Below are 106,030 nucleotides of genomic sequence, written 5' to 3' on the forward strand. Positions count from 1 at the left end.
AACAGAAAAGGAATTTTATTTATTATTTTTAATAATTCTATACTTTCTTTGAGCTCCTTAGGAAGTAAGAGGTTCACTCAACGCTAGTTGAATATCGAAATTATTCGAAGAGAAACAAAAGATACTGGTGACCCTAGGAATATGAATTTGCTAAACTGATATAAAAATAATAAAATGAAAAGTTTTTCGAGTCATTTTCATTTTCAATATGAACTACTAGAATCATTGATAATTGTTTTAGATTAAAGCATAGTAAAAGTAGCGATGTCAAGTTCATCACCATGCGAGCAACAATCTAAAACCACTCTAATGCTACACTCCTAATCAAGCATTAACTAAATTGGAATCTCGACCACAACCGATAACATCATCGGGCTTCACTTCCTCTTCTTGGCCGGCGGCTGCGGAAGGTCATCCTCTTCGTCTTCTTCCTCGTCCTCTTCATCCTCATCCTCTTCTTCATCCTCATCACCGTCATCGTCGTCGTCATCATCGTCACCATTGTCATCATCCTCTTCGTTTCCACCTTCGCCATTGGCCTCCGGGTTATCATTTTCATCCCCAGAAGGATCATCTTCAGCCCCGTCGTCATCTTCCTGGTCTTCATCTTGTTCGTTGTCATCCTCATCATCCTCTTCGTCCTCATCTGAATCACCATCATCCTTGTTCTCTGGCACAGCTTCATCCTTGCTCTTTCGAAGTATCCTTCAAAGAAATGAAACGAAGATTATTCACTGCTACCGTATCAGGATCACAACTTCTTTGAGGTTAATTAAGGTAACAGCATTACCTGTAAATTGCATCAGGACCTTCAACAAGTGAAGCAGTTTGACTTGATGAAGAGACCATCTGAAACAAGTAAAATGATGTCAAACGATTCCATTTATTAGTGAAGGTGTGTATCAAACGGTCTGCGTAAATAGAAAGAAAGCATTGTTAAGCATCGCTACAACAAAGTTGGAAGATTCTTGCCCTACGAATACTTGATCTCCCATATGTATTAAATAAATCAAAATACAAAACAATCCCCAAGATATTGTGTGAACAATTGAGTGCATCAAGTAAGTGATATAGGCAGGTTACGAAAAACAAAGATTAAATGAATACAAAAAGGAATTATGCAAAAGAATTTAAGTGGAAATGAAGAAATTGAGTTTGAGAGAATCTAAGAAACCAAGCTAATAACAGTAAACATAAAAGGCTTTTTCATTCTTTTCTAATGTTTGACAAACATAAACTAGATCATAAACATTCATAGCTTGGCGACAAAGCACACATCAAACGCATTAAGTAGCAATTTGGGATACCGGTAGACGAGTAAAAAGGATAAACATCACAAACATGATGCTCAGGATTGAGTAAAATCATAGTAATTACAGCTTCACTGCAGGAGTTAAATTCCACTATCTAATATCTTAATCAAGTAGACAAGAAAAATCTCACACTAGCTTAATCTTTTGTGATCCTAGCATTTATTGTTGCATTGGTAATTTATTATTTTAGCCTAACAGTCAACAGAATGCTCTTTCTTTCCTTTATTAGCTCATTTTCTGTTTGTTCTTGCTTTACTTATTAGAACTTTCCCTATTTTTGTCTCCTGACAAGTTGGCCATTAAACACCTGAGAAATACCCTTGAAACTTGCCACGATAAATCAATGAAAGTTGAACACTAGGGTTGCTCAAATCTAACAGACATGAGCTCCAGGTCGAGGTCATGAACAATGGAACTGAAACATGCTGACAAATATTATAAATTGAGATAATCTCAAGCAAAATATGTGCCATAAAGTTCAACAGTGAGTCCCTTGATGGGTAAGTTTGTTGTTTTGCCACATCATATTTGATAATGCCTTTAGGTACCTTATTGCGGGAAAGTGCAATTAAGCATATGATTGCATCAGAAAATTTTTCGCATGTGTACAGTATTTTACAGGCAAAATAGTAGGCTAGATATGGGTTAAAAAAAGCAAAAAGCACAAGAACATCTAAAAATCAAGTACAAGGAACCAGACAGTTTGCGCATAAGAATCACAATGCCACTCTTATTATTTTTACATTGGGCAGTGTTATATAGCCTAAAAGAATCATGCTTGGATGATAAATCCATCACCTCTTGTAATATAACTAACACAGGAACAAGAACAGAAATAAACTACCACTCGAGGAAAAATCAGCTGGTACTAATCTAAAACATGAATTTGTTAAATCAAGAAATCAAAAAAATCAAGGAAGGTCCTACACCTTAGGATATTTGCAAAGCGCATTAGTTATGTAGAATAAAGTATCCCCTTGGTCCATCAACATATAACCTATATAAACACAACTGTAAACGCAATGCAACTGCAGCCTAATGGAAAAGTAGCCAGGCAATAGCTCAAACACAAATCTACTTTGACAAGAACTTCAAATCCAGTTGCAAAGGAGATTTATCTTCAAATTTTAATCTATCTGCGTGCAGTGCAAAGTGAATAAAGAGAAAAAAAACATCTCCAAACTGGAGATTTGAGTAGTCGAACACAAATTAAAAAAGCACAATTGTTGGAAGGATATCAAGTGGAACAAAAAGTCCATTTTTACCGCTAGAAGAAGCGAAAGGAGAGTCTTTTCCACGGCCAAAGCAATCTCGGCGACGCATAACTCCATTATGGAGCAGAAAGCAGCTCCGCCACTCTGGCTTCGGCATAAAACCTCCATCTCCACAAAAACGCGCACTAAACCCTTCAAAAAAAAACAGCAACGAGAAAAAGGATGAGAAATAGAAGGCTATAACTACAGCCCTATGCAAAACCCAGAAGCACCTGGAGCAGCACGAACCGAGAAGCGAAGAATCCCGCCGAGGTCGCCGCGCAAGATCTCCCAGTGCTGTTTCGAGGGTTAGGGTTGTAGGAAGTGTTGGGTGGCGTGATCTGGTCCAAGACGTCTAAGTAAGTGATGTCCAACTGACATTAGATCTCTCGGTCTTTCTGAAATCCAACGGTTCTAGTTGACAAAGAAACATATCCATTCGCAAATTGGTTGGAGGAGATCCCACTGTACTTTAGGGCTTTTGGGCTTCGCTGGTAGATTGGGTTCGTTAAGGGTGTCAGCCACTTGCTAATTGTGGACTTCGCGGTGATAAATAAAAACTATCAGGATGAAAAACAATTACCTTTTATAGCCATTAACTAGTTAATATTGTATTTACAAAATATTTTTTATATTTAAAATTAATTTAATATCCACTTTAGGAGATATATGTGTACTTACTTTAAATGGATAAAATATATAAATATTCAAAAACAGAGAAGCGACTCCTGCATGACCAATACTCGTCTTCTGTGTCTCGAGGACATGTTCTTGATCTACTTGTAACATATGAATTCACTGTGTTCATCTGTTCTCGCGATAAATTACATCCAAACTTGGTAGCTAAAATGAACAGATAGATGAACAATTCAAAAATTGTTGGCGTCATCTAAACATCAGAACAAAAGCTGAATTATCATTTCATTGCCAGAAAGTAAAAGGAATTACCTAAATTTTACAGGTGTTGAATAAATTGTAGCCATGCAGCTTAGCAATGCAATGCTCCTCAAAATTAAACACTATTGAATGACTGCTGTTAGCGATCTGGTTCTTCATGAGTCCTAACTCCAATATTTACATTTTGGTTCCATGCCTAACAATCGGGTAAGGGGTCGTTGAGGTCTGGTAGTGCAATGAGATCTTCGCGCCTGGGTAGGGAAGGAGCTGCAATCTTCGGAAGCTCCGCTCGCAACTGCAACAAGGACATCAGTGCTTCAATAGATTGTTTGACATCTAATTTGCGCAGAAAAGTCAGGTAGAATTGTAGAAATAAGCTTTCTTAGATAACAGAACACCATGATGAAGTATGGAAAAATGCTCAGTGAGTTCTTCAAAACACTATGGAACAAAATAGTGTTTAAGATGCTACATTCCCTGAAAAAAAAATGACAATAATATGGATTGAAAAGTATATGGTGGCTACTTAATGATCATATTGTGATTGTTGGAGGGCTGTGGGTTGTTATAATTCATTATAGGAAGTGACAGATGGGGTTTGGTCAGATATATCATTCATATTTAATGGAAATGATGTTCCCCAAAAAAAGTAGTTCTGATGTGATGGCTGACATCAAGAAGGATCAATTGTAGCTTACCTAATTCAAAGGTTAGGTAGATTGCTATGAACCAAGTCATAAACAAAATGTAATGTTCTACAGGAGGAGTATTTTGCAAATGTAGACTGACAATCTAAATTGGCCCAACTAATGAAAACTTTGAAGTTAGAGTACCATAGTGAAAAATTCTCAATCTGGGTGCCCTCCCAGCTAATGTACCAAAATATTGTTCTTTGGTTCGGCTATTTTTTTAAACCACTTCATAAGTGATGTCGTATTAAAATTACATCAAAATGGATATAGATGATACCAGAGACTCAAGCATGAAGGAAAACTGCCTAAAATGAGAAATTGGCAAATTTCAAATTGATCAAGCAAGTTGTTTCACATATTGAATTATATAATGTAACACAAGGGCAAGCTATGAAGAGCGTGAATTGTAGCACTAAACAATTCGATAAATAATTACGCCTACAGTTTACATTTGCAGTTTGGTCTCCAAATTTTAGCTTTTATCAATTTTCCCTTTGAAAACTAGACTAGTTTGAGTTAGCTTATATCCAAAGTAATTCCAATAAATAAATTACAACTATAATATTAATCTTTATGAATGATGAGTAGAGGTGTCCATCTTGACCCAGGCTTGGCCCATGCCATAGTTGTCTCAATTCGACCTATGTTGAGTTCGTCCTAGCCATATTTGAATGATATCCAAATCAGTCGTGTCCTAGCACAGGCTCTGACTCAATTGGCTGCCACTAGTCTACTAAAAGTGTTAATAGGTTCTAACCCAAGCAGGGCCTGGGTTCTCTCCGTGCCAAGTTGGCTTGATTCGGGTCAAACTATGTCAGCTTGTACATGAGCGATCCAACTAAGACAGGCCAATCGGCATGAGCTCTAGTCTAGCTCGTCTGCCCAAGCAGCTGAGCCACACCGGCCCAATTAAGGTTGGGCCATTAAGCAAGACTCAAGCCACACCGGACCAGCTTGACCTGAGTCAGTGTTAGATTCTCTCATCCATTAAAATGCAAGGAACCCCAGATCCAAACGAGACAAAGAAACTTCACAATCAATAATAATGCCATGTGGAAAAAAATGGACTTTTTACCGAAGAAAAAGAGAAAACAAATCAGACTTTATCCGGGTTCCAAGGACTCAATAAATGATTCTTGTAAAGAAAAAGTATCGATGCGTTTCATTAAATAATGCCGTGTAGAGAGGAGAAGGAGAGAGAGGGACACCTGCTTCAGCCTTTGATTATGGGCTCGCAACGCATCCGCGGTCCTATGCGCGTCTTCTATCCCCTGCTTCGCAGTCATCCGTGAATCACATATTACGACGAATTAAACAGGCCAAATTTGATCTACGTGCGATGAATTCATTTATAAAAAAAACAAAGTGAAGGAAAAAGAATCAACCTTGCGAAGTTTCGCCCTTTCTTCAAGCAGCGTCCGTTCCATCGCCTGCAGCTCCAGCTTTGTCTGCTCACCAAACCCAAATGACAACCCTAATTAAATATAGAAGACGACGGCAAAAGATTTCCAATTCTAAGTGGCTTGTAATTGAAGGCAACAGAAGCGAGGCCCACATTTGGGGATTCCGTGAGGCCATTAAAAATATTATGAAGAAGGAAAGAGAAGATACCATCTTCCTCAAAGCTGGCCGTCGGATGAGGGCGGAGGCCGGAATCGACGGTGCCGCCGCAACCTGAGAGAAAAGAGGAGCGTCAGAGTTGTTGAAGTCGACAGCGAGCGCCATGGCCGAAGCGGATCCAATGCGCTCATAATTATCATTACTTGGAAGATAAGGCAGCGAAGAAAGCGAGCCCACTGCTCCTCCCGTTCAATTTGGCAGCGAGGATGCAGATTAAAACCGCAATAAATGAAACAGAAATCTCTTCAGAAATCAAAATTTGCGGGGAAAAAAACTACCATAAATGTATAGAAATGGCGGAATCTGTAACGGCCCATGATGCGCGGCACGCGATTACCATACCGCACGCGACACCACTCTCGAAATAAAATAATCCACGATTTTTGCTACGATTTCGGTTCCAAAGCAAACGCCTTACAGACTTACCATTTTGACACATTTTTCGGACCCACTGCGTCGTCCAATGGGAAGGCGAGTAGGTTCGTGAGCACGCGGAAATCCAAAGAAGAAATGTCGCGTTAGAAAAAACATAGAAGGTCACGAGTGGAATGCATCATCATCTCTTTCTTCTGCAAAACCTAAAAAATCGATCTCAAATTCCATCTGAATCATTTGATGCAAACGTTCGAGAGAAAAGCGAGTCCCAAATTCCAGATCTCAAGGAGTGGATTCAATCTGTTCTTGAAAATCCTCGAACTTCGATATAGAATTTTAAAATGTTGATCAAATTGGGAAGAAGTGAGTGACACAGAAGTGTTTGGTTTCGATAGAGCAATGGATGGTATTTTTTGTCGTATGAGTATGGGACAAGAAAAGGAAGCGGTTGTGATGGGGAAGCTCTGCTCACCTCGATGCGGCAAGCTTCGGCGGCGACGGCTTCGGCATCGAGGGCCAGAGACCTCGGCGCCACCTCCGGCTTCTCCGCGGAGCTCGCCGACGCGCTGCGGCACAGATCGAGGGGCGACTGCGGGCTCGCCCTCCTCTTCATCACCGCCGGCTCTTCCTCAAGCGGCGCCTCGGCGATCCGCGGGAGGCGCACCATCCGCGACCGCTTAATTCGCCTCCCCCACTCGTCCGGCACCTTCTCGGCCGCGGAGGTGGACGTAGCCGCTTCCTCGTCGGCCTCCGCCTCGGGCCTGTGGCGGCGCCGGCGAAAGCTGAGGAGAACCTCGGCGGGGAGGCGGAGGTCGAGAAGCGCTTCGCGGACCCAATCGCCGTGGTCCTCGGAGATGGAAAAGGCAGCGCCGCTTCCGGAGGCGACCATTGTGGAGGAGGTTGGTGATAGGATGAGGACCGAGAGAGGCGGACAGCGAGAGCAAATGGCGTGCGCTTAACGTGGGAATTGTATATATAGAGAGCAGATACTTTGATTTATTTGCTGTAAAAAGAAAAGAAAAATAAAATAAAAACCTAAAAAGACTAAAAAGACCTTTACGAAACTTTTTATTTCGCTCCCTAACTTTTAGCTATTTTAAAATAAGACTCAAAGTCTTATCATTTTACTCCTTATTTTTTTCATATTAAGTTTGAAAATTCTTAGTTATTTACTAATTTTGAAGCTCTAAAAGCATCCTAAAAAACAGAGGATAAACTCTAAAAAAAATATTCTAAGATTGGATACGATAATTAAGAACTTTCAGTTGATGGTAGGTGAACAAAAGAAAACATGACTAATGTCAAGAGTATCTTAACATTTTCTAAGGGATTGAGATAAGTTAAACAAAGTAGTTATCTGAAAAGAGATGTAGTTCTCGAATGGATATCAACAGATCTTTTCATGTTTACATGAAGATATCAGAACAATCGAACCGAACCAATTGTCGATCTTGTTCATGACCATTATGTCAATTTGGATCTTGTTCGTGAATTCTTCCTAAAAGTGATAATGTAGAAAGGTGTTAATAAAGTAGAATAAAAACAACAAGAAGGCAAGGAGCTAAGTGCAATAATAATTTAGGAAGCCAGAGAGATCAAGCAGAGTTGTTATAGTGACAATTGTCTTACTTTTGATGAATATTGGAAACCTTTTGTCTAAGTATAAATTTTATTACAATGGTATCATAAAGTTAATGATATTTATTTATTTTATTTTTAATTTCTGAATTCTGCCTTCTAGAAATGACAACTAAAAACAAAAAAGCCATGTTTGGTTCTAGTAGTTCCATAATATCCAGTATATCTATAGTTGCAATCATGTAGATAAATAATCTGCACTTGCTGAATCTTTTAGTTGAATATAACAAGGTCTGCGCAAACACCATTTTCTCTTGTCATTAAAGATAACAGTGTGTGAGCTGCCACCTTCATCTTACCATTTAGTGGCCACAGATCGGTATAGCAAAATAATACTTCGGATTTACCTTTCTGGGCCATAAGATTAGATACTTAAGTGATCTGCTAATCCATTTTAGTTAGTCACCTTAAACATGATTTGCAAGGATTTAAGTAAGTTAAGGAGGTTTACTATCAACTTTATATAATAACAACTACGTCTTATTCCACCAACTGTGGTCGGCTATATGGATTCTTTTGCGCCATTGAGCTCTATCTATTACTGTATCATCATTTATATTTAAATAAATTTTATCTTATTTTATTATTTCTAACCAAGTCTTTTTTTATCTTCCTCTTTCTTGTTTGATGTGTGTTTGTTATAGTTTCACATCATTTAAGTTGAGCATTTATTGGTTGTCTAAGTACATACCCGTACCATCTTAAATGTGTCTATCGAAGTTTTCGTTAATAGATGCAACTATATTTTCTCTCCAATGCTTCCATTTCTTATGCTGCTTATCCTCGTATCTCCACGTATCCACCTTAACATCCTCATATTTGCAACTTGCATCTTTTGCACATGTGCTCAAGTCATATCCCAACATTCAACTCTATATAATATAGCAAGTCTAACTGCGATTTTGTAAAAGTTTCTGTTAAGTTTTGGAGGTACTTTACACTCACACAAAACACCCGACACTTTACTCCATTTCAACTATCTTGCTTGTATTATATATAAGATATCTCTCTCAATCCCTCCATTATTTTACAAAAATGAACCTAAATATTTAAACCACTCGGTTCCGAGCAACGCGTCATCTCCTATCTAAACAATTGTTTCATTACGTTTAATATTGCTAAACTTAACTTTCATATATTCTGTCTTTATTCTACTAAACTTAAAACATTTTAATTTTAGTGTTTCTCACGAAGATTCTAGTTTAGAATTTACTCTTTCATATGTTTCATCTACTAAAACAATATCATTTGCAAATAACATACATCACAGTACTATGTCTTGAATGTGTGTAGTGAGTTAGTTCATAATTAGTATAAAAAGAACTTAGAGTTGATCCTTGATATAACCCTATATTTATTGGAAATGAATCAATTACTCCATCTGAAGTCTTTACTCTGATCGTTACTGTATGATCAAAAAGACGCTAGAGGGGGGGTGAATGACTTCTTAGCTTTTTTTTTGGATTAACGAGTTAAAACAACATAGTGGAAAAGAAAGAAACGAGAACACAAAAACAATCAATAACATAATTTTTTTACTTGATTCGGAGCCTTCGGCGACTCTTACTCTAAGGCTCACACTTGTAGAGTGCTTTCGTTGAACAATCATTATCAGTTCGAAAATATTTACAGAATTTATGTACAAGAACTGTTAAATTAAAAATACCGATAACAGAAAAAAAAATTGCTTAAGCATTGGTTGTCAGTGTAGCCTTTCGGTGTCATCAGAATTTTCTTGAAGCAATGTACAAGTACAAATGTTGGAGCGATTGTCGTATTGAAGTTTTTGGTCGAAATCTTTTTTGTAGGCCATTTTCGGGCACCCAGACCACCCCCGAGCACCTCTAATGAGGCCTGGGATTTCACTCACTTATCCTCCTCCGAGCACCCAGACCACCCCCGGGAGATTGGAGTGTTGATGAAGCTGCACCTCGGGGAAACTCTATCTCTGAAAACTTATCCTTCTCCGAGCGCTTGGACTGTGACATATACTGGTCAATCAGCGTGTGCCACCTCAGCTCAACTAGTCGCCCATTCGACCCTTTTCCGAATGCCTGGACCAACTCCCTAGACCTCCGGGGACTTGGATTGTGTCCGAGCGCCTGGCTTACAACTTTGATTTCCTACACAATACGTTAGTCCAAGTAACAAAAATTATCCTGCAAAACAGAGTTAGCACATTAGGAAAATATGATTAATTTATGACTTAAATCCTATCTTCCCAAGACCAAGATCTAATCATGGTCTCAGCTTAGACATCTGAAATGGCTCTAAGCTGGACCGCGCCTATAGTGTTGGAGTGTATATTGAAAGCCTAAGCTTTGTAAACATTTATTATGAATAAAGAATCACATTTGGTCTAATTGACTACATTTGTTTGTAGTTGTTCATTTAATTTATATTGTAGATAACATAGTATGTGGTGTCACATACAGAAGATGATGTTATCAGTACCTTATAAATTATAAACAGTAGCTCACGACCAAAATGGAAAAGGAACAAACCATTAGAAGGTCGTAGTGTAATTAGGTATTAGTTTATCTTGACTATATAATTACACTAGTACACTCAGAGTGTATTGAGTAGGACCATTTGAGGTCGTTTCTTTTATACTGACTTTATAAAGGAACAAAGACCTCAGTTGTTATGGAAGTGTGTGCTCTTAATCCTAATATAATAACAAGCACATATATTTGATATTTATTTCTTTAATTTATCAATGGGTGAGATTTAGTTCGTTGAATCAATAAACCCGATAAGTTGGGAAATGGTATCACTTATAGTGTGTGTTGTTGATTATAGAAGAAAACTGTGTCCTAGAGATACTAGGTTGATAATGTCCTCAAGAGGAGCTCATAAAGATTGTCATGTTAAACCCTGCAGGTGGACTTAGTCCGACATGACAATAAGGTTGAGTGGTACTACTCTTGGACTTAGATATTAATTAAATGAGTTGTCAGTAACTCACTTAATTAGTGGACATTCGATATCTTAAACACAGGGAGACTAACACACTCATAATAAGAAGGAGCCCAAAAATATAATTTGGGATTGGTGCGGTAGTTCAATGATAGTTCTCTAGTGGAATGAATTATCATTGATAAAATTAAGTTGTGTGTTCGGGGCGAACACGGGATGCTTAATTTTATCAGGAGACCAAAACTAACTCTTCCTCTCGGTCCCTATCGTAGCCTCTTATTTATAGAGTTCTATACCCACCTATACCCACCTTCTAAACCCACCCAATAGGGGCCAGCCTAGCTTGGGAACAAGCTAGGGCCGGCCTAGGTATAATATTGGGTGGCCGGCCCTAGCGAACCCAAGCTAGTGGGGGCCGCCAAATTAGATTAAAAAAGGATTTTAATTTTAATTTTATTATGTGGAAGAAATAATTTATTAAAGAGAATTAAAATTAAAATATCTCTCTTGTAAAAGATCTATAAAAGATTAAAGAAAGAGATTAGATCTCTTTCCTTATTTGTAGATTGGAGAGATGTTTTATTTTCTCTTTAAAAATTATTCACATGTTGATAAAATTAAAATTATAGAAATTTCCTTTTATCAACCATGAAGAGATTTTAAAGAGAAATTTTATTTTTTAAAATTTCCGGAAACAAATTAGGAAGTTTTAATTGTTGATTAAAACTTGTCCAATTTGTTCTCCAATGATGTGGCCGGCCATTGGTTTTAATTTGGGAAATTTTATTTTATTTTTCTCAATAAAATCATGTCAAGGAAATTGAGGAAATTTTATGGTAATTAAATTTCCTAATTTGCCTAGGCCAAGGAATATAAAAGAAGGGGTAGGGGTGCCTTCATGAGACACAACATCTATTATTTCTCTCCCTCTTTTGTTCCTTGGTGTGGCCGGCCAACCTCTCCCTCTCTTCCTCTTGTGGTGGCCGAACCCTACTCTTCCATTGGAGCTCTTGTGGTGGCCGGATACTACTCGGAGAAGAAGAAGAAGAAGGAGAGAAAGCTAGCATCTCTTGGAGCTTGGTTAGTATTTTGATTTTCTTCCTTGGTGAAGCTTCCTCTTTGTTGGCCGAACCTAGCTAGGAGGAGAAGAAGGTGATTGTTGGTTTCTCGTCTCGGAAGATCGTTGCCCACACAACGTCCGAGGTTAGAAGAGGAATACGGTAAAAGATCAAGAGGTTTTTCTACAAGGTATAACTAGTAATTTTTATTTCCGTATCATGCTAGTTATTTATGGAAATAATACCAAATACAAGAGGCTTACGTTCTAGTATTTCGAATATGTTTTTCGATATTGTGTTCTTTTGTTTTCTTTCTTTTCCTTGTGATTTGATTGTTCTCTTTGGTTAACCTAAAGTTATTTTAGGAAATTAAATATTAGTTTTCTATTAAAGGTTTTGTCTAGTCGGTGGTGGTTGCTCTCATATCCAAGAAGGCCATGTGCCTCGCCACGTCAGTACTGGGAACCTTTTATGGAATGTATTTAATGGAATTAATAACTTAAGGAGACTTGGGTCGAACGTGTTAAGTTCCGCAGGAGATCCAAGTCAAAACCTAAAAGAACAAATAGATTAAGTTTTGGATCAAACGTGTTAAGTTCCGCAGGCGATCCAAAATTTAATTTAAAAGAACACATGGTAGCTAGGAAAAGGTTCAGACCTTTGTACAAATTTTTTGTACAGTGGAACCTCTAGGTTTTCTGAGTAGCAACCAACAATTGGTATCAGAGCTAGGGTTTTGCCTCTGTGTATTTGGTATTTAGTTTAATTATGCACATGTCATACATAATTTAGGCAGGATAATAGTAGGATGTGCTAACTTTGTGGATGCAGGATCCAACTATTATGACTTTTAGTTAATTATGTGTGTGATTGGACCCTTGGACATGTCAAGGGCAATTTATATGTGTGTGCATGATTGTATTAAAATACAGCAGGAGTTGTATTTAGTTTTATTAAGATTTTATTTTTGATCTAGATACATGTACATTCCTTTTATGGAATATAGGATCAAAAATGTAAAATTCTATTTATGTCGCGGATCGAATCTTGCAAAGCGTGGAACCTTCTAAGGACCAGAGGCGCAATATGGAGCAAGATGGATGACAACACACGGAGGCGGTGGCCAAATATGGCAGCAGCTTGGGATGACAACACACGGAGGACAATTAAGAGATAAAAACCATAATAGTTGAAAATTAAATTTTCTATTTATTGCTTTTATATTGTGCTGTGTGTGCATGTTAGTTTACAAGTTTAGTAGGCTAGCATAGTTAAAATTCCTCATTTATAAATAACTAAGTGGGAGAGAGTTTTTTAAATAAATCCCATGGTCTCCATTACTGGTTTGTAAGTGATGCAAACAAGCTTGCGCGTTGGCTCTGAGTGCCTTCCTCCATAACGGATGAGCTTGTTTGTGGATCACTAGAACATACTTCCATTTTTGGATGACTATAGGAAATTAATTAAGAGCGTGTGATCTTCCCCAACGGAAGGGGCATAATCTTATTAATGGACTTAGTGTCAAGTAATGGTATACACTTAGACACATCTAATAGTATCCTCCCCAACGGAGTCACTATTATTATTTGTGTGACCAAATAATACCAACTATTAATTTTATTTGTCAAAAAGTTAGGTTGACAAGACAATAAAATTAATGGGTTAAAACCCTCCTTTTACAAATGTTGAATTTGTATACGTCCACACTAACGTGGCATACAAAATTCACGGTGTGATGAGGTGTTGGTTAATTTAAAATAGTATTGTTTGAGGAATCAATATTATTCTAAATTTAGAGTTCTGACAAAAAGTTATTTGTGATTCTTAGGATGACTTTCAACCCATTGTCCATCATACTTCAACAAAATAGACTTACTGGACCTAATTACATAGATTGGAAAAGGAACTTGGACATTGTTCTGACTGCTGAAAGCTATAAATTTGTACTGACTGAACCTTGTCCTGATGCACCCACTGGTGAATCTACCCAAGAGGAGATTGAATATCATAAGAGATGGGTAAAGGCAGATGAGATGGCGCGGTGTTACATTTTGGCTTCAATGTCAAATGTATTGCAACATCAGCATCAAGATTTACCAACAGCTTATGATATTATGAACAATCTCAAGGAGCTCTTTGGTCATCAGGATAGGGCTTCTAGACAAGAAGCTATGAGAAAGATAATGACAACCACCATGCAAGAGGGTACTCCTGTAAGGGATCATATCCTAAAGATAATGACTTATCTGAACGAGATACAGATCCTTGGAGGAGAAATTGATGGGGAAACCCAGATCGATATGATCCTCCAAACGCTACCTAGAAGTTTTGAGCGATTCCCCGAACTATAATATGAATAAAAGGATTTATTCATTGGGAACTACTAACAGAAAGAAGGATTATTTCGTCACAATTCTCAAATTCACTTTGAAAATGGTTCTACTTCTAAACCGAAAGGAAAGAAGAAGAAGAAACAAGTCGGCTCAAGAAAGAAAGTGAATAAATCTCAGAGCGGATTTAAAGTTGGAGTGAAGAAGACGAAGGGCAAGCGCTTCATCTGCAAGGAGTCTGGAAGGCGGACTGTCCTCGTAGGAACCAAAACAAAGGTATATCTCATGCTCTGGTTGTTGAAACATGTTTAGCGGTGTTATCTACCAGCACCTGGTGTGTAGATACGGGAGCCACTGATCATGTCTGCAATTCCTTGCAGGGGTTCCAGGAAACCCGACAACTATCTGAAGGGGAGATTACCGTCTACATGGGCAATGCTACTAAGGTGGCAGCTGTTGCAGTGGGAGACGTCTACTTATCTTTTAGTAGAAATAGAAATTTGATTTTAAGAAATTGTCTTTATGTACCCAGTTTTAGAAAGAATTTAATTTCAATTTCAAAACTGTTTTTAGATGGATATTCAGTTTTTTCAGTAACGATGTAGTTATTAAAAGAAATAAAGTGATTATCTGTTCTGGTGCATTAGTTGACAATTTGTATATTTTAAATCCAATTTCTTCCACAAAGCAAAACATGGAAATTTATAACTCATCTTCTAATTCTAATAAGAGAAAAGAACCTTCAGAAATGAACCAAGCATATCTTTGGCATCTAAGACTTGGTCATATTAATTTAAGTAGGATTCAGAGGCTTATAGCCGATGGACTTTTGAGTTCATTAGAGTTGGAAAATTTTCCAACTTGTGAATCTTGCTTAGAAGGTAAAATGACCAAGAGGCCGTTCAAGGCCAAGGGGTATAGAGCCAAAGAAGTGTTAGAGTTGGTTCACTCTGATTTGTGTGGTCCTATGTCTGTCCAGGCAAGAGGAGGTTTTGAATATTTTGTCTCTTTCATAGACGATTATTCAAGATATGGATACATTTACCTAATGCGCCGCAAGTCCGAGTGCTTTGACAAGTTCAAAGAATACAAGGCTGATGTGGAGAAACGATTAGGTAAAAGTATCAAGACACTACGATCTGATCGTGGTGGCGAATACCTCTTAGGAGAGTTTAGGAATTACTTATCAGAGGCTGGGATTCAATCCCAATTGTCTGCACCTGGAACACCCCAAATGGTGGTAGAACGAAGGAATATGACTCTTATGGAGATGGTTAGATCGATGATGAGTTATTCAGAATTACCAAATTCATTTTGGGGATATGCTCTGGAAACAGCAGTATACGTTCTGAACTTAGTACCTTCTAAATCAGTTTCTTCTACTCCCATAGAATTGTGGAATGAGCGAAAACACAGTCTAAGACATATTCGGATTTGGGGTAGTCCAACACATGTGCTGAAACCAGATGCTGATAAGTTAGAATCTCGTACAGAAGTTCACGTGTTTGTAGGATATCCCAAAGGAACGAAAGGTGGTTTATTTTATAGTCCTAAAGACCAGAAGGTCATTGCTAGCACCAATGCCCAGTTTTTAGAAGAAGACTATATAATGGATCACAAGTCCAGTAGTAAAGTTGTTTTAGAAGAACTTAGAGAGGACATGTCTACTTCGACCAACAAGACAAGATGAAGTACCACAAGAGACGCAACACGTGTCACACATGATACACAACCACGCATGCCTCGTCGTAGTGGGAGGGTTGTGAGGCACTGAAAGATTCATGTTTTGGGAGAGTCTTGGACTTGATCCCTGGTAAACCTGATCCCCGGATATAATATGAAGCACTCCAAGATATAGATGCAGCATCTTGGCAAAAGGCAATGAGTTGAAATAGAGTCCATGTACTCTAATAAGGTTTGGGAGCTTGTAGAACCACGATGGTGTAAAAGCCGTTGGATGCAAGTGGATCTACAAAAGGAAAAGAGGGATGGAAGGTAGAAACCTTCAAAGCTAGGCTTGTTGCAAAAGGGTACACTCAAAAGAGGGAATCGATTATGAGGAGACCTTTTCACCGGTAGCCATGCTTAAGTCTATCCGGATACTCTTATCCATTCTTGCTCATATGGATTATGAGATATGGCAAATGGATGTCAAGACACTTTCCTTAATGGAAGTCTTGAAGAGAACATCCATATGAAGCAACCGGAAGGGTTCATTGAAAAGGCAAAGAGCATCTAGTGTGCAAGCTCAATCGGTCCATTTATGGATCAAGCAAGCTTCAAGTCTTGGAACATCCGGTTTAATGAAGTAATCCAATATGGATTTATTCAAAGTCCGGATGAGTCTTGTGTATATAAGAAGTGTAACTAAACGTGGTGGTATTTCTTGTACTATCGTAGATGATATTTTGTTAATCGGCAACAATGTCAAGGTATTATCGGCGTAAGGGTATGGTTGTCCAAACAATTTGATATGAAGGACTTAGGAGAATGTGCACATTCTTGGGATCAAAGTTATAAGGGATCGTAAGAAAAGAATGTTATGTCTATCCCAAGCTTCATATATAGATACAATCCTTGCTCGTTTTAGCATGCAGGATTCCAAGAAAGGTTTCTTACCTTTTAGACATGGAGTAGCTCTATCTAAAGAGATGTCTCCAAAGACATCAAAGAGATAGAGGACATGAAAGCGATTCCTTATGCTTCGGTGTAGGAAGCCTAATGTATGCAATGCTATGTACGAGACCGATATCCGCTTTGCGTGGGCATGGTCGCAGAATATCGAGTAACCTCGACAAGGACATTGGGCAGTAAAGCATATATTAAAGTACACGAGAAGGACTAGAGATTATATGCTAGTTTACCAAGACGATCCGCTCCTGTGGGTTACAGTTGATTTCCAATCGAGATAGGGATAACGATAAGTCTACATCGGCTATGTGTTTACTTTAGGAGGTGGAGCCATTTCATGGAGGAGTGTTAAGCGAAATGCGTTTGGACTCAACCATGGAAGTGAATATGTAGCGACCTCGAGGCGCCTAAAGAAGCAGTATGACTCAGGAACTTTCTAATGGACTTAGATGTGATTCCTGGTTTGCCCAAAATCATCACAATTTATTGTGATAATAGTGGTGCAGTTGCAAACTCGAAGGAACCACAAGCTCATAAGGCAAGTAAACATATAGAGCGCAAGTACCACCTGATACGAGATATTATGAAGCGAGGAGAAGTTGTCATCGCCAAGATTGCATCAGCGGATAACCTGGCGATCCTTTCACTAAGGCCCTTCCGCAAAGCTTTCGATCGGCATGTGGAGGGAATGAGAATCAGATGTATGGTAGAAGATATGACAGCTTAGTCATTAGTATAAGTGGGAGATTGTTGGAGTGTATACTGAAAGCCTAAGCTTTGTAAACATTTATTATGAATAAAGAATCACATTTGGTCTAATTGACTACATTTGTTTGTAGTTGTTCATTTAATTTATATTGTAGATAACATAGTATGTGGTGTCACATACAGAAGATGATGTTAAATTATAAACAGTAGCTCACGACCAAAATGGAAAAGGAACAAACCATTAGAAGGTCGTAGTGTAATTAGGTATTAGTTTATCTTGACTATATAATTACACTAGTACACTCAGAGTGTATTGAGTAGGACCATTTGAGGTCGTTTCTTTTATACTGACTTTATAAAGGAACAAAGACCTCAGTTGTTATGGAAGTGTGTGCTCTTAATCCTAATATAATAACAAGCACATATATTTGATATTTATTTCTTTAATTTATCAATGGGTGAGATTTAGTTCGTTGAATCAATAAACCCGATAAGTTGGGAAATGGTATCACTTATAGTGTGTGTTGTTGATTATAGAAGAAAACTGTGTCCTAGAGATACTAGGTTGATAATGTCCTCAAGAGGAGCTCATAAAGATTGTCATGTTAAACCCTGCAGGTGGACTTAGTCCGATATGACAATAAGGTTGAGTGGTACTACTCTTGGACTTAGATATTAATTAAATGAGTTGTCAGTAACTCACTTAATTAGTGGACATTCGATATCTTAAACACAGGGAGACTAACACACTCATAATAAGAAGGAGCCCAAAAATGTAATTTGGGATTGGTGCGGTAGTTCAATGATAGTTCTCTAGTGGAATGAATTATCATTGATAAAATTAAGTTGTGTGTTCGGGGCGAACACGGGATGCTTAATTTTATCAGGAGACCAAAACTAACTCTTCCTCTCGGTCCCTATCGTAGCCTCTTATTTATAGAGTTCTATACCCACCTATACCCACCTTCTAAACCCACCCAATAGGGGCCGGCCAAGCTAGCTTGGGAACAAGCTAGGGCCGGCCAAAACGGCCCTAGCTGAACCCAAGCTAGTGGGGGCCGGCCAAATTAGATTTAAAAGGGATTTTAATTTTAATTTTTATTATGTGGAAGAAATAATTTATTAAAGAGAATTAAAATTAAAATATCTCTTGTAAAAGATCTACAAAAGATTAAAGAAAGAGATTAGATCTCTTTCCTTATTTGTAGATTGGAGAGATGTTTTATTTTCTCTTTAAAAATTATTCACATGTTGATAAAATTAAAATTATAGAAATTTCCTTTTATCAACCATGAAGAGATTTTAAAGAGAAATTTTATTTTTTAAAATTTCCGGAAACAAATTAGGAAGTTTTAATTGTTGATTAAAACTTGTCCAATTTGTTCTCCAATGATGTGGCCGGCCATTGGTTTTAATTTGGGAAATTTTATTTTATTTTTCTCAATAAAATCATGTCAAGGAAATTGAGGAAATTTTATGGTAATTAAATTTCCTAATTTGCCTAGGCCAAGGAATATAAAAGAAGGGGTAGGGGTGCCTTCATGAGACACAACATCTATTATTTCTCTCCCTCTTTTGTTCCTTGGTGTGGCCGGCCAACCTCTCCCTCTCTTCCTCTTGTGGTGGCCGAACCCTACTCTTCCATTGGAGCTCTTGTGGTGGCCGGATACTACTCGGAGAAGAAGAAGAAGAAGGAGAGAAAGCTAGCATCTCTTGGAGCTTGGTTAGTATTTTGATTTTCTTCCTTGGTGAAGCTTCCTCTTTGTTGGCCGAACCTAGCTAGGAGGAGAAGAAGGTGATTGTTGGTTTCTCGTCTCGGAAGATCGTTGCCCACACAACGTCGAGGTTAGAAGAGGAATACGGTAGAAGATCAAGAGGTTTTTCTACAAGGTATAACTAGTAATTTTTATTTCCGTATCATGCTAGTTATTTATGGAAATAATACCAAATACAAGAGGCTTACGTTCTAGTATTTCGAATATATTTTTCGATGTTGTGTTCTTTTGTTTTCTTTCTTTTCCTTGTGATTTGATTGTTCTCTTTGGTTAACCTAAAGTTATTTTAGGAAATTAAATATTAGCTTTCTATTAAATGTTTTGTCTAGTCGGTGGTGGTTGCTCCCATATCCAAGAAGGCCATGTGCCTCGCCACGTCAGTACTGGGAACCTTTTATGGAAATTAATATTTAATGGAATTAATAACTTAAGGAGACTTGGGTCGAACGTGTTAAGTTCCGCAGGAGATCCAAGTCAAAACCTAAAAGAACAAATAGATTAAGTTTTGGATCAAACGTGTTAAGTTCCGCAGGCGATCCAAAATTTAATTTAAAAGAACACATGGTAGCTAGGAAAAGGTTCAGACCTTTGTACAAAATTTTTGTACAGTGGAACCTCTAGGTTTTCCGAGTAGCAACCAACATATAGTCCCACTAGGACTCGTCCTTACGAAATCTCTTTCTTCAGTGACTTACTTTCACTTACCATTTGTAGTCACTTGACTTGCCTCTTAACCCACCAGGTCTTCTTGCCAGTTGTCAAGTCCACAAACCCAACTAAACTTTGGTTAGCTATCAGGTCTCACAGACCCAGCTGGATTTTCTATCAAATATTAAGTCACTCCTTGACCTATCTAGACTTCGTGTCAGTTATCAAGCCCTCAGACCCATCAATTCATGCACACTAGATAAAGAGGTTAGACAAACATAACATAATTCCTCTTCTGACATCGCCGCACGCACCTATGCCCCGAACCCTTTCTCCTCTCCCTCACTCACCGCTCTGCCCCGATCTTCTCTTCTCCCCTTGTCCCGATCGTGAGCCTCTCCTCTCCATCGTCACCGCCCGACGCTATGCCACTCGTTGCCGGTGAAGCCCCACAGCATCGACGGACCCCGCAACTTCAAGATCGGCCAATCACGGTGCCTTAGCTGTAGTCGCTCTGTGCCCTAACTCATGATCGCCGCGCATGCCTAACTTCCTCTCCTCGGTTGCACCTCCTGATCGTCCTCCTTCCCGATGATCGGGTCGGTGACACTACAATCGTCTATCCCCGCTACTGCGACGTGTCCCACGACCACTACTTCGGCATTGGTCGTTAAGGTTTGGGAGGAGCTCGTCCTCGCACATCTGTTGGACCCCGTGATGTTTTGATGTGATCAACCAAGTTGGTTAGGTCCTGCTTTGTGTTTAATCCCTGTGTCTGAGTGTGCAGGAGCTTAGGAGCACAGGAAGTCGAGCGGAAGACACAGCTAGCGAGAAAGACGGCACGGGAAGGAAGTCGACGGGCTTGGTGCGTCCGAAGGACGAGAGAGCTGCGGAAGAGTACATTGGTGGGTGAGAAGAACGTGCACGGCGTTCAAGGGACGTTAAGCCGGGGAGGAAGACTGCTCGAGGAAAAGGCCGGGAATTGGGTTCGGGTGATCCCTATTCCGGTTGGCCGTAATCACTCAAAAGATCAGAGCGTCGGAAGTCAAAGCAAAGGAGAAAGTGGGCTGAAAATAAAGCCCAAGGCGCCTTAAACCAGTGCTGGAGGCGCCTCCACCTTGGAGGCGCCTCAAACAGCATTGGAGGCGCCTTCAAGGTGGTTTGAGGCGCCTCCGACTGGTCAAAATGATCGTTTTCGTTGCGGATAAAGTTTTATCCGCTGACCGAGCTGGAGGCGCCTTGAACCTTGTTGGAGGCGCCCTGGACCCTCGGGATAGACTTTCCAGGAGCTATATAAAGGCCCCTGGAGCTAGGAAATATTCAACAACTCAAGCAATCAACTGTGTAGTTTTTCCTAGCAATAGTTCTAAGCTCCAAAAGTGTAAAAGGTTTCTCCGCCTTTAGAGAAGGAGATTTTTCTAGTGCGCGCTTCTTATCGCCCTGGATTAACAACCTTCTTGGTTGTAACCAGGTTAACTCCCGAGTCTCTAGCTTTATTGTTTTAGTTCTTTTATTTTGAGTTGAAAAGATCCGAGGAGGGTATACTTTATTTTTTCAGAAGTAATTCACCCCCTCTTGCCGGCCTCCGCTGCACCTACAACATCGACCAGCCTCATAGTCATCTCTCTCGCAATCAAACCACATTCAATGTCCTGCTCGAAGCTCAACTAGGTCGTACCTCGTCGTCCAGTGCATTGGAGCACTTGATCGGTTGTAGACGAGAGGAGGAACTCGATCGCTTCAGACTTTACCTCATCCTCTTCATCAAATCCAAAGTGGAGAGTTGTATCCTCCTCATGGTTGTATGCTGATTTCTTTATTGAATAATGGTAGATCTATAAATCCGATCAAAGGTAAGACCTGTTTTATTTCTGATTAAGCAACAGGGAGGTTGGTTACTAATCTTATGCTTTGTTGTGGTTAGTTGGTGGATCCATTTTCTCACAGCAGCACTCGGTTATTTCATCGAAGGATTGAAGATCTAGTTTGAGGGTAAGATCTCTAATTTAAAAGGGTATTGATCAGAAAATCAGGTTTAATTTCATGTGTGGGGTGTTTATTGTGGAATTGTGATGAGCGGTTTTGGGTTGGATTGGTATGATTTTATTGTATATTTTGTTCGGGATGTGGAAATATGATGCTTGTCTAGATTTTGTAGCATTCAAGGATTATTCACTAGTGAATACACAATTCCGATGATCCTGTTTCGGCAGTGAATTCCTCTGGTCAAGTTCCACCAGCGGTCACCTTGGATTTGGATGAGATTTGAGGTAAGCCATAGTTGTAAACCCTAATTTAATTAGGTACGTTGGATTCATGTTGAGTTGGCTTATTGGTAAATCTATTGCTACATGGATTAATCAAGGCATTGATTGATGGAATTAAACTTGATTGGATGATTATCGAATTGGGAGGTATTGTGATAATGTGGGGTAGAATGGGATTATTGATTGAGGGGTTGGAGTTTCCTTAATTGGTTTGGGATTTTATTTAGCTATTTGCTATATATGTATTAGCTAAATACATTATGTGATCGCAGGACTTTGATTCGAGGCGAGAGTCTCGTCGTGGGAATTATTTGACATAGGCTACACAGATTAAGGCGGGTACTTCTTGCTTTATCTCTTTAATACTTTGACCCTAGTGCATGAGCTTTATATTCAGATAGTTGTTGTATTTATCTTGACTCACTCGTATTTTTCCGTGCTTGATACTTATTCACTAGATCTTTGAGCTACTCATTTTCTGTATCTATACAGTCTTTGTTGCTATCTATGATATTTAATAGATATTAGATACCAGATACTATATATTGGATATTGGATATTGGATACCAGATACTAGATATTGGATATTGGATACCAAATACTAAATATTGGATATTGGATACCAGATACCAGATACCAGATTACCAGATACTAGATATTAGATATTGGATATATAGTTACTAGATACCATGTTTACTTGCTTTAAATGTTGTATGTTTACATACCTTACTCAGCGTGCTGCCTTCATGTAGCATACCTATTTTCTGTTTATATATAAATGATGACTGCTGCATATTACACATCATGTCATTGCATGCATGCCGGCGACCATGTCTCCCTTGTGGTTGAGAGGGTCATTGGCCAGGGCCGCACACTCGGCCACTCATGGGTAATGGTAGCTGGAGCGTGCTGCTTGTCCTGATGTGCTCCCACTCACTCACTCATGGATAGTGATAGCTGGAGTTGAGAGCAGTAGGGACCCCCGTCACAGATGTAGCTAGTTAGCTACTATGCAACTGTCCCCTCGGCCACTTGAGAGTAGTGGTAGCTGGAGTGGTGTACAGTCTGTCATTGTCCTGGCCTTTCGACCATACAAAAGTCATGATATAGGAGAGTGGGCGGGAGTGACCATCCGTGCATACCCTGTTGTTATTATACCTGTTGTTGTTGTTGCTTACTTATGCTGATATGATCACATAGGTTAAGATATATACCTGAGGTATGAGTTTAGACACTGATTGCTTATTGGTAATATGTTTATACCTCACATGTTACCTATGTAGTTATGAGCAGTACTGTAGCAGGTCTTTACTACACCTGACCTTCTATCACTAGCCTAGGATATGGTTTTAGATATGGACACTTATTATGATATCACAGTATCTGCTATATTCCCTACGAGACTGTATACCTTGTATCTCTAATTCTATAGTATGTTCATACACTATCTGTCTATTACCCGCTGAGTCTTTATACTCACCACCCCGTAAACTCGTTTATTTCGCCAGGTAGCAGGTAAAGGATTTATGGAGACGCCTGGAGATCCTGTCCGCCAGTCCCATGTCACACCGAGCTTCTCGTACCGTTAGTGCTTTTATATGCTTTATTGGTTTTATACTTGTTCGTGTATTTGTATCTTTTATATGAAGTTTGGCTTTGTAGTATCTTATATTTGGTTTGATGTGGTGGTTGTCGTGTCAAGCCGAGCCGGCTTGCAGTTGGTTGTATTGTGGTTTTGTGATCGTTATTTGTGATTTTCGCTGTGTTTTACTTTCAGCAGTGTGTGCTGTTTAATATATATATAATTGCGTGGTTGTGTTTATTATTGTTCCAACCGAATAGGCTGATTATATAACTGCGTGGTGGTGTATATATTCCAACCGTATGTGGCTGATGTATTTTATATGTATGTATGTTTCATATTGTCACTGGTACAGGGGAGCTGTTGCCGGATTTTTGTCTGGCAGAGACTCCTCTGGGGGTGTGACAGTTATTGGTATCAGAACCATAGGTTTACGAGGCCTATTTACTATGTTTTGGTATTCCATGATTTGGTTTCTCGATGTGACTTTTCGAGTTTTGGGACCAGGCAGCGACAGGAATCTCCAAGCTATAGGAGATATGTTTACATATTGTCATCATCCACTTATGTTAATACATGCATAGTTGTCTATCATAGTTATGACATGTATTAGTATTCTTTTGTTAATACCTGTTTAATTGTTTGTTGCATGCATTTCATGTGTTGGGTCAATTACTGATCATGGTTGACCCTACTGAAGATCAAGGATTACAGTATCATGGAATTTCCTTTACCATACCATCAGTATCATTAGTTTTTGTTATCACTAGTTTGGTAGTGGATAGTATCTGCTAAATATCATGTTGTTTCGATTAGTAGAGGACCGATGTACCCTTGTTGACTTGCTTAGTAGAGTATTGATCTACTCTAGTTGGTTCGGTCCGTAGAGGACCAAATTACTCTTGATGTTTCGGTTAGTAGAGAAGACTGATCCATTCTTGTCGGTGTAGTTAGTAGAGTACTGAGTAATTTTATTAGTTCGGTCAATATGGGACTGAATTACACTATTTCATGAAGATTCTAGCCTTTGGTTTATTTGTGTTTGGTTAGATAACCTGGAAGACACATTTGAATACATGACTTATATAGACGTAGAATGGACTGAATTAGTCGCATATCATTATTGGCTTGACTAGTCTGTAGGGGACTTTGACCATGGACTGTATGTACCTGATAGGATGACCTAGAGGGTACATATGGATGGATGCCCCCACGGATGTGGAAAAGTGTGGAGCTGCTGCTTAACACTTACGAGATACAACCATTTCATGGTTATATAATTTGGTGAGTATATTAAGATATATGACTTGTACTTGTTGGTGCGGGAAGCATCCGACGATCGAACTCGTGTTTTGATAATGGCAAAGGATTCAAAGTTAATGTGTTTTGTATTCTAACAAGTCTACTTGAGGATTTCAGGAAAGTCCTAGCTGCGGTTAGGCAAAGGGAAAAACCCTAGGGGGTGGTAACCCTAGGTCATAGGGGGTGGTAACCCTATGCGGAAAGTCTTGGCAGGTCGATGACTTCAGGCAAAAAGTCCTAGGGGGTGGTAACCCTAGGTGGAAAGTCCTGGTGTCGCGAACCAGGTGAAAGACTGGACTAGCCGGGAAGCGGATGTTCAGCAGAAAGTCCGGAAGCATCGAGTGCTGAGCAAAAGTCCAGTCGATCTGGAGGATCGCACTGGTAGCAGGTAAATCTCCTGAGTGGAGTAGGTGAGGACGTGTTCCCCGTAGAGGGAACAATAGGCGTCGGGTCGACCTAGGATTTCCTGTCAGAAATCCGAAGTCAGACTCGGACAGTTCGGAGACTGTCATAACTTCATATTCATACTATTATTTTGTGTTAACTTTGTGTTACAGGTATTTTTGGATTAACATACTTGCAGGTACCAAAAACACAAAGAAGAACTCGGATGAACAATGTTCGAGGCGCCTCCATGAGGTTTGGAGGCGCCTCGGGTTCAAAATCCTGAGCTGGCACGAGGAGCAGGCTTAAGGCGCCTTGGATGGATTGAAGGCGCCTTAGATAGCTTGGAGGCGCCTTCAGGTCGCGGTAGTCAAAGGGTTATCGCAGCGAGCAGATCGAGATAAAATTCTTGTTTAAGGCGCCTTGGAGCTTGTTTAAGGCGCCTTGAACACTGTTTAAAAGCAGTGGTCGACCGGCAGCTCAGCACAACACTTTCTCAAGCAATCTTCTGCAACGTGCTGCGAATACGACCATCCCCAAGTGCTGCAAGAACACTCCGACGACCCGAAGCTTCAGATTTAATCTTTTGTTATCGGTATATTTTTATTACTGCTTAAATTGTACTTAGATTGTAATAATCTTTACGAACTATAGTTGTTGCCCACCGAAAACGGTCAGCGACCGCGGGCCTTCGAGTAGGAGCCGAGATAGACTCCGAACGAAGTAAATAGCTTGTCTTTCTGTGTGCTTGTTTTCTTTATTCCGCTGCGTTACTTCTCCGATAGTTTTTACGATTCCGATACGAACGAAATAGCCGCGAGCGCTATTCACCCCCCCTCTAGCGCTTCTCGATCCAACAATTGGTATCAGAGCAGGGTTGTTTTGAATTGGTGCAACCACCATTCAAAACAGTTTTTGTCGTGGTATTTTGTTTCGGAGTCAATTAGAAATTAGCTAATTAGCTAAAATTCTAATTCTTGTCAAATCGGTGTTGCTCAAAGTTGTTCAATACCACTTGGGCTCGTTATTTTTTTTCCTCTTCCTCCCGCATTACTAATCCAAGACTCAGTCTTGGAATAGATCTTCTTGTTTGTGTTTTTCTTAGATCTAAAATGGCCCAACAAGAAGGATATAGCACTGTTCGTCCCCCACTATTTTCCGGAGAAGACTTCGGATATTGGAAGGGACGAATGGAGATATATCTGAAGATCCAGTTCGACACCTGGATGATAGTCAAGACAGGACTACAACTACCAACTGATACAGACGGTAAGCCTACATCCTGTGAGAACTGGGAGCCAGCCTTTATCAAAAAGGTGGAAGCCGACGCCAAAGCTACCTGCACCATTCAGTGCGGTCTTACCAAGGAAGAGCTCAACAGGGTCGGTCCGTTCTCTTCCGCAAAGGAACCCTGGGAGAAGCTGATCGAACTCCACGAGGGCACCACCGACACAAAAGTAAGTAAAAGAGATTTATTATTTAATAAATTGTATAATTTAAAAATGCAGGAAGGTGAGACGGCGAGCCAGCTTCACGCGCGCATCCAGGACATTCTCAACTCTCTTCATGCGATTGGACAGAGAGTCGAAAATCGGGATGTCATAAGGTATGCATTAAATTCGTTTCCAAGGAGTACATTGTAGGCATCAATGGTAGATGCCTACAAGGTCTTCAAAGATTTATCTTCTTTAAAGTTAGACGAGTTATTTTCTGAATTTGAACTTCATGAACAAACTAATGCACAGCCATCCGAGAAGGGTATTGCTTTAGTTGCAGGTACGAGTCGAACACGGGAATCAAGAGTACGGCGAAAAATTGAACCGGAATCAGAAGACGAACCCGACTCAGAAGATTCAAAAGATGAACTGACCAGCGAACTCGTGAATCTTGTGAAGAAGCTCTACAAGAAGAAGAAGGGCTTCAACAAGAAAGATCTGAAGAAGGCAGTTCAATCCAAGGAGGTCCAACCAAACTCAAAGGTAAAGTTCGAAGTCACTTGCTACGGGTATAACTAGAAGGGGCATATCAAAGCCAACTGTCCCAACCAAAAGGAGGCCAAAAAGCAAAGAAGAAAGAAGGCCCTGAAGGCAACCTGGGACGAATCTTCTTCGGAGGACGACGACGATGAACTTGATCAAACAAGTCTACTCGCACTGATGGCCCGGGACCAGATCGTCGAGAGCGAGTTAGAAGCCGAGTCTGAGCAAAGCCACGGATCCGCATCCGTTTCAGAAGGGCCAGACTCCACTGTAAGTATTCCAAGGCTTAATAATTTAGTTAATTACTTACTTCGCAAACTAGCTAAGTCAAACCTTAGGATTAAATCACTTCTAAAGGAAGTAGCTGTCCTTAAAGAAGTGACAAACACTAATTCCTTACCTGATCAAGTTCAAACTGGAAATTCAACTCAAGTTCAAAAACTTGAGGAAGAAAATTCTAGTTTGAAAAATCAGGTAAAAGATTTAAGAAATACTTTAGAACGGTTTTCTCTGGGCCCCAAGAATTTGGACCTAATTCTTGGGACACAAAGAGCCATCTACAACAGAACTGGGCTAGGATATAAAAGTAAAAAGAAATATAGATCTTATTTATCCTTAATAAACAAACAAAATAGTAAAGCAGTCCAAGCACGGGTCCCCAAGTTCAAATTAATCAATCAAGTTGGACTTGGCCAATACTGGGTTCCGAAGGATCAAATACACTACCTCGATAGACCATATCGAGGCTATGATCCAGGGAAAGCTAAAAGGATAACGATCTTATAAATTTTAAATTCAAAAAATTCGAAATTATAATTAAAAATTATAAATTCAAAATTCAAAATCAAATTTAAAATTCGAAATTAAATTATAAATTATAAATTTAAAATTCAAAATCAAATTTAAAATTCGAAATTAAATTATAAATTATAAATTTAAAATTCAAAATCAAATTAAAAATTCGAAATTAAATTTTAAATTCTAAATTCTAAATTCTAAATTCGAAATTAAACTATAAATTCTAAATTCAAAATTCGAAATTAAACTATAAATTCTAAATTCAAAATTCAAAATCAAATTAAAAATTCAAAACTAAATTATAAATTTAAAAATAGATGGTGGATCCAAACTAGCTGGCACCTCCAACTGAACTACCCGACAGGGTAACTGAACCGAATTTACCCGAAATGGGTAAAACAAGAGTAGATTACTCGGCAAGATAATTAAGGTTAGTTTAAAAACGGACTAAGTTTAACTTGAACCACAGTACCGGTGAAGTTTTTGGATGATAGTACGTTAGGGAAACTTGGATATCGCATGTCTAGGAAGATATGGCTTCGACTTGGTGCATTTGGCCAAGTGGAACTGACCTAAGCTACCCTTAAATGGATCCTAACTAGTTAGACTAAGGATTAGTATTAAGTTCAATGGGTAGGACTATTTAGAAAACCTCGAAGGCATGGTTACTTTAATGAGCTCCTTGTGACTCACCATAGCCCAGAAGTTTATCCAAAAAATGCTTACTTGTTGAACCCAAAGCTAAACCTGAATCTAACACAAAGTTAAACCAGACCCTTAAATTAAACAATAATTCATCTCACAACAATTATAGGATTCCCTGATTGACAATTTAAATCAGGTGAGATGACTAAGAAATAAAACTATGGCTTAAACTTAAATCAAGTTAATTAACAATTAAATTGAATTATTTTTTATTTCAAAATTATTTTGTTTTAAAAACTCAAATTTCAAAATTATTTTAAACTAAAATTTCAAAATTATTTTAAACTCAAATTTCAAAATTATTTTAAACTCAAATTTCAAAATTTCAAAATTATTTTAAAATCAAATTTCAAAATTATTTTAAACTCAAATTTCAAAATTATTTTAAACTTAAATTTCAAAATTATTTTAAACTCAAATTTCAAAATTATTTTAAACTTAAATTTCAAAATTATCTTAAACTTAAATTTCAAAATTATTTTAAAATCAAATTTCAAAATTATTTTAAACTCAAATTTCAAAATTATTTTAAACTTAAATTTCAAAACTTAAATTTCAAAATTATTTTAAAAAACTTTAAAATTTTCAATCTAAAATCTTTATTAAAAATTTAATTTACGTGTTGAAACTAATTCAATAAAATAAGATAAAAAAAAAGAAGGCGCCTCATGGAGGTGCCTCCCACACTGGAAGGCGCCTCCAAGAGCGACGAAAAAGTTCCCGCTGCATCACCTTAAGGCGCCTCGGATCGATCCGAGGCGCCTCCTAAACCTACTGAAGGCGCCTTAATATACTTAAGGCGCCTTCAACTCCCAGCTTTAGAAAACGAACAGATTCCTTCTGTTCATTTTTCTGCCGACGCCGAACACATCTTCCGCGTGCGGATTCTAGCAACCAAGGCGCCTTCAACCCGTTTAATCTTCCCTCAACACTTGGCAATGCCTCCTAGGTATAATCCCAATCCTTCCCGATCAAGTTTTACATAATATTTCTGCTTATTTCTGTCAATTTTTGGCAAAATCGTTGAAAATAGGAAGCGCCGACACGTTGATCCTAATCCAGCTAGACTTCCATCAGCAGATATCAGATTCCCTACTATACATCTTAGGGATACCTTTGCTAATTACATTTTTGAACCTATCAAACCTAGATATGTAAATAGGACCTTTTATACCCAGTTTTGTCAGCCATCTATCCAAATGATAGAGCACTATCAACTGGACCAATTGGTTTACTGCACTGATACAGTAAACCAAGAGTTATGTGCACAGTTTTATCACAACCTTGAGAGGGTTGATGATAATAGGTACTCCACCAGAGTTGCTGGCGTTGACATTGAGCTTACTCCCACTTTTTTACGCACCACCCTAGGACTTAGGGTTTCAGAGTCTACCTTCTTATGCTACCCTAGTAGGGATCTGCCATTTGGCGATCCTTACTCCCACATTACGTTAGATACTATCTATACGTATTTCTTCAGGGAAGAGAGACCTGCTGGCCTGACTGAGTTCAAGTCAGTCTCTCTTCGGGTTCAGGACTACGTGATGTATAGGGTCCTGACAGCATGTATTCTGTCGATCTCATCTCGGGATGTCCCGAAGATGAGACCTTCCCACTCATTTTTCTTGTACGCCCTGTGTCATCGATTAGATATCGATATAGCCCTGCATATATTCCAGAACATTATCTGTGCATCTGGGACAGTCACCTCCAAGATAGTACACATGCCCTATTGTCATATTTTGACACGCCTCTTTTCGACCATAGAGGGTATAGATGTGACCAGGGGAATAGTCATTCCTCTTACTATATATGACGAGCTAGGATCCCGTAGTTGTAGACTAGCCGGTGCCGATATCACAGCTGATGGAGTTCTAGCTTGGACAGGACGACCACAGCCAGCAACTGCCCCTATCGCTCCAGCAGCCGAGGATATACCAGGCGAGGGAGAGGAGTGGGCTGATTTCTTAGCTGAGGATCTTTTCTCAGATCCTTCCTCGTCTTCCAGACCATCCACCTCAGCTGGACCTTCGACCTCTACATCACTCTCCGTCGAGGACAGACTTGCTCGACTCGAGGTCGAGTCCATCCAGACACGACGGATAGTTCTCTCTATTCGATCCGAGATGGCTGCCGGATTTACGTCCCTTCGTGACGAGATACGACGTCTAGGTCAGCCAGCACCCGAGCAATCCCATGCACCACCTTCCGCTGATGACCTTCCAGCTGATGCTCCTCGCGTGGATGATCCTGCTATTTGATACAACTATTTTATGCATTTTACTATGAACACCCTCACTTCACTACCTATTCATTCTGTTAGACTTCCTTGAAGGGTTATGTACTTACTTGCATGCTTAGTCAGTTTCACAAATTTTGGGTTTACTTATCATCTTTCAAATTCTAGGAAAAATAAATTTCAAAATTCTCAATTTCCTAAATTTTTCAAAATTCTGGAATTAGCCTAAGCATTTCTCCTAGAAATCATGTGCCCCTAGAATTAAGCCAGAGCATCTCACAAACACCTAGGTCTACCTTGATTGTGATTGAAAAACATAGAACGGCGTGAGATGTATAGGGTACAGCCTAGACTCAAGAATGCTTATATCTGTGCATCGATATGAGTCTGGGCGTTAAATACGTAATATACATTAATCAAGTTGAGTCTTCCAGCTCTAGTCAAATCTAACTGGACCAAATCAACTTGACTTGACTAACCATGTGAAAGATGTTGCCCTATAGGCAGTCAGCAAGTAGCTAAAGGTTAGACAGTTGGTAAAAGGACACTCAGTTTTCTAATTAAGCATGTTTTGATCTTTAGGGCTCTGATACCTCTTAAAAATCAATCTATTAAACTTAACCCATGCTTGGACTTAAGGATCAACTGACTTCTTAAAACCAAATTTTAGCTATTTTGCTCCCTCCTTGTCCTAAAATTTAAATATTGTTTAAACTTAACCTAAGTTTCCAAAATTCTATACTTGTAAAAAGCTAAGCTAAGTTCCAATCTTAATTTTCAAACCTTTTTGAGCTTAGCTAACTTTGAAATCTTACTTTGTAAATTCCTGCACAGTTTGTCAAAACTTAAAAAGCAACTTTTTCCCTAAGTAATAATTATATTTTTACTAGCTTTTAAAATCTATCCAAGGAACTAACACTTTTCACTTAGCTAAAAATACGAAATGACTGTTAAGTGATCTTAAAACCTAGTTATTTAAAAGACTATTCTTGCTTATTTTTGATATATGGCAAAGGGGGAGAGTAGCAAAAATATAAAATTCAAATTTAAAAAAAAAGGGGGAGCAATAGTTAAGGGGGAGCATATAGTTGGCGCTAAAACTTTAAATTCTTAAGGTTTACTTTAGCAAATTTGCTTTGTTAAATGTACTCATCTACTCTTAACAAATTTGTCTGTGTTAAAAGTGTTCATCTATTCGTTTGTTTACTTAACTTTGAATTTGAGTTGTCATAATCAAAAAGGGGGAGATTGTTGGTGCGGGAAGCATCCGACGATCGAACTCGTGTTTTGATAATGGCAAAGGATTCAAAGTTAAGGTGTTTTGTATTCTAACAAGTCTACTTGAGGATTTCAAGAAAGTCCTAGCTGCGGTTAGGCAAAGAGAAAAACCCTAGGGGGTGGTAACCCTAGGTCATAGGGGGTGGTAACCCTATGCGGAAAGTCTTGGCAGGTCGATGACTTCAGGCAAAAAGTCCTAGGGGGTGGTAACCCTAGGTGGAAAGTCCTGGTGTCACGAACCAGGTGAAAGACTGGACTAGCCGGGAAGCGGATGTTCAACAGAAAGTCCGGAAGCATCGAGTGCTGAGCAAAAGTCCAGTCGATCTGGAGGATCGCACTGGTAGCAGGTAAATCTCCTGAGTGGAGTAGGTGAGGACGCGTTCCCTGTAGAGGGAACAATAGGCGTCGGGTCGACCTAGGATTTCCGGTCGGAAATCCGAAGTCAGACCCGGACAGTCCAGAGATTGTCATAACTTCATATTCATACTATTATTTTGTGTTAACTTTGTGTTGTAGGTATTTTTGGATTAACATACTTGCAGGTACCAAAAACACAAAGAAGAACTCGGATGAACAGTGTCCGAGGCGCCTCCATGAGGCTTGGAGGCACCTCGGGTTCAAAATCCTGAGCTGGCGCGAGGAGCAGGCTTAAGGCGCCTTGGATGGATTGAAGGCGCCTTAGACAGCTTGGAGGCGCTTGAAGGGTTTGAAGGCGCCTTCAGGTCGCGGTAGTCAAAGGGTTATCGCAGCGAGCAGATCGGGATAAAATTCTTGTTTAAGGCGCCTTGAACACTGTTTAAAAGCAGTGGTCGACCGGCAGCTCAGCACAACACTTTCTCAAGCAATCTTCTGCAACGTGCTGCGAATACGACCATCCCCAAGTGCTGTAAGAACACCCCGACGACCCGAAGCTTCAGATTTAATCTTTTATTGTCGGTATATTTTTATTACTGCTTAAATTGCACTTAGTTTGTAATAATCTTTACGAACTATAGTTGTTGCCCACCGAAAATGGTCAGCGACCGCGGGCCTTCGAGTAGGAGCCGAGATAGACTCCGAACGAAGTAAATAGCTTGTCTTTTTGTGTGCTTGTTTTCTTTATTCCGCTGCGTTACTTCTCCGATAGTTTTTATGATTCCGATACGAACGAAATAGCCGCGAGCGCTATTCACCCCCCCTCTAGCGCTTCTCGATCCAACAGTACTGGTGGAGAAAAGTTGAAGTTAGCTGCTTAACTTTTACGTGATCAGACACCACATGAAAAAAGAAGCAGATGATGTTTTCTGAAGGTCCAGACATCACTTGATGATTATTTTCGAGGTGTTCTGAGAGAATACTTCTCTACTTCCTTTGGAAGCGTAATGGTTTATAAGGCGATGATCAATTGACTCGTCTAGCGCTGTTCCATGGGAGATCCTGACTCATGGACCAATCGAATATGGTTAGATATTCTCGATGATATCTAGAGATCTACGACCCGTAATGATGCGAAGGAGGTGGTGTTAGTTGATTAATACCTATGAAGTTCCACCGTCACCGAGTGGGAATATCAAATGATGATGTTCGAGGAGCAGAGCGACGATCGACAGTTATGTTGGTTAGTTATTTGTTGATAGTGCTTCTCTACGTTGGTGTGCACTTCACTAGAGGTTATTGAACCTCAGGTGGAGCAATCATAGTAGGATGTGTTACAAGACAATGGGTAGTCGACTCAACTATCATTGTCTCCATAAGTAGCTCAAAACCTTGACCACACGATACTAAAGGTCTTGAAGTTTATATGTGAGATCAGAATGTTTGATATTTTATCGACATTTGTTGGAAGACATTTATGGGTATGATGGAGGATAGTTATGGCACGACTATGAGAGTTGTGGAGATACTCTCTAGATGAGTAGACTTTTGGTTAGGAGGTGAGTGACCCTTTGGATTTTGGATTGTCATTCTTTTACTGTGGATTTGGGGATTTTTGAGTATTTGAAAGGAATGAGATTCGACATACTCTCTGGACATTTTTGAATAAGATTAGTAGAATTTTTATACTCATACCTTTTGTATTGATTGTATCTCTGCAACTTGGAGAGTTGTTGATTTTCGATCAGAAAGTCAAGAGATATCTCTTGGACTTCAGTAGTCATACATCTTTGGTAGGATTGTGATATATTTCTACATCTTGATAGTACATCATGATGAGATTTAGTCACTAGAAAAAATTATTAGGTTTAATTGATGTTGAGGATGATTTGAGATTGGTAGATATTGTTGGAGATCATATTACAGGCCTATTGCTAGTGGTTTTACAGTAGAGAATGTCCATTGTACGGATATTATGAGTCTTTGGTTTTACCATTTAGTCATATAGTGCTCTAGATGTTTTCAGGGACTCGATGAATTTGGTATTCTTAGAGTATTTGGATCAGTGATGTTGTCTTCAGTGATAATATTATGATCTATTCCAGATCCAAGGTGGATTACATACACCATCTTCGCATAGTTCTAGATGTTTCGATGGGAACATCTTTATGCGGAGTTCAGTAGTGCGTGTTTCGATAGTCTTCTATGAAATTTTTGGGACATATTGTCTTTAATAGGGGTATATCAATGGATCTACAGAAGATGGAAGCTGTTACCAGTTGGGAGTAGTTGAAGTCTGTACAGGAGACTCACAGTTTCTTTGGTTTGGTTGAATATTACCCGAAGATTGATTGAGGGTTTCTCCAACATTGTTATGTTATTGACTTGACTGTTTAGGAAGAGTGTGGAATTTTCCTGGACCTATGCTTTTGAGACCAGTTTCAGGAGCTGGAACAAAAAGCTGATAACTGCACTCTTCTTCGTTTTACCATCTGGTGTAGATGGATTTATACTCTACATAGATGTATTGTACTTAGGGTTTGGTGCAGTTCCGATGTAGCATAAGCAGAGTAGTCTTTTACCAGTAGTTAGAATTCTCGTGTAATGAGAATGAGATTCTTTATTTCCATGGGAGATTATGTGTGTTTCCAAGTTACTTCTTATTCGGGAGGAGTTACTGTAGGAAACACATCGATCTGGATTTGCGATACATTCGGGTGATACCCGATGTATAGAAACTTGGAGTGTTCCAGTTGGTTGGACGACATATCCTTGTGCTGACTATTAAACGTTACCTGTGTAAAAACGCCCACCCTTCTTACCCAAGGGCGGCGCTACGATCTTATACTACTTACGTACATGCTTTAGTTATACTATAACAGCGGAAAATTTTAAATCATTCCTTTTATTTAAATAAGCATGATATCACATATTCTGATTAGTTCGAATGTGCATATATTGATCATATAACTAAAAATATTAATTTGTCCGAATCGTTCTTGCCGAGCCACCACCACACACATCACTATCTGCTCCTCCTGCTGCTCCGTCGTTCCGAATATCAGTCCCCCATATCTGCGGTACAAGGAAAGTAAGCTATGAGCACTCATGGCTCAGTAAGTTCCTTTCCTACTCACTAAAACCGAATTCATATCATTGCATATCAATATCATGCGAGGTATCATAAGCATACGACATACAAGGATATCATATTCATATTCATATCATAATATCACATGACATTATATCTAATCATCAGATAATTCAAGCACATATGTAGGCAATGCATCATGAATTTGAAAACTTATACTTATAAGTACTTGAAATTAATATCATCATTAGAGGAGTTCCCGGTTTGTACCACATAATGCGCGCGCTTTATAGGTAGGTCCAAGGTAGCAAGTCTTGAACCCTACCATGCATACATACTAGGCCCGAGTCTTACTCCATCGACCTAGGGCATTCAGAGGCCCATTACTGACGAGGCCCGAGTCTTACTCCATCGACCCCGGGGCGTTTACGGAGCCCACCCTTGGTACAAACCATACAAAAAAATAACTTATCATGCATAACTATCATATCATGTCCCTAACAATCTTTCATGCATTTCCTTTTTCATTTCTTTTCATTATGTATAGCATTTCCTATGCTATAACATATCATTACGTAACATAATTTCATTTCTTCTCATTATGTATAGCATTTCCTATGCTATAACATATCATGGCATATTACGTAACATAATTTCATTTCTTTTCATTATGTATAGCATTTCCTATGCTATAACATATCATGGCATATTACGTAACATAATTTCATTTCTTCTCATTATGTATAGCATTTCCTATGCTATAACATATCATGACATATTACATAATATAATTTCATTTCTTCTCATTATGTATAACATTTCCTATGCTATAACATATCATAGCATATTACATAACATAATTTCATTTCTTCTCATTATGTATAGCATTTCCTATGCTATAACATATCATGGCATATTACATAACATAATTTCATTTCTTCTCATTATGTATAGTATTTCCTAGGTTTCTTTCCCTTTTTCTTTTATTTTCCTTCATGGCCGAAACCTACCAGTCCTTAAGCTAGGTTTCTTAAGTGGCCTAAAGCATGGAAAGCCTAAGTAAATATCATGGCAAAAGTTACTAAGAACATCATACACAAAATTGGATCATAAACAAGCTAGGACTCTTGTGATCTTACATGTCTTATATCATGTAACTAATTTTCTACATTCCAATTAAACATGAGAGCATTAATCAACTTTCATATCATAATATCACAGAGGTCTTGAGCATATTAATATTTTTGTTTAGGCTAATCTAAGCTATCCCTTTTATCATGGCCGAAAAACCCTAAAAAGAGTTCATGAGTTTCTAGCAATGTGAACACCCTTTAAGAAACTTTATATCCTATCATAGGAGCATGTTTATTTAAATTTTTTTTTGAAGGTCTTTCTAACCCTTAACCTTTCTGGTCCGAAGCATACAAGTGAGTTTTCTTTTGGTTCCAATTAATTTCCAAGCAAGAAAACCATAGAAAGGTCCTTAGCATTTCATAGAAGGAACCTTGCACTAGTTTGGTTAGACAATAATCTTCCTAGCCTCTTTAAAATATTTTTGGTTAAATCCTAGGGTTAGATACTCCTCTGATCATACATCATATCAGTATAAAATCATGGAAAAGAATCCTTCTACATAGCATAGAAAATCTTATCATGAAATGAGGTCTTGTTTAAATCATCTTAGATTTGAAAACCTTTTCTTTAGCCGAATTTTCTTAAATTCTTTCCTAGGTTTTCTAATCCTTATAAATCCGAAAATCACATAAAAGCCTTGTACCACAGGTGAGGGGAAGCTTACCTTCTTTGCTTAAGTTTCCTAGAGTTGAGAACTTGCTTGTGGACCTTTCTTCCTTGCTTTCTTTGCTCGGCACCAATGGAGGAAGAAGTGGCTAGGTCTTTTGGTGGAGAGGAGGAGGAAGAAGAGGAGGCTTCTTCCTCTTGTGTTGCTCGGCAACAAAAAGAAAGAAAGAAAAGAGGGAGTGTCTCGGCACCTCTAGGAGAAGAGGAGGAGAGTGAGTTGAGGATGAAGCCACCCTCCATGCCTATTTATACTAAAATGAGGGAGGAAAACTTGACTTGATTCATCCTCCTTATTTATTTCTCCTCTTTAATGATAAGAATATTCTAGAGAAATGCTTCTTGAGTTCTCTCTTTTCTTTCCTTTAATTTCTCTCTTTTCTTTCCTTTAATTAAAATTCCTATCTCTCCTCTTACAATATCCTCTCCTATCACACTTGGTTAACATATGCATGCATCCACAAGAGAACCAAGGATCAAAACTTGGTTATGTATATTTTTACTTCTTTTTACTTCCTTTTCCTTTTAAGTAAAAAGAATCCTTTCTTATTCTTAACTACTTAGTCCTTTCTCTCCTTATCAATAATTCTCCTATCCCCTTTGATATCCTATACATGTTCCTTACAAGAGGTCCAAGGTTCAATCCTATTTCTCTTCTAACATATTATTGATATTCTTTTGTACATAATAATTCATATATCACCATATTATGCATTATGCATAAATATTTCATACACATATATATTATCTCATATTCCTTCCTTTTGTTTACATTAATTCCATGTATTATAAATATAGATGATTTATATTCTCAACTTTATTTTCTTTCATAAAGTTTTAATCATCTAAATCCTTCCCATCTTAATATTCAACTTAGAATATTTACACCTTCTTTTCACTACCTTCAAACTCTCATTATCCTTACTTTCTTATCTAGGCTTTCTAGGGGTGTTACAACCTGTCCAATTAATTATACCGAAAGTATATACTATTTACTTATTGTTTAATATTAAATGTGTTCATTAGGTTTAATGTATTAATTATGTGAGCTACTTTATTATAATTATAATATAATAATTTTCTTCCTCACAGATGAATGTGAAAAAAATTGAAAGTGGGAGTTTTTTTAAGAAAGATACTTATATATTCTAAGAAGATGTAATATTACTCGAAAAATTCAATCTAAGAAGGATTTTTAAGTTTGTATAGACTTAAAATGGATCCAAAGTTTGTGGATTATGTGTACATATTTTCTATTTAAATTGTATGATACATTTATAATTCAATAGTAGGAAAATTGATCAATTGTACTTTCATGTTATTTTAATTGGTATTATTTATAAGGTTTAAGTAATTTGTGGTGTAAATAAATTTTGGTTTTGTAAATAGAATTATATTTTGCTATTTTTTTTTAAAAAAAAAAGACAACACTTTTTAAACGTTGTACAAATGTTGTTTTTGAAAAAAAACAACTCTTGCGTTGTAAAAACATTGTCTTTGTAAAAAAAATGACATCTTTTTTTAAGCATTGTATTTAAGCGAACTTTTATAATAATGATCCGGTGGTAAGAGCCCGGGACCCCCTAACGAGGGGTCAACGCCATGTGGAGGTTAAAAGGCCAGGTGGTCCGTCGAAGAAGGGTGAGCCGACCGGACTCATGAGAAAAGGGCAAGCCGATCGGTCTGCCAGTAAACATCTGATAGTAAAAGGTGCCCTGACAGGGATCGGGGTTCCGACGCTCAATGAAACAGTAAATAATGACCGAGCGGAAGGCCTAAGAGAAGGCAGGACGTAATGGGCGCACCGCCCGGCCGGCGCAGGGAATTAAAGCCTTCCGGACGGCGCTCTTCATCTAGCCGGCCGGATGGACGTCCTGGCTGACGGTGGGTAAATAGGGACAGGAACATCTGCTGACAGCCGTCAAGTCGTATGGCTAAGCTATACTCCTAGTCTGACAACGGGGTGTCCTGTTGTCCCATCGAAGGCGCGATGGGACTGTTGCAGTATGGCGTCAGGTAAGCTTTCTGACAAACACATACCGAGGTATGGGCTGCGGACATGTACGCGCCTCGGTGGGCGTGTAGAAGCTCTTTCACCGCTCTATATAAAGAGCCGCAGACTTCGCCGGAGGTACGCGTTCTACAAGCTTTGGAGCTACTTTTTCGACCACTTGCTTACCTGACTTGAGCGTCGGAGGGTCGCCGCCGGGAACCCCTTCCCGGCCCGACTTCTGTGCAGGTTCGCCGGAGCTTCGTGCCACCAGTCGAAGATCCAAGCCAGCAGCCGGAAGCGCCACGTGCCCAGCGTCCGTTGATTCGGCATTCGGACAGGATCAAATAATAATACTTTTAACAACGCTTTTTCAGTCATATAGACAACCCATAAAAAACGTTATCTTTTAGTTTTTTTCTTATAGTGTTGTTTGTTATCCTGCCATGTTGTAACTGTTGGAGTTGCAAGGTTACAAACATAGTCCCACATTGAAAACACATGAAAAAAGATTATGAGTTTATAAGAGAAAAGATATCTCCATTGATATGAGACTTTTTGGATAGAGATTAGGAGCAAAGTCATGAGGGCTTAGGCCCAAAGTGGACAATATCATACCATTGTGGATATATCTAAATTCTTTTCGATCCTACAATTGGTATCAGAGCTCGAACTGCCAGAAGGTTTAATCGCCGATTGTGCATAAGAGCTATGGTCTGATTGAGCCATGTGATTACAATATTGACCTCGAACAAAGAAAGTGAGGGCTCCTACGTTCGGATCAAGAGGACCAGACACCAAGCAGGAAGTCCTAGTTGCGGTTAGGCAAGAAAGTCCTAGTATGTTGGGTGGACCGAGGGGCAGGAAAAGCTGGTGGGTCGAGAATCAGACGTGGAAAGCCTATGGTCCTTTGTTTGAGAGGGGATTATTGGGGTTGTAAGGTTGCAAACATAGTCCCATATTGAAAACACATGAAAAAAAATCATGGGTTTATAAGAGAAAAGATATCTCCATTGGTATGATGCTTTTTGGGTAAAGCCCAGGAGCAAAGGCATGAGGGCTTAGACCCAAAGTGGACAATATCATACCATTATGGATATCGCCGGGCGACAAGAAGCCTCCCGCCCATAGCACTTGTGCTTGCTCGATTAAGCTTGTGAGTTTGAGCTCAAGTCAAGCTCGTCGAGCTCTAGCCTGACTTGGAAAAATAAATTAAAAGTCTGTGCAAGTGGGATTCGAACCGTGGACCTTAAATACACCAAATGACATGATCTAGCCACAAACTCCTCTTAACTTATTCTTCATTTTAAAAGTAATAATAATTTTAATTATTAAAATATTAAATTAACTTAGCTTGACAAGGCTCGACGAGCCCTCGAGCCAATGTTAAATGAGCTCGAGCTCGGCTTTAATGTTAAACAAGTCGGCTCGAGCTCGGTCAAATTCAAGCTCGAGTCAAGCTTTGACCGAGCTGCTCACGAGCGGCTCGGCTCATTTCACCCCTACTATGGTGGTGTGGCACCCTGCCTGTGCTGTGCGCAGTGTGCAATGTACCTGTGCGGTTGTGTGGTGCAACAGTGCGACATGTGGGTGCAGTGCCGGAGAAGGAGCATTTTTCTGTCTTTTCTTAGCATTTTAATTAAACACAACTTAACAAGTGGGCCCCAACTGCCCAAGTTAAATAAATTAAATAAAAAAATAAACACAAACATTAAACACAAACTGCAAGTCTGTAATGCCTTTTATTTTGCCTTCGCGGTTGCTTGCCTGCTTCGCAGAACGGCGAAAACCCTAACATCTCCCTCTCCCACTCCAACTCTCCTCCAAGGTTCAATCCAAGGCTCCAACTAAGTCTCCAAGTGCGGTAGTCAGTGGAATCGTGATCTCACTCACGGATAGCCAGATGGCAGGCGGCGACACTCGGTAGTAGTTTCCGACTCTCTATTCTCCAATGACCAACCGACAACCGAGTCTCTAACTCTAAGGCTCCAAACTCAAACACCATTTCTCCATAAGGTTAGAACTTAGATTGATTGTTTTTTAATTTTTTTTATTATTTGATTTTTTTTTTTAGAAATGTACATAATACCATTGTAGATTTGTAGCTTAGTTTTCTATCAGATGGATAGTTTTCTATTATTATTTGATTTTTTTTGTAAAATGTACAGAATTACATTTGTAGTTTAGTTTTCCATTAGTTTTCTATTAGATTAGTAGATGGTAGTGGTAGTTTATTAAAGTTTTAGACTTTTAGTTCAACATATATTTTTCCATTGCATTTGTAGTTTTCCATTAGATAATTTATTTTTAGTTATTTATTTGTGTAGGATATGGAGAGATTTTTTAAACGAACTCGTAGTTCCGGCTCCGGCTCCTCTAATGAGTCGAATGTTATTGAACAAGTGGAAAATCAATCCCGTGTAGAATTAAATTTTAATGATATTGTTAGTGATCCAAGATTACAAAAACTAATTGAAGAATTTGATATTGTTATTCGAGGTTAATCTCGAAGAGAGTATGTGCTTCGAGGGCTTTGTCAATCAAATGGTCATGTATATCCGAAAACAACATTTGGTAATCAAGAAAGGAGTTTTCAAGGAACTTGGTAAAAAAAATATACATGACTAGAGTATAGCATATCAAAAGATGTTACATTTTGTTTTTAGTGTTATCTTTTCAAACCCTTATATAAAGAAAATATAGATAATGCCCTTATAAAAGATGGATACAACAATTGGAAAAAGACATTAGAAAGATTCAATTGCCATATGTGGACTGTGAATAGTTGTTACAATGAAGCTAGAATACAATTTGAGTCTTTTCAAGATTAAAGGCATAGTGTGGGAAATATTTTACGAGTACATAGTCGTGATATAGAAATTGATTATCGCACCCGTTTAACAGCAATGCTGGATGTGACACTCTTTCTATTGAAGCAAGGGTTGCCTTTTCGAGGACACGATGAGTCAACTAGTTCTTCAAATAAAGGTAATTTTCTTGAGTTGCTTGAATGATATAGTCAACGAAATGAAGAGGTTTCTAAAGTTATAAAACAAAATGCTCCTGCAAACAATCAAATGACTTCGCCAAAAATTCAAAAGGATTTAGCATGCACTTGTGCCTCAGAGATCACACTTGCTATAATCAATGATATTGGAGATAAATTCTTTTCTTTGCTAGTTGATGAGGCTCGGGATAATTCAGTAAATGAGCATATGATAGTTGTTTTGAGGTATGTGAATAAAGAAGGATGTGTGATTGAATGATTTCTTGCAATTGTGTATGTGCTTGACACTAGTTCTCATTCTTTGAAAACGGCTATTATGATTTATTTATGCAAGATGGTTTATCATTATCTAGATTAAGAAGCCAAGGATACGATCGAGTTTCAAATATGTGTGACATATTTTTCCGTTTGCGTTATTATCGTCTGCTCCCCGAGCTCAACTTCGATTGATCGATCGATTGCTTAGGAGAACAGAAGAATTCTTCATGCGTCGGATGAGGATTTGTAGTGAATTTCGTTAAGAGGATACGACGAGGAAGAAAGAATGAATTCATGATGTTATTTCCGCTGCACTGCACTTCTTGTCGACTTCTCTGTCATTATCTTCGTCTCTCTCTTCACTTCCTCCCTTCCCGACAACGAAGGCTCACCCTGGAAGGGCTGAACATCGTTAAAAATGAAGTTCTCCATGCGAAGGCATTATGTTTTTTTGAATATTTGTTTGTCCACTTAACACATTTCTTAATGACCAATTAACATTCACTATTATCATCAACTAAAATTTATAATCTTCTCCTTAAATGTCATGTTTGAATTACAAGTAGTTTAGAAATAAGACAGTCAACTCTGATCATCTTCTTCATTCACCATAGATCATCATCTACTAATTGGAAACATCACAATTTTGGCAATGATGTATGAACATATATGCTTGACTGCGATAGAATGACTTCTTGTACCAAGTGTTCGGGACCTTAAGCTGAGGTGTGCGATGGCTCAACCGCAACGGCATAGGGAGAGTTCCAATCTGCATCGAAGATTTCCTGGAGCTGTGCAACAATGGCAGGGTTGTAGGTTCCGAAACTCACGCCTGCAGTCGTGTAGAAGTAATCCCAGATGAGATTGCTGGTGCCTATGTGTGCTCGCAGGTCACTGACAGCGTACTTGCCATGGTTGACGCGGGTGAAACCAGGGTAAAGGTTTCCAGTCGCGTTGTTATTGGATTTTGCGGCTCCGGTCTTCTCATAGCCAGGCACAATGTAATACTTGATGTTGACTCTACCTTTGCAGTTGTTTCGCCTTGAGGAGTGGCAAAGAATGTTGGAGTAGAGGATGGATTTCAGGTATTCATCTGTGCCGTCGAGGAAATGACTCCAGTAGGCGACTAGTATGTTGACCGTGGCATGCTTGGAGAAGATGACCTGTTTCAGAAGCCTTTTAGATCAAAGATACGGAGTGCATTGTTATCAAACTAGATGCACGAACAGTTGCTTATTCAGTTCTTGAAATCAACTACATTCATAACCGTCATTAGCCCAAGCTCAGTAAGCAAAATTCACGGTAAATGTGCAAAGTAGTATACCTCAGAGACTGCAGATGAGAGGGAAGGCCAGAAGACAGTTTGTCGCAGATATTGAGATTGCCCAAGCCAATCCATGGTACTAATCCTGACAGTTCCTCCAAATCGCACAGACTTGATTGTGTCCACCCATCCTTGTTCATCAGCTTGGAACCTTCGAAATGAAAGCTGCATTGGGTACATGGAAAAGCAACAAAAAGGGAGGATAAATGATAGCCACCAACCTAATTGTTCACAAATATCTGTAGAAGTTATTAAGGGTGCTCATAGAAGTTGATCCTTTAGCCACGTCTGTCAAATGGTCAAATCTAGCAGCCAACTCAAAAATGTTGGCATCCAAATGTTAGTGTTCAACATGGTATGGAAGGGGGTAGATGAGTCCAAGTATAATAGCATACAACTAATTTCAAGCTGCATTGAGATAGTTAACATAAGGGCAGAAAAATTGAGATTTGAGACTCCACATCACACAAATAAGACCTAATGAGAGCCTTGAGATGGATAATTATGGTGTTTAATGCAAAGATACTACGAACTCGTATCAGCAACACTGCTTCATATTGGTAAAGATCAAAATTTCTAAACAAAATAAGATGTTTGACAGTTACCTCTGGTGGTGCAAATGAAAGGTAACTCGAGTGACGTGATGTAGAAGATAAATTGGATCCTGGAGTCTCAATTGGGATATGGAGCATAAAGGGGTCTGCCAAGGCTGGATACCCATCCACGTGATGGACAACAACAGAGGAAGGGAGTGGTGACCTGATGATTTAAAGGAAAAAATGGAGAAAATTGACATGTAAACGCAAGAAAAAAAGCTTTTCATACAACATAAAGTCATTTGGGTAAGATTCAGAGATGTTATTGTCAAGTCTAGATGTTTTTGATTCTGATATATAAAACTTGAATCTCAGCCCAATGGGTTTCTATAGAGTTGACATAGTCTAAGGTATAATAATCTACTACTTATTAACTGGTCACCTAAGAACTATGAAATAATAACATTCTTCTAGGGCTGTAGTTGTCATGCTTTAGTTAAATGTTGTTCAAAGAGAAGGTGTTTTTGAGTAAGGAAAAAAGGTTCAGCATTCCATTGCATACAATCTCTTTATTTGGACAACATGATCTTATCACAAGCATGAAATCATATTTATCTAGTGTCAACAATATTACGAACACCAATAAATATGTTTTTTCATTTTGTGACAGAAATGTGCTGACAATCTACTTGACAGAGGGCGACAATCCCATTAAACATTATTCAATAACACATTGGAGCACATGTAGTTGGAATTTGGAAATGCAAACTAAAAAAATTGTGTATAGTTAATGCTATGTTTTGGTGATATTTAAATATACCTGCACCTAAGTTTTTCATGGACGAAATGTGACCAGCAAGGCACTTTTCTCTTAACTTGCCATTGTTTATCCCAAACTGTTCTTGTATAAGCTGTTGAATTGAGAGACGAAAGAGTCCACAAATTTCCAAAGTATGTTTCAATCCATTTGGCTATGCTAGGACAGTCAACAAGATAGATCCCAACCTCCTTCACCTATAGAAGAGTTTCAAAGTCAGAAGTTAGCCAAGCATCTGTTTAAATTGTAATAACCAGATCACAATCTTCAAGGACAAATCATTGACCACAATGGTTGAGTAGCTACTGAAACATGTTTCAAAGTCAAAAAAGAACAGAAGGACATCATAAAGGGAATGTGTCATTCAAAAGGCATATTCCATATCTTTTACAGTATCTAAATACCTGGGTGAGAGATTTCCAGTCATTGTTAGCCGAACCAATATACATATCTTTGCCATCAGATATCCAGACTTTTGCATGGACAATGCCTGAACCCCACCAATCACCAAGCAGTAATGTCACATTCTTCACATTTGGCCTTCCTGCAGCAAGATCAGCCGACTCTTGATCGAAATCTGGGGCAAATCCAGAATGCTGAAGGATCCTAAATGTCAACACATTATAGAATAAAATCAAATATTACTCTGAACCAAAGAGGGCATTTTTTTTTATTTAAAAGTACTATACTATTGGTAGTGAGATAAGGCTTGATTGTCATTGTTTATACTATTTGTAGTTTACCAAGTGATAAGCTGGTCATTATATAAGTTTTTACAAATCATGTTCAGATTCGTTCTTTATAGAAGATGATATCCTAAAAACTCAATTCTTCTCCTTATTAATCATAATCACAGGTACATCAGACTGGGGCGATTTCTAATGTTAGCGTTTCTCTAATGAAAGTAGGGAGGATTTAGAGAACTTCTATAGGGCGCAAAAATGGCGTTTTTTCCTGAAAGGGAAGATGCCAAGACAAAGCGCACTGGAGGTGCTATTGACAAAGCACGAACTCGATACCTTATATTAGGGTTTCTCTGATGTGAGCACAGAAGACGAGGAGAACTTTTATCAGGCACAAAATGCCAATGTCTCCCAAGGAGAAGATGTTAGGCAACCAGGCAGGTGAACAAGTACAATGCGACCAAACACTAGAAAACTGAGTTTTGGGATGCTTGCCTGAGGTCAACCTTTCGATCGGCAGCATCCTCCAGAGATTTGTAGACCGCACGCCCTTCACCTGCGCCGAACATCTCCATATCCTCCGCCGAGAATCCGTAATCGCCCGATTTAGGGTTGTCCGGCTGCGCCAGAAACTGCCAGTACTGCGCGATCACGTCCAGATTCTTCGTGGCGTTGCCCGCCAGCCAGCGCAGCACGTCCCCTACAACGGCCCAAGAGCGCAAGGCAGATAAGGAACCCTAGCAAGCACGAGCAGTATTAAGGTTTCGAATTCACCGGTGGAGAGCACCCCCGGGACACGGGGGAGGTGCGGCATGTCGGTGGGGATGGATTGGACGAGCCACGCCTTGCATCGCGGCGAGGGATGGGGAGGAGGAGGAGGAGGAGGAGAGGCGGCGACGGCGAGGAAGAGGAGAGGGAAGAAGACGAGGAGGCGCGAGGGCTTCATCGGTGATTCCAAACGGGCACGAAGTTCGTCTTTGTAACAGCAGCTCGCCGACGGGATAAGCTCCCGTTACTTACTTAGTACCGGGCGTTACGAGTAGATACCGCAATAGGCCGTCACCCGTGATCTTATTATAAATGGAACATTTTATATTGCCCCATAAATTTAGCTATTTTACTACCCTATTTATTGTCTCTTTTGTGACTACCATATAAAATTTAATTTACATCCTTATTTGACAATAATAATTGGCAATAATTACAACATTAATCATCATCATTATTTGTCATATTATTTTTCCTCCTTTTTTTCCCCAAACGATACGTCCTTAAGGCAAATAATTGTATTATAATAATATTGTGATTACATAAAGTTCATAAAATTTCAAAGGGCAAAAGTTAAAAGATTGTATTTTTTTTCCTTCTAAATATGAAGCAATAAAAATGAAAAAGAGACGCCAATTTAAAAAACAAAAGAAGTTCTCCTTTTATTTTTTGTTGCCCATTTTCAAAGGGTGGATCCACCTCTTTTAATAAATAAAATTTTTTAACAAATTAAGATAATTCTAAATTAACACTTCCAATAAAGAAACGTATTAAACAATATTAAATAGTAAAACAACTAAAAAAATTAAAAATCTAATTTATTTATTATTTAGTAAATAGTAATAATAATTTCTATTTAGATAGTAAATAAAGAATTAATTATAATTCTTATTATTTTATTTTTCATACTTATTATATTAAATCAAATCTTAAAGAATATAAAATCCTTCTCGTTTTAATCATTTTAAATTAATATAATATAATTTAATTTTCACTTTTTTTTTCTGCGTGTGAGAGTTTACTCAGGATCGTGTTGCTCGTCTGTTGTGCTACATCACTTTTGTTGATTCGTACTCAAAAGCATCAAGGTGTTTATGAATGCGAGTAGCAACTAACATTGTCGCGTAAACAAAAGAAAGAAAAATTATACATACAAATGCAAGTTACAAACACAGACCAGCTTCTTAGCTTGTAAAATCTACTAAAGTTCATGGTTTATCTTAAATTAGCCCAAAGCAAAAATCTTCGGGGCCTTCCGAGAAATCTTGCTCGCCAAGCAGGCTCTTCACTTTCGTAAACAAAACCACTCTTATCGTACAACTTTCTCGCGCCTTCATTGCCCACCACAACATGAACATATAGATCAGTTATGCCTGGTAGATAACAGCATTGCAATTGAAACACAGTTAATAAAAGAAACAGAACAATCAGATGTTGTTTTGCAACATTTCAACAAGTTTTTTTTTTCACCATTTAAATAGATCAAAGTGAAAGGTATACGTCAACAAAACCGCTAAGTTAGCCGAATCGTTTCTGAAAACTCAAAAAGATATCGTAATGAAAAGATTAAGAAGAGGAAATCACCCCAAGAGAGAGCAACTTGCTTAGATTTGGAAATTAATGCATAGCCCAAACCATTTCTTTGCAGCTCCTCGGCGACACATACATTACTTATATATGCCCTCGTGAGATCAACTCCAATTCCCTAAAAAGAGAGGTTCCATCATCAGTGCCAAACACGAATCCCTGATTACTAGAATAAAGATGAATCCATGAAGTTTGTTAATAGTAATGAAGTGAACAATAACTATCGAAAATGTGTTTCATATGCTGCATCGCTCATGCCTAATCAGCAGCCTACATGAATCTCAGGACCTTACAATTCACCTACACAATCTAGATCCTAAGAAGAATCTAAATTAGATTAGGATCTTACAAACTTACGTTATGATCCTCTCTATACTTGCTTGTTCCTACGTAGGATCTCAATCCAACATCCTTCTTATTTGCTATGTAAAGATGGAAATACATTTATTTATGCTTCATCATATTGAAATGATGTTGTTAAAAATGCAATACTAATATCAAAAGTTAATACATACGATAAATTATAAAAGACAAATTATAGGATGTTATGATCCTACATTCCGGTCCTACGATCCAGACCTGTAGGTGTCTATTCATCTCTAAGCAGAATTTCAGTCCTGACTATCTGTCTACTAGAAGAGACAAAATGCAGCAGATTGAATTATTCTATGCAGAATTTTGACGAGAAATACACAAACTCATCGTCTTAAGACCAAGAATTGAGAATATCTGTTCAGTATGTACCTCGGGCTTAATTCCTGTCAATTCATCAGGCAATTGGAGGCACCAATTGACATCCAAGGTTCCCACAACTACATGTTCTTCTCCATCGCGCGAAAACTGCACGAACAAAGAAAACCCACCATCTAATTTAGTTTTCTTTCTATGCTGTAGGAGTTCTCATATTCAAGAAGGCCTTCTTGCGGCGATGAGAGTCACGATAGACGTTCAATGAACAACATGATTGGTTAATTCGCAAGAAAATCTTTCTGTTAAGTTGAAAAACTTTGGGATAGTTAATTCCCAGTTGGTCAATGAATGAATGCATTGTAATGTAGCAAAAAGAAATTCAAATTCATTCATGATATGCACAAAGAAATTCAAATTCATTCATGATATGCATTATATTGTTTCGCTAGCCATTTAATTTTGATCGATGAAGGGAATTACGGACCTTACACAGAGAGCAGAGTTCTTCTGCATAACCATCAAATGTGGATACTGGCAGTGTGGCATTTATACAAGCAACTGCATTGTATCCTGGAGTTCTTCCAACAATGCGATCTTGCAAACCATCGAATTCCCTTTTCGTAACATACGTCTTGTAATCCTAACAGAACTTGAAAATGAACAAAAACCATCAATATGATACTGAATAACATAAGAGCAAATCGATTAAAAGCAATTTTTTACAGGATTTCATATATGAGAAGATCCAGCAAATAGAGCTGCTTGTTTACGATTCTCACCTCGATACCAAAGGACTCATTGAATTTATAGAAGGTGCGAACCCGGAGGCGGACGGCGGCCCACAGCTCGTCGTCCGATACAGCTTCCCCCAACGCGAGAGAACCCCACCAGTCAAATTTCAACCTTTCTTGCTCGCATAGGCGGGAGTCGGTGGATCGGGCGTCCACGCGAAGACCATGGGGCGTCCGGTGAGTACCCGTCTCCTCCAAGGACAAGAAGGGGGTTTGGCGCGAAGCAGCTCCTGTGAAGTTGAGAGAGACAGGAGGAGAAGTGTTCGGAAGGTGTCTCCGGATCAAGAAGGGAAAATGGGTGGAGCGACGGCGCGTCAACGGCGGAGCGGCGGCCGAGGAGAGCAGCGCCATCGTCGCAGGCTCCTCCTTTCTGTCGCCGCGATCGCTTTATCCGTTTCGTTTTGTGGCCGTCGGACATCGGAACGTTACCCGCAGGATCGGAATACTTAACGTGCTCTTATTTTCAATATGCCACGTCATCATTTCTTAGGAGATATTTTAATGATTTTAAATTTTCAAAAAGTATTTTTTTTAAAACAAGAAAGTTAAATAAGAGAAAAAGTTTAATTGATTGGCTTTATCAAATATTATTATTATTATTATTTAAATTTTTTTATTATAATTAAATTTTATCATATTCTTATCATTCCAAACTAAATCAATTACATCATTTTTTCCCCTTTTTTAATCTACATAAAATAATAAGTCGGTCTGAATAAGATCATAAATTTTCATGATCCGATGGCTAAGAAATTCAGTATTACTCCTAATCTTTTACTTATATACATGGATTTAGGCATATATGTTGGTGGAGCACAATTGATAACCTAAGATTTTGATATATGATTAAAATTAGAGTTAAATTTGTTAGTGATTTGATAACTTATTGACACGTATATAAGTGCATAGTACTAATTGAAAAATCTTAATGAGTGATGTGAGGTTTTAGTAAATGAATCTAGACAATGGAAAAGTCAATGCATGTCAGAGGTCATAATTTGGATATGGAAATGTACAAGCAGACCAAAGGTTTGATAGCTTGGCAATGAAAAATCTAAGTAGGTCAGACCGCATGATAGCTTGGCAATGGAAAAAATTGATGTAGGTAAGAGGTCTGATAACTTGCCAGACAAGCTCAAGAAAGTCAAAAGTCTTATGTCTTGGCAAACAAGTCGAAGTGGTAAGAGGTTTGATTGCTTGACACAAGTTCAAGTGAAAGGTTGATTACTTGGCAACCCAAACTAAATGGGTTAATCTAGTCAAGTAAAGTGTGAGTAATCTTATATTTTATATACTTCTCATTACGCGTAACATCTATAAAAAAGCATTTGACTGTTTTAGACAATTGGAAAGAGTTTGGGGTGATTGGTTGGTGTTGACTCACAACATATAAAGTTAGAGTGTCCAGGCGACCATAGCTAGGTCAGGGAGACTGGCGTGTACGGGAGATTGGGAGGATTTTCAAGCGGCTGGGAAGATGAAGTTATTAGCAACTCGAGCGAATTGAGTTAAGATGAGATTTAACCATTCTGTAGGCGACTAGGAAGACCAAGAAGCCAAAGTTAACATTATATATTGGATAGAAGCTTTAGCCATGTCAGCATCTACATAGGCGACCAAAAGGCTCCTAGTCGACCGAGAGAGTACTATTAAAGGAGCTTTGAGCCAGAGGATGAAAGCAACTCATTCAAAACTTCTTCTAATCTCATGTGCTCATGCCCTAGTAACCTCTCTTGTTTTGTATTGTGACACGCTGCAACTTGCACTTCATTTTCAATCAGTAACATCCGAGTAATATTTTTATTTGTTTCTTTTGTTGTTATACTTGTTTATATATTGTGCTTAATTTTTAGATTTTTTTTATATAAGATTTCTCCACCTAGGAGAAATTAAAAATAAGAATCATATTTTATTACCTGCTATGTGTGCTTATTTTTTTCCTTTGTCTAACTATGCTTGACTAATAAACTATTAGAGTAGTATTTTTATTTCTGCTATGCCATTACTTTACTTATCTTTGAATTATCAGTTCGTAAAATTCGTAATGCTACCTATTCAACCCCTTTAGCGTCAAGTTCGATTCTACAATTTGGTATCAGAGCGGGTTGAGTTGATAGAAACTAGGAAAGCTTGGTGAAGTGCATGCCTAGGTTGGATTTCTCTACCCAGTGCTTCTAGTTAAGTGGAATTAGCCAAAATTATCTCACCTCACTCTAAACCAATTAAACCAAGACATTGTTATTAAAGTTGATTTACGTTAGGTTCTTAAGTTAGCTTTGTCTTAGGAAGTGATCGTTGCTTTGATAATCAAGAAGGTCTTTGCCTTGCCACTGTCTGGAAGATAACTTAGGAATCTCTTGCTTAATTAGCCCAAAGCAAAACCTAGATCTAACTTATGTCAAACTTTGTGCTCAAAATCAGGGACAAACAAACAAATTAATTAATAATCTGAGTCTAGTCCGAAGCCAAATCCAAACCTTAATTACAATCATACCAAACTCAAATCAAACACATATCCTATCCTAGACCTTAATACAACTTGAACAAATATTTGCTTGGGATATGCATTTGCAAGAAGATTTTAGCATAACTCGTCTGTCGTTCTTCACTAGCAAAGTTTGAGGAAAAAGATAGAAGATGTTCTCAAAACCAACTTAGGATGTTGGAAATGCATATACAATGGAATCGATTTGCTAAAAGACACAAAAGGTGAGCTATGCAGGTTCAAATCATGAACAAACAACATGAAGCAAGAAGTCCAATCAAATGCAAAGGCTACTACCATCATTCTTTGTGGTCTAACTCAACCCTAACTTGAGAAAGTCGGGTCATTTAAAGATGCGAAAGAGTTTTGAGAAAAGCTAATTGTTGAAAATGAAGAAGCTGAATCAAATTCTGATGATTCAACCGACGAAACTAAACTCAAGTCAGAATCTGAGCCCAAATCAAAATTGGAAGCTCAAATTAAGTTAGAATCAGAGCCCAAATCAAAATATGAATCTAAGTTAAATGTCGATGAAGAGAAGTTAAAGATAATTGAGTTAAGTAACATTCCTTTAAATTTGAATTCAATTAGTAAGAAAATCCTTTATGTTGAAAATTCCATATTTAGTTTACTTAGCATAAATCAATCATTCATCCAAATGCAGGACTAAATTGACTAACGAATCAAAGTTATGAGATAGACAAAATAATATGTACATCATTGACCTACCTCCTACCTCATACATATATTTTATGGCTCAACAAGAAGATACTTCTAAAAACTTAAGTTATAATCAGTTAGGATAATCCATATTGGATTTTCAAATATCATGTTCATTATATGGATTCAACTTATGTTAACTCTAACTTAAACCTAGGAGAAAATAGAAACTACAGGAGAGTCAACTCTTAGTTTTACTTAGACTAGGGTTTAGGTCTTGTTAGGTTTAGCTAGTTTGATTTTTTTTACTATATAATAAATTCTTTAGAGTTAAACTTAACTTATGCTTAGCTTATTTGTCAAAATAACATGGTTACATATTCTATTTTGACTTTCCTATTTCATTAATCTCATTGCTGTTATAAGAATTTATTTAAAAATAAATAAATTACTCACTCACTTAAAAGTTTGATTATTCACTTATTCAAAGTCTCACATGTCAACACTTATATTAAATGTCCACTTGCTTACTTGTTCTATTAAGTGCTTACGTTGACATATGATGACCCTGTAATAAAACTTTTGATTTTAAGCTACATCATGTTTACTATTTTTTGACTCAAGCTTATTCTACTTCATGCATAGTACAAGTCTAAGTCATGTGTTACTTGAATTAAAACATCTGTTTAAGTTTACTTAGTAAATGTTAAAGTTAACCTTGACTTGTTGACTTATCTTGCTCCTTGTTGACTTGTTTAACTTCTATGTTGACTTTGAATAGGCTCAAGCATATCTTACTTTCAAGGTCGTTTTTGACATAAAAGTTTGAAGTTCACTGAAGTTTCAAGTACTTGAAAAATTGGGTTAAACAAATTTGTGGCAATTTCAAGTCAAACTTTTTCAATACCTGTCTGTTTAATTCTTAGACTTGATTTGAGCCGACTTTCACTTTATATTGACTTATAGTAGGACTATGCTTGACTATTCTTTCCTTGACCGTTTATTCGACTTTACTTTGGATGAATCAAGGAGGGTTAAAATTTAATACACTAATCCTTAATTTCATTTTCATATCCGATCCATACCACGGATATAAAAATTTCAAACTCTTTATTCTGTGATTATTTTACTGATTTTAACTTAATTTTCATAGTAAAGAGTACATTGTTTGTGTTAGAAGTACAACAATTAATCTAAGATTTTGATATATGACTAAGATTAAAATTAAATTTATTAGTGATGTAACAACTTCGTGTCAAGTATGTAGGTACAGGTTACTTGATTAGTTGTAAAGCTTTAGTGAGTGAAGTTATATTCTAATGGATGAAACTGGGTAATAGAAAGGTCCAAGCATGTCAGAGGTTTGATAGCTTGGTAATGGAAAAATCTAAACAGATCAGAAGTCTAATAGCTTGGCAATGGAAAAGTCCTAGACTAGCGGTCTAATAGCTTGGCAAGGTAAGCCCATGAAGGTAAGAGGTCTTATGTCTTGGCAAACAAGTTCAAGTGGAGTCAGAGGTATGATTACTTGGCACAAGTCCAAGTGGAGTTAACTGGAGGTTGATTACTTGACAACCCAAACTAGATGGGTTAATCTAGTCTAGGTAAAGTTTGAGTAACTTTATATTTTATATCCTATTTATTATGCGTAATAACTGTAGGAAAGCATTCGACTGTTTTAGACAACTTAAAGGAGTTTGGGATGATTGATTGGTGTTAACTTACGATAGGTGAAGTCGGAGTGTTCAGCCGATTCAGCTAGGTTGGGGCGATCAGAGTGAACGGGCGACCGGAAAGATGAAGTTATCAGCAACCTGAGCGAGTTGGGTTAAGATGACATTTGATCACTCTACAGGCAACCAAGAAGGGTCCAGTCGACCGAGAAGCCAAAGTTAACATTATCTATCGGATAGAAGTTGTAGCAACATCAGCACTACATAGATAACCAGAAACTCCCAGTCCATCAGGAGAGTATTATAAAAGGAGATTCGAGGCATAGGTTAAAAACAACTTATTCAAGATTTCTTCTAATATCTTGTGCTCGTGCTTTAGTGTCCCCTCGGATTCTATGCTTCGACACCTTGTCCCCTCGGATTCTATGCTTCGACACCCTGTAATCTGTTTTTGATTGGCAACACTTGAATACCATTTTTATTTGTTTTTGTGTTATTATACTTGTTTATATATTGTGCTTAATTTTTCTAGTTTTTTTTTGTAAAACTTCACATAGGAGAAATTAGAAATAAAATTCATATTTATTATCTGCTGCATATGCTTTTTGCTTAACTGATAAATAATTTGACCTCTCTCTCTATGTATATTTTAAAATTCTATTCCATTTTTTCTACAATAGCGGTACTTTAAATTGGAGTTTGATTCTACCGAGATATTGAAGTTGCCATTTGAATTGATTGTTGGGGGATTTAGTTTTACACTTCACCTTTATTCATTAACAGATTTTTAAACATTGCTATTGATATACTCTTGCACAAAACAATGGAGGAATAGTTGTAAACACGACTTGATCATGAATATAATCGATATATAGTCGTAAAGCGAGTGTTATTACTTCTTGTAGGATCCTTGTTTTAGCTCTCATAGGACTCGAATGATGATCAACCTGTCTATTTAATTGTTATTTGCACAAAAACAAACTTTGTTTTTGTTTCATTGTAGCGTTTTTCATCTTCCTATGGATTACATGCTTCATTTGGGTCTTCCCGTGTTGCTTGGGTAAATAATTAACAAGAGAGTTCTTTTGGAGAAGCCAGAGATTCGAGAAGTTGAATCAACCATATAGAATTCGAGACTCGATTATGATATATTATGGGGGATTTTCTCCTTAACAGATAGTGGTTTCGAGAACGATACTATCAGGATGAGCCTTCACATGCGCTTTCTTTATTTAACTTGGTAGTCGATAGAAAATTTCAGTAGAACCGAATCATTTACCTTAAGATTAATCGAATGGAAAACTTAGATAGTGCTAACTTAAAAGAAAATGAAATAGTTTACCATACTCTACGTCGTTATATATGTTTGATAATATCCAAAAAAAAAAAAAAATAGAGATGGATGTTGTTGGTGAAGAGAATAGGTTTTCTAATCACGATCGAATACTAAATACCATATAAATTCGAAAAAAATTCATGTACACAAAATCTAGTTAGCATTGAATTTACATAAAAACAAAATTATATAATAAAAAACAATGGACTCGAATGCAGGGTCATCCATAAAATTTGATGCTCCTACGAAGAAGAATACTGAGTGGATGTTCCCTTGGGATTAAGATGACCACATTGTATTCTCCTCATCAATGGAAAGAAGAGGGATTTGATGTCTTATCATATAGGAGCACACTATGAATAAACATCTTGGGATTAAGATGACCACATTGTATTCTCCTCATCAATGGAAAGAAGAAGGATCTGATGTCTTATCATATAGGAGCACACTCTATGAATGATGGTGAATCTAATTTTATTATCAATCCATCATTAATAATAAAATGGATTAACTGATTTATAAATAAACACACATTTAATAATTCAAATTCACCAATATTTTAATTAGATTAGATTGGATTAATACGACACAATAAGTGTAATAGATTAACATGTGTGACAAGAAGATTTTTTCCACACATTTGTCATGTGTGAGAAGGATATCTCCAATCGTTAAACTCTTAAATGAGATTTTTTTAACCCCCAATGGGATCAGTGTCATATTAAAAATGAAAAAATCTACTATTCTATCTATAATGAAAAAAAAATTTATAAATTTTTTATGGACTCTATATTACAAATCATATATCTCCCTACATTACAAATCACAATGTAATATTATTTTATCATTAATTACAAGCTCAATTTTCAAGAGAAAAAAACATGTTTAAGTTTTCAATACTACTACAAACCTTAAATCGGTAAATTTCACCCTGCCTGTACAGACACTACCCCAATCTCTTACAATGAGGTGGTGGGACCCACTACTTAAGTGTGAGTCCCACTATCCCAATGTGAAAAGTTGGGGCAGTGCCTGTGCAGACAGGATCAAATTAACCCCTTAAATCTCGCTTCTATAATGGTTCAAATTTTTTTATTGAGATTTTTTAATTTTACAAACTTCTTATAAACCTTGTATTGGAGATGCTTAAGCTGGACAAGTCCCCACTCTTTCACCACCCGGAATGTGAGATAGTGAGTAAAATCAACTTCATTTGTATGTCATGATAAAGACCATGAGAGAGTTCGCTCGTTCATAATTTTACTTACACATTCCATCTCTCCATATCATAATAAGATCACAATTGTAGATATTTAACATCGCAAAGAGCATCTTGATCTTCACTACAATATCTTCTTCCAACTCATTATTAATATATAGACTGAAAATCAATACCAGTTTCTCATTTATCATTTGATTTTTGAAATACTTTTATGCTCCATCTTAAAAATATTTTATACAAAACAGCAATATTTTTTTTTACTCTAAGACAGCTTTATCTTACAAAATAAATAAATATCACGTTGAACAATTTATATGCGGTGCAATTTTATATTTAGTAATTTTAAAATAATATTATTTTATATAAAATACTTCTAAAATAATATTATTTTGTACAACATTGTTCTGAGGTGGAGTCTAAAAGCGCATTTTGAATATAAAATTATAGATGAATATTATTTTAATATATATTTTTTTAAATGTACTATATGAATAAATAAGAATGCTTGTTTAATTCTCTGTCAATATAATATTAACGAAAGAAGATTACTTATTTTAATTAAAAATAAAATCATAAAAATAATCTTTTTAATATTTCATATCAGTTATTTATAGTATGTAATTTTAATTTAAATCAAATTTATTTAAATAAATATTAAGATAATATAGGAAAAATATAATGATAAATATGTTAATATATCATAATAAATATACAAATAATGATAAATATAGTATAATTTAAATATAGTTATCATAATAAATATTTTAGAAATTTTTTTTACTCTAAGACCGCTTTATCTTACAAAATAAATAAATAAATATCACGTTGAACAATTTAAATGCAGTGCAATTTTATATTTAGTAATTTTAAAATAATATTATTATATATAAAATAATTCTAAAATAATATTATTTTGATTTTTGTACAGAATTGTTCTGAGGTGGAGTATAAAAGTGCATATTGAATATAAAATTACAGATGAATATTATTTTAATAATCTCTTTTTTAAAGGTACTATATGAATAAATAAGAATGCTTGTTTGACGCGATTCTCTGTCAATATAATTAATATTAACGAAAGAAGGTTACTTATTTTAATTTAAAATAAAAATAATTTATTTTAGTATTTCATATCAGTTATTTATAGTATATAATTTTAATTTAAGTCAAATTTATTTATATAAATGGTTAAGGTAATATATAAAAAATATAATGATAAATATGTTAATATATCATAATAAATATAGAAATCATGATAAATATAGTTATAATTATTTAAAAATGGTAGATAATCGTAAATTTCTTAACTTTTGATTAATATCCGTAATTGTTATTTTGTATAAAACTGACCATCGGTAGTCGGATTTCCCTCCCTTGGCACTCTTCCTTACACAGATCGTTTTAGCGCTTCTTCCTTCTCCCTGCGAGTCCCAAACCGAAGTTCCGATTCTTCACAACGGTTGATTCAAGTTAGTTTTATGGGTTTTTGTTTTTCTTTCTGTTTTACACGTGCAATTTCATTGAGAATTTTGTTGTTACTTGTTGTCTTTTTTCAAATCTTGCAAGGTTTTTTTCTCGTCAACTATTGTATGGGTTTGAGCTTTGTCCTTTTCTTCAAGTTAATTTGATCGTACGTACCTTCGGTTTCAGTTGGGTTAAACAATTATTAGAACTTCTCTGATGTTAAGCTTGTATACTAGTTCAACCTCCATCTTCCTCTTTATTCCTTTCAACATCATGTAGTTTAATTTAGTCTTCCCGTGAATCAACTCAAAGTATGTGGGAAATAACACGGCTGAAGTTATTCTTGCTATCTGTCAATTCTGTCGTTCAAGTAATATTCTACCTCAATGCTACATGTACTTATAAGGGACTTAAAACTTTCTAACTTCCCTTTTTTTAATAATATTTTAGAGTCAAAATGGAAGGATCTAGTAGAGGTAGCCGCGCTGATGTAGCCTTGCAAAATTATAAGCTAGGAAAGAATATTGGCGTTGGGTCATTTGGCAGGGTTAAACTTGCAGAGCATTTGTTGACGGGCCACAAGGTTGCTATCAAGACCCAAAGTCGTCATACAATAAAGAGCAAGGGAATGGAAGAAAAAGGCATGTACATAGATCTTTCTCCATCTTGAGTGTATTCATTGCATTACTAGATAAAAATATCAGTAACCATTTTGCTAATACCTTGATTTACATTTCAAAAAGTTTGAGGATCACATTAATTGAATATGGCGATATATTTTTTTTTTTAAAAAAAATCAGTTACTTTTACATCTATTTTACTGAGCCCTATTGTTTGATGATGTGATGTTAATAGTTAGTTCATATAATAACAAGTTTGATTAGAATTGTGGATAAGGAAAAGCTAATTAGATAAGAACAAAATCTACTTTGCATTGGACAACCTAATTTTAGTTTTTCTCTTATCCCGTCTCTTTGAAACTTAGAGTACTATTTTTCTAGTTTTATAGGATCAGATTATTGTAAAATCTGAAAAGATGTCTCTTATTTTTACTTTCATCATCCAATCACTAATTAAACAGCTTTTAATTTAAAATTTTCTTCTCTCGGGAAAGATTGATGATTAGGTACGCAACATATATATATTGTCTTCTAATACATATCAGTCATCCAATATCCCAACATGCATGCCCATGGAATTGATCATGTCATGTGATGCTTTGAGGAAATCATATTTCAGACATTTTTAAGTTTAATTTGTCTCATCTTATATATGTTTTCTTTGTCTAATTAATATATTTACATGAAACTGTTTTGCATTGCAGTGATACGAGAAATCAAAATTTTAAGACTATTAAGGCATCCTCATATTGTGCGTATGTATGAGGCTATTGAGACACATTCATACATTTATATTGTCACGGAGCATGTGGCGTCGGGCGAGCTGTTCGATTATATTGTTGAAAGGGGGAGGTTACAAGAGGATGAAGCTCGTCGCTTCTTCCAACAGGTAGAATTCTTTCTTTGTCACACCTTAGCTTCTCCTCGATATATCCTAATTAAAACCAGACTTTTTCTAACACTTTATTATCTGATGGGAGTTCTCTAGCTAAATTTTACTAGTTTGGTATACGTTTTGGTCATGCATGCTAGCTCAATATTGGTAGTAAAATCCAAATGCTTCCAAGAACTCATCTCCTTTGGGTAGAGAGATCGATCCATATTTTGTGTTGTTTTATTGAGATTGACATGCCTGACTTTCTTCCTCTCATTTCGGATAAATTAAAACCTATGTCTTCACCAAATTAAATAGATCATATCCGGCGTGGAGTATTGCCACAGAAACATGGTAGTTCATCGGGACCTAAAACCAGAGAACTTGTTGTTGGATTCAAAGCACAATATTAAAATTTCCGACTTTGGCTTTAGTAATGTCATGCGCGATGGCTATTTTCTGAAGACGAGCTGTGGGAGCCCAAATTATGCTGCACCTGAGGTATTTAGAGATTTCTCTTTGTTAGTCTATTGTTTTCGATCGGTTTACTCGGAATTTTACTGTGATGTCGAGAGTTCATTATATATATTCGTTTAATTAGATTATCAGTGAAAAATTGTATGCTGGACCTGAGGTAGATGTGTGGAGTTGTGGTGTCATTCTTTACGCTCTTCTTTGTGGTACCCTTCCCTTCGACGATGCGAATACGCCAAACTTGTATAAGAAAATAAAGGCAAGAAATCTTCTAACAAGCTCGGTTTTGCATTATGGTTCTATAACGTAACATATTGATGGATTGGCCATTATATTGTCGATAATCCAGCGGGGGCTATATACTTTTCCTTGTCATTTGTCTGCTCTTCCTGAGGATTTGATTAGTAAAATGCTGGTGGTTGATCCTATGAAGAGAATAACTGTTGGCCAAATTCGTGAACATGAATGGTTCAAGATTCGTCTTCCTCGCTATCTGGCCGTTCCTCCACCACATACTTCACAGCAAGCTAAAAAGGTGAGTTATCTATTCTAACTACCCTCGTACGTAGAATTTAATTCTGCTCGACTATATATCTAGCCGGAATCACATGAATTGATTCTATAATCTGCCTCACAAACAGTTGACCATTCTGGCAGATCGACGAAGGCATCCTCCTGCAGGTGACTAAAATGGGCTTCAACAGAGACCAGTTGATCGAGTCTCTCAATAACAGGATACAAAATGAGGTATAATAATCAAATTAAGTGCTTCTTTGAGTAAAACAACTTTAACTAACTCTATCAGACTGTTCATAAATTAGGCAACTGTTTCGTATTATTTGCTCTTCGACAATCGGTTCCACGACACGACCGCCGGCTACCTTGGCGGCGGTTTCCAAGAAACCATGGTGCAGGAGTGCTTGCATACGAGTTCAAGTGACATTGCAATTCCAAATCGCCTACCAGCTTTCCCTAATACGGAAAAAAAATGGGCTCTAGGATTTGAGGTGCTCTAATATAATTAACTTGCTCATCTCTCTTAACCAAAGCATTCAATAGGTCCTTTAAGTTAACTTGCAAATCTTTAATTTGGTCATCCAGTCTCGAGCCCATCCTCGTGAAATCATGACAGAGGTACTCAAGGCTCTGCGAGACCTGAATGTTTCTTGGAAGAATATTGGGAATTACAACATCAAGTGCCTTTATCTTCCTCGCCGTGCTAATGACCAAGGCATTGTCGAAACAGAGGGTGCTGGAACCACGGCAGTGAAGTTTGAAATGCAGGTAAAGCCATTCTTAATTAGTCATGCTTTGATTACCAGAGGATAGAGGATAGATCAATCATGTGTCTTTATATACGTGTTTTGCAGCTTTACAAGACCTTAGAAGAGAAGTACCTTCTGGATTTGATGAGGGTGAGCGGCCCTCAGCTTCAATTTCTTGATTTGTGTGCTGACCTCCTTGTTCAACTTAGAGTTCTGGGAAATTCAAACTGATTCAACAATGCATTATATATATATATATATATATATATATATATATATATATATATATATATATATAAATAAATAAGATATTCAGTGCGTTTGAATACATGATTCGAAAGATGCATCTTGGTTATAAAGATAGACTTTTTTATAGACTTGGCGTAAACACTAATCCAAGAGTTTTGAAAGTACTCGCAGAAGTTGGCTCAGCCGCCGAAGCCGAGAGTGCAGTCTTGCGGCGGAGGACCATGCGGTGCCGCTTCACGCAGTCCACGGCCGGAGGCGTCGACAAAGGAAGAACAAGAAAAAAAAAAAAAAGGAAAGAGAAGGTTCGGGTTAGAAGGGATATAAATTAAAAAATTATGGGTGAAAAATTTAAAATATATATATATAGAGGAGATAATAATAAGCACAGTGTGTTAGAGTACCGGATCTTGTCCATAATATAATTGTATCGTAACTATAATTTAATCGTAATTAATTATATTTTTTTTATTGACTATCAACTATAATATAAAAATATAAAATTTTTTATTGATAATATAAGTTCAATTAATCTAACTAAAAATCTAATTCACCATTTTAGGACTAAACACATAGAGGTAAAATATCATTTCGTAAGGGATCATGTAGCTAGAGGTGAAATTGTACTTAACCATGTTGAGTCCAAATCAAATCTAGCTGACATTTTCACAAAATCCTTGCCTAAACTCGAGTTCAGTACACTTAGAAGACAAATAAGAATGTGTTGGGTAGAATAGTTCTTGATTTTCAAATCTCTATATCTAATTTTTTTAAAAAAAAATTATCTTCAAAATTACTTAATCTTAAAATTATCTTTTAAAATTCTAGGAAAAATAATGTTTTCAAAATCTCAATCTAATTAGTCTTTCAAAATTTGAACTTAGCCTAGAATCTTCCCCTTAAATATCATGCTCTCCTAGTCTCAGCCAGAACATCTCACAAACACACTAGACATAATTTGTTTGTGCTTGAAAGAAACTTAGAACGGCATGAGATGCATAGAATATACAACCCGGACTCCAAAATACTTATTTCTGTGCATCATAGTGAGTCTGAGCGTTAAATATCAACTTTACATTAATCAAATTGAATGATCCAGCACTAGTCAAAACTAACTGGATTACTAAATTAACTTGACTAACCAAGTGAAAACTGTTGCCCTCTAGGTATTCAGCCAATAGCTAAAGGTTAGACAGTTGGTTAAGGATATTAAAATTTCAAATTAACTCAGCTTGCACTTTAGGGCTCTAATACCCTGCTAAATAAAATTAGTTAATTAACAACTTATTTAACTCACTTATACGCTTAACATGCTTGATAACCTAAAATGGGTGAGATGGAGAATTAGAAAAATATAAAATATCTATGTTTTTATATATTACATGCTTGGACTCCAGGCCCCTAGGGATTTATTTTGGCATTTATTAAGGGGGAGTAAGTGGAGTTAAGCCAATTTTTTTTTTAATAGTTAAACTCCTTGAAAGGCTAAAACAAATCCAATTATTTTTATCCAGAAAAAATATGTTTTTAAGCTTTAAACTGTTTATTATCTTAACTATTTATCAATATCTCTATAAAGTCAAGTTGTTTTTCAAATTTAACTAAGTATTTCAAAAAAAAAATTTCAAAATTTAACTAAGTAGTTTTTTAAAAGGTTTTTTCACTTAATCCATTTTAGTAATTTTTCCTTTCACTAATTTCACTTAGCTAAAAAGCTTTACAAGAAAATCAGTTTTAAAAAACTAAGTGTTTATCAAAATTTTTTCCTCTATTTAAAAGTTCCTTTTCAAAGCTAAACTTTTTCATCTATCTTCTTAAAGTTATTGTGGATGAAAATTATTATTTCTCAAAACAAGCTAAGGTTTGAACTCAACTTATCCTTTACTCTTTCAGTTATTTTTGATATATGGCAAAGGGGGAGAGTATAAGAAAGTATAAGAAAATTCAAAGAAAGTTTTATGCTTAATTTAAGGGGAGCTTTTGTAAAAGGGGAGTCTTTATACTTAATTTAGCTCTGCACTTAAGTTTATGCTTATCTTTTCATGCTTATCTTTTTATAGCATTATTTTCTTAACTTTGAATTGTTGTTGTCATAATCAAAAAGGAGAAATTGTTGGTGCGGGAAGCATCCGACGATCGAACCTAGGTTTTGATAATGGCAAAGAGATTCAAAGTTAAGATTGCTTGTTATCTAACGTACTTAAATAAGATTTCAAGAAAGTCCTAACTGCGGTTAGGCAGGTGAAAATCTTATGGGGTGGTAACCCTAGGTCCTAGGGGGTGGTAACCCTAAGTGAAGGAAAATCCTAAGGGGCGGTAATCTTAAGTCCTAGGGGGCGGTAATCCTAGGTGGAGGAAAATCCTAAGGGGGGGGGGGGGGGGGTAACCTTAGGTCCTAGGGGGTGGTAACCCTAGGTAGAGAAACCCCCTAGGGGACGGTAACCCTAGGTCGTAGGGGGTGGTAACCCTAAGCAGAAAGTCCAGTCAGTCTGGAGGACCGGACTGACACCAGGTAATCTCTCCTGAGGGGAGTAGGTGAGGACGCGTTTCTCGTAGAGGGAACAGTAGACTTTGGGTCGACCTAGGGTTTCCGGTTGGAAATCTGAAGTCAGACCCAGACAGTCCGTTGACTATCGATATTTCATTTAGTATACCTATTCTGTGCTAACTTTGTTTTGCAGGGTATGTGTTTAGGACTAACACATTTTGCAGGAACAAAGAAACAACTTATACCTCGGACGAACAGTGTCCGAGGCGCCTCCATGGAACTTGGAGGCGCCTCGGGTGCAAGCCGAAGCCAGCTGTCCAGAGGAGCTGGAGGCGCCTTGGACCAGGGATTGGAGGTGCCTTGGACGACCATAGAAGCGCCTTCAAGCTGATAAGGTGCGATGAGTTCAGCAGTGATCCACACGGTTGACTCGGAGGCCTAGAGGCGCCTTGGATGGTATTGGAGGCGCCTCCAACACTGTATAAAAGAGGACTTCGAGCAGCTCCTTCAACAATCAGTAAAAATGCGATCTTTCATCAACGTGCTGCTCCAAAATATGTCCAGAAGTGCTGTTGCAAGTCCCCGACGACCCGAAGCTCCGAGATTCCGATTATTGTCGTCGGTATAAATTTCTATTATTGCATTTATTGTAATACATATTTGTAAACATTTTGCGTGATATAGTTGTTGCCCACAGTAAGCGATCAACGATCGCGGACCTTGGAGTAGGAGTCGCCCTAGGCTTCAAACCAAGTAAATTCTTGGATCGTTCTGTGTGATTGTTCTTCTGTTGTTTTATTTCCGCTGCTTAAGCTCTCGAACGATTTCCGAATACGAAACGAGTGAAAGTCACGAGTGCTATTCACCCCCTTCTAGCGCTTCTCGATCCTATAGCGTTGTGAGTGTGTTTCTTGTTGTTTATTCCACTGCACATCATCGAAGAAGCACATCAACGAGCGCGCGAAGAGCTATTCCCCCTTTCTAACATATTTCGACCCTAACAAAATTTGCATTTGTCTATGAATGATTTATATTAATTTGTTATCTTATATTTTATTTATCTTTAGATTTAAGTTTAGATATGAATTTATGAATGATTTATTAATTTGCTATCTTATGTTTTATTTACCTTTAGATTTAAGTATTTTTAGATTTAAGTTTAGATATGAATTTATATTTATGGTGTATTTTCCTTGTACACATGTCGATGTGGATGAGAAAATTCTCGTTGTCGAACAATTGCTCTGTGAGAGCCTTTGCGAGCGCTATTTTACTGTCTTCGTTAGAGCCTAATAAAAGAAATGAACCTATGGCGATTTGGCAGGCTAAGACTGGCTCTCGATCGAAGAACTACTTCGGGACGGCTTGATTCTGCCTGACCACCCTCTCGCACAACCTCTCTACGAGGCCGATCAATCTCTCCTTCGCATTCCAACGGCTCGGCCGCGGCGCCAAGATTTTCATTGGCATCGCCCACGAGCATTGCTCGAGATTATCATTGACATCGCCCTCGAGCTTTGCGACGGCTGCATCTAACTCTTGCAATGATTCAAACTTGAAGTCTGCAAGACTGAACGATTCCCCGGGTCCCATTAATTGCGATAGCACTCTTCGACGTCGCTTCAACATTTGAATTTCGTCCATCCTTCTCCTCATTTCATCGATCCTTCTCCTCTCCGAGTTGTCCTATCGAGTTGAATCCCCTGGTCGTCCAAGTCGATTGTCTTTTCATGAAGCTGTAGCTCTGGTATCATAGAATAACGTTATGTTGATAAGAAAAGTTCAAATGAAATCTGCAAACATTTAGGGGGCGTTTGGTTTAAGGGAATAGAAGTAAGGAATGGGAATAGCAATCAATGTTAATGTTTGGATTACAACAATGGGAATATAAATGAGGGAATGATTCCTTATTAGTAGGTAATAACTTATTCCGATATCCCACCCCTTCAATCATCCATTCCTGCATTTGCAGCAATCATAATTTCTCATTAATACCAAAAATACCCTTAACCTAATTTCCGCTCGACGCTGAACGTCGCCACCTCGCCAAACGCCTCCACCTCGTCGAACGCCGCCACCTCGCCTCCTGCGCGATGCTCCACGCTCCCGCCTCTGTAGCACAACTGAACTCCGCGGTCACCGGCGCCGCGCCGCTGCAGAAGGTGTGCACGTCGGTGTCTAGCTCGCCGAAGTCGCGCTGCTGCGAGTACTTCAAGAAGCACAGTCCGTACCACATGTACCCCTCCGTCTTGTTGGGGCACTCGTTCGCTATGGCTCGCCCCGCTGTGGCGAGGCACGCCGCGCACTCGCCGCGAGTCGCATCGTCCCCAGCGCAGAGCCCGAGGTCGTACATCCTATCGCCGCCGTCTCCTGCGGAAGAGCTGTAGAAGCCCGTCGCCGGAGCTTGAGCACTCAGGTCGTCGAAGAGGCCTCTTAAATTGGCCGTCCTCGCGCTGAGGTCGTCGGATTGCACGTCCAAGCTCGAGCACTGGCTCCGGATGATGTACGTGCTCAAGTTGTTGGGGTAATTGCCGAAGAACGGAGTGGGCTCGTACCTTATCCAGCAGCTCGGGGAGAGATACCGCCACCCTTTCCTCTGGATGCAACAGTTCTCGATGGCCGCCAGACTCGCCGTCAAGCACCTCCGGCAGCCGTCGGGGCTCAGGTCGGCCGTGCACTGAGCCAGGGCGAACAGGGGATACATATCCGACACGTTGGTGGCAAACATGAGCGGCCGTCGCTGGGGCACCGCCTGCACCAAATCGGACAATATGTTGAACGCCATCCGCGAACTGGTTACCTCCAAGGGGTTGGTCATGTTGAATCCGTCAGCGTCGACGACGCCGAAGAAGTTTGCGTCAGAGTAGCTGAGGTGGCACTGGTCGTAGTAGACGATCGCTCGACGAACTCCCGGGCAGCTTTGGTTGGTGCCGGCGACGGCCATCTGGATGCAGCTCTGGCAGTTGGAGCCGGAGAGGTCGCCTTGGCACATGTATAAGCCGTAGACGGAGTCTCTACTGGCTCCGGCGGTGGCGTTGGTGGAGTTAGAGTTGGAGGAAAGGAAAGTGAGGGAGGACAAGAGGCCGCTTAGGCTTCTGCCAAAGCTGCTACTCGAGTTGTAGGCGTCGCCGTCGCAATCTGCTCTGAAAGGGTTCGCTGCCATGGCCACTGTGGGAGCTTGGAGAAGGAGCAGGAACCGGATCAGGCCGAGGAGGAAGCTCAACTTTCTGCTGCTCCACATCTTGAAACTCTTTATGCAATTGATCTGCTTCAAACCAATGTACATTTATAGATAAACCAATGTATATTATAGATAAACTCTTTAATGCATTAACTAATAAGGGTAAAATTGAAATTTTATTTGATTCCCATTACTAATGTTGATTCGAAATAAATATCATCAATTATAATCATATTCATTCCATATTTTGAACCAAACGCTGATAATGTAATCCTGATTCCCATTACCATTGACTCCATAATCAAACCCATTACCATTCCGATTGATAAATTTGAACCAAACGCCCCCTTAAACTTACCGGTGTTATAGCGATGGGATAGCTGAGCGGGATCAAGAGGGTCAAGTGAGAGCGCAATAAGAGCATTACCGATGACTGTAATGCGTTGGTTTCTTTGAAACTGCTCATTGAGTCCATGAATGATGCTCGTAGCTTCAATGTGGTCGTCCACATGATACACCGGTTGAAATTGATACTCAAGGGCGACATCTTTAATTTATCAATATACTTCCGGTACTCCTCAAAACTCGTCGTTACAATGCATCGCAGCCAAGCATTGGTTTGAAATGCTTCGCCCGCACCCAGAACCAAGTGGATTTTGTCGATAAAAAGAATGACCTTGCCTTTGGCCTCCTCAACTTCCTTGAGGACCACTTTGACGCGGTCCTGAAATTCAGTGTGATCCTCAATTCCGACGATCAGTGCCCGCTCATGTCGAGCGCTACAAAATGAACATCCAGCAAATTACTCGGGACATGCCCGTGTTCGATACGCTGAGCATGACCCTCAACGATTTCTTGAATAAGATCACAGTTGTAGATATTTAACATCGCTAAGAGCATCTTCTTCAATACAATATCTTCTTCCAACTCATTATCAATATATCGAATAACAATTAGATATCACTGAAAATCAATACCAATTTCTCATTTATCATTTGATTTTTGAAATACTTTTATGCTCCATCTTAAAACTATTTTATACAAAACAGCAATATTTTTTTTACTCTAAAGCAGCTTTATCTTACAAAATAAATAAATAAATATCACGTTGAACAATTTAGCTGCGATGCAATTTTACATTTAGTAATTTTAAAATAATATTATTTTATATAAAATAATTCTAAAATAATATTATTTTGTACAAAATTGTTCTGAGGTGGACTATAAAAGTGCATTTTGAATATAAAATTATAGATGAATAATATTTCAATATATATTTTTTAAAGTACTATATGAATAAATAAGAATGCTTGTTTAATTCTCTGTATTAACGAAAGAAGGTTACTTATTTTAATTAAAAATAAAATAATAAAAATAATCTATTTTAATATTTCATATCAGTTATTTATAGTATATAATTTTAAATTAAATTAAATTTATTTATATAAATATTAAGATAATATATGAAAAATATAATGATTGTTAATATCTCATAATAAATATAGAAATAATGATAAATATAATTATCATACTAAATAGTTTAGATTTTTTTTTTACTCTAAGACAGCTTTATCTTACAAAATAAATAAATAAATATCACGTTGAACAATTTAAATGCAGTGCAATTTTATATTTAGTAATTTTAAAATAATATTATTATATATAAAATAATTCTAAAATAATATTATTTTGATTCTTGTACAGAATATAAAAGTGCATATTGAATATAAAATTATAGATGCATATTATTTTAATAATCTTTTTTTTAAGGTACTATAGGAATAAATAAGAATGCTTGTTTGACGCGATTCTCTGTCAATATAATTAATATTAACGAAAGAAGGTTACTTATTTTAATTAAAAATAAAATAATAAAAATAATTTATTTTAATATTTCATATCAGTTATTTATAGTATATAATTTTAATTTAAATCAAATTTATTTATATAAATGATTAAGATAATATATGAAAAATATAATGATAAATATGTTAATATATCATAATAAATGTAGAAATAATGATAAATATAGTTATAAATATTTAAAAATGGTAGATAATCCGTAAATTTCTTAATTTTTGATTAATATCCATAATTGTTATTTTGTATAAAACGGACCATCGGTAGTCGGATTTCCCTCCCTTGGCACTTCCTTACACAGATCGTTTTAGCGCTTCTTCCTTCTCTCTGCGAGTCCCAAACCGAAGTTCCGATTCTTCACAACGGTTGATTCAAGTTAGTTTTATGGGTTTTTGTTTTTCTTTCTGTTTCACACCTGCAATTTCATTGAGAATTTTGTTGTTACTTGTTGTCTTTTTTCAAATCTGATCTTCCAAGGTTTTTTTCTCGTCAACTATTGTATGGGTTTGAGCTTTGTCCTTTTCTTCAAGTTAATTTGATCGTACGTACCTTCAGTTTCAGTTGGTTTAAACAATTAGAACTTCTCTGATGTTAAGCTTGTATACTAGTTCAACATCCATCTTCCTCTTTATTCCTTTCAACATCATGTAGTTTAATTTAGTCTTCCTGTGAATCAACTCAAAGTATGTGGGAAATAACATGGCGGAAGTGATGCTTGCTATCTGTCAATTCTGGTTGTTGAATTATCGTGATTCAGATTTGCTATCGTTCAAGTAATATTCTAGCTACCTCAATGCTACATGTACATAGGGACTTAAACTTTCTAACTTCCTTTTTTTTAATAATATTTTAGAGTCAAAATGGAAGGATCTAGTAGAGGTAGCAGCGCTGATGTAGCCTTGCAAAATTATAAGCTAGGAAAGACTATTGGCATTGGGTCATTTGGCAAGGTTAAACTTGCAGAGCATTTGTTGACGGGCCACAAGGTTGCTATCAATATCCAAAGTCGTCATAAAGTAAAGAGCATGGGAATGGAAGAAAAAGGCATGTATATAGATCTTTCTCCATCTTGAGTATATTCATTGCATTACTAGATAAAAATATCAGTAACCATTTTGCTAATACCTTGATTTACATTTCAAAAAGTTTGAGGATCAGAATATGGCGATATTTTTTAAAAAACAATACAGTTACTTTGACTTCTATTTTACTGAGCCCTATTGTTTGATGGTGTAATGTTAATAGTAAGTTCATATAATAACTAGTTTTATTAGAATTGTGAATACCTCATGTCTCAGGAGGAAAAGCTAATTAGATAATAACAAAATCTACTTTGCATTGGACAATTTTACATGTGAACTTAGAATTTTTTTTCCCCTTCTTTCTTCTTTATATGCTGTTCTGCACTTGCAAACAACCTATAAAGAAGGCTCTGATTGTCATTTAATCCTTCAAGTTGCAAATACACAACAACAAAAATTTTTGGAGCTCTTGATTGGCAAGGAAATTAGCTTAGGATCACAAATTTTAAACTAAAAACATGCCTAAAATTTTTCTAAGATGGAGAAGTATTGTTGTCATAATATATACTCTTATGCAATTAAAATAGATTATGTTAAAATAAGTCTTGCCATGGTCTTATTTTTTATTTTTTAATTTTTAAAATCTCTTTTCTACTTAAATACTTTTATTTATGATATCCTTCAACTTGTTCTAAGGCAATTTCTTATTGGTGAAGAATGATAAGTAAAAATTGACCATTTAAATATATCAGACATCTAATAAATTTTATATTCAAACTTAAAACCAATTTTAATTTTTCTCTTTTTCTGTCTCTTTGAAACTTAAAGTACTATTTTTCTAGTTTTATAGAAAAATCTGAAAAGATTATTGTAAAATCTGAAAAGATGTCTCTTATTTTTGCTTTCATCATCCAATCACTGATTAAACAGCTTCTAATTTAAAATTTTCTTCTCTCCCGAGAGATTGATGATTAGGTACGCAACATATATTGTCTTCTAATACATATCAGTCATCCAATATCCCAACATGCCCATGGAATCGATCATGTCATCTGATTCTTTGAGGAAATCATAGACATTTTCAAGTTTAATTTGTCTCATCTTATGTTTTCTTTGTCTAATTAATATATTTACATGAAATTGTCTTGCATTGCAGTGATACGAGAAATCAAAATTTTAAGACAATTAATGCATCCTCATATTGTGCGTATGTATGAGGCGATTGAGACACATTCACACATTTATATTGTCACGGAGCATGCTGCGTTGGGCGAGTTGTTTGATTATATTGTTGAAAAGGGGAGGTTACAAGAGGATGAAGCTCGTCGCTTCTTCCAACAGGTAGAATTCTTTCTTTGTCACACCTTAGCTTCTCCTTGATATATCCTAATTAAAATCAGACTTTTTCTGACACTTTATTATCTGATGGGAGTTCTCTAGCTATATTTTACTAGTTTGGTATACGTTTTGGTCATGCATGCTAGCTCAATATTGGTAGTAATTAAAATCCAAATGCTTCCAAGAACTATTTTCCATTCAATTATTTTCTGTTCGGTGTGCCTTTAATTTGGGTAGAGAGATTGATCCATATCTTGTGTTGTTTTATTGAGATTGACATGCCTGACTTTCTTCCTCTCATTTCGGATAAATTAAAACCTATGTCTTCACCAAATTAAATAGATCATATCCGGCGTGGAGTATTGCCACAGAAACATGGTAGTTCATCGGGACCTAAAACCAGAGAACTTGTTGTTGGATTCAAAGCGCAATGTTAAAATTTCCGACTTTGGCTTAAGTAATGTCATGCGCGATGGCCATTTTCTGAAGACTTGCTGTGGGAGCCCAAATTATGCTGCTCCTGAGGTATTTAGAGATTTCTCTTTGTTAGTCTATTGTTTTCTATCGGTTTACTTGGACTTTTACTGTGATGTCGAGTTCATTATATATATTCGTTTAATTAGATTATCAGTGAAAAATTGTATGCTGGACCTGCGGTAGATGTGTGGAGTTGTGGTGTCATTCTTTACGCTCTTCTTTGTGGTACCCTTCCCTTCGACGATGCGAATATACCAAACTTGTTTAAGAAAATAAAGGCAAGAAATCTTCTAACTCATTTTTTTGCGTTCTGGTTCCACAAGCATAGCATATTGATGGATTCACCATTGTCGATAATCCAGGGGGGGCTATATACTCTTCCTAGTCATTTGTCTGCTCTTCCTCGGGACTTGATTCTTAAAATGCTGGTGGTCGATCCTATGAAGAGAATAACTATCGGCCAAATTCGTGAACATGAATGGTTCAAGATACGTCTTCCTCGCTATCTGGCTGTTCCTCCACCACATACTTCACAGCAAGCTAAAAGGGTGAGTTATCTATTCTAACTACCCTCGTAAGTAGAATTTATATCTAGCCGGAATCACATGAATTGATTCTATAATCTGCCTCACAAACAGTTGACCATTCTGGCAGATCGACGAAGACATCCTTCTGCAGGTGACTAAAATGGGCTTCAACAGAGACCAGTTGATCGAGTCTCTCCATAACAGGATACAAAATGAGGTATATTTAATTTCCTGCGAATAATCAAGTTAAGTGCTTCTCTGAGTAAAACAACTTTAACTAACTCTATCATTACTCTTCATAAATTAGGGAACTGTTTCGTATTATTTGCTCTTCGACAATCGGTTCCACGACACGACCGCCGGCTACCTTGGCGGCGGTTTCCAAGAAACCATGGTGCAGGAGTGCTTGCATACGAGTTCAAGTGACATTGCAATTCCAAATCGCCTACCAGCTTTCCCTAATACCGAAAAAAAAATGGGCTCTAGGACTTGAGGTGCTCTAATTAACTTGCTCATCTCTCTTAACCAAAGCATTCAATAGGTCTTTTAATTTAACTTGCAAATCTTTAATTTGGTCATCCAGTCTCGAGCCCATCCTCGTGAAATCATGACAGAGGTACTCAAGGCTCTGCGAGACCTGAATGTTTCTTGGAAGAAGATTGGAAATTACAACATCAAGTTCCGTTATCTTCCTGGCCGTTCTAATGACCAAGGCATTGTCGAAACAGAAGGCATTGTAGCAAGATTAAGAACGGACAGAACTTGTGTGCACCGATACGACTGTAAAATAATTCCGTGAACAAGTTTAGTATTTAATTTGATAAGAATTTATTTATATTCGTTTAATATGTATTGGAACAACTCATTTAACTATACGAATAAGGTTGAATTTATATATTTATTTCGTTAATGTTTGTAAATAATATTCATGAATCATGTTCATGAATAAAATTTTTATCAATATACTAAATAAATATAAAAAACTTAAAATAAATAAATAATTTTATATTATCAAACTCAATTGTTAATCAAACAAGTTTAAAATGTAAAAGTTTCAAACAATCAAACAAATTTGAATTGAGATATAGATAACATCTAAATAAACCAAGTTCAAGTTCATAAAAAAAAATCAAGCTAAGTTTAAATAATCATTTTAACGACTTAGTTCATTTTAAATTTAGTTCGATTTAACTCGATTATCTTATCAAAGAATTTAAAAATCACAAATCTTGGCTTGTTTACCCCTCTATGCACTGATAAAATACTATTATAATTAATAAGATATCTATGCATCAATTTTTAATTGTGACGTACTGTGAATTAATTTTCTTAAGTGGAAAGGTAATTGTGAAATGTGGGCTTCCGTAGCAATAAGTCAATTGTGCATTCAAATTTAATCTGATGGTGGATAAAAAAAATTTTAGTCAGATCGGTCAATAGCCTCCCATCAAGATATCTACGGATCAATCGCTATGGAACGACCCATGATAGGTTGGCCAAGGTGTTTAGAATTAATCCAGATGTCTTAATTCTTTATTTTATTTTTTTTAAATAGAAAATTCCTTAAATCCTAAACTTGAAACATATTAAATACGTATATTATACAAGGCTAGACCCTCTAGTCCATAGAAAAATAGATTAGGGGATCGACCACTTATAATTACAGTCAAATCATAGTCACGATACGGTTGTAATTTGTTATAATCTTTCTCTGGGTTCACCGTCTCCCTAAGTTATAGTTTGAATCGTGATAAGTGGTTGGAGGCCATCAGTGCCTAAGAAGAGAAATGAACTGATGGATCAATTTGGTAGGCTAAGACCAGCTCTGGATCGGAGAACTACTTCAGCTACCGTCTCAACGACCTAATTCTGCCCGACCACCCTCTCATGCATCCTCTCAACGAGGTTGATCAATCTCTCCTTCTCGTTCCAATGGCAATGGCTCGGCGTCGAGCTTTTCAGTGGCATCACCCACGCGCTTTGCTCGAGATTATCATTGACATCACCCTCGAGCTTTGCGATGGCTGCATCTAACTCTTGCAACGTCGCTTCAATATTTGAATTTCATCCATATATCCTTCGCCTCATTTAATCAATCTTTCTCCTCTCCGAGTTGAATCCTCTGGTCGTCCAAGTCGATTGCCTTATCAGGAAGGTGTCGCTATGGCATCATAGAATAACGGGACATTGATAAGAAAAGTTCAAATGAAATATGCAAAGATTTAAACTTACCGGTGATATAGGGATGGGATAACTGAGCGGCATCAAGAGGGTCAAGTGAGAGCGCAATAAGAGCATTATCGATGACTGTAAAGCGTTGGTTTATGATGTGGATATATCCTAGGGGTAGAAGAGAAATTAGGAAGAGGGAGGAGAGCATTTTAGTGTTTTCATGGGTTAAGGCTTTAAGAGGAGAAAGGGACACTGTAGCAGGGGAACCTGCTTCGTTCGTGGTCTCGCTGCCGCAAAGCGGGAACAGAGAAGGGAGTTTTCTTCCTCCCTCTCACACTCCTTGTCGCCGCCGACTCCGACGTCGACGTGGGACGCCACCTCTTCTCCTCTCCCTCTCCTCACTGCGCCGCCACCGCTGCTCCTTTTTTCGCCGCCACTCTCTAGCTACGATCGCCGGCGACGACCTCTTTCCTCCTTCTCCTCTCGACGACAGCCTCCTCCCCTTCCTACGCCAATGACGCCGGCCGCCACCTCCTTCCTCCTGCATGCAGCTGCCCTGTCTGCCACTTCCCTCTCCCTTAGCACACCAATGCCCACAGCTACCTGTCACCCTCCCTTCGGACTACCGACGACCAAGCGTTGTCTCATCAGCGATCTCCTCCAGGATATCGCAGCGCTGCTTCTTGTATTGCCTCATCTCAGGCCACCTCTGGATCGTCCACATTGTCGTGTGTCGTTGATGTGGGTCGGGCCTTCGAGCCCGCGTTGTCGTTATATTCCGCCATTACTTGTATGATATTTGTTATGTCTTGGCCTACGTGCTGGTGTCTTATCTTGGTCTGCGTGCCGATGTCTTATCTCGGTCTATGTGTCGGTGTTGTATCTCGGTCTATGTGCCAATATTTGTATCTCGGTCCGTGCGTCGATATTTGTAATTCGGCCTGCGTGCCGACGTCATATCCCGACCTACGTGTCGGTGTTTTATCCCGACTTGCAGCTCGTCTTCCAGTTTCGCGCCACGTCCGGCTCCGCTTCATCAGACCCGACTCTTCATCCAGCTTATCCATCAATTCTTCCGGGACACAATAACTCGACTAGCGTCCCATCCGAGGGTGTCCTCCTGGGCCAGAGTACGTTTTTCGTACTCGTTCCTTATTTATCTCATTATTATATTATTCACCTGTCACTCATATATTCGTTGGATCTATCTCGAGGCTCAGGGTACCAGAGACTGGGATGACCCGGTCGCTGCTTGCAGATATCGTTGACCAGGAGACTTTTGAAGACTTGGTCAACATAGAAGTCATCTCAGTACACCCTCTTCTGGAACACCGCGACTCGGTCAATATTCCATCCACCTCATCCGACAGTCCATCCGACTTAGTTTACGGACGGGATCAGTTTCTTTGAAACTGCTCCTTGAGTCAATGAATGATGCTCATAATTTTAATGTGGTTGCCCACATGATACACTGGTTGAAATTGACACTCAAGGGCGGCATCTTTATCAATATACTTCCGGTGCTGCTCAAAACTCATCGTCCCAATGCATCGCAGCTGATCTCTCGCAAGCATTGGCTTGAAGAGGTTGGCAGCGTCTAGGGTACCTTCTGCTTCGGCTGGAGAACCAAGTGGATTTTGGCCTCCTCAACTTCCTTGAGTACCGCTTTGATGCGGTCCTGAAATTCAGCATGGTCCTTGACTCCGACGATCAGTGCGCTAGCGCCACAAAGTGGACATCGAGCAGATTACTCGGGACATGCCCGCGTGCAATACGCTGAGCAAGACCCTCGACGACTTCTTGCAAGAACTCTCCGACCAGAGCAGGATTGTTTTTGAACTGCCGTGAGAGAATGCTGATGACCAAGTCGATCACTGAGAGAATGATCCCCGAGTATACATCAATAATGTCCGGGTTGAGCTTCCCGGCGATCTCGACGAGGCCACGGCCGTAGGTCTTCAAGACCTGCTGGAACTTGGTATCCCCATCCTGGGACACGGTCTCCCCCTTCCTCACCTCCGAATTCCCGCGGAGCTTTTCGACCTCGGCGCGAACACAGGCGACGTCGAGTCGTCGCTGATGCTGACATCTTTGAGGAGATCCCTGATCTGAGAATCCTCCAGGAGGCTTAGGAAGAGCTGGTCTATGGTGAGGTGGGAGTCGGCACGAGACTTTCGTAAAGACCGCGCGCGTAGAAGAAGAACGTCGACGAGGGACAGAGAGATGGGGATATCGTCGACGTGCTCAAAATCGTCGACGTCCAAGGTTATATTTGACGAGTAATTTTAATTTATTTTTTCCATTTCACGCTTGTGGGATTGATATATTATGTACTGCTTGTTCGAGAACAAAAATTTATGATGCTATTTATAATTCTAATAGATTCTCATAAATTCCATTTGTAAAAGTTCTTAGAACAACAAGTTTTTTTGTTGATGCGTGCATGCATGTTGTGACCAAAGGATGCCCATATATCTTTATAATAGAATGATATTGTTCATTTTGGGCCTAGATTCTCATGACTTTATTCTTGGGCTCTACCCAAAAGGTCTCATATCAATGGAGATATCATGCATCCTTTTAACCCCATGATATTTACCAAATCTTTCCAATGTGGGACTTTGATTGAACCCCAACAATCTTCCCCTCAAACGAATGACCACAATTACTCTCATGGTCCGGGCCTCCCCGCGAGCATCTAGTTATCCTGACATGTTCTGGGTCTCCCCACAAGCATCTGCGCCTGGTCACCTTGACCTACTTCGGGCCTACCTGCGAGCATCCGACCACCCTGACCTACTCGTCTCACCGCAAGTACTCGGTCACCTTGACCTGCCCCCCGCCCCTCCCCCCCGCAAGTACTCGGTTATCCTGACCTGTTTGGGGCCTCCCCGTGAGCATCCGGTTACCCTTACCTATTTGCCCCTTGCAAGTATTCGATCACCTTGATTTGCTCCGGGCTTCCCTGTCAGCATCCGCACTTGGTCATCTTGGCCTACTTCGGGTCTACCTGTGAGCATCCGGTTACCCTGACCTGCTCCATGCCCCCCGCGAGTAACTGGTTATCCTAACCTGCTTCGGGCCTCCCTGCGAGCATCTGGTCACCCTGACCTACTTGCTTCTGTACAAGTATCCGATCACCATGACCTGCTCTAGGCCTCCCACGAACATCCGGTCACCCTGACCTACTCCGGGCCCACCCTTAACTTCGTTCAAGGCAGCCCCACATGGTATCTGGTCTAGACCATGACTCTGATACCATTTGTTGTGACCGAAGGATGTCCACATATTTTCACAATGACATGATATTGTCCACTTTGAACCTAGACCCTCATGACTTTATTCTTAAGCTCTACCCAAAAAATTTCATACCAATGGAGATATTATGCATCCTTTTAACTCCATGATTTTTACTAAATTTTTTTAATGCAAGACTTTGATTGAATCAACCATGCACCACGATGTTAACATGAGATAAAACATGAAACGTCCATGAGAGTTGAGACGTCAGTACTTGCTGGACAATGATCATCAACCGAGTTCTTGAAGTTCATAATTATTAATCTACATCTCTCTCCCAACTTCCTAGGCTGAGCTCCCATTTCTTTCACGGCTTTAGATGGAAAGTTTGGGCCGACTTTCAGTATCTTTCGGGCCGTGCGTCCGGGCTAAGTAAGATTTTAACTGACCTACTTATAAAATAAATTGATTTTGATATTTTTATTTCCTGATTTTAATTAGGGGCCTCGGTACTTTACACTAAACCACGAATTTTTTTTTTTATATCTATGTCGTATCAAAATTTTGATATGATATAAAATCATATTATTTATACTAAATTTTTAGTATCGTTAAAGTATATAAAATTTTAATACAATAAAATACCGTACAAATTTATTTGATAACATTAGTACAATATAGATTTCATAAATAATATAAAAAAGTATGTCATTTTTAAAATTATCAAGGGTAAATTTATTTTTGGAAATACTGAGTTCAACTCATTTCAGCGAATTCATTCCTGTTTAAGCCACCAAAAATATATATATATACCAAATATGATTTATTACCGGACAGAATCAATCTAGACAACGAGTTGACCAATATAAGAGAATAAAATTCGGTTAAATGTATTTTAATTAACTTGAAATGGTCAAATTGACTAAAAAATCTAGAAAATTGAAGACTTTACAAATAATTTTTATCTCAATCCATTTTATCTAGAAAAATAGAGAATAATGGGCAGCCAAATAATTATCTTTCCCTTTTTTTATAATAAGAGTGACTTTTCTTTCTATAGGGTTTGACAACTGAGTGGTACCCCACATCGCCACGTCTTTGAATGGCCCAGCTCAAGTCAAGTGCCCCTTGCCGCCTACGTAAACTAGTGACCTTGCCACCCAAGTCAAGTGCCCTTTAAATGCCAACCCTCCTTCCTCTGCTTCTGCGGCACATACCTGCCCTATCTTTACCCGCATCGAGTGCCCTTCCAATACCGCCCCCAAATGGCATCTCCTTCTTTTCGCGCCGACGTCGCTCTCCTAGGCCCGCCCGAGATCCGCCGCCTGGCTCCTCGTCGCCCCTCCGCAGCGTCATCGGAGGTGTCGTCCGATCGCTTCCTCGCCCTCATGGATGCGGGATTCAACGCCGCCGCGCCGCGTCCGCTCATGGGCCTTACGGAGAACCTCTCCCCCACTTTTCTCTCCTCCGGTGATCCGTGCCTCGACTTCTTCTTCCAGATCGTTCCGGGGACTCCGGCGCCGACTGTCGCAGGGCTCCTAGGCTCCGCCTGGGCGAAGGACGCTGCCACCGCTCTCAAGCTAGCATGCCACCTGCGTGGCGTCCGCGGCACCGGCAAGTCTGACCGCGAGGGTTTTTATTCATCGGCGTTGTGGATGCACCGCCACCATCCGAAGACTCTCGCGCTCAACCTCCTGCCCATTTCTGGCTTCGGATACCTGAAGGACTTGCCGGAGATCCTCCACCGCCTGGTCGCCGGCGACGATGTTCGTGAAAAGGCCAAGGCTGCGCGGCCACCACGTGGTCCAAAGCGCCGTGGCTTTGGCCGCCGTAGGTTCCACTTTTCCGGCCGCCACAAGTCCAAGAAGCGCCAAGTGACGAAGAAGCAAGGTACAAAAGAGGAAAGGATCGCGGCCGATCTCGCAAAGGGGAAGGTCCTATCGGCGCAGGCAGCAGAAATCCGGCGGAGTAAGCGAGCCGAGATGGCGGCGCGAGCAGTCGAGCGCTACGCTCGCGACCCAGACTATCGCTTCCTCCACGACCGCGTCGCCGATGTCTTTGCCGAGCTCCTCTCAGCCGATCTCCGCAACCTCGGCGAGGGAAAGTTGACGAAGATCTCCCTCGCCGCCAAATGGTGCCCTTCGCTCGACTCCTCGTACGATCTATCCATCCTCCTCTGCGAGGCCATAGCGCGGCGACTCTTTCCTCGGGACTCCCATCCCGACTACGCTTCGCTCGAGGAGGAGCATTACGCTTACCGCGTCCGCGATCGCCTCCGGCGAGAGGCGCTTGTTCCCCTGCGCCGCGCCCTCGAGCTCCCGGAGGTATACATGAGCGCCGGCCAGTGGAGCGTTCTCCCTTACAACCGCGTAGCTTCTGTGGCAATGAAAAACTACAAAGCGATTTTCACCAAGCACGATCGCGACCGCTTCGCCCAATATCTATCCGACGTCAAGAAGGGGACGGCCAAAATCGCCGCCGGGGCGCTCCTTCCCCACGAGATCCTAGCGGACGCCGGCGACGAGGTCGCGGAGCTGCAATGGAAGAGGATGGTCGAAGACCTCGCCAAGAAGGGTAGCCTAAGCAACTGCATCGCTGTGTGCGACGTCTCCGGCAGCATGTCCGGTACGCCGATGGAGGTATGCATCGCGCTCGGTCTCCTCATCTCCGAGCTCAGCGAAGATCCATGGAAGGGGCGGGTGATCACGTTCAGCGAGAGGCCGCAGCTGCACCAGATCGAGGGCGATTCTCTGACGGAGAAAACGGCGTTCATACGTACCATGGAGTGGGGAATGAACACAGACTTCCAGAAAGTGTTCGATAATATCCTCGCGGTTGCCGTCGAGGGAAATCTGCCGCGGGAGGCGATGGTGCGGCGGGTGTTCGTGTTCAGCGACATGGAATTCGACGTGGCGTCGGCGAATCCTTGGGAAACGGACTACGCGGCGGTGTGCCGGAAGTTCCGGAAGGCAGGGTACGGGGAGTCGGTGCCGGAGGTGGTGTTCTGGAACCTTCGAGACTCGAGGTCGACGCCGGTGCCTTCCTCACAGAAGGGGGTGGCGCTAGTCAGCGGCTTTTCCAAGAATCTGGTGAAGCTGTTCTTAGAAGGAGACGGGATTCTCAGCCCGCGGGCAGTGATGGAGACGGCGATAGCCGGAAAGGAATATCAGAAGCTCATGATCTTCGACTGACATGTTTCCATCTTCGCAAATAAGTTTCCAGAAAAAAAAAATGACAAACTTTGAAATTGTGAGGCTATGTTGCGATATTTGTTATAGAGAATAATAATTCATACCAAAGTAGTATTTAAGGATGCTTACAATTATTCAAGATTTCAACTCAAAAACTCTAACAGACCATTTAATTTATTCAACACAAAAAAAGAAAAAGGATGCTTACAATTTAAGTAAGTGAATTACTTTAGATAAATTAATAAGCACACCTCGTCGATAAGTATTTCCCTAGCAATCTGAAGCGGTGAATCTTTCTCCGTTCTGGTAAGATTAGAGGTCATGATAATGACTGTGTTAGTGAAGTCCACATCCCAGTTTTGGCCGTCAGCTAACCTTCCTAATCCAAGCATATGAAGAAGGCTTTTTAACACAGAATCATGAGCTTTCTCAACCCGGTCGAAGAGAACGACGCTATAAGGCTTCCGCCTCACTGCCGCCGTCAACTGTCCATCTTCGTCATCAACCAGTGGCCCACCGATTAGACGTCGAAGCGAGCGTTGTTCCTTGTACTCTGACAAGTCGATGCGGATGAGAAAATTCTCGTTGCCGAACAATTGCTCTGCGAGAGCTTTTGCGAGCTCTGTTTTGCTGTCTCCGTCAGAGCCTAAAAGAGAAATGAACCAATGGGTCGATTTGGCGGGCTAAGACCGGCTCTCGATCTCAGAACTACTTCGGCTACAGTCTCGACGGCCTGATTCTGCCCGACCACCCTCTCGCACAACCTCTCTGCTAGGCCGATCAATCTCTCCTTCTCGTTCCAACGGCTCGGCGCCGAGCTTTTCATTGGCATCGCCCATGAGCTTTGCTCCAGACTATCATTGACATCGCCCTCGAGCTTTGCGATGGCTGCATCTAACTCTTGCACTGATTCAAACTTGAAGTCCGCAAGACCGAACGTTTCCCCCCATTGCGATAGCATGTTTTGACGTCGCTTCAATATTTGAATTTCGTCCATCCATCTCCTCATTTCATGGATCCTTCTCCTCTCCGAGTTGTCCCTCTTTTCTGATTGACTATGGAGTTGAATCCCCTGGTCGTCCGAGTCGATTGACTTTTCATGAAGGTGTCGCTCTGGCATCGTAGAATAACGTTACGTTGATATGAAAAGTTCAAATGAAATCTGCAAACATTTAAACTTACCGGTGTTATAGCGATGGGATAGCTGAGCGGCATCAAGAGGGTGCGAACACGGGCGACGTCGCTGATGCCGGCATCTTTGAGGAGATCCTTGATCTGAGAATCCTCCAGGAGGCCGAGGAAGAGCTGGTCTACGGTGAGGTGGGAGTCGCCGCGAGACTTCGGTAGAGACCGCGCTAATCTAGAAGTCCCCACGTTTGTTATTTTTATTTTTTATTTATTTTCTTGATAATTTCTTATTACTAGATCTTTCTATTTTTATGGATCTACTGTTTATCCAATCCTATTTTTATGGATCTCATAGTCTTTGCTCTTATTATTTATGGTGTATTTAAAAGGTTGTAAAGGCATGTAGAAGATATCCCTCGATGTAAAATTTTCTTTCCTAAGTTAAATTTCTATTTGTCCAATTCTTCTAGTATACTCCTATGTGCTGTGTGTATTGTGTATTGGATTTGCTATTCTTTGATTCTAAGCCAACACATGCGCGGCGAATAACGTCAAAGAGGGACGGAGAGATGGGGATATCAGTGACGTCCTCAAAATCCTCGGCGGGGAGGATTGAGGAGAGGAGAAGACGCGCCTCGTTGGTCGACTTGTGATTCATGGCGCGGATGTATTGTTTGTGCTCTATGTCCCTCCTCCTACTGCTACTTTATTTATGGCGGAAGAATGCTATAGAAGCTTTAATAAAATAAAAAAAAAATCAAGATATTTCAGGAAGGTTTCAGAGAGAATCGATTAGTATCGATCAATTATCTTCTTCCTTATCTCATGAGATCATTTACATATTCGTATCGGCTGACTCATACATTCCCTTTCCCATAACTTTCCTTATATAATTTGTAAAATTTACTTTTTAAAATTAGTATTTCTTTTTCTTTTTTAAAAAATAATACTAATAATAAATTATCGGGTGCTGCTTTATTTATGGCGGAAGAAAGCTATAGAAGAAGCTTTGACCAAAAAAAAAAAATCGAGATATTTCAGGAAGGCTTCTGAGAGAATCAATTAGTATCGGTCAATTATCTTCTTCCTTATCTCATGAGATTCATAATGATAAATTCATCCTTTTTCTTATTCCATGAGATTCGAATCAATCAATTCATCATCTTACTTATCACATAAAATTCGTATCGGTCAATTCATTATTCTTTTTACATACACTACAACAAAAAAATAGGCTTATCAAGGAAATATCTGTCGGTCTTCTGTCGCTACATTGTCATACCGACGGATTTCCGACGGAATAATTTTAGTCGGTATAGTATCCGCCGGCCAACATTTCCAACCGAAACATAATTCCGTCGGTATTATATACCGATGGAAATTTAGTTTCTATCGGTAGGTATACCGACGGAAATTAAACTCCGTCAACATTGTTAAAACATGACACCTCACCACAAATTACGATATTTCCGACGGAATAGGCTGTTCCGTCGGAAACTACCGACGGAACCTCTTGGTCCGTCAGTAATTTCCGACGAAAACTCTTGTTCCGTCGGCAATTTCCGACGGAACAGCCTATTCCGGACATGGATGCGTGGTGGAACGGACGAAGTAGCGTTCATCTAGAAGCATCTGCACAACCAGGCATAATGACAGAGCAAATAATTCTCAGAATAACCAAATTGTAAGGATATAGATTTGTATGATCTGAAAAAACTGATATCAGGATGACCCATGGTCACACAAAGAATCTGAGACAGAAAAGGATGTCAAATGTAGAAATCGGCAACATAGGACGTCGGGGCAATCGATAGAAAATAGATGTCGGCGCCGAAATCAACAACAGCAGGATAGAAAATATATGTCAGTGCAGAAATCAATAGCAGCAATAGGAGTAGGCAGCTAACATGAAGCAATAACAGGGGGCAGCAGAAAAAATTAGGTAAAAGAAGGAAAATCGCTCTGATATCATGTAAAAAATAAGTCCAAATTGATCGAGAAATAAAGAGTACAAGACCTTATATAGTTAATTACAAGAAAAAATCTAAACCATAAACTGAAAAAGTAATAGACTATATCTAAATCCTAAACTGAAAAGGTAAAAGATTAAATTGCCCTCAAGGCTATAACAAATAATTATGTTAGATTATATAATCTAAATTATATAATCTAGCACATGGATGCGTGGTGGAACGGACGAAGTAGCGATGCAGGACGATGAAGAAGGATGACGAAGGACGCTGGAGAAGTGGTCGTTAAATAGAAGCCAAAGATTCGTGTGAGCCTTCTCATTCGTTCCTAACTGTCAGATACAAACAAAACTTGCCTTCGGAATCTTCGACAGTGTCTGCTCCGCGCCGAATTCACCAGTTCCAGTTGTAGCGTTGAATCGTCGCTGCATGATTTGTCGCGAACTTTAATTAGCGATTAATTAATTAATTAATGTCAAATAAATAACATTATGAACTAAGTACATCATTATTGTTTATTAAGAGAGGTTTTTAGAGATTTATTAAGCGTCTTCAGATTTGTGTTGGACCGACTTTTAGTTGGGTCCGGGCTAATCAAAGATTTTAGTTGAGTCATGAGAATTTGACCTACATAAAATAAATTGATTTTAAAATTTCTTTTTCATACCATTTATTATTGTTTTTTTAAAATAATAATTATTTTTGAACCTTTTAAAAATATTTTTTTATTTATTATTATTTTTTAAATTACATGATCTATTTATAATGAAATATATTTTACGAGGGCAATCAATCGATCACATTACCAGTTGACTCGAAAATCATGATTATATTACATTCGATAGAATATTCTTATCAAGCATAATTTCCAACAAATCAAATCATATTGTGCAAGATTTGATTTAGATATGTGCTGAGCTAGTCAACAAGAAAATAAATCATGGGTCAAATTGAGCTTGCAATATAAAAATATAAAATAAAATAAACAAAATACCCCATAAACAACACATTTTGTTTAAATGTATTTCAATTCATTTTTTTAACTTTAAAATATAAAATTGACTAAAAACAATTTTAAAAACTAATTGACTAAAAACAATTAAAAAACTCTAAATTTTAAGATATTTTTCTCTCATGTTTTCTTTTTATATATATCTATTTTAAAATTTTATTTTACTATTATGTATGCACATGACTTTTCCTCTACCCACATACTATTTAAATGTCAACCCTACTTCCCTCGCTTCGGTAAATTAAACCGTAGGCATACGATAGATATTATGCGATCTTCTTCACCCACATCGAGTCCTATTCCAATGTCACCCCCAAAATGGCGTCTCCGCCTCTTCTTGCCATAGGGATATCATGTCATTATGGAGATAATATCCTTTTGATCCCAACAAATAGTCTCAGAGTCATGGTTCAGACTAGATGTCATATGGGGTGACATTGAACGAAGTCGCGGGGAGGTCCGGAGCAGGTCAGGGAGACCAGATACTCGCGCGAAGGCTCGAAGCAAGTCAAGGTTACCGGATGCACGCGGAGAGGCTCGGAGGAAGTCAAGAGTATTGGTCCCAGTGCGACCGACTAGAGGAGATGAATAGTCTACAATCAAAGTTAGAATAAAGCAATCTCTTGCTTTTGCTTAGCAAGAATGCACAATTAGATTAAGCAACTATAGATAATTAACATTAATGAAAATAATAATAACTTAAAAAGAACAAGTAAGAAGGCCAGAATTTACTTATTTACAATTTAGGTGGTTGTTAATCTAAGACAGATAAAAGTACTAGAAAAATCTCCTTCGTGAAAAGCGGAGAAGTCTCTTACACTCTTTGATAGTTTAGAAAGATACTAGGAAATGAATACAAAAGTTGTTATTGATTTCCTAACTCCATGAGTCTTTGTATACCTTTGGAAAATCCTATTCATAGCTTGGAGGCACCTTCAATTGATTAAGTTTTATCCGTTGAGGATAAAACTTTATCTTCAACGAGCGGCTATTGAAGGCGTATTCGATATTGTTCATGTGAGGCGCCTTTCAGGGCATTGAAGATGCCTTCCATAAGGCAAATCAACCTTTTATCTTATCATTGTTCGCGTAGGTGTTGATTCGGTTAACCGGAATTGAGTTCACCCAAACCCAACTCCGACATTCTTCTCGAGCAGACTTCCTCCCCGGCTTCTCGTTCCTCGAACGTCGCGCACGTCCTTCTCATACACCTATGTACTCTTTCGTAGCTTCTCGTCCCTCGGATGCACTGAGCTCGTTGGCTCCCTTCCCATGTCATCTTTCTCGTCCGTTGCATCTTCCATTCGACTTCTTGTGTTCCTAAGTTCCTACATATTTAGACACAAGGCATCAAACACAACAGAACCTAATTTAACTTGGTTGACCACATTAAAACTACCACGGGATATAGTTTTTTACTTCGTCGCTCTTTACTTCGGCGATTGTTAATTACGAAGTAATATATAACAATCAACTTCGTTAATAATACTAGCAAAGTAAAATATTATTTTTTACTTCAGAATTTAAAAAACAAGGGCTTCACTATTAATTTTAATAATATTTTACTTCGTTACATTAATTTTGATAAAGTAAAAAATTTAAAAATATATAAATAATTTTTTTTGTGAAGTAAAAAAGATAACCCGATAGGAATTAATTAGACTTCTAATTTCCCATCTCACTTCTAATTTTTACAAGTTTTAATTAACATTATAACCAAGACAGTAGGACAACCTCTCTATTAAACAAAATATATGACATTAATTAATTAATCGTTAATTAAACTTTGCCACAATGTCTGTAGGGATCGACGTTGTTGCAACTGGTGACTTTGGCGCGGCGTAGATGCTGTTGAAGATTCCGAAGACAAGTTCGTATGTTCTTTGTTGCGATAGACGAATCAATCCTATATTACTCAACATCAGTTGAAAGCAGATCTTCTAGACGAACTTGTCACTAGCATTGCTCAAAACAAATGCTTGGAAGTCTGAAGGGCACACGTGTCGTGGCTTTTAGCATGGAAGCATTGCGGCTTACTGTTGGTGCGGTTAGCACTAACGGTCTAACTCAGGTTTTAATGAATGACAAATTAGGTTAAGTTAGGTTTGTCGTGATCTAACACTTTGACCGAGTGTGTAGACGAAGTCCAGACAGGTCGACGAGCTGACCGGACGCTTACAAATGCTCGAATGGCTGAAGGCTGGCGAGAAGTCCATGGGTCGACGGTCTGACCGGACACTTATGAAATCCAAATAGGTCAACCGCTGGACCTGATAGTCGGCGCAGAAGTCCGTGACGGTCGCGCTGACCGGACGCCCGGGCAGTGAGTAAAGGTAAGTCACCTGAAGGAGTGACTATGAGGACGTGCCTCTCGAAGGGAATATTAGGGCGCCGATCCGCTTAGATCCATTTCGGATATCTGTCGAGATTTGACTAGATTCCGCCTCCTGAAGACTAATCTAAGTCATAATCTTTGATTAAAGTATAAACTGTAAGTAACATCTTATTTTATGTGATATAAGAGAGCGTTTGCCTCTTGACTCAACTCTTTCTGCGTATAAAGGAGCCTGAGAAAAGTAGTCCGCCCGAGGGCAATTTCTATCTCGCGCAGGCTTCCACACACATGGAGCTCGCTGGTTGGGCGGCTATTGTTGACTGTGCATGCCTTAAGGGATCCGAGCCCGAGCATCCTATAAAAAGGAGGGTCGAGGGAGCTTCAAAATACAATCGAAAAAGAGATCTTCATCGCTTGCTCAAGGCGCGCTTCCTGACGCTTAACGAAGTTCGACAACGCACTCTTTCTTTCCACCGGCTTTTGCTTCGTACTTTTTTATTAGCATTTCCTGCACGTAGTTTGTAACAATGAATTGCTAGTGATCGCTCACCAAAGCACACGTGTCGTGGCTTTTAGCATCGAAACATCACGACTTACCACGGGAGAGAACCCTCAACAAATCCTCCTAACTTTTCCGTCCGAAGCTAACGAGGTCGGGTAAAATTATTTTCTTTGTAGAAAACATTATTAAGACTCTAAAATTTACTGTAATATTCTTTTGTACCCGGGAACAGTCATGTATGCATGCTAGATAATCTTGGAAGATGAAACTTCCAATCAACGACAATATTGCTAATGTTGTCCCGAAGAAATTCATGTTCCACGAAGGAAATAATATTGCCCCTGCGGCTAGCCTCTCTAGCTTCGGACAGAAGAGTTAGGAGGACTTGCTGAGGGTTCTCTGCCGCGGTTGAGTTCCAAGAAGTTGTTTTAAGCAATGCTAGTAACAAGTTCATCTAGAAGATCTATTTTTTCAAACTCCATAGATATTGAGTAATACAGTATTGGTTCGTCAATTGTGGCAAAAAACATTAGATAAATAACAAATGCTTACTTATAAGTTTCTTCTCTTCCACAAGATCCTGGCCGTAGTTCTTCAACATCAGGAAGTTGGCGAAGTTGGTGAATGCCTGTTGGAAGTCTAATAAAGTCATGGTTGCGTGGTGGAATGGATGAAGGACGATGAAGAATGCGGTGGTTAAATAGAAGCAACAGGTTCATGAGCCTTACCATTCACTCTTAACCGTCAAATACAAACAAAACTTGTCGTCGCAATCGTCGACAACGTCTTCTCCGCGCTGATTTCGCTATTTGCATCATCGTCTATTCCTCCTGCAACAGTTGTCGCAAAATTTATATCACGCCCGGGAGTCCCTCGCTGTAAGAAATTTCGATGAAGATCTCTTGTACGGGTGACAATCTGAAATTTTCTACATCAATCCAGATACTTTGACCAACATGGCTGGAACATATGTATAATAAAGATACAACAAACAAACATCCACGCAGTTTAATAGCAAATAAACTAAACTAATGCAATAATAAAGAAAACTCTCAAAAATCCTAATCAGCTACACCCATAAAGCACAAAACTCCAGCATACCTCTGAAAAACCCATCGTCAAATAACAAAACGTACAATATCCAAATGTCAAGCTATAAGTTTGAAATAAGAAAACTCAAACTGTGCGAACTCGTCGCAACGCGCAATGATGGGGGACTAGCGACTGGAACCTCCTGAACAGCCTCAACCTGAAAATAGTAATAATGGGGTGTGAGTCTAACACTCAGCGAATACCTAGTTGACATGCATAGTAAACTATAACAAATAGCAATAACTATGCGTACAATCTCCTGATATAACATATAGAAAATGCAACACTGTAAAACAAAGGAGTAACTGTACTAATCAGAACCTGGGTATAGGGATATCAAGGTCGTCAGACCCAAAGTATCTTAAATCTTGTATGCATGTCAAAGAATGCATCCATCCAATATGCAGCATATAAAGTGCAACAAATACAAACAATAAATACAAATAATGCATATGATGCTAATAACATGTCTTGGTCACCCCTGACGCCAGTCAACCATCTCACACACGATGGTGAAACCGAGTGGGTAGGGTTGTTACAACCGTGCACTCTATCGCCACCGCCCTAATGAGTGACCGAGTGACTAGATGTTGTCGGAGTACACCTATCCTCCCACCCCAAATCATAAGCGGGGGAGCGCAATGCTCTCATCTCCCTGAGCCAGTCCAGAGGAGGGATCCCTGCCGGCTACCACGCTGCGTCACACTACCCATGAGCGGACCAACGGAGCCAAACAGAGCAACCTACTGCACACACCCTGCTTGAATAAAAACCACTAACCCATGAGTGGTTGTGTAAATCCATGTAACTCACAATACGCTAAATAATATTGGAGTTGCCAACTACTCAGCATGCAATCATGTAAGATGGTGCATGTCACTAAGCCGGGAAATATCCTAATCCTATCCCTCTCCATATAATGTGTACCAAGATATGTGGATCAAATAATATAATCTAGGTACATATGTCAAGTAGGTTATCTAACCAGTTCAGTATATCATAGAGCATTGCATGTCACTACCTTATAACATAAATAATAAACAGGTAACAAACAATACATGCTCGAAAATAAATAGTGACATGCCAATGTAGATATAATCATAATTATTACTCCTTGTTAAAATGTACTAAACATATCAACAAGACGTATCAAAATGGATAGGTCAAGGTACCCGCCTTCAATGTAGATCGTAGCTAATCAACCTCTATGCCGATGTGCTCGTCTCGAATCCGAATCCTGTAATAAATTGTACAATTTAATCCAAGTTTTTATTTTAAACAAAATAGCTAAACTAAAATCCTTATTTACCAAGAACTTAATTCATTTATTAAACTTTCTATAGCTACGTAATCCTCAAGTCTAATCCGAGACTTAGATTAAATCTATTATTTAAATCTCTAATTAAATATAATTCACAAGTTGAATAGGTTAGCTCCATTAACCCTAACCCTTCCAAATCAACTCCAATGTATAAATGAAATCACCTCTAAACTTACCTAATTTGTTCTCCTCTGTTGAATCGCAAATGGAGTAGTTGCTGCCAGAATGATGCTCGGAGCTAGGTGGAGCCACTAACCTCCAAATCCACACTAAAATTCCCAAACCCTGTTGTATAGGTCAAATATCCATCATATAGCTTACAATTCCAGTATAGGTCATGAAATCAAATCCTGCTAATCCAATACCTTGCAAGCTTCACCCCAAATCCAGATTCGCAGCCTTCTCTCAGGCGAACTCCACTTGCTACTGTGGTGGTGAACCGGTAGAGGACGGCAATGGTATTAGGGCATTGGGTTAGAGGGGCGGCGACTAAGGAGGATCGCAAACTAGGGCACGAGAAAGAGATACGTCGGCGAAGAACCTAGGGCACCGACGGCGCGAGGAAGATGAGGATCGGTGAGGCGATGCCGCGAAAGGCTAGACCATGGTGGGAGCTCGGCCGGGGAGTCTCGGTGGTTGGCAAAGAGGATATCGGAGAGGGCGTCGGCACCTAGGGCAAAGGAGCGCGCAAGCTGAGGAGAGGGAACCTAGAGCACGGATAGGGGAGCAGAAGAAAGGGGAGAAATGGCGCGTGGTGTCCTTGACCGAAGGGTCTTGTATGCAGGGAGAAGAAGAACGGACGCAAGGAAGAGCGACGATTCGGCGCATCTAAAGGAAAAGAAGGAAACAACCAGGAGGAGGTTTGAGGAAAATAAAGAAAAAGAAAAGAAAAAGAAAAAGAGATAAAATAAATAAACTTTTCCTCGTTAAAAGGGGGTAGCCTAAACAGGCTTTCTTGTGGCCCAGTTTTTATCCCAGTAAATTCTTCATACGAGATACGAAAAATTTTCGAAAAATTTCTCAAATCTCCTTATGGATAATTGCCCTTTTTCGGTATTTTACAGTTTAATTAGCGATTAAGTAATTAAAGTCATATGTTTTGTTTATTAGAGAGAGGTGTTTGGAGATTTATTAAGCATCTTGGCATTTGTGTACAACCGACTTTTAGTGGGGTCCGGACTAATCATAGAATATGGAACTTCCAATCAATGGCAGTATTGCTAATGTTGTCCCGAAGAGATTCATGTTCCATGAAGGAAATAATATTGCCCTGTGGCTAGCCTCTCTAGCTTCGGACAGAAGAGTTAGGAGGACTTGCTGAGGGTTCTCTACCGTGGTTGAGTTGCAAGCAGTTGTTTTAAGCAACGCTAGTAACAAGTTCATCTAAAAGATCTATTTTTACAAACTCCATGGATATTGAATAATATAGTATTGGTTCATCTATTATGGCAAAGAACATTCGACAAATAACAAATGCTTCCTTATAAGTTTCTTCTCTTCCACAAGATCCTGGCCATAGTTCTTCAACATCGGGAAGATGGCGAATGCCTGTTGGAACCCCAATAAAGCCATGGTTGCGTGGTGGAACGGATGAAGGACGGCGAAGAACGGTGGTTAAATAGAAGCAATATGTTCGTGCGAGCCATGCCATTCACTTCTAACTGTCAGATACAAACAAAACTTGTCTTGGCAATCTTCACCAGCGTCTGCTTCGCGCCGAATTCGCCAGCTGCAGCAGCGTCGAGTCCTCCTGCAGAATTTGTCGCAAAGTTTAATTAGTGATTAATTAATTAAAGTCATATGTTTTGTTCACTAGAGAGAGGTGTTTGGAGATTTATTAAGCGTCCTGGCATTTGTGTACGACCGACTTTTAGTGGTATCCGGGCTAATCTTGAAGATGGAACTCCAATCAACGACAAGATTGATAATGTTGTCCCGAAAGATTCATGTTCTACTTAAGGAAATAATATTGCCCCTCAAGGGTTAGCCTCTCTAACTTCGAATAAGAGTTAGAAGGACTTGCTGAGGGTTCTCTACATCGGTTGAGTTCCAAGCAATGTTTTAAGCAATGCTAGAAACAAGTTCATCTAGAATATTTATTTTTTCAAACTCCATGATATTGAGTAATACAATATTGGTTCAAAGAAATACTGTCTCATTTACTAGAGAGAGGTGTTTGGAGATTTATTAAGCGTCTTGACATTTGTGTACGACTGACTTTTAGTGGGGTTCCGGCTAATCTTGGAAGATGGAACTTCCAATTAACGGCAATATTGCTAACATTGTCCCGAAGAGATACATGTTCCACGAAGGAAATAATATTGCCCTTGCGGCTAGCCTCTCTAGCTTCGGACAGAACAGTTATGAGGACTTGTTGAGGGTTCTCTGTCGCGGTTGAGTTTTGAGCAGTTGTTTTAAGCAATGCTAGTAACATGTTCACCTAGAAGATCTATTTTATTCTAACTCCATGGATATTGAGTAAAACAGTATTTGTTCGTCTGTTGTGACAAAGAACATTCGACAAATAACAAATACTTATAAGTTTCTTCTCTTCCACAAGATCCTGGCCGTAGTTTTCAACATCAGGAACTTGGCGAAGTTGACGAATTCCTGTTGAAAGTCCAATAAAGCCATGGTTGCGTGGTGGAATGGATGAAGGACAATGAAGAATGCGGCGGTTAAACAGAAGCAACAGGTTCGTTAGAGCCTTACCATTCACACCTAACCGTCAGATACAAACAAAACTTCTCTTCGCAATCTTTGACAGCGTCTGCTCCATGTCGAATTTGCCTGCTGCAGGAGCGACAAGTCCTCCTGCAGAATTTGTCGCAAAGTTTAATTAGCGAGTAATTAATTAAAGTCATATGTTTTGTTTACTAGAGAGAGGTGTTTGAAGATTTATTAAGCGTCTTGGTATTTGTGTACGGTCGACTTTTAGTGGGGTCCGAACTATTCTTGGAAGATGGAACTTGCAATCAATGGCAGTATTGCTAATGTTGTCCCGAAGAGATTCATGTTCCACGAAGGAAATAATATTGTCCCTACGGCTAGCCTCTCTAGCTTCGGACAGAAGAGTTAGGAGGACTTGCTGGGTTCTCTGCTGCGATTGAGTTCCAAGCAGTTGTTCTAAGTAATGCTAGCAACAAGTTCATCTAGAAGATCTATTTTTTCAAACTCCATGGATATTGAGTAATACAGTATTGGTTCGTCTATTGTGGCAAAGAACATTCGACAAATAACAAATGTTTACTTATAAATTTCTTTTCTTCCACAAGATCTTGGCCGTAGTTCTTCAACATCGGGAAGTTGGTGAAGTTGCCGAATGCCTGTTGGAAGTCCAATAAACCCATGGTTGCGTGGTGGAACGATGAAGGACGATGAAAATTGCGGTGGTTAAATAGAAGCAACAGGTTCTTGCGAGCCTTGCCATTCGCTCCTAACCGTCCGATATAAACAAACTTGTCTATGCACCGTCGGGTCCTCCTGCAAAATTTGTCACAAAGTTTAATTAGCAATTAATTAATTAAAGTCATATGTTTTGTTTACTAGAGAGAGGTGTTTGGAGATTTATTAAGCGTCTTGACATTTGTGTACGACTGACTTTTAGTGGGTGAGGGCTAATCTTGGAAGATGGAACTTTCAATCAACGGCAGTATTGCTAATGTTGTCCCGAAGAGATTCATGTTCCATGAAGGAAATAATATTGTCCATGCGGCTAGCCTCTCTAGCTTCGGGCAGAAAAGTTAGGAGGACTTGCTTAGGGTTCTCTGTCGCGGTTGAGTTCCAAGCAGTTGTTTTAAGCACACTACAAGAAAAAAGCTAAACAACAACGCTTTTTTGGCGTTGTCGTATGTACTTAAAAAGTGATGTTGTAGATGGTGTTGTAGAAAGTCATATCAAAGACAACGCTTTAAAAGCGTTGTGGTTGGTCACAAAGACAACGCTTTTTAAGCGTTGTCTTTTCGTTCTTAAAAAGCGTTGTTATAGATGCTGTTGTAAAAATGCACATATCAAAGACAACGCTTTAAAAGTGTTGTGGTTGGTCACAAAGACAACGCTTTTTAAGCGTTGTCAATTGAGTAATACAGTTGTGTTAGTAACAAGTTAATCTAGAAGATCTATTTTTTTGAAACTTCATGGATATTGAGTAATACAGTATTGGTTCGTCAATTGTGGCAAAGAACATTCGACAAATAATGAATTCTTACTTATAAGTTTCTTCTCTTCCACAAGATCCTGGCCGTAGTTTTCAACATTGGGAAGTTGACGAAGTTGGTGAATGCCAGTTGGAAGTCTAATAAAGCATTGGTTGAATGGTGGAACGAATGAAGGACGATGAAGTAGGACGAAAAAGAATGCGGTGGTTAAATAGAAGCAATAGGTTCATGCGAGCTTTACCATTCGTTCATAACCGTCAGATACAAACAAAACTTGTCTTCGCAATCTTCGACGGCGTCTGCTCCACGCCAAATTCGTCAGCTGCAGCAGCGTTGAGTCCTCCTGTAGAATTTGTCGCAAAGTTTAATTACCGATTAATTAATTAAAGTCATATGTTTTGTTTACTAGAGAGAGGTGTTTGAGATTTATTAAGCGTCTTGACATTTGTGTACGACCGACTTTTAGTGGGGTTCAGGATAATCTTGGAAGATGGAACTTCCAATTAACGACAGTATTGCTATTGTTGTCCCGAATAGATTCATGTTCCACAAAGGAAATAATATTGCCCCTGCGGCTAGCCTCTCTAGCTTCGGACAGAAGAGTTAGGAGGACTTGTTGAGGGTTCTCTACCGCGGTTGAATTACAAGCAGTTGTTTTAAGCAATGCTAGTAACAAGTTCATCTAGAAGATCTATTTTTTTCAAACTCCATGGATATTGAGTAATATAGTATTTGTTCGTCTGTTGTGGCAAAGAGCATTCGACAAATAACTATTACTTATTTATAAGTTTTTCTCTTCCACAAGATCCTGGTCGTAGTTCTTCAACATCAGGAACTTGGCTAAGTTGACGAATGTCTGTTGAAAGTCCAATAAAGCCATGGTTGCGTGGTGGAACGGATAAAGGACGATGAAGAAGGACGATGAAGAATGCGGCGGTTAAATAGAAGCAACAGGTTAGTGCGAGCCTTACCATTCGCTCCTAACCGTCAGATACAAACAAAACTTGTCTTCGCAATCTTCGACAGCGTCTACTCCACGCCAAATTCGCCTGCTGCAGTAGCGTCGAGTCCCCGTGGAGAATTTGTCTCAAAGTTTAATTAGCGATTAATTAATTAAAGTCATATGTTTTGTTTACTAGAGAGAGGTGTTTGGAGATTTATTAAGCGTCTTAGCATTTGTGTACGACCGACTTTTTGTGGGGTCCGGGCTAATCTTGGAAGATGGAACTTCCAATCAGACAGCTTTGATAATGTTGTCCCAAAGAGATTCATGTTCCAATTTAATGAAATGAATATTGTTTCATGCGACAGCCGCCTCTAGCTCGGACAGAAGAATTAGGAGGACTTGGCTGAGGGTTCTCTGTCATGTTGTTCCAAGCAGATGTTTTAAGCAATGATAGTAACAAGTTCATCTAGAAGATCTATTTTTTCAAACTCCATGGATATTGAGTAATATAGTATTGGTTCGTCTATTGTGGCAAAGAACATTAGACAAATAACAAATGCTTACTTATAAGTTTCTTCTCTTCCACAAGATCCTGGCCGTAGTTCTTCAAAATCGGGAAGTTGGCGAAGTTGGAGAATGCCTGTTCGAAGTCCAATAAACCCATGGTTGCGTGGTGGAACGGATGAAGGACGATGAAGAAGCACGATGAAGAATGCGGTGGTTAAATAGAAGCAACAGGTTCGTGCGAGCCTTGTCATTCGCTCCTAACCGTCAAATACAAACAAAACTTGTCTTCACAATCTTCGACAGCTTCTACTCCGCGCCAAATTCGCCAGCTGCATCAACGTCGAGTCCTCTTGCAAAATTTGCCGCAAAGTTTAATTAGCGATTAATTAATTAAAGTCATATGTTTTGTTTACTAGAGAGAGGTGTTTGGATATTTATTAAGCGTCTTGCATTTGTGTACGACCGACTTTTAGTGGGGTCCGGGCTAATCATGGAAGATGGAACTTCCAATCAACGACAGTATTGATAATGTTGTCCCGAAGAGATTCATGTTCTACAAAGGAAATAATATTGCCCCTGCGGATAGCCACTCTAGCTTCGGACAGAAGAGTTAGGAGGACTTGCTGAGGGTTCTCTGTCGCGGTTGAGTTCCAAGCAATTGTTTTAAGCAATACTAGTAACAAGTTCATCTAGAAGATCTATTTTTTCAAACTCCATGGATATTGAGTAATACAGTATTGGTTCGTCTATTGTGGCAAAGAACATTAGACAAATAACAAATGCTTACTTATAAGTTTTTCTCTTCCACAAGATCCTGGCCGTAGTTCTTCAACATCGGGAAGTTGGCGAAGTTGGCGAATGCTTGTTGGAAGTCCAATAAACCCATGGTTGCATGGTGGAACGGATGAAGGACGATGAAGAAGCACGATGAAGAATGCGGTGGTTAAATAGAAGCAATAGGTTCGTGTGAGCCTTGTCATTCGCTCCTAACCGTCAAATACAAACAAAACTTGTCTTCTCAATCTTCGACAGCATCTACTCCGCGCCGAATTCGCCAGCTGCATCAACATCGAGGCCTCTTGCAAAATTTGCATCAAAGTTTAATTAGCGATTAATTAATTAAAGTGGGGTCCCGACTAATCTTGGAAGATGGAACTTCCAATCAACGACAGTATTTCTAATGTTGTCCCGAAGAGATTCATATTCCACGAAGGAAATAATATTACCCCTGCTACTAGCCTCTCTAGCTTCGGACAGAAGAGTTAGGAGGACTTGCTGAGGGTTCTCTACCGCGGTTGAGTTCCAAGCAGTTGTTTTAAGCAATTATAGTAATAAGTTCATCTAGAAGATCTATTTTTTCAAACTCCTTGGATATTGAGTAATACAGTATTGGTTGGTCTATTGTGGCAAAAAACATTCGACAAATAACAAATGCTTACTTATAAGTTTCTTCTCTTCCACAAGATCCTGGCCGTAATTCTTCAACATCGGGAAGTTAGCGAAGTTGGCGAATGCCTGTTGGAAGTCCATTAAACTCATGGTTGCGTGGTGGAACGGATGAAGGACGATGAAGAATGCGGTGGTTAAATAAAAAAACAGGTTCGTGCGAGCCTTGCCATTCGCTCATAACCGTCAGATACAAATAAAACTTGTCTTCGCAATCTTTGCCAGCGTCTGCTCCGCGCCGAGTCCTCCAGCTGCATTTGTCGCAAAGTTTAATTAGCAATTAATTAATTAAAGTCATATGTTTTGTTTACCCGAGAGAGGTGTTTGGAGATTTATTAAGCGTCTTGGCATTTGTGTACGACCGACTTTTAGTGGGGTGAGGGTTAATCTTGGAAGATGAAACTTCCAATCAACCGCAGTATTGCTAATGTTGTCCCGAAGAGATTCATGTTCCACGAAGAAAATAATATTGTACATGCGGCTAGCCTCTCTAGCTTCGGACAGAAAAATTAGGAGGACTTGCTGAGGGTTCTCTGTCGCGGTTGAGTTCCAAGCAGTTGTTTTAATCAATGCTAGTAACAAGTTCATCTAGAAGATCTATTTTTTTTAAACTCCATGGATATTGTGTAATACAGTATTGGTTCATCTATTGTGGCAAAGAACATTCGACAAATAACAAATGCTTACTTATAAGTTTTTCTCTTCCATAAGATCCTGGCCGTAGTTCTTCAACATCGGGAAGTTGGAAAGTTGGCGAATTCCTGTTGGAAGTCCAATAAACCAATGGTTGCGTGGTGGAACGGATGAAAGACGATGAAGAAGCACGATGAAGAATGCGGTGGTTAAATAGAAGCAACAGTTCATGCGAGCCTTACCATTCGCTCCTAACCGTTAGATACAAACAAAACTTGTCTTATGTATTATTTACTAAAGAAAGGTGTTTGGCGATTTATTAAGCGTCTTGGCATTTGTGTACGACCGACTTTTAGTAGGGTCCGGGCTAATCTTTGAAGATGGAACTTCCAATCAATGACAGTATTGCAAATGTTGTCCCGAAGAGATTCATGTCCACGAAGGAAATAATATTACCCCTACTGCTAGCCTCTCTAGCTTCGGACAGAAGAGTTAGGAGGACTTGCTGAGGGTTATCTGCCGCGGTTGAGTTCCAAGCAGTTCTTTTAAGCAATGCTAGTTACAAGTTCATATAAAAGATCTATTTTTTTAAACTGCATGGATATTGAGTAATATAGTATTGGTTCGTCTATTGTGGCAAAGAACATTCGACAAATAATAAATGCTTACTTATAAGTTTCTTCTCTTCCACAAGATCCTGGTCGTAGTTCTTTAACATCGGGAACGTGGCGAAGTTGGCGAATGCCTGTTGGAAGTCTAATAACCCCATGGTTGCATGGTGGAACGGATGAAGGACGATGAAGAAGGACGATGAAGAATGCGGTGGTTAAATAGAAGCAACAGGTTCGTGCGAGGCTTACCATTCGCTCCTAACCGTCAGATACAAACAAAACTTGTCTTCACGATATTCGACCATTGCTCCCTGCTACCAATTCACCTGGGGCCACGCCGAGTCCTCCTCAGATTTGTCGCAAAGTTTAATTAGCTTATTAATTAATTAAAGTCATATGTTTTGTTTACTAGAGAGAGGTGTTTGGAGATTTATTAAGCGTCTTGGTATCTGTGTACGGCCGACTTTTAGTGGGGTCCGAGCTATTCTTGGAAGATGGAATTTGCAATCAATGGTAGTATTGCTAATGTTGTCCCGAAGAGATTTATGTTCCAATGGAAGGAAATAATATTGTCCCTAGTGGGCGAGTCTCTAACTTCGGAGAAAAGTTAGAGGATTTGCTGGGTTCTCTGCTATGGTTGAGTTCCAAGTATTGCTTAAGCAAATGCAGCAACAAGTTCATCTAGAAGATCTATTTTTCAAACTCCATGGATATTGAGTAATACAGTATTGGTTCGTCTATTGTGGCAAAGAACATTCGACAAATAACAAATGCTTACTTATAAGTTTCTTCTCTTCCACAAGATCCTGGCCGTAGTTCTTCAACATCGGGAAGTTGGTGAAGTTGGCGAATGCATGTTGGAAGTCCAATAAAGCCATGGTTGCGTGGTGGAACGGATGAAGGACGATGAAGAATGCGGTGGTTAAATAGAAGCAACAGGTTCGTGCGAGCCTTACCATTCGCTCCTAACCGTCAGATACAAACAAAACTTGTCTTCGCAATCTTCGACAGCGTCTTCTCCGCGCCGAATTCGCCAGCTGCAGCAGCGTCGAGTCCTCCTGCTAAATTTGTCGCAAAGTTTAATTAGCGATTAATTAATTAAAGTCATATGTTTTGTTTACTCAAGAGAGGTGTTTGGAGATTTATTAAGTGTCTTGGCATTTGTGTATCACCGACTTTAGTGGGTTCCGGGCTAATCTTGTAAGATGGAACTTCCAATCAACGGCAATATTGCTAATGTTGTCCCGAAGAGATTCATGTTCCACGAAGGAAATAATATTGCCCTTGCGGCTAGCCTCTCTTGCTTCGGACATAAGAGTTAGGAGGACTTGCTAAGGATTCTCTGCCACGGTTGAGTTCCAAGCAGTTGTTTTAACAATGCTAGTAACAAATTCATCTAGAAGATCTATTTTTTCAAACTTCATGGATATTGAGTATTACATTATTAGTTCGTCAATTGTGCAAAGAATATTCGACAAATAACAAATGCTTACTTATAAGTTTCTTCTCTTCCACAAGATCCTGACAGGAAGTTGGTGAATGCCTGTTGGAAGTCCAATAAAGTCATGGTTGCATGGTGGAACGGATGAAGGACGATGAAGAATGCGGTGGTTAAATAGAAGTAACAGGTTCGTGCGAGCCTTACCTTTCACTCTTAACCGTCAGATACAAACAAAACTTGTCTTCGGAATCTTCGACAGTGTCTGCTCCACGCCGAATTCGCCAGCTGTAGCAGCGTCGAGTCCTCCTGCAGAATTTGTCGCAAAGTTTAATTAGCGATTAATTAATTAAAGTCATATGTTTTGTTTACTAGAGAGAGGTGTTTGGAGATTTATTATGCGTCTTGACATTTGTGTACGACCGACTTTTAGTGGGGTCCGGGCTAATCTTGGAAGATAGAACTTCTAATCAACGGCAGTATTGCTAATGTTTTCCTGAAGAGATTCATGTTCCACGAAGGAAATAATATTGCTCATGCGGCTAGCCTCTCTAGCTTCGGACAGAAGAGTTGGGAGGACTTGCTGAGGGTTCTCTGCCGCGGTTGAGTTCCATGCAGTTGTTTTAAGCAATGCTAGTAACAAGTTCATCTAGAAGATCTATTTTTTCAAACTCCATGGATATTGAATAATACAGTATTGGTTCGTCTATTGTGGCAAAGAACATTCGACAAATAACAAATGTTTACTTATAAGTTTTTCTCTTCCACAAGATCTTGGTCGTAGTTCTTCAACATCAGGAAGTTGGCGAATGCCTGTTGGAAGTCCAATAAAGCCATGGTTGCGTGGTGGAATGGAGGAAGGACGATGAAGAATACGGTGGTTAAATAGAAGCAACAGGTTCGTGCAAGCCTTAACATTCGCTCCTAACCGTCAGATACAAACAAAACTTGTGTTCGCAATCTTCGACAATTCGCTAGTTGCAGTAGCGTTGAGTCCTCCTGCAGAATTTGTCGCAAAGTTTAATTTGCGATTAAGTAATTAAAGTCATATGTCTTGTTTATTGGGGTCTGGGCTCATCAAAGATTTTAATTGAGTCATGAGAATTTGACCTAGTTATAAAATAAATTGATTTTAAAATTTCTATTTCCTACCGTTTATTATTTATTTTATTTTAAAATAATAACTACTTTTGAACCTTTTAAAAATATATTTTTAATTATTTTTTTAAAATTACTTGATCCCCGCCAATCACCTTTGGAATAGTGACTAGCACATATTGGAGGTATTATCTCGACTTTACTGAAATTCAAACCCCAGACCTCATTATGATAACACCTCATGTGCTAACCACTAGATCTATCCGAAGAGACCACATGATCTATGTATAATGAAATATATTTTACGAGGGCAATCAATCGGTCACATTATATTACCAGTTGACTCGAAAACTATGATTATATTAACTTCGATAGAATATTCTTATCAAACATAGTTCCTTAGGATAGATTTGATTTAGATATGCGTTGAGCTAGTCAATAGAAAAATAAATCATTGTCAAATTGAGCTTGCAATAAAAATCGGACAGAGCAATAAGATAAAAATATATAATAAAATAAATAAAATACCCCGTAAATAACACATCTTGTTTAAATGTATTCCAATTAATTTTTTTAACTTAAAAATATCAGATTAACTTAAAAATATTATGGACGTGAGTTGAGCTAAACAGATTAGTTCAAAATTATAGATTTAAAGCCAATTCAATTTGAAAATATTTAGTTCAAATTAAATGGAGAGTTAGGTTCATCTAACTCAATCAAGAAAAAGTTGTCTTCTAATAATTTCAACCTTAAACCCAATTCAATTCTCTTGAGCCCAATCATTTATAGTCCAATTTCAATCTCTCTTATCAAATCCGGATCCAAACTTCTCATTCCACCCAAAATCCAAAACCCATTAAGAACCCTTTCATTCCCCTCACCTCTTCTCACGCACGGAGGCGCCGACACCTACGCAGTTTCTCCCCGACCACACGCGCGCGCCGCCACCACTTCTTCTTCCTTCTTCACCAACGGCCGGCGGCCACCTCTGCTCATCCATCGCCGCCGGACAGCCATCCATAACCCAACCTTCTCCCCATCTTTTCCATCTCTTTCTCACGGAAGAAACTCGACGCCTCAAGCTCACAGAACGCAGCTTCTCCACACGCGGCTTCATCCGAAGCCACCCTGCTCTCCACGGCCGAAGCTGCTGCTACTTTCTTCATCCGGATTAGATCTGGACAGAACAAGCTCCGACAATCTTCTTCAGTCGCCTCTCTTCTCCACGTCTCATGCCGTCAGCTGCCCCTTAGCGATTCTCCACCTTCCTCATCTCCGACGCAGAATCTGATTCGGCAACTCTCTTTGGCATGGTTGTTTTGTTTGAATTGATGGTTGATGCTTTTTTAAACGTTGATGAACATGTTCACTTTGCACACACTTGGTTTAACTTAGTTTATGCCAACAATGTGTTTGATGAATTGTCTCTTCCATTAGATAGAATTTAATTGATCTAATTTCTTTAGTTTACTTCTTGCAATGCTTTGTTAGTTAGATGTTTTATGTTTTCATGATGTTTGTTTTTCATTTGGATGCAATTAGGATTAAATTTTTTTAATGCTCTATATTTCATTCAATACTTACTTTATGTTGCTTTAATTTCCTTACAATCATAGTTTAATTTAGACTTAATTTTTATACTTGCAATACTCTTTTATTCGTTGGGTTTAGTTTCATACTTATTTTATCTTTTTATATCGTAGTCTTAGAATTCAAAACTCAAACACGCAGTTTCATATAAAAAAAAAAAAAAAATCCAAAAGCCATAATCAATCTTGAAGTTATCATCCTATCGTTACATTCGTTGGGAAACGATCCGAGTCAGCTCTATACTACTTTAGTATAGAGGGGTTTGGTAACTTTAATTGTAATTTGATAAGCTCCCGTAGTACGACATTCAAGCTTGTATCAGTTGTCAATTCTAAAGATGTGGGACTAAAAAGAACTCTATATTTCTAATTGATTAATAAGAAAAATTCTTCATAATATGCTGCAGTTGAGTCTTGAACTATAAATATATGATTGATTAATAAGTAAAATTATCAATAATACGTCGTAAATGAGTCTCGAACTCTAGATTACTGATTAATTAATGAGAAAAATTTTCAAAAATACATCGCGGCTGAATCTTGAACTCTAGATCCCTGATTGATGTGTCTATGAAAATTACTAATAAACTTTGAAATTTTAATATAATTTTTTATATTGAACATTATAACCCAAAAGGAAAGTCTGAACCCTAGAAAAAAAATCTTATTAGCTTAAACTTATTATAACTCAATCCCTAAATACATATAATATATCCTGTGAACCTCTAAAATTTTTAATCTTGAACATTATAACTTAACTCTTAAATCCTAAAATCTTAAACCCTAAATACTTATTAATATATCATAAAATAAAAAAATAAACTTATTGTAATGAATCTTCCAAGCGTCTGGACCATTGTCTGCACGGGCACCTTGATCAATTTCAGGCATCCCGAGTAAAATCCGAAAGAGTCCATAGTATAAGATCCGCAGCGTAATATTTGTGTGTATATATATACAAATAAATAATAGATAGCAAAAAATTATCACCTCATTTATAAATATATCCATCAGGAGATAGAAGAAATTACGATAGGGGGTATGTTATCTTCCTTTCTCTGGTAGCAAAACAGATGAAAATCCTTATCGAGCTCTTCCCAAACTGTCTCATCTAATCAGAAACAGAGAGAAATTACGGTGGCTTTACTCATCACAATATGGCTCTTTGTATGACGGGTTAGTTGACTCACGATATATTTTACACATGTTGAAAATCGATACTGTAACCTCTCGTAAACCCTCGGTGAGATAACACTAGCAGTATGCCTAATAGCCCTCCTTGATGATAGAGTTAAATAATTAATAACCTTATTGCATGCCTCAATTGGATATTGAACTTATGAAGCATTGCAAATCCTCCAAATAACTTACCACTGCATTGTGATTGAGGGCTATATTGATCCGACTAAAGGAAGTGAATAAATTATTCACATAATTGTCAATTCCTTACACAAAATGAAATCATGTGGGATCCATTGGTAGCATCTTCAAAAATGTGTATCAAAAATAAAATTATAAGCTAAACATGAGGCCAACCTACCCAATTCCATACACAAATATATAAAACGGAATAATAATTTAGACATAAATCACAACATAATCTAAGTAGCACTTGCTGTCAAGGAAATTTGACTCACTAGTTCTAGTGGAAAAGATAATGGTTCGAAGCTACACCAATTTCATTGAACTACACAGGAGTAATGGAAGATCACAAGAGGATTGAGAGCTTGAACACCAAAAATCCTTGCAAATGACACGAGGACACCCCCTCTGAATGGAAGTGGCAGTTGATGACCATCACTACCTTCTGATCGGAGGAACGCCTCTACCAGGAGGACCACCGCGGCCGGCGGCTTGTGCCTAAAACAGGAAAGGCCAAAGTTTATTCTTGAAAATGAGTGATGGAGTGAGTAAAATGACAACTGAATCTTGAATCACTGATGCATTGAACAAAACTTAAGCAAATGCAATTCAGTAATTTGGGTATCAGAAGCTACTATTTTTTTTTTGTTTGGCAAATCATGAGCAATCAAGACCAGAAAAGATCAAAAACATTAAACCAAGGTAGTCAAAAGCCACAATAACACATAATGACAACAATAATTTTGTTCAAATTTTCAACTATCAGAGTCAAACATAAATGCCATCTTTTACTATGTCGGTTTCATCTTGTAACATGTTCGCATCTTTGATAGCGGCAATGAGAAAATAAGTAAAAGAAACCAGAAGATGATGAATTACTATGGGGCAATAAGTTATTGCAGTGCAAAGATATACTGGTTGCAACAAACAAATAATATCATGATGATTGGAAAGGAATAGTAGGGTGAAAATAACAAATAG

The 106,030-nt window shown here is 38.6% G+C and overlaps 8 protein-coding genes and 2 pseudogenes across 13 annotated transcripts; 3 read left to right on the forward strand and 7 right to left on the reverse strand.

The window, feature by feature from the left end:
- Positions 1-222: 222 nt before the first annotated feature.
- Positions 223-2,955, reverse strand: LOC122037850 (glutamic acid-rich protein-like). 3 transcript variants are annotated; one of them, XM_042597302.1, is made up of 4 exons: positions 2,816-2,955; positions 2,579-2,719; positions 791-849; positions 223-705 (listed from the first exon to the last, which is right to left on the reverse strand). In XM_042597302.1, the coding sequence occupies exons 2-4, from the start codon at positions 2,693-2,695 to the stop codon at positions 378-380; spliced, it is 504 nt and encodes a 167-aa protein (XP_042453236.1). In that variant the 5' UTR covers positions 2,696-2,719; positions 2,816-2,955; the 3' UTR covers positions 223-377. The 3 variants fall into 3 exon arrangements, with proteins under 3 accessions (XP_042453236.1, XP_042453235.1, XP_042453237.1); XM_042597301.1 differs by having other exon boundaries at positions 2,800-2,935; XM_042597303.1 differs by having other exon boundaries at positions 2,579-2,712; positions 2,800-2,931.
- On the reverse strand, positions 2,932-7,107 carry LOC122037849. Of its 4 annotated transcripts, none has more exons than XR_006127758.1 (6): positions 6,623-7,105; positions 5,767-5,829; positions 5,541-5,603; positions 5,364-5,426; positions 3,515-3,758; positions 2,932-3,057 (listed from the first exon to the last, which is right to left on the reverse strand). XR_006127758.1 is itself a non-coding variant. In XM_042597299.1 (5 exons), the coding sequence occupies exons 1-5, from the start codon at positions 7,037-7,039 to the stop codon at positions 3,660-3,662; spliced, it is 705 nt and encodes a 234-aa protein (XP_042453233.1). In that variant the 5' UTR covers positions 7,040-7,105; the 3' UTR covers positions 3,471-3,659. The 4 variants fall into 4 exon arrangements, 1 of the variants encoding a protein (XP_042453233.1); XR_006127757.1 differs by lacking the exon at positions 2,932-3,057 and adding an exon at positions 3,111-3,409; XM_042597299.1 differs by lacking the exon at positions 2,932-3,057 and having other exon boundaries at positions 3,471-3,758.
- Positions 7,108-43,395: 36,288 nt separating this feature from the next.
- Positions 43,396-47,218, reverse strand: LOC122037857 (phospholipase D Z-like). The gene is made up of 7 exons (XM_042597307.1): positions 47,023-47,218; positions 46,744-46,948; positions 45,970-46,171; positions 45,569-45,762; positions 44,818-44,971; positions 44,213-44,377; positions 43,396-44,051 (listed from the first exon to the last, which is right to left on the reverse strand). Exons 1-7 carry the CDS (start codon positions 47,192-47,194, stop codon positions 43,605-43,607), a joined length of 1,539 nt encoding a protein of 512 aa, XP_042453241.1. The 5' UTR covers positions 47,195-47,218; the 3' UTR covers positions 43,396-43,604.
- A 923-nt stretch (positions 47,219-48,141) lies between these two features.
- LOC122037856 lies at positions 48,142-50,497 on the reverse strand. The gene is made up of 5 exons (XM_042597306.1): positions 50,073-50,497; positions 49,778-49,933; positions 49,348-49,443; positions 48,601-48,721; positions 48,142-48,389 (listed from the first exon to the last, which is right to left on the reverse strand). Exons 1-5 carry the CDS (start codon positions 50,433-50,435, stop codon positions 48,232-48,234), a joined length of 894 nt encoding a protein of 297 aa, XP_042453240.1. The 5' UTR covers positions 50,436-50,497; the 3' UTR covers positions 48,142-48,231.
- Positions 50,498-59,381: 8,884 nt separating this feature from the next.
- Positions 59,382-62,388, forward strand: LOC122037848 (SNF1-related protein kinase catalytic subunit alpha KIN10-like). The gene is made up of 9 exons (XM_042597298.1): positions 59,382-59,565; positions 60,249-60,433; positions 60,737-60,919; positions 61,020-61,151; positions 61,242-61,427; positions 61,550-61,639; positions 61,714-61,899; positions 61,994-62,176; positions 62,263-62,388. Exons 1-9 carry the CDS (start codon positions 59,382-59,384, stop codon positions 62,386-62,388), a joined length of 1,455 nt encoding a protein of 484 aa, XP_042453232.1.
- A 4,453-nt stretch (positions 62,389-66,841) lies between these two features.
- LOC122037851 (cysteine-rich repeat secretory protein 55-like) lies at positions 66,842-68,177 on the reverse strand. Its single transcript, XM_042597304.1, has 2 exons — positions 66,970-68,177; positions 66,842-66,851 (listed from the first exon to the last, which is right to left on the reverse strand). The coding sequence occupies exons 1-2, from the start codon at positions 68,175-68,177 to the stop codon at positions 66,842-66,844; spliced, it is 1,218 nt and encodes a 405-aa protein (XP_042453238.1).
- A 2,615-nt stretch (positions 68,178-70,792) lies between these two features.
- LOC122037852 lies at positions 70,793-74,095 on the forward strand (annotated as a pseudogene).
- A 2,797-nt stretch (positions 74,096-76,892) lies between these two features.
- LOC122037853 lies at positions 76,893-79,946 on the reverse strand (annotated as a pseudogene).
- LOC122037858 lies at positions 79,901-82,021 on the forward strand. The gene has a single exon (XM_042597308.1). The coding sequence runs from the start codon at positions 79,974-79,976 to the stop codon at positions 81,897-81,899; it is 1,926 nt and encodes a 641-aa protein (XP_042453242.1). The 5' UTR covers positions 79,901-79,973; the 3' UTR covers positions 81,900-82,021.
- A 102-nt stretch (positions 82,022-82,123) lies between these two features.
- Positions 82,124-83,685, reverse strand: LOC122037854 (chaperone protein ClpB1-like). Its single transcript, XM_042597305.1, has 4 exons — positions 83,562-83,685; positions 83,082-83,254; positions 82,590-83,010; positions 82,124-82,545 (listed from the first exon to the last, which is right to left on the reverse strand). The coding sequence occupies exons 1-4, from the start codon at positions 83,683-83,685 to the stop codon at positions 82,124-82,126; spliced, it is 1,140 nt and encodes a 379-aa protein (XP_042453239.1).
- Between the last annotated feature and the right edge of the window lie 22,345 nt (positions 83,686-106,030).

Source organism: Zingiber officinale, unplaced genomic scaffold, assembly GCF_018446385.1.
Source record: "Zingiber officinale cultivar Zhangliang unplaced genomic scaffold, Zo_v1.1 ctg97, whole genome shotgun sequence".
Classification (NCBI taxonomy): domain Eukaryota; kingdom Viridiplantae; phylum Streptophyta; class Magnoliopsida; order Zingiberales; family Zingiberaceae; genus Zingiber; species Zingiber officinale.

Bases quoted from the DNA above. Each gene is read 5' to 3' on its own strand.
- LOC122037848 (XM_042597298.1), top strand. From the start codon at position 59,382: ATGGAAGGATCTAGTAGAGGTAGCCGCGCTGATGTAGCCTTGCAAAAT. The intron at 61,152-61,241 runs GCAAGAAATCTT...TCGATAATCCAG, and splicing joins ACTTGTATAAGAAAATAAAG to CGGGGGCTATATACTTTTCC. The intron at 61,640-61,713 runs GTATAATAATCA...TTCATAAATTAG, and splicing joins ATAACAGGATACAAAATGAG to GCAACTGTTTCGTATTATTT.
- LOC122037858 (XM_042597308.1), top strand. From the start codon at position 79,974: ATGGCATCTCCTTCTTTTCGCGCCGACGTCGCTCTCCTAGGCCCGCCC.
- LOC122037849 (XM_042597299.1), bottom strand. From the start codon at position 7,039: ATGGTCGCCTCCGGAAGCGGCGCTGCCTTTTCCATCTCCGAGGACCAC. The intron at 5,427-5,540 runs GTTGATTCTTTT...ACTGCGAAGCAG, and splicing joins AAAGGGCGAAACTTCGCAAG to GGGATAGAAGACGCGCATAG. The intron at 3,759-5,363 runs GTGTCCCTCTCT...TCCTTGTTGCAG, and splicing joins ATAATCAAAGGCTGAAGCAG to TTGCGAGCGGAGCTTCCGAA.
- LOC122037857 (XM_042597307.1), bottom strand. From the start codon at position 47,194: ATGAAGCCCTCGCGCCTCCTCGTCTTCTTCCCTCTCCTCTTCCTCGCC. The intron at 44,972-45,568 runs GTATATTTAAAT...TTAAATCATCAG, and splicing joins CATGAAAAACTTAGGTGCAG to GTCACCACTCCCTTCCTCTG. The intron at 44,378-44,817 runs GTAACTGTCAAA...TACCCAATGCAG, and splicing joins TTTCATTTGCACCACCAGAG to CTTTCATTTCGAAGGTTCCA.
- LOC122037854 (XM_042597305.1), bottom strand. From the start codon at position 83,685: ATGAATCACAAGTCGACCAACGAGGCGCGTCTTCTCCTCTCCTCAATC. The intron at 83,255-83,561 runs GTGTTGGCTTAG...CTTCTAGATTAG, and splicing joins TGACGTTATTCGCCGCGCAT to CGCGGTCTCTACCGAAGTCT. The intron at 83,011-83,081 runs GTAAGTTTAAAT...ACGATGCCAGAG, and splicing joins ATCCCATCGCTATAACACCG to CGACACCTTCATGAAAAGTC.
- LOC122037856 (XM_042597306.1), bottom strand. From the start codon at position 50,435: ATGGCGCTGCTCTCCTCGGCCGCCGCTCCGCCGTTGACGCGCCGTCGC. The intron at 48,722-49,347 runs GTACATACTGAA...CTCTCTTTTTAG, and splicing joins TGACAGGAATTAAGCCCGAG to GGAATTGGAGTTGATCTCAC. The intron at 48,390-48,600 runs GTGATTTCCTCT...GTTATCTACCAG, and splicing joins GCAAGTTGCTCTCTCTTGGG to GCATAACTGATCTATATGTT.
- LOC122037850 (XM_042597302.1), bottom strand. From the start codon at position 2,695: ATGGAGGTTTTATGCCGAAGCCAGAGTGGCGGAGCTGCTTTCTGCTCC. The intron at 850-2,578 runs GTAAAAATGGAC...TACTTGTTTCAG, and splicing joins TCCTTTCGCTTCTTCTAGCG to ATGGTCTCTTCATCAAGTCA. The intron at 706-790 runs GTAATGCTGTTA...ATTTCTTTGAAG, and splicing joins GGTCCTGATGCAATTTACAG to GATACTTCGAAAGAGCAAGG.
- LOC122037851 (XM_042597304.1), bottom strand. From the start codon at position 68,177: ATGTACATTGGTTTGAAGCAGATCAATTGCATAAAGAGTTTCAAGATG.